Source organism: Zosterops lateralis (genome assembly GCF_965231275.1).
Source record: "Zosterops lateralis genome assembly, chromosome: 29".
Taxonomy (NCBI): Eukaryota; Metazoa; Chordata; class Aves; order Passeriformes; family Zosteropidae; genus Zosterops; species Zosterops lateralis.
The window spans coordinates 1,407,238-1,545,545 of record NC_139789.1 but is presented as its reverse complement, the minus strand read 5'-3'; the positions used below and the strand labels follow the sequence as shown (position 1 = coordinate 1,545,545).

Genomic DNA, 138,308 nt, shown 5'->3' with positions numbered 1-138,308 from the left:
GGGGGGGTCCTCTGAGTCCCTGGTGCCCCCCACCCCTCCCACCCCTCCTGCCCCACCCCAGCACCAGGAGTGTCAAACCTCCGTGTTTCTGCCCAGCAGGAAATTCCAGGTTTTTTGCAGGATTTTTTCATTTGACACAGAGCCAGGGTTCCAAATCCTCCTGCTTCCAGGGGCGGGAAGCTGGGCCCTCCTTAGGCCGGGGAAGTAGCACACGGAAAAAGGAGGTTTATTTATTTTCCCTTCCAAAGCAGAGCAGTGGGGTGCAAGGGGAAGCCCTGAGCAGCTGCCTGCCCACACTGGGGCACATCCAGGGGGGAGTGGGCAGCCACAAGTGGCTCAGAGGGGTGACAGGGTGGCCACGATGCCTCCGGCCCCTCACGCTCCCTCTGCTCCCTGGCCAACAATAGCTGCCTTCCGGCACAGCCCCACTCGCTTTCCTGTTTTCCCTCAGCCAGTCTTGGAGTGTGGGGCTCCAACAGCTCCTGGAGACCCCACAAGATTGTGGGTCCTGGTGGAACACAGAGGTGTGGGGACAGGTGACACCTTGGGGACACAGCAGGAGGATCACCATTAGCAGATCCTGGGAAGAACTGGGACATGGGGAATTTGCTGCTGCCAGCCCCATGTTTGCACCCCAAGGACACTGGATGTGATCAGGAGGAAGGGAGGGGATTGGGGGGCTCAAATGCATCAAAATTTGTGTTTCCCTGAAAAAAACATTAGGAAGCCCTGAGCTGTGGCCTGTGAGCTGCCAGTGCTCCCTGGCCCAGCAGGGCCCTTTGCACTGTCCACACAGCAGGGGCCACCAGTGCAGGGATCTGCTGTGGCCCCACACCTGGGGGCCAGGCTGGGCCCCGGGGGGGAATTTTGGCAGGACCCTACGCCCAGCAGTGAGGAGGAGAGGGAGAGCCCTGGTCCTGTGGGGGAAACATGGATGGTACACCAGGATGAACACACGTGCAGACAAAAAACAACACATGATCATGTGTGTGTGTGTGTTTGTGCAAACACCCCCTGGGGCGATGCTCCGGCCTTGCACACACGTGTGTGGTTTTGTGCACGTTCTCTGGCAGCCAATTCCACAGGGACGAGCACTGGGAAGGGAAGCCTAGGGAACAGGAGCCCGTCCTGGTGTCCCTGTGTCTGGCAGCTGAGACCCAACGTTGTTGCCACACCCGGCTGGTGTGTGTACACTCCCCTTGAGTGTGCACTGAGTGTGCAAAGCGCGTGTGACAAGCACAGGGGGCAAACACACCAAGGTCACACCAGGGCCACACGGGGAACAGGGTGAGCACTGAGCATACACTGGGTGTGCAGGGAGGGCACAGTGACATGTGGGGAGCACGCAGAGGACACACAGGTGACATGACCCACAGCCAGCACACAGCACACGTGTCACACACATTCCACACGGTGAACACGCTGCCACTGCCCCAGCTTCCCACACAGTGACAGGGTGACAGGGACCCCCGTGGGCTGGGTGAGCCCCCAGCCCAGCCCTGGGCATCCCCACCACGCCAGGCACCCTTGGGTGGCCCCAGGGCTGTGGGTTCCGGCTGTACTGCCCTGTCATTCCCAGCTCTGTGACCTACATGGTGGCGGGTGCAATTTGGGAATGTGTGGCTCCCCAGGGGCCCCAGAAGGGGCAGGGACCGTCCCTGTGCCCCTGCAAGACCCTCCAATAGTGGGGGTACCACCACTCACCTCCCCCAGTCCAGATTAACGTCGTTAGCAGCACTAACAAAGAAAGGCCCGGGAAGCGTCCCGGCATGGGAGGCAGGAGAAGCCATTAGGGCCGGGAAAAGCAGGAATTTGGGCAGGTTTTGGGAGGGGGGTGGCCAGGACCCCACCCTGGTGACACCACGGCAGGCTGGCACCGGGCTTTGGGATCATGCAAATCCCCTCCCAAACACCAGCTGGGGAAAAGGGTGGGGGGAGAGCAGGGCCGGGGCTGCAGCGCTGCTGAGGGGGAAGGGGAGGTGCCGATGGCAGTGAGGGGGGTCCGGGGGTGCCAATGGTGCCGGGGGGGTCCGGGGGTGCCGGTGGCTGAGGAGGGACCCGGCAGTGCCGTGGCAGTGATAGGGGTGTTCCAGGGGTGCCGATGGCCCTGACGAGGAGGGTCTGGAGGGGCCGATAGTGGGCGGGGGGCCGGGGATGCCGATGGTGATGGGGGTGTTCGGGGGGCTCCAGGAGTGGCGATGGTGGCGACGGGGGTGTCCAGTGGTTGGGGAGGGGGACGACGACGACGACACTCCGAGGGTGCCGCTGGCAGTGGGGGGGGCGGGGTCCAGGCGTGCTGATGGCTGTGCCAGGGGGGTCCGGGGGGCCGGTGGCGGGGCCGGGGGGCCCGGGGGGGCCGTGGCGGCGGCGGGCGCAGCCAATGCGCGGTGCGGGCGGTGAAGTCACCGCGGTGCCGCAGCCATCGGCCCCGGCGCAGCCGCTGCGCGCAACGAGCGCGTCTGTTCTCAGCCCCCGCTGGCGTCACACGGGGCGGGGGGGGGACAGTCGCACACGCGCGTGGTGAGGGGCTCCCAGGGGGTCACCGGGAGGAGGGTCCTGCTACCGACCCTGCTCCCCACAGCCAGCGGTGACCCGCGGGGACAGGGGGACGTGACCCCCCTGCTCTGCCCTCCCCCGCCTCGGTGCAGGCCGGGCTGAGCTCTGCCCCACTCCTGAGCCGTGTGGGCTGGGGGGCTCAGGGGGCCCCACTCCGCTGCCATCAGCGTCCTCAACACGGAGCCAGAGTGTCCTTGTGCAGGGGGGTCCTCAAGAGGTGTCCCTGTCTTTGGGTGTCCAGGGCTGTCCCCATCCCTGTGCCCAAGTGTGTCTGACGGGAGGAGGGGGGGGATTGGGGTGCCGTGGGGATGCCACTGTCCCCTAAAATAGTGCAGGGGAGTCTGAGGGATGCGGGCGGGTGCCCTCCTTTGTGGGAGCAATCTGGGGGGCACTGGGGATGCGCCTGTCCATGGGTGCAGCACTGAGGGGTGGCAGGGGGGTCCTTGTCCCTGGGTGCAGCACTGGGGGGTGGCAGGGGGGTCCTTGTCCCTGGGTGCAGCACTGGGGGGTGGCAGGGGGGTCCTTGTCCCTGGGTGCAGCACTGGGGGTGGCAAAGGGCTGCAGCACAGGGGGGTGCCAGGTGTGGGGGTGCAGGGACCCTTCCGAGGGGTGTCCTCAGCCTCCCCCACACCACAGGAGGGTGCCGGGGGGGGTCCCGGTCCCCGGAGCGGCACAGAGGGGTTGCGGTATCCCCAGAGGGTTTGCGGGGGGATGATGTCCCGGGGGGTGCCCGGGGAGGGGGTGTGGGTGTCCCCTTAGGGAGGCTGTTTCCCCAGTCAGTGCGGGGGGGGGGGGGGGGGGGTGTCTTTGTGTCTCCAGGAGGAATTGGGATGTCCGGGGGGGGGGGGGGGCTGTTTGCGTGTCCGGGGGGGTGTTTGTGTCCCCGGAGCTGCCCGGGGGCTGTTTGTGTCCGGGGGGGTGCACTGGGGGAGGTGTTTCTGTCCCGGTGTGTCCCCGGGGCTCTGGGGTGTCCCGGGGGGGGGCGTGTCCCCGGTGGGTGTCCGGGGGGGCAGTTGTGACCCTGGCGGGGGTGTTTGTGTGCCGGGGTGCCGAGGGCCCGTGTCCCCGGCGGGGTGTCCCCGTCCCGGGCGCGGCGGGGGGGTGTCGGCGGGGCCGGGGGCGGGGCGGGGCGGGGCCGAGGCCGCCCTATAAAGGCGGCGGGGGGCGGGGGCGGGGGCGGCGCGTCCCCCCCCGGCGGCGGCGGAGCGGCGCGGAGCGGAGCGGGCGGCGGTGCGGGCTGCGGTACCACCAGCAGCGGCGGCTCTGCGGGGCCGCGCCGGTGAGCGCCGGGCCGGGGCTCGGGGGCGGAACCGGGCACGGGCCGGGGGGGCCGCAACCGCCTGACCCCCCTCCCGTCCCCTCCTCTCCCCGCAGGTCTCGGCCACCCCCCGGACTCCCCTCCGGCTCTGCCCGTCCCTCCGCCTCCCTCCCCCCATCCCTCTTTTTTTTTTTTATTTTGCCGCCCCCCCTCATTTCTCCCAGCAACGCCGCCCCCCGTCCCCCCCCGCAGCAAGATGGTGCAGAAGAAATCAGAGATCCCGGGATTCCACCGCTCCTTTAAGGTAAGGGGCTGCTCCCCGCCCCCACGGGGATGCTCGGGGGGGGCTCCGGGGCCGGGGGGCGCCCGCATCGCTGCATCCCCTGCCCGGGAACGGAGGGGGCCCGGCCGCTTCCTGCCCCACCGCCGACACCCCCCAAACTGAGGAGCTCCGGGGGCGCTGTCACCCAAACCGAGCAGGGGGACCCCCCTGTCCCCCCGTCCCGGAGGTGGCGGTGCTCCCGGGGGTTGGATCAGTGTCTCCCCCGCCCTCCCTCGGGTGGGTGCTGGGATGCTGCAGCTCCCACAGGGATCCCCGTGGGTGGGGTGGCTGCACTTTCCCCCCGCCCCGTTGCACCCCTTCGTCCTGGTCCGGCAGCGATGTGAGGGGTGGTCTCCGAGCTCCCCAGGCCCGGCCCGGTGGGGCCGTGCGAGGGTCGCTCCTGCTGCGCCGCCCACCCAGGGATGCCCTGGGCACCCCCCCGTCCCCCCTGCCGCTGTCACCTCGGGCTGTGCGGGGAGTCCCTGTAGTCCCGCTCCATTCGCTTCCCCCCTCCCGAGCCGCTTCCTGCCTGTGGATTGGGGGGTCCTTTGTTCGGTTTCACTCCAGCTCCGGGGTGCGGGGAGATCCCCCCAACCCACCCCCTCACTGCGGTGACCCCGCTCTTGCTGAGGTGGCCTCGGCCCGGGTTTGTGTCCTCCCGCGGTGGCCGGGGATGGAGGCGGGGGGGACACCTCGGCTGTGCTGATGGAGCCCGTGCGCAGCCTCCCATCCCCCAGACCTTTGTGTGGCAGTGCTGCGGCAGCTGGCAGGGCCCCCTGCCCCCCTATTGCCCCCCAGTGCTTCCCCTGCCCCCCCGTACACCCCGAACCTCTCCCGGAGGCATTGTCCCCCCCATCCTACCGGGGCTCATCCCGGGGGGCAGCAGCCGCGGGGCGATGCTGCTCTCCCCAAATCCGGGTTTTGAGGGGGAGGAAAGCTGGTAAAATGCAGCACAGGAGAGTTTTGGGCCCGGAGATCCACAGTGGTGCTGGGTGTGGGGGTGCCCCTGGGGGAACCTCCCCCCGTTCTGGCTGGGGACCCCCGACCCCCCCAGGCTGCAGTAAACAGGAGTGTTCTGGGTGTTTCTGGCGGTGGCCGGGGCTGGCCGTGCTGGGGCTGGCAGCCGGCCCGGGCACCGGGCGGGTTTGGGAACGCCGCTGGAGCTGCCACCTCCACCCAAACAGATTTCATAATCCTGGGGAGGACAGGGCCCTTTTGCCCCTAGCACTGCCCTGTCCCATGGGTGGCTCAGGGGGGCAGGAAGCAGAGGGTCCCCTCGGGTGCCGCTGGAGTTCAGAGTGGGGGAAGGAGGGGGTGCCATGCCCTCCATGGATCCCAGGGTGCAGGAAGGTTTGGAGTGAGGCCTGATCCTGCCAGGTCGGGGGTGTCCCGTGGCCTGGTGGACACAATGTCCACTGGAGCAGGGCAGAGCAGGCTCCAGCCTCTGTGACCTTGCAGGGAGCTGGGAGGACATGGAGGGGTGGCTCTGGAGCCTGACTTGCCCTGTGGCTTCTCTTCCTCCCCCTCCTACCTCAGTGTGGTTCAGGTTTGGGTGGAGATTTGGGGTTGGGTTGGTGTGGGTGGCTGCGGTCCCTCTCATCATCCCCCATGTGCTGGCCTGGGGCTGGCTGGAGGAGTGACCCTGCAGCACTGTCCCCATCAGGAGATGTGATCAAAGCCTTCCTCCTCATCCTCTGGCTCTCCCTGGAGCACTGCTGTGTCCCACCATGAGCTGGTGTTGTGCACATGGGGCAGTGAGCAGAACTTGTCCCAGGAGCCAGAGGATGCCGGGCTGTGTGTCTGTGCTGGGCTCCGGGTGGCAGCCGGTGGTGGCTGATCGAGCAGTTGCCACCTCAGTCGTGCTCTTGACTCCCACAGGGGCAAAACCCTTTCGACCTGGAGTTCGACCAGTCCAACCACCTGGAGCCTGTCTTCAACTTCGAGTGCCCGCCCCGTCCCGGTGAGTGGCAGGTGCCTCCTCATGGGCTCCATCCCAGTGGGGCTCCTCCTCTCCTGTCCGCTGGGATTTTGGCCCTGAGGGCTTTGGGGGCAGCCCTGCGGTGCTGGGGGAGCTGTGGGTGCACGGGGATGTCTGACGCCGGTGGCTTTGCTCTGGCACAGACATGCCTTCAAGTCAACCCATCGACATCCCTGACGCCAAGAAAAGGAACAAGAAGAAGAAGCGCTGCAGAGCCACCGACAGCTTCTCCGGCAGGTTTGAAGGTGAGTGGGGCTGCTCAGGGACCCCAGGGGTTCCCCCGGCCCGGGGCAGGGCTGGGCCCTCCTGGTGTCCCCACACTCTGTGCAGTGGGGCCGGCAGCTCAGGTGACTCTCCCCTGGCAGATGTTTACCAGCTGCAGGAGGAGGTGCTGGGAGAAGGGGCCCACGCCAGAGTCCAGTCCTGCGTGAACCTCATCACCAACAAGGAGTACGCAGTGAAGGTAAAGCTCCACTGCTGGGGCTGCAGACCCACCCCCTCCCACCCCCTGCCTCAGTTTCTGTTTCTGCCCTCCACATCTGGGGCTCTCCCAGCTCCCAGGACCATCTGGTGCTGGCCCAGGACTGCAGCTTTATGGGCTGGAGGGAAGGGAGAGGGGCAGGGATGCGGCAGGGCTGGGCTGTGATGGTGGAACACCGACCTCTGCCACCACACAGCTCGGGGTCCTTGGTGACCCTCCTTAGCTACGCTCCTCTCCCTGTCAATGAGGGCATGCTGGAGACTAAATTAACACTTGGGATGTGTCTGGGGACTTGAGGCAGGCAGGGGCACGTGGTGCTGGCAGGGTGGTCTCTTCCTGCTCACTCCAGGGAGGTCTCTCTCATACGGGTGCTGGAGGGGGTTGGGATGAGCCAACTGCTTTTGGGGTCAGGGATGGTGGTCCCGTGGCCCTGCGCCCCATAGACTCCAAGCTGTGGTTCAGGGGCTCTGAGATGGGCCCTGTGTCAAAATGCAGCCAAATACTGCGGGAACTTCACCTCCCCCATCGCTCTGTGGGAACCTTTGCGTGCCCCAGAGGGGAAGCTGAGGCAGCAGGGAGGGCTGTGGTGGTGCAGTGCTCTGTGTGCCCCAAAGGGCAATGAGAGCACCCATCTGCCCCCTCCCGTTTGGGGTCAGATAACAGGGGGGTCCCCCTGTGCAGCCTTGGCAGGGCCGGGCAGCCCTGCTGTGCGGGCGCCCAGTGGGGCATAGGGCCCTTTGCTGCGCCGCTGCTCCATCACGTGGAGCTCCGCTGGCCCCGGCCCGGGAGGGAGCGGCTTGGCACCGCGGCTGCCGCTTGGCACCGGCGCCGGGAACAGCCTGTTCTGCTGCCTTCACCCCGCCGGGCTCCTGCCCCGCCCGGCCCCGCGGGTCCCCGCGCTGCTGGGGCAGGGGTGCCCCAGCCCCTCCCTGGCAGCGCTGCCTCTCCCTGAGCCTCCCCCTCTTTGCCTTCCAGATCATCGAGAAGCGCCTGGGACACATCCGGAGCAGGGTTTTCCGGGAGGTGGAGATGCTCTATCAGTGCCAGGGACACAGGTACGGCGGGGCAGCCGCTGTGTCCCCCACTGTGGGCACGGGGAGTGGGCTGAGACCGGGCTGATGCTCGTGACACCCGTGGGCCACAGCCAGGCTGCCCTCTGCCCCACACTCCCTCCCCTTGGCCCTGTGGCTGCCGTGGAGCATCCAGAGGGGGACGTTCAGTGGTTTGCCATGACGACAGGGCCTCGGTGGCCAAGTTGGAGCAGAGCCGAGCCCCGCTGCTGAGTGGGGCTGTCTGTGGGGCAGGCGAGCAAGCCAGGAGGGGCTGTGAGCAATTAGGGAGGAGCAGAGCCGGCACTGCAAGCCCTCTGCCCCCTGGAATGCGGCCAGGGGGGCCCTGGCTGTGTGGTTTCAATCACTGCAAGCCCGGTTTTCCCATCCCGCATCCCTCCTGGGGTCCTGTGCTGAATGAGGTGTGGGGAGAACCCCAGGAGGTGTTTTGGGGGAACACTGGGCTGATGCCATGGTCCCTGCAGAAACGTCCTGGAGCTGATTGAGTTCTTCGAGGAGGAGGAGAGGTTTTACCTGGTGTTTGAGAAGATGAGGGGAGGTGAGTGTTGCCCTGGGGCAGGGGGAGTTGGGGCATCAGGACCCTCAAACCCCAGCTCTGCTCTCACCCGGCCACAGGCTCCATCCTGACCCACATCCACCGGAGACGCCACTTCAACGAGCTGGAGGCCAGCGTGGTGGTGCAGGATATCGCCAGTGCCCTGCACTTTCTGCACAACAAAGGTGAGCTGGGATGCCCCAGGTGCGTGGGACACAACTGAGGACACCCTGGGGTGTGCTGGGCCTCCCGGGGGTGTCACTGCCTCCCCCCACCCTCCTGCCCAGGGGACAGTGCCCATTCCAGTGCGCAGGGTCAGGCCCAGCTGCATCACAAGGTTTTTTGTGGTGCAGATCCTGTTCTTCCAGTTTGATTGGGATTCGAGGCCAGCAGCAAATTCTGCCTTTTGCCAGGGTGCAGGCAGTGACTTGGGGTAGGGAGGGAGGGATCTCTGTGCCACCCCCAGACTTTACACTATAGCAGTCTTGTAGGAGGGGGATTTTTACCCTCATTGGCTCTTTTGCCCCCAGGGATTGCACACAGGGATCTGAAACCAGAAAATATCCTGTGTGAGAGCCTGGACCAGGTGAGCGGGGAGCAGCCAGGGTGGGTGCAGGGTGTGCTGCCTGGGGGTGGGGTGGGCACAGTGGGGTGATTCCTGAGGTGGGGAGTGCAGGAGGGTCCTGCCAGGGACACACTCAAACACACACACCAGGTCCTGCCAGGGACACACACACACTCCCCATATGCCACAGCACAGCGTGGTGTGAAGCATGACAGGACCTGGCATTGAGCAGCTGTGGCCTGAAAACAGGGCTGTGGTCTCCGGGGGGCTGCCGGCTGTGGTTCCTGGAGGGTGCCAGGGGGGTCACCGACCACATCTTCCCCCCTCTCCCCAGGTCTCCCCAGTGAAGATCTGTGACTTTGACCTGGGAAGTGGCATCAAACTGAACGGCGATTGCTCCCCCATCTCCACTCCGGAGCTGCTCACCCCGGTAAGTGTGCGAGCCCCCCACCTTGTGGGGGGGGATCTGTCCCCAAGTACCCCCCCCAGCTGCCCTGCAGGCTCCAGGAACAGGGCTGTGCACGGACACCCCCTGCTCGTCGCTGCTGTCGCTGCTGCTGCGTGTCCCCCGGTCCCCCCCCGCCGAGGCAGGCGGGATGCGGTTACATAACGCGGGGGGGCCGGGGGCTGGCGCAGCGCCCGGGCTGCCGTGAGCCTTAGCAACAGCCCGAGCAGCCGCGGCGGCTGCGCCCAGCCTGCCGGGGAGAACTGGGTCAGCACCGGCCCGGGGGCCGCCGTGGTTCCCCGGCTCGTGGGCGAGGGAGAGGGGGCCGAGCCTCCGGGTGCGGGAGTGCGGGGCAGGGTGGACACCTCGAGAGCTCCCGGGTGTCCCCGGGTCGCATAGATCTCCCCGTTCCCCTTATCTCCTGCCGCAGGTGCCCCCCGTGCAGGGTATCGCCCTGCGCCCCGGTTCTTTTGCGGGACCGAACGTGCCGGGAGGGCAGAGCCCAGCCCGTGTCGGGTGCACGACAGCAGGGGCGGGGGCCACAACACCCCGGCCCCCTCCTTCCTCCACGCCCGCCCTCCTCTCGGGGCGGGAGCCGGGTTCCCGAGGTGTCCCGAGTTTCCCCATTCTCAGCCCCGGGGGGCGGAGCGGCACGGCCGCCGCATTCCCACCGGGATCGGCGCTGGGGGTTGTTTTCCTGCGGTGGCATCAGCTGCTGGGGCCGGAGAGGCCCCTCGTCAGGAGGCCTCTCTCGTTACGGGGCGATTATCTGCTGGCTGCAGCTCTTTTCTCCCCTGGTCACGGGGCCTGTGTGGGCTGCGGGTCATGCGCTGGAAAGCCCCAGAGTCCCTGGAGCGATAGGGGAATGGGGCCACTGCCTCTGCCTCTCCCTGCTCCGGGGTTAACTCCTCCCGCCCCGGGTCCTGCGCGGCGGCTCCGCCTGTGCCGGGCCGGGGAACGGGCACGGTCAGAGGAACAGGCACGGCAGGCTCGTCCCACCGTGTCCTGTGGCCGCTCCCAGGCGCTGGGGCTGCCCCGCTGAGCCGGTTGGGTGGCGGCGATGCTGTGGGTCCTGTGGGTCCGACTGTCCTATGCCGTGGGGGTTGCACCCTTTAGGCTTTTTTTTTCCTTCGGGGTGGCAGCTGCCGTTGAGTGACCCCGGAGAGGCGGGTCTGTGGCATCCTCTGTGGTGGGAAACGCAGCAGGGTGATGTGGCGGGAGGAAACCTGGGGAGCAGCCATGTCTGCACCTTCCCTTCAGAGGTGCAGCCCTGGAGATCTGTCAGGACTCTCCCAGTCCACCCTGCCCTGTTGGTCCCCACCCTTCGGGGCTCACCCTGCCTGTCCCTGCAGTGTGGCTCGGCCGAGTACATGGCCCCGGAGGTGGTGGAAGCCTTCAACGAGGAGGCCTCCATCTACGACAAGCGCTGTGACCTGTGGAGCCTGGGTGTCATCCTGTACATCATGCTGAGCGGGTACCCCCCCTTTGTGGGCCACTGCGGCTCCGACTGCGGCTGGGACCGGGGTGAGGCGTGCCACACCTGCCAGGTGCGTGGGACACCCCAGCAGCGCCCAAACCCACCCCCAGTTTGGCTGCAGCACTGCTGGCTGAGCCTCTGTTGTTTCTCCTCCTGCTCAGAACATGCTCTTTGAGAGCATCCAGGAGGGGAAGTATGAGTTTCCTGACAAGGACTGGGCGCACATCTCCTTTGGAGCCAAAGACCTCATTTCCAAGCTGCTGGTGAGAGATGCCAAGAAGCGGCTCAGCGCAGCCCAGGTCCTGGAGCACCCCTGGGTGCAGGGGGTGAGTGTTGATGTCCCCTCCCTGCTCTCTGCTCCCAAAAGCCAGGGTGGGGAATACCTATCTGCACAATCCTGGCTCTGACTGGCTGCATTTTGTTGCAGTGTGCCCCGGACAACACCCTGCCAACCCCCATCATCCTGCAGAGGTGAGTGTGGGTTGCCCTGGGGCACCCCCCAGCCCCCTGAACCCTGACTCCACTCCTCAGCACTATTGTCCATTCCTTCTGCTTTTTGGGGGCTCTGCCACGACTCTGTGTCTGGACAGCCCTGCCGCTTTGGGTTTGGGCTGCATTTTTGGTGTCTGACCAGTCTGGCACAGCCAGCATGTGAGGAGGGACATGCAGATATTTGACCCTGACCTCCACCAGCCCCCCATGCCCCCCTGAGCCCATGCCTCCCCTGCAGGAACAGCAGTGCCAAAGAGCTCACCTCCTTTGCTGCTGAGGCCATCGCTGTCAACCGCCAGCTGACACGGCACGACGAGGACGAGGAGGAAGAGGCGGAGGAGGAAGCACGACCCATCATCATCAAAGCTACCTCACGGGCCATGCAGCTCTCCCCCCCCTCTGAGTCCAAGCTGGCCAAGCGGCGGCAGAAGAGCAGCCTGGCCAAGGCAGTGGCCTCTGGGCAGCACCTGGTGGCCCCGCTGGTCCTGGTGGCCGACCAAGCCTGAGCGGTGCCCCTCACACCTGCTGTACCCCTTGTCCCCTCCTCTCCTCCTTTCTTTCTTCCCCTTTCCCTCCCGACCCCACCGTCTCTGGCTAGTGACAAGATCAGGACTCGTCCCTGTGGCTGGTTTCCAAGGTTTTGCTGATCTTGTAGGTCTGGGGGTGGGAGGGTTTGTTTAAGATCTTTTTTTTTTAAAGGTATTAAATCAAGTGTGAGGTTGCTTCACCCAGGGCACACTCAAGGACATCTGACAGACACACGGACTTTTGTTTCCCGGCTCTTGGTTTCTCCTCTGACATTTTCCCCTCTCCCCGACACCAAAGGACTCTTTGTATCCGCGGCTGCTTTGACAATTTCAGCTCATTTCATACTGTGAACAAAAGACCCTCGGTCGCGTTTTCAACAACGGGAGTTGCGTTTTAACCTCGTCCCTCCCCTCGGAGCTGCAGGTTTCTCTCCGATGTTGGGGCAGATCCCACAAAACCCCCTCTCTGGGGATCTGGGAGGCACCTCCTGGGTGTGGGAGGTGTGGGGAGCCCCTCTGTGCTGTGCTCGGGGCTGTCCCCAGCTCTGCTCTGGGGGATACAGTGGGCGTTGTGCAGAGAACCGCTTGGGCTGGGGAGAGACGGTGCCAGCAAGGGAGCAGCGCCCAACCCACCCTCTCTCCTCGGCATCCTCCTTCCAGAATAAGCTATTCACACTCTTTTTCTTTTTGCCCTTTTTTAAATTTTTTTTTTTTCCTTTTTAATTATTGTTGGTTTTGAACTGCCAGCTGTGCTTCTCTACAGGGCATGGAGAAATGTCTTCCTTTCCTCCCACGCTCCGGCTGGTGGCTCCCCAGGGGATGCATGGGCATCCAGGGCTGTGCTCTTGTGCCAGGTTAGGTGTTGCACCCCGGGTTTTGGAAGGGCTGGTGGCTGTGCCCTTGGGGAGGTGCAAGGGTGATGAGGTTTTCAGGGTGGCCAGAGCAGCCAGAAACCCTCTCTGGGAATTATGTGCTCTGGGGAAATCAAGGACCTCCTTAAAGAGCATCGGGACCTGCTGCAGGACAGTGAGACCTGCCATGGCTTCGGGCTGGCCCCGAGGCTGCAGTGGCAGGAGGGTTAGGGGGCACAGACGGTGCCCGATATCCCGGGGGTGCCAGTAAGTGAGCAGCCAGGCTGATGGCAGCACCCAAAGGCCAGGGCACGGGGGAGCACTCTGGGGACAGCTTGGGATGTGGGGCTGGAAGATTTGGGGTTAGGGCAGCAAGGTCTTTAGTGGCCGGAGGGTGCTGGTGTGTGTGGTCATGCACATGCACCCCTGCTCACGTGTGCTCAGGCATGCATGGCATTGTCCTTTCCTTGGAGTTTGCTTTGGGGTGGGAAGGACTTGGGATACTGAGTCAGGGTGAGCCTCTTGGCTGGTTTCTGGGTCTGTCCAGGCAAGCAGTGCCCGTGCTCGGGGCCAGACCAGCCTCCAGCTGCCCCCAATGCCTCCAGATCCCCCCTGACTCCCCCTGCTCCCTGCCACAGGCACTGCTTTGGGTTGTGCCACCAAACTGCACCCACTGCCAGCCTCCATTCCACTGGGAGGGCAGTGCTCCCTTCATAGCCACCTCCTGTCCCTTCTGACCCAGTGCTTTGAGCTTTATATTTTGCAAAAGCAGCCTCAGCCCATTGCATGCACAGGTGAGGGTTTGGGAGCTCTGAGCTGGGGAACAGACTTTCCTGGGTCTTCAGCTGAAGACAGTCGCTGTCTCTGGAAAAAAAAAGTTCTCCTTTTTATTTTAAGACTGCTGACAGCAATACTATGCAATATATGTTGTTTTTTGTTTCAGGGAGGTGTGTGTGAGTTATATTGGGAGATGATGATCTCGGGTGTTGATGGAGTTTAGGGCAGGGACCATCTTCTCTCACCCTTCCCAGCCTTTCTGCTGACCCAGGGGGGCTGGGGAGGGTGACTCTATCCCCATCCCACCCCCCAAAACTGCCTCACACTTGTGATCTCCCTCTTCCCCGTATGTCCCCGATCCCACCACACCGGGTGGGGAGGAGCAAGGCAGTGGTGAGGGGAGACTCCCCCCACCAGGCACCAGGGCACCCTGGAGAGGCCTCCTCTAACAGAAAGAAAAAAAATCCATCTTGATTGTACATTGTTACTTTTTATAGCTTATTTTGTTTTATCAGTTGTAGATAATTCCTTGTTGTCTTATATTAAGAAATACTTGAATGATGTACAGTACGCGATGCCTTGAGCTGGTATTGTGAAGCTATCGTTGATGCTGCACGCCGCAGCCTTTTTTTAAAAAACAAAAAAAATGATGGGAAGGGGATGGCAGGGGGATGTCTCCAAAATTTATCTGTCCCCCATGCTGCTTTTGTTGGCAAACTGAGTTACCCCTTTTTGCCCATGCATAAAAGCGATCTCTTTTATATCTATATATATAAACACCACACACTCTGGGGAAGGCCTGGGTGACCCTGCCTGTGTCCCGTGGGTGTCCTCGGCCAGGGATGTGCAGCCAGGAGATGCTGTGGGAGTTGGAGGATGTGCTGGGAGCATCAGAGCTCTGCCTGGGCTCAGCTTCACATTTTGGGTGGGGTTTGGTTTGGGCCCGGTGCTCCTGGCATTGGGGCTGACCCATGGCCGGGTCTGTGCATTAGTAGAGAATCTTTAAATGCCTCTAGAGCCAGGGATTGACTGGAAAACCTCCAGCCTGGCTCGTGGCAGTGCTGGGCACCCACAGGTGCCCCGGTGGGACAAGGATGGCTGGGGACACCCTTGTGCCAGGGCCAGATGTCCCCTCCCTGCTGCCAGCACCTCTCCCGGGGTGGTTTCCAGGCAGATGCTCCTGTGGTCCAGCACCAGCGACCCCCTCTCACCAACACCCTTCTTCCTCCTCTTCCTCTTTCCAAGCTTTCCCCCGCATAGAGCATCTATCTTGGAAACCAACTTCAAAATTTTTTTCTTTTTTTAAGCTGGAAATGTTAAGTGGTTTTGCTTCTTCTCCTTCCCCCCCACCCTTCCTCCAGCCAACTAACTCAACTTAGAACTGGTTAGAAACGTTTACTGTGAAGCTAACTCTTTTTTATCAAACCAGGAGAAACTTTCTCCACTTTACAATTGATGAAGACTGCCAAAGCTGGTTCAACAAGAGTCACGTTAACGCACTGTTGGTTTGTGCAACAGCAGCCTCTGCTTGGGGGCTGGCTGGGAAATAAAAATGAAAATACTAAAAAAAAAAAAAAAAGACAAAAAAAAGAAACAAAAACAAAAAAAAAAAAAAAAAGAGAAAAAACCACACAAAAAGAAGCACTTTACTGTATGTACCAGCTGACCTGATACAGCTGAATTGAAGTTTTCCTTTATAACAATTGTTGATGCCAGAATTTTGTATTCTGTTTTGTAAGAATTTAATAAAAATGCATTGAGACCTACATGGTGGGCAGGTGCTATGGCAGGAGGGACAAGTTGGGGAGGGGGATTGGGCAAGTTGGGGAGGTGGGTGGCACTTCATCCAGGGGCTCCTCCCACCATAATCCTTCCCAACTTTTACTTGTTCCTTCCCAGCCTGCTGCTGGCCCACGGGGGCTGGGAGTACGGCTGGGGTGGGATGCCAGGAATAGGGGCTGGCAGTGGCTCAGGCCTGACTCACTTTTCCCAGTGGGATGGTGTGATCCTCTCAATCCCAATGGGAGCTGGAGGTCACCGGGCAGGGCTGTGCTCCCTGCCAGCTGCACCCAGTGGCCCTGGGACTGCCCTGCCATCCCCAGAGACACCCCTGGCATATCCCCCCCAGCCCTCCATGGGGCAGAAGGGGACATTGAGGCAAGAGGAAAGTGTGGTGGGATAGGGAAGGCATTGGGGGCAGGAGGCTGGGGATCAGGGTGTGGGAAAAAGGCTGTAGAGGACAAAATCCTGACCTCTGGCCCTGCTGCTATGCTGGGGGATGGAGCTGGATCCCTCTGGATGCTATTGCCATAGTGCTGCTGCCCTGGCAGAACACCATCCCTGGCACCCCTGCTTTGGGGAATGGGCTGTGGGCTTTGCCATGGACCAGCTGCTGCTCCCATCTCTAAGCTGAGAGAGCTTTACTGCAACACTGCTGGGATCCAGGCTCACTGCTTGGTAAATGCTGCAGTTGCTTCTTGCAGCATCTGGATCAGGACAGGATGGCTCCAGAAGTCTCCCTTTCCTGGCTGTTCCAGGATGGCATGTGGTGAGAACAGCGCTGGGGTTTGCTGCATGCAGAGGATGAGGAGCATGTCCTATCTCGTGGTGCTGTTTCTGCCTCTGTTGATCAAAGCCACTGCTCCCTCCTGGGCCTGGGGCCACCAGCTGGTGACCCTGGACATTTTAGGAGCATCCAGTTCTTGGCTCTTCCTCCTCTCTTGCATATTGTTTCACTGTCATTGGGCCCTCAGCTGTGTGCTCCAGAAATCTTTCCCCTCCTGCCTTTTGCTCAAGGGCTATTCTGCAGACAATCCTCCTTCCAAGATTCCGGATGGATCCCAGACAGGTGTGTCACGGGCAGCTTTGCTGCAGATGCTGGTTTAACTTTAAATCTCTGAAACTCCTTTGCATGGTCCCTCTTCTCCCCTTTCCCCAATTTCCCCAACCCCAAAAAGTGCCTGGTAGTTGGAATCCATTTCTGAGCACGTGCAGAGAAGGGCAGCTCTGTAAATAACCCAGCGCTGGGTTAAAATAACCTGTGCTGCTCTGGTGCCTGAGCATCGGCCCAAAATAGGCTCCGCCGGGATAAGGGCGCTATAAATACCCTGCCGTGGATTTGCATTGGAGAAAAGCCCCGCAGCAGGAGCAGCGCCGTGCTGCCCATGCTGGCCCAGAGGGAAGGGGCTACTGCAGAGCCACCGGGGTGGCCTGGCTGAAGGAAGGGGGGTCAGCCAGGCTTTGGGTGATGTGGTGGCTCATGCCAGTCTGCCTGTCTTCAGGATTTAATGGAGCCATCAGGTCATGGTCGGACCTGAGTGGCTGCAGCACTGGGGTCACATCTGGCTTCAGCTCAGGGCACTGAGGCAGCTGGGTAGGAGCAAAGATGAAGCATTCTCAGAATTTTGGGTCTGAGCCCAGCTCTACTGATGATTTGGGTGATTAGCCAACATTTTGATTCAATGTCTGCCCACAAAACCACCCTGGAGTGAGTAACATTCATTCCCTCAGACCAGGCTGCTCTCCTGAACCATTGGTGAACCCCAAACCCGCACTGGGCAATGGGGAGTGGAAGGTGTGAAGTGTGTTTTGATGAAAAACAGCTGGTTTGGATAAAAAAAAAATGAACTTTTCCATTTTGTGCTTTGAAAATGTTTTCTGGGATGGGGCAGAGAAGGCAAGAACTCCTGTGTATTTTGGTAGGATGTGCCATTTGACTGGTGTGTGCAGGTTCTCCCTTTGAAGTCATCTCAGGGAGTGAGTGATGTACATCCCAGCAGAGCCCAGTGCACAGGTCTGGCCCTGCCTGTGTTTCCTGTGGCTGCTCCCTCTGCACCAGGATCCTTGGTGGCAGAGTGGCACAGCATGGCACATCTGTTCCCTCCCCTGTCTGGAAAAAGGCCTTAGTCAGCCTTGTTTGTGGTTTTGGATGGTGAAGTGGGAATTTTGGAGAGCCATGGGTGCAGGTCTGGCTTTCCCACAGGATTCCAGCTCTGGGTGGAATTGCAGGGCCAATGAGGGCTGTGGTCAGTCATCGGGAGCACAGTAGGGTCAGGTTTCCCCAAAACCTGTGAGAGCTGTGCCCATGGCTGGCTGGAGCAGGCCCTGGGCCTTGTGAGTCACCTTCTCACCTGCCTGGAGGTTTAGATCAAGGCTTGGTGCTAAGGCACAGGGTTTGGCAGGTCCCACTTGGCTCTCCTTTGGCTCACACCAGGGACGTTTCTGTCTTTGCCATGCAGTCTTCCTCAGAGCTTCCTTACATCCTAAAATGTCTCCTTTGAGGTGAGCTGCTTGGCCAGGGGAGAACTGCCTCTTCCTGGCTTTTGCTTGGGACACACATGTCCAGCTTTGCTTGGAGCACATATTCTAAATGTTTTTTTCTGCCTCCACAAGGTGAAGAAAAGCAAGATGTTCTCTGCTATCCATCTCTGAGCACTCTAGTCCCACTGCTCATTCCAGCTGCTCATAGCCTTGTGAGATCCTTCATGTCAAGCCCTGGATGGGGTCAGCCTTCATCCCACCAGCTGAACTCCAGTGTTTTCCCTGCCCAGGGCTACTGCTGGGGGGAGGCTTTTGTTTACCCTGTGAATGGCCAAGCTAAAACAGCGCTGCCTTTGCCCAGTGCCTGATCTCTGAAGGAATCTGTTGGCTACCAGACCCAGAAATAATGACGCCAGGCCTTTTATAGGAGCGTTTGTTTCCAGGTTTATTTTTGGGATGGTAAAGTCTCCTGTACAACACTCGTCTTTTTATTTCTCTGGTCTAACACACCACTGATCACCACAGTGTTGGTGCTGGGTAGCTGCAGCAAACCCCTCACCCCATCCCACAGCGCCATGGTGAGTGTCCTACACAGATCTCCGGGCCATTATCCCTGATATCCACAGCTCTATTTCCTTATACTGGTCCCGAGTTAAGCCTCTGGCTCCTGCCACAACACATACCACCCTGATTTAGTTCACCACAGGCTGAATAACCAGTATCTGTCTGATGCAGGGTGGCAGGGCTGGCACGGTGAGCACGGCACAGAACAGGCTGGTGGTGCTGGGAAGACCAGGATTGAATGAGTGCAGAATCACTTCCCCGTGCGATGGAGAAGCACCCATCCTCTGTAGCAGGTACACCGACCCCTCGGAGGCACCACACTTCGTCGAGGATGAATTTGCTGGGATTTTGGAGCACGGAATGCTCTGGTGAAGAAGCTTCAGCAGCATGGGCTGGGCTGGATGATCCTGCACCTCCCAGGCAGGGCAGGAGCCCCTGGATGGTGCTCCTGTAGCATCCCTGGAGACGGAGAAGTGCGGGATCACACAGCCAGTGCTCCCCGGCGCTTGGGACGAGCCTCCAGACCATTCCTGCCAGCCATCAGCCACGTCCAACCATCCAGCCGGGCACAGCGAGTCTCCAGCTCCCTCTAATGTTTCTGGCCCGAAAGGAGCATCCGCAAGCAGGACGGGCCTGAGCAGGGAGCGGGCGGGCGGCCAGGCTGCACGGCCCCGAGGGAAAAGTGTGACGCGGAACTGTGTGGAAGCAGCTGGGCCAGAAAGGGGGGAGTGACGTGCCGAGCAAATGGTGTTAAAGAGTAAAGGATGCAGCGTTTTAAGAGAGAATATGGTTGTACTGAATGCCTAGATGTTATTAATAAATGAAAGATTTCACGGAAAAAGGTCTGTTCCTCTGAGAAATACTATTCCTAATACTCTAAATTGATACTCTAAAATGCTGTTTCCAGCCCTGAAAGTGTTCAAAAAACATGTGGTGACATGGTTTACTGGTGACCATGGTGGTGATGCTGGGGTAATAGTTGGACTTGATGTTAAAAATGTCTTCCTATATTAATGATTCTATGGTTCTCTGATTCTAAAGACTCCTACTCATTCCTGCCTGCACTGGTACTGTTAGGACGAGAGCTCTGCATAGGAGTTTCCCAAACTTGTCCATGTGAAATGCAGCTTTTAAAATGCTTGACAGCACAGAATGCAGCAGAGATGGGTATTGATAACACAATACAAAGCCAGGTTGGAAACTCTGAATCAAAATCAATGGTGTAATAGGACTGCTTTGTCTGGCCATAGTGGTTCATGGGGAGATCCCAGAGCTGTGCAAGAGTCTGGAAGCATTGAATCCACACAAACACCGCACAGTCCACACAAACAGCGTGTCTCTGTTTGATACAGAAGCTGTAACACCAAGGCACAGGAAGCAGAAGGGGCAGCCAGGCCATTTCCCCTCTGACACATCAACTCAAGGACCACACGCCTTCTCCTGACTGTGTGTGTGTGCAGCACAGATCAGGGGATGGATAACAGAGAGAGGGGGAATGTAATTACCCTGCAAAGAATAAATCACTTTAACGGTTCAGTTACTGAGATCACAGTGAGGCAGTGGCACAGCCTCTTAATTAATCTTCTGCTTTGCAGCCGCCTCCTGCCCCCGCACCATCTCCACCCCTGCTGCCTGGCGAGGAGATGCCATCGGTGGGGACAACAGTGGCCAGTGGTTTCTGGCTGAGCAGGTCCAGCAGGAGCAGCAGGGCACAGCCAGGTGAGGGATCAGGGTGCTGTGGCCTCTGGGTTTGTGCAGGGTAACACCTGTGGTGGGCCTGGTAATGTGGTGTCCTGTGATTCTCCAGGCCTGTGACAGCAGCACCCAGTAACTCCCAGCTGATTACTGTGAGGAATTGCTGGGCATGAAGCAGGGCTCTGGGGATGCTGGAGGCCTGGGTCTGCTGCAGAGGAATGGCTGGTGTGTGAGATCATGAAGGGAAAAGCCCCACTTCACCTCCACATGGCCCAAACCTCCCTGACTCCTCACCCCCAGCACTGTCCCCCTTCAGCCTTTAACTCCCAACCTCTTCGTTGTGAATTGCATCCCCATTTCTCATCCCTTCACTAACTGCTCTCTGGACTCCCTCATCTTCCTCAGAATAACCCCTTTCACAGGATGCTCCCCTTATCCCTCAAAGTTGCAGTGCTCAGGGATTGCTCCCCTTTGTCCCCCTCATGTTTCTCCTTGGGGAATCGCCATTATCTCCCAGACGGGTTCTCAGGGATTGCTTCTGTCACACCCCCTCACTTCTCCTCAGGGAATCTCTCCCTTTTCCTTGCTCCTCAGAGATGGAAATCCCTGCACATCCCTCTTTCACCCCAGGGATGTGCTCTCAATCTTCCACAGGGATCACCCCCTCATCCCCAAAACTGCCCCTCAAGGATTGCTCCTCTTGCCGCCCCCTCAACAATGCTCCTTTATCCTCAGAACTGTCCCTTAGGTTTTGCCCCTCATCATCTTCAGGGATCACTCCTTCATGGATCATCCCTTTTCTCCCCCTCAGGGATCACCCCCTCATGGCCAAAACTGTCTCTCAGGGACTGAAACTCACCTCCACAAGGGTCGCCCCCTTTGTCCTGCAAACTGCCCCTGAGGGACAGTCCCCATCCTTTTCAGGGATCAGCCCTTCAGGGATCATCCCTAAATGCTCGCCCCCTCATCTCCCCCAAACGTCCCCAAGGATCGCCACCAAAATTGCCCCTCTCAATCCTCCACATTGACTCCTCAGGGTCGCATCCTCTCTTGCCCCAAAACTGCCCTTCAGAGATCGCTCCGCTACGTTGCTCGTCAGGGAAATGCCCCCTTACCCTCAGAAGTGCCCCTCAGGAATCGTCCCTCAGCCTCCTCAGGGATCGCCCCCTCATCTCCAAAACCGCCTTTCAGGGAGGGACCCTCATCCTCCTCAAGGATCGCCCCCTAAGGAGTCACCTCCTCAGGGATCACCCCCTCACATCTCCCTCCATCCTCCCACTCGGTGCCGGCCCCGCCCGCCGCCCCACGCCCTCTCCCCGCCCCGCCGCCGCCTCCGCCGCTCCCCCCGTGCCCGGCCGGCGGCGGCGCCCGCCCCATGCGCCGCTGCTGCCCGGCGCTCTGCATCCGCACCGCCATCGACGCCACCGCCATCGACGCCACCGCCGACATCTCCGCCGCCCTCGCCCCCGTCCCCGTCCCGCCCGCCGCCGTGTCCCGCCCGCCGCTGCTGGTGCTGGTGCTGCTGCAGCGCCGCCCCGCGCCGCCCGCCCCCGCGGCCCCGCCGCACAAGATGGCGGCCGGAGGGAGCGGCGGCCCCGGCGGCCTCTCCTCCTCCTGCCCGCAGCCGCCGCCGCCCCCGCCGGGCAACGGGGCCGCGGCCGCCGCCTGCACCAACGGCGCGCCCGCCTCGCCGCCCGGCCTCACCTACAACCAGAGCGGCGCCGCCAACCCGCCGGCGGCCAGCGGAGGCGCGGGGGGCCCGGCGGCGGCGGGGGCGGCGGGGGCGACCGGCGGGGCGGGCGGTCCCGGCGGGGCGCTGCAGCGGGAGCCGGTGTACAACTGGCAGGCGACGAAGCCGACGGTGCAGGAGCGGTTCGCGTTCCTCTTCAACAACGAGGTGCTCAGCGACGTGCACTTCCTGGTGGGGAAGGGCCGCGGCTCCCAGCGCATCCCGGCGCACAGGTGGGGCGGGGGGCACGGGGAGCCCACACGCGGGGAGCCGGGAATGCGGGAGGGATGTGGGGTCTGGGAGGTGGGGGGACCCGGCCCCAGGGCCCTGCGGGGGGGCCGCGGGTCCCGGGCCTCGGCAGGGTCGTGGGGGCCGGCCCGATGGCCCTGGGGGCGTCCCTTCACGCCCCCCACACTGATAAAGGGAGTCGCCCGTTTATTTGACAAAACTGCCCTTCAGGCATCGCTCCTCCTCCTGTCAGGGATCGTCACCCCCTCATCCCCCAAACCGCCCTTCGAGGATTGCTTGTCTTACCCTCCACGTTGTGCTCTGAGGGAATTGCGCTGGGAATTGCCTCCTTATCCCCCTCACTTCCCATCAGAGATTGCTCTCCTCACCCCTCTGTGTTGTTCCTCAGGGAATCACTCCCTTATCCCCCAAAACTGCTTCTCAGTGGTTTCTCCCTTTGCTCCCTCGTTTTTCTCCTCAGGGAATTGCTCCCTTATCCCCTAAAACCGCCCCTCAGGGAACATCTCCTTATTCGCAGAATAGTTCATCAGGGACGGCCCCTCATCCTCTTCAGGGATGATTTCTTTACTTTGCATCAGTATTTGCCCCTCATCCCCAAAACCACCCCTCAGATAGGGGAGTGCTGTGGGCTCTCCTGCAGCCTCGGGTGGTGATGTGCCTTCAGGTGGGGTACAGGGGTGCAGGGTTTGGGCTGCTGCACCTCTCCTGTGAAGAGAGAAAAGGGGGTCACATACCTGCACCCCACATTTCACCCCTGCTCAGAGACATGTCCTGAGCACAGGACCCCCACTGGTCAGTCAGCGTCACCCCAGATCTCTCCCAGCCCTGGGGTCAGTGTTGTGCCTTTCCTCTCCATCACCAGCCCGGAATGGGTCCAGGGTTTGGGTGAGAGTGTTTTTCACAGAGGCGTGGCATGAATGGGGTGGGCACAGTGTGGAAAATCCCAAATCTCTGGATCTTGCTTGGAAGTAACCCTTGGTTTGGTGGGAAGCAGAGGAGAGGAGGAATAGTCACCCAGGCTGCCTGATCCCTGCTGACAGGGATTACCAAAATCAGAGCATTGGGGATGGAATTGAAAGAACAGTGATTTGAGACCCCAAATTTCAGGTACAACATTTTAATTTTAAAATTACCTTTATTGAATCTTTTTCTAAGCCCTGTGTTTTGGGGGTTAATCCACTACCATAAAGAGTTGGAAGAGCTGTGTTGAGAATGACACCTGGGCCTGAATAACCCTTGGAGGTTAATGCTTAAGGCTGAGCTGCCATTTGCGAATTTGCAGCTCAGAGGAGCTGGGAATCGCCTCCACCTGGATGATGCAGATCTGATGTGGCTGATTGACATTCAGCTTGTTCCTTCGGGGAGCTCCAGTGAATCCACGTGTGCCACCCTCTTCCCCCTACCCCGGGAAGGGCCTCCCAAGGAAGAGCTCAGAGATGGAACCAGCTTTAATTGGGTGAGGGAGGTTCCTTGGTGGACCTGGAAGTGGTGCTTGGCAAAGGCAGCCTCCCTCCAAACAGTTTCAAACCATTGCTTTTCTCCTAAATGCTCACATTCCTGGAAGTTTCCCCTTCAGATTTCCCCTTTTTCTCACACTTTTAGAACAAACCACACTTGTTCTAGGCTGGTTTGAGTGTTTAGGGTGTCAGCTTTGCTCTCTTATAATTTGAAGCTTAATTAGTATTTGGGTAAGCTTGCTCCTGTCCTGAGAACTAGGCTTGCTGGGTGGGGACAGGTGATGTTCAGCCCAGAAATAAATGGAAAATAAATGAAGTTTTGGAAAAAAAAAATAAAATTGTCCCCAAAGTGAGATGCTGCTTAATTGCTCTAAAATTCATCTGGTGCTCTGGGCGGTAAAGATAGAATGGAGTGTGTCATGGTGTGACAACCCACCTAAGGATTTAGAGATATTAGTAAAACTTGTCCGTGTGATGTTGGGATATCCTGGTGATTCATGAAGTACTGTGGTTATTTCAGAAATAAGGGAGCCTAAAATAAAACCACCCAGACCCCTTCTGTGCTCAGTTCTCTCACAGCAGCTCAACAGTAGAAGATACTTTGTGTTGGAATTGAGTTGCAAAGCAGCCATGGGTTCAATTGGAGAGGTGCTGTTGTGCTTCAGTGACCAGAGCAGGTGTTGGTGCTTTGTCAGATGTCTGAAATCATAAACTCATGGAGTTATTAAGGTTGGAAAACACCTTTAAGATATCAAATCAAATCATCAGCCCAGCACCACTACATTCACCACTAAACCATGTCCCCAGGTGCCACATCCAGAGGTTTTTTGAACACTTCCACGGATGATAACTCCACCACCACTCTGGGCGGCCCATTCCAGTGCTTTACAACTTTTTTGTAAAGAATTTTTCCCTAATATCCAATCTAAACCTCCCCTGGCACAATTGTGCCAGCTAAGTATTTCTGCAATCTGGTTTAATTGTTAAATTTTCAGAACAGGCCAGGTATCAAGCATAGTTGCAGGAGGAGCAACTCCTAAACAGGGTTCTTGGACAGCTGCTTATGGTGCTTTGAGGAGTGGTCTGCAGCATCCTGCCTGGCATCCTTGATATGACTTCATGGTGTGCTGGGAACGGCTTTGGCAGCAGACTGGGAAGCACAAATAATCCAAGAGATGCAATCCTTTGGGAGCTGGAAGTGATAGTGCAGGTGATTCCTGGTCAGTCTTCTCCTGGATGAAGCCAAGGGGATGTGGAGGGTTTGTAGGTTGAGGTAATGAAGTCGTGTGTGCCCAGGTGATGTTGTACACTGATGCTGGTGCCAGGAGAATATTTCTGAGAGAGCTGTAGGTTCAGGTGTGTTTCTGAGTGCCCCTGATAAATTCAGTTAATGACTTTAATCTGAAAGGAGGGAAGGTTTAGATTAAATATCAGGAATTCTTTCCTGTGAGGGTGGGGAGGCCCTGGCACAGGGTGCCCAGAGCAGTTGTGGCTGTCCCTGGATCCCTGGCAGTGTCCAAGGCCAGGCTGGGGCTTGGAGCAAACTGGGACAGTGGAAGGTCCCTGCCTGTGGCAGGGGGTGGGACTGGTTGGGCTTTAAGGTCCCTTCCCACCCAAACCATTTCAAAATTCTGTGGTTCAGCAGTTCATATCAAGCCACAGAGACAGACAAAAGAAACCTCACAGAGCAACTAAGAGCAAACATTCATTTTGTGTGTGAGCCCAGTTTGTAGTGAAAGGTGTAAATGGGTTTGGCTGAAGGGTCACCTGTCCAAGTATCCACAGCCCTGTGAAGATCAGGTGTTTCCCACCTGGAGGAGGCTCCAGACTCTGTGGAGGTTCTTGCCTACCCTGAAGCAGGCCCTGTCTCTGAGCCTTCAGCTTGTTCTCTTTTGCTGCTGAATAAGCCGTGAAGAAGATGGGATGGCCTTAATTTTTTTCTCTGTCAAGGCCAGGCTGAGCAGCTGCCTCAAAGCTTCATGGCGCCAGCATGGCCAAGGTCAACACATTGATTAGACCCATCAGTAAGAGGGAAGGGTTTTTTGTCTTTTTCCAGATCCGCTTCATTGAGTGCAATATCAATGGAATTAGAAATATCTAAACCTCATCAGCCAGGAGCTGCATGGGTGTAATAATTAAACTTGTTAATTGGCCAGAAAACAGGGCCCAAGAGTGAGCAGGGCAAGTATGTGGGAATGCAACCCTGTGTGTGCTCCAGCCTGGGAGATCTACAGCTTGGGGACAGCCTGAGTGAGATTCTGGCTGTTGTTTCCAGGAGTCTCTTCTGAGCCCATCCTGTCTTTTCTTGGGCATGTATTCACTCACAGTTCCTGCTGTGTCGTGTGCTGAGGTGTCCCATGGCTCCTGCTCCTGTGCAGGGCTGCTCCTGCCTCCTGCTCCTTTCACCTGGGATCTGCATCCTCTGCAGCCAGCACACCATCAGCAGCAGCAGCAGCTTCTCATCACCTCCAGTGTCACTGAGCTCCAGCACATCACGTGTTGCTCTGTTCCTGTGCCAGCTCTTCTGGAGCAGATATTTTAAGGTTTCTCCGCAGTGGTGCGGATGGAGGAGGGAGCTGTGCAGCAGCAGTGGGGTAGCTGTGGGTTTTGAGGGGTTTCTTTTTATTGGTGTTTCTGTAGTGCCTGGAAAGGGAGCAGCACTGGTGGGTGTGCAGATGAAACCAGGTGACAAGTGGAGGTGCCAAGGTGAACATGAAGCAGTGAAAGTTGTGATAGGAAGCAAAATAGCAGAAGGAAAGTCATTTTCTTGCAGGCCTTCAACAGCCTGTAGAGTCAGCTTTGGATCCTTTTGAAGACAAATCAAATTAACCTCAGGGGAGTTCCTGTGACTTATTGCTGACAGTTTACTTTGGCTCTTCCTGGTACAAAGGGAATGAGGAGAAATCAGGTGTTGCTTTCTTAATACTTTAGTTTTGTTTCTGCTTATTTCTCTGCCTCCTTTCAGTAGTCCACTTTGTTTTGGCCACAGAAGTGTTTAAGAATAACCCTCTGTTGGATTTTCCCATCTGAGACAAACCCCATCTCTTCCTCCTGCAGGCCTGCATGGTTGGGGGAAGTTAGTGGATCATGTAGGAGGAATGGTGTGCATCCATCCCTGCTTTTCCTGGAGTGTCTTTAGAGCAGATCTGAATATTCCTTTTAGAAAGAGTAAGAAAACACCAGAGAGAGAGAGGGATTTTCTTACGTTAATTATGTTCTCTTAATGTTTTAAGAGAACTTCAAATGTGGAGTCCTGTGTTTCTCTGGCAACTCCCGGGATCCTATTAGGGCTCAGCAGTTTACAAAATCTGACTGATTTGTCCCTGACTGAAATGGAAGCAAACATTTGAGCTTTTTAAAATGAATGCCCTTTTCAAATAGCTTCTGAAAGCTCTTGCTCATTGAGGACCTATACTGTGCTGGCTGTGAGAATGAAAATTTGAGAGTGCAATTAATATATGTTAATTTTTAGTATCCGACAAAGCCAGCGATTGTTTTGCCACCATCGCTGCTTTTGGAGGAACAAGGATTTTTGTTTCATCTGGCAATTCTGGTATTGTGAGGAAGGTTTTTATTTGTTCTTGATGTTTTTCTTGAGAATGGTTTGACAGAAATATGCATGTGTGTACTTTTTTGTAACCACTGTGGTTTGTCCCAAGTTCCCTGAGCCCATCAGGAACAATAAGCCGCCTCGTCAGCCAAACTCCGTCACAGCAAATGAGCCTGGCGCATCCATGGAGCTTCACTCCATTGTATCCCTGGGAAGCCTCCTTTGGATGGGAGGGGAGTGAAAAGCGAGAAAATGAAAACATTGTTTAAATGGAAATTTCCTACTTTTAAAAGGTCATTTCCGATTAAATCTGACTGAAATTCTCCCTTAGTGCTGGACTTTCCTTGGGCTGGAGGTTTCTGCCCCATGCCTGCTGTCTTGTGTGGACTTCTGCCTTCAGTTCTTGCTGCTGCTCTGGAAGCATGCATCAAACCACTGCAGCAAGAGCCTGGAATATTCCAGCTTTTTTCTTTTCTTAGTTGGTAGAGAAGTGGTTGTAGTCATGTTCTGCAGCCTGGGCTGCTCTGCTTCCCCACTCTGCTGAGCTGTGACCTTCATTTTAACTTCAGGGAGCTGCATGGTGGCAGACACAGGAATCCTTCATGGCAAAAGCTCATCTCTGCATTTTTGAACAAGAAAGTTCTCAAAATGGCTTTCTAAGTCCTGAAGCAGGTACAGCAGCTTAAATACACACATGCCTCTCAGCAGCCCAGGCCTGGGCCTCCTTCTAAAACAGGAGATGTTGTCTGTCAAGGGAAAATCATCTTGCTTACATGGGAGTGATGGGACATAATTTTTGGTGTCAAACCCATTTTGTGCAAGTTCTGCTTCCAGTCTTTTTAGAGCTGATAACATCCTTCTCTGTGCCAGTAATTACCACGTGAGTTCCCAGCAGTGCTGAAGTCTTTGTGTACACCTCACTGTGCTGCTTTGCTCTGGGGGAGGTTTGTTCTTCCCTCTGGGCTGAGCCCAGAGCAGGTTATCCGTGGAAGGACCCAGCATTGTGCCTGGGGAGGGCAACTCCTGTGCCAGGGCTTGGGATCTGCAGCTCCTGGTGCTGCTGCTGGTGCAGTTTTGTGTTTTGGGAGCTTGCTCTGCATCACCAAAGACATGTGCCTGGGCCTGTGGAAGAGGATGGGTAGTGTGCAGTGACAGGTTTTCTGTAAGTGTTTCCAGTAGGTGACTGTAGGGAATAGCAGTAAGACTTAGGCTCTGTTTACTGGAAGAACTTGAACTTCCTAACTTTGCTGTTTCTTTGCTTCTCAACCTTGGGATGATACATAGGCTCCTACTGAGACTTTACAAAGCAGCCATGTCTATTCTATTCCATAATTCCCAAAATCTGGCCTTTGGGGAACCATTACTGTGCTGTATGCCAGGACAGGGCTCAGAAGGAAGATCTTTGCAGCTTTGGTGCTTTGCAGTTAAGGAGCAGAAAGCCTGACCCTCCCTGCTCTTGCAAAACACTTTTGCTTTAACTCCACAAGCAATTTGCTTTCCCTGAGGGTGGCTTGGGGATTAGCAACCAGCCTGGGATTTTTTTTGAATATAAATATGTTTTAACATAAGATTTTATTTGCATGTTTGTTTTTTCCACGTTAGGTTTGTGCTGGCCGTGGGCAGCGCTGTCTTCGATGCGATGTTTAATGGTGGGATGGCCACAACCTCCACAGAGATTGAGCTGCCTGATGTGGAGCCTGCTGCCTTCCTAGCCCTGCTCAAGTAAGCTGCTTCTAAAGCACAGGATAACTGGGATGCACAGATTTAGTGTAGAAAACAAATGTTTTTAATGAAAGCAGAGAAGTATTTGTAGAGCGGAGATTGTTAGTTTCCAAAATGAAATGCCTCTTTGATCTGTTCAACAGTATTTAAATGCTGGTGTTAAATCCCTGTTTTCTTGGGTGAAAGTCTACTGTAGCTACTGCATAAATTTATATATATATATATATATATATATATGTATATATATATATTTATATAAAATATAAAATATGGGCCATTGTCTTATAGCTTCTTTTTTGTTAATTGGTTTGGTTTCCAAATGCTCTTTGTGAGAAGAGGGGAAAAGTGATCTTTTGAAAGCTCTGTAAGTTACAAATACTTGGAGCTTGTTTAGGTCATGAGCAAGTTGTAACAGGTAAGTAGGGGTGTGTAATAAATGTCAGCCATTCCTTGTGAATGGAGGGTATCACCCTTTGTGTGGGTTTTATTCCTCATTTGCAGAGCTGGGTTTGAATTTACATTTGCAGTGTGCATTGCAAGTCTGTGTGCTGGAGGAGGAGGAGGAAGGGGCTGTAACGTCCTATTCACCAATTCCTTTAAGCTTGGCTGGTGCTGTAGAACATCCAGCAGCAATCCTGAGTGTAGTCATTGTCCTGTTTCTATAGGATTTCTGTAACCTACTTCCAGGGGTTTCCAGTCCTGTGCTCTTGACATGTTCCCCACTCCCTTCCTACTGGGAGCAGTCACTATATATAGCTCTGGCACACTTTTTTCTTTACCTTCAGAAAGTGCTTTGGTTTTGCCCGTGTTATCTTAGAATATTTTAAAATTGATCTGGGCAAGAATGAAAGGCCAGAAATAATTGAGATTCCTGAGCCCCTTCCCCTTTGGCTCACTTTAAAGCAGACACCAGCATGTGGGAAATCCCTCTAATTGGTGCATGCCTGTCAGCCATGTGGATCTCTCTGGAGTGCAGAGCTTGTAGCTATCTTTAAATCTTAGTGAGGCCCAAATATCCAGTGAATTAGGGGCAAAAATCCTGTTGTTTCCCTGCCAGTGCTGAGATTCCAGCACTTTAAACAGAGGGATTTCAGAAGAGATTCGTCATCTGAAAAGACAAGTTGTGACTTTACTTTAGGTGGATTTCAACAGAAATTTTTTTTTTTTTTTTTTTTTTTTTTTTTTTTTTTTTGTGGAAGAAGTCATTGGTGGATTACCTCAGTGCCTCTGAGCTTGCAGTTATGCTGCTGTGTCCATGGTCCAGTGCTTAAATCTAGAACTTTTAGGTTGCTTTTAAAATGCTCAAGAGCTTAAATGTGCCAGAGGAAGTTTGGGTGCTGCTTCCAGGAGAAGGCTGACCAAGTATGTGGTATGAGTTCCTGGAGTAAAACCAATCCCTCCAAACACTGATCTAGAATGGCAGCTGATCCTTACATATGTTTTTGGACTTGGTCCAAGCCATGATCTAATGCTGTAGGATCAGAAGCTTATCCAGGGACAAAGTGCCCATCCTGAATGTTCTGCTGAAGGTCCCATCTGGATGCTGGATTGTGATGGTATTTGTGGGCTAGTGACCTTTAATAGGTCTGCTGGAATTGTATAAGAGATTCTTTTTCATTATTATTATTATTTTCATGTTAACCCAAAGATGGGAACATGTCTGATTGTCTGGGGTTACAGTCTAAATGTTCTTTTAAATTGATACTGGGCTTTTTCACAGTTTGAGCCTCTCTTGTTGTCTAAGCGCACACTGGACTGTGGTAAACAGAAATACTGACACAGTCACTGAAGTAAACAAATAATTGTTTTTAGAGCCACTGTGTTCTTTTAATCTTGGAATAGAAAGGATTGCTCAGTGCAAATGGGGCTGAGAAGGGATGTGTGCAAAATACATTGATGAACCTGTGGCATGAGGCTGCTATTGACAAATGCCCTGGAGCAGCACAAAAGCCTGCTTTCAGCAGTGAGAGTGCTTCCCTGCCTGTGGATAACACTGTTGATGCTTCCCTGAATGGCATCCTGCTCTCCTCTAGCTAGAGAAGTACGAGTTCCTCTGCTGCAGATGGGAAATGCTGCCTGGCATCCCCCTGGAAGAGCCCTTCTGCTGTGTGAAGCTTCCAGGAGCTGTAGCCACACAATCTGCTGCTGTGTCCCCTTCAGAGAAATACAGAGCAAGAAATTGCTGGATTTTCCAAAATATCCTGTAGAATAGGAATGCCAAGCACAGTTAACTCAATCTCTGTGTTTTGTGCCTTTGAGATCCTGACTGGCAAATGCTGCAATGGTTAAGGGACATACAGGAAAAAACAAACAAACAACTCTGCATGGGCTGTTCACCTGGAGAAGAGAAGACTCTGGGGAAAGCCTAGAGCCTCTTCCAGGGCCTAAAGGGGTTCCAAGAGAGCTGGAGAGGGACTTGGGACAAGGGATGGAGGGACAGGACACAGGGAATGGCTTCCCACTGCCAGAGGGCAGGGCTGGATGGGATATTGGGAAGGAATTGTTGGCTGTGAGGGTGGGGAGGCCCTGGCACAGCTGCGGCTGCCCCTGGATCCCTGGCAGTGTCCAAAGCCAGGCTGGGCAGGTTTGAAGTAACCTATGAAAGGTGTCCCTGCCCATGGCAGGGGGTGGGAATAAGAGAGTCTTTATAGTCCCTTCCAAGCCAAACCATTCTGGGATTCTGTGATAAGGACTAACACCAGTGCGTCACTTTCTCTGGTCAGTGAATTCAGGTATGAGGGGGTTCGGTCAGGTTTCCTTTGTTTTTTGGGTCAGGAATGTGCTTCCTTGTTTTGGCCTAACAGTGCAGGCTGGTGCTTTGCTGCAGCATGGCAGTCCTTGTTTTTCACTGCAATTAACTCTTGCTTTATGCTGAAGTTATTACATTGTGAGCTGTACTTAAACATCTGTGTTGTGAAATGAAACAGTTCAATCTATAAAGTGAAGAGATGAGAAAGGGGAGTGTGTGTAAAGCAGCACCTCATGTGCAGTGGATGGATATGTCTGAGTGCTTCTCAGGACTTCTGAATTAGTAGTGTAAAATGGAGTTTCTCTTGTGAGGGAGGCAAGCAAAGTTGAATCTTTGTCCTTGTTTATTCTAATTGAATAGCCAAAAATCTGAATTTTAAGGGGTGCACTTCACCAGAGACTGTTTTAGCCTGGTGTAAGTGGCAGGATAAGAACTCACTGGTGGTGGGGTGCAAGGCAGTTTGAGCTGCTTCGGTGGAAATCCCAGCTGTTAAAAGTTATACTGTAAAATGTCTGTTTAAAAAAAAAAAATAATCTTGGTAAACCAGAGTCAGTGGGAAGGATGTGAAAACCCTTCTATCTCTCCAGCAGAGGAAATGGACCAGGATGACAGGCAGAGGCACAAACATGTTTTCTATGAATTGCAGGGGTTTTACCCTGTTATCTTAATTCACCACAGCAATGTTTGTTTGCATGCTTTCAGATTTCTTTACTCAGACGAAGTTCAGATTGGACCAGAGACTGTTATGACAACACTTTACACAGCTAAGAAATATGCAGTTCCAGCCCTTGAAGCTCATTGTGTGGAGTTTCTTAAAAAAAACCTCCGAGCAGACAATGCGTTCATGCTGTTAACTCAGGTGAGTTTGTAATCATCTGCCTTCAGAAAGGTCCAGCAGTCAGAAAATGGGAGTTTTCTGAGTGTTACCGAGTTGATCATCCAAAGTGGAGCAGTTCTTGGTCGTTTTGAATTCTTCTTCACAGGAGTCCAGCACTGCTGAGCAGGTTCTTACAAAGAGCAATAAAATACAGCAAACGTTGCTGCTGTTTCAGATCTTTCACTGTGGCAGGTGGTTCCTTCCAGAGTGTGAGTTGGAGATGGAGTTAACAGGGTGGAAAGATTTCATCTGCAAGAAGAAAAGTGGAATGAGAGGATTTCCATGTGTTACAGAATCAGGACTGGTAGTGCTGAGCTTTCTCTCAGTGCTGTTATCTGGCTGCTCAGCCATTCCTTGAAGGACTTCTGTGCCATAAATTCCCTGTAGTGGGGGTGAAAGAAAAGCTTTTTGTGAGTGCTTTGGTTTATTTTCCTGGGAGAGGAACAAGATGCTCTCTTCCTCAGCCTGTTCAGCCCAGCCTCCTGCACTGAAGGCTCACAGACCCAGAGTGTCAGAGCAACTGTTCCTTGGCCCTGGGTCTGATCCGGTCTCTGAGGGTTGGGCTCTTCCACCTTCCATTTGACTCTTGAAGCAGCAAAGTAGGAGACAATGTTTACAACTTCTGCTTAGTTTGGAAAAGATCAGATTTTGCATCCAGGTTGATTAAATGAGCATCACGGTTGTTCCCATTTCCCAGCCCTATCCTCTCTCTCTGGTCCCTGCCACTCTCTCTTGCACAGCTGATGCCATATTGGTGACATCCACAGTGCTGTCACCTGTGTGGTGGTGTCTGGCACTGCCAGGGACACCCTGTTCTGGGAGCTGTCGGAATAAGAAACACGCAGGCGTTGTGTGTGAGCTTCTTTCCTTTAGGGAAGGGGCAGACTGGAGTGGCTCTGGAGGGATATTTCTCATCAACCAGCTTAGGAAAGTTGCTGTGGTGTCTGATGTTAAATAGACCTTGCAGAGGAGCTGCACTGAGTTGCAAACCAGCACACTGAGGTGGCCTGGCTCTGAGAGGTTGCCTGTCTTGCCCAGCATTCCTGTCTGCTGGATTTTTTCCCCTCATCAGGAGTGCAGGTGTCTCTCAGGCTCTGGCTGTAGGTACCATGTGGGTGGCAGTGGCTACACCAGCAGTTGTGCAGATACTGAGGCGGGGCTGGCCTGAAGCAGTCACTGCTGAGCTCGTTGCTCAGGATTAGGCTGGGATTATTTATTAAGTTTAAATATTTGGGTCAGTTCTCAAAGTAGTTCCATGTCACACGGCAGTTGTAGACACTTGTTACTTCTTGGGTTCAGCTACTGCTTCAACACTCCATGGCCTTCTTACACATCCTCTTTAACGTGGCCCTTTTCCACATGCCTTGAATAGATGAGGCAGCCCCTGAGGCATGGGGGGATCCACGCTGCACTTCCCAGAGGCAGATTCGGGACTTGAAGGCTCTTGTTTGGGAAGTGGCAGCCAAATCTCTGCTCCCATCTCTGATGCATGGTGGGACAATTGTAGCTCCTTGGCTGCAGCTCTCCTGTTCTTTGGGTTCAGCAACTGCAATCTGAAAGATCAGAAGTTGTTAGCCAGGAACTGGGAACAGATCATTCCTACAGGCTGAAGTTTTGGGGAGGCATGTTAAGAAAGCCACTGTCTCATGATGGGTTAGAGGTGTTGACTTTCAGAGGTATTCCTTATGCAGAGATTTTTTGTGGTTCCCTGTGTCTCTGCGCTTCAGTTTGTAGCTTTGGCAAGGTAATATTTAGGTTTATGGTGACTTCCTTACAGGTCACAAAGGTCCTTCTTTGGCAAAGGAGGAAGGTATCTTTGTGTTTCAGATATCAAAAGCAAAATACGGCCTGGCGCACTTATCCGTGGCACTGAGGCAGGTGAAATGCCAGATGGGGAAAGGCTTTCCTGATTTCTTTTGTTTTTTGTGGCCTGTCATTCTGATTAATTATTAGTGGTGATTCTATCTAGTTTTAGGTTCACTGTTGCTCTGTATCAAGTCTGAGATGTTTGAGGCAGGTCTTGTTTGAGAAATGTGCCTGATCTCAATGACTGGCTGCACCTCACTGAAGGGATCTCTTCTCACAACCCTCTTGTTTCTGGTCCATTGTGAAAACCTGCTTGTTTATGCTTTCTCTGCATCAAACCAACAACCTCTTCAGTAAATTACAGACCTGAGATAAATCTTGTACAAGGCCCAATAGTCTTAAGGTCATGTACCTGAAACCCCAGGTAGAGCTGCAAACCTCCTTGTGTGTGTGTCTGCCCAGTCTGCTGGTCCAGCAGCTGTGTCACTGTCTGTCTCAAGCAACTGCTGATCAATGGCAGAAATATCAGAGGCAAACAGCTTTTCTAACTGATTGTGCCTCATAGTGAACTGTGATCTTACACTTGGATGTACGTCCAAGTGTCACTTTGATCAGCAAGAAAATAAAGCTTGCCTGGAGCTGCTGTGGGGAAGAGCTCTGTAAGAGTAATCAAAGTCCTCACGTGTCCAAAGAGCCACTACAGTAGTAAAGTCTGAGTCAGTCACAGCTCTTGATGCCAAGAGTATAAAGGCACTGGCAGCCCTCCAGTCCCTGGAGCAGGTGACAACTGCTGAAGTTTCCCTGGGCCCTGAGAATTTGTTTCAGCTTCCTGCACTTGAGGTCTCAGCACAAAGGTTGGCCTTGCTGAGCTCTGCATGCTACAAGCAGGGGTGAAGCAGAAGATGCTCGAAGACGTCTCCTGAGTGATGGAATTCCCAGCCCAAAACATGAGTCTTAAACCTTACCTGTGGCAGTGAGTTCAAGTCCGGTGTATTCTTGTTAGGTGTGATGTCAAGGCAGTTCCTTCCTAAACAACAAAACCAAAGCACTGAAGTAAGAGTTTAGTGGTTTTTTTTGTGTGTTCCATCCATTTCTGCTTGTGCTGGGCACAGGGCTGATAACACATGGCAGTCCAGGGTGATCTGAAGTGGCAGCAAAATTGTTACAAGACTTCACCAGAGAAATTCTGAGCAGCTTTCCAGGCTGTGTAAAGGCTTTGCTTGGAATAGTAACCTATTTTGGGACGAATTCTTTAAGGTAACTGGATTAGAGTAGCTGTTTCTGTGCAAAACATGGAAATGCACTAAGCAGGCTGTGTACCCTGTAGGGCTCCCCAGGACACACAGGCACTGCTGCTACAGCTTTTTCTTGCTAATACGCAAGATCAGTGTGGCTGCTCTTACAGAATAAGCTGCCTCTGCATTATTCGTAGAGCAGGCAGGCCTGGAGTCACTGGGCAAAGCTTTCTTGTAAATAGAAAAACGATGTAAAAACTGCCTGTGCTCAGCTGACAGGGTCAGTGTGGTGCTGGAAAGCACGATCAGCGCCTGCACCCAGGCCGTGTTGAAACAAAGACGTGCCTGAAGACATGCACAGCTGAACCAGGGCTGCTGCCAAACACAGAATTTTCTAGTGTTTGCCTTGTCATGCTTAACTGCTTGTGAAAGGCCCAGTGGATTCCTGGTGCAGTCAGGCATGGTATTGCTAATGAAGATGGGCTGTGGCAGGGGAAGGGGGGTTCCTAGTGTAAACTTTAAAATACCTTTTCTGTTAATGATGCTCTTTCCTGTCTAGGCCCGGCTGTTTGATGAGCCCCAGCTGGCCAGCCTGTGCCTGGAGAACATAGACAAGAACACCTCAGATGCCATCAATGCAGAGGGGTTTACAGACATTGACCTGGGTAAGCTCTTTTCCATCCCTCCCTCTCTCTCCATGCTTTCATAACTAGCTTGTCTCCAAAGTTGTTACTGGTTAATAATGCTTGGCACTTGTGGCTTGGCTGTTCTGGAGCAATCAGTTGAATAGTCTCTGGCACAAAGCAGCTGGAGACAGGGAATTTGCCAAAGAGTTTGCTGCCTTGCCTGCAGAAATACCCTGGAATCTGCTTACTTTGGTGCAACTTGAGTTTTCTGGGCATGACACAAAGCCCGCTTCCTGTGTTGATGTTGGCAGGTTTTGGGTGGGTGTAAACTTGCCTTTTTTGTAGAGTTGGCTTTGTTCCCCAAGTCTTTGTCAGGTTTTGGAGTTAAAAAGGTGGTGTGTTTTTGGAAGCAAGGACTGGCTATTTTAATTACCGTCTGCAGTTTCCAAACTTGCTGGGCACAGTTAATGAACATCAAAATTCAGGCTTTAACCTTCTTCTAATGAGATGGGCTGTGGAGGTAAGGCACGGGTCACCTTCTGGCTTTTGTGCCGCTTGTTTCATCCAAATTTGACGTTTGACGTCAAGCAAGTTGCAATTCATCCTCCTGCACTTGCATTAACATGTCAATTAAATGGGCTCTGTTTGCTGCTCTGGTGAGCTCCTTGCTGATGGAATATGCAGATAAATCTTCCTCAGCAGCTGCAGGCGGCACTTTTGGGAGATGCTGTTGGTTCAGCCGCTTCCTCTTTTACCTTGGCTGTGCACGGGGTACTCCTGGTGAGGTGAAAGGGGCTGATTTGGGGTTAGAGCCTGAAGCTGTGCCTGTTGTCCTGCCCTGCAGACACCCTGGTGGCAGTGCTGGAGAGGGACACCCTGGGGATCCGGGAGGTTCGCCTGTTCAATGCCGTGGTGCGCTGGTCGGAGGCCGAGTGTCAGCGGCAGCAGCTCCAGGTGATTCCAGAGAACAAGCGGAAGGTTCTGGGCAAAGCTCTCTCCCTTATCCGATTCCCACTGATGACTATTGAGGAGTTTGCAGCAGGTAACTCAACAAAGGTGTTTCTGGCAATCCTGGTCTTTGCTTTTCCTCAGCTACAGAGAGTCAAGAGTGAGGGAGGGTTTTCTCTGCATATGCTGTAGTGATTTAAATATGAGACTCCGCCCATGTTCCTCCCCATTTTCCCTCATTCTCCCCCATTCTCCCCCTAAGAGGGGTCTACAAGAAGGCTGGAAAGGGACATTTCGTAAGTGACAGCACAAGGGGGAATGGCCTCCTGAAGGAGGGCAGGGTTAGATTGGATTTTTAGAAGGAAATTCTGTAGTATAAAGGTGTGAGGCCCTGGCACAGGTTGCCCAGAGCAGCTGTGGCTCCAGGCTGGACAGGGCTTGGAGTGCTCTGGGATAGTGGAAGGTGTCCCTGCCTATGGCAAGGGGTGGAACTGGATGAGCTTTAAGGTCACTTCCAACACTCTTCTGTGATTCTATGATTAAAATCTGTTGTCTAAATGCCATTTTCATCCATGCCCATTCACTCATTCTGAAGCCTGTGGTGCTCCCCTGGGAGGAGCAGGGGGATCACAGCTGTGCTTGCTCTCACAGCATGGTTGGATGGTTACAGTCCCATTCAGCTGAGAGCAAAGATCCAAACTGGGGTTCACCTGCTTCCCTTTCCAGCTGTCCTGAGCTTTTAAACTACACAAACCTAATGGAGTTGCAAATAATTGGTGTTGATCATAGTCTGTTCCCAAAGAGAAATGGGGATGTTTCTCCCCATCCTCTGCCTGTGGTGGTGTTGGCCCTGTCTTGCCAATGCTATTCAGAGCAAAGTCCCATATCTGAGAAACTTTGAAAATGTTCTTTGAGTTGCAGGCTTGGTGTTGTTTAGTCTGTGTCTCAAAGCATTTTTCAAGTTTACATTAAGATCTTGATCCACAGAGATGTCTAACTCATTTCACAGCTTGGACTATAGATTGCCTTGTTTTGTTTTCATGGCTTGTTGTCTTTCGCTTCATCCTCTGGTGATTCCCTGGGGATTGGAAGCTGGCAATGGGCTTAAATAGTTTTCATGCTAAAAAGACACAGTGGAGCCATTTTCCAGACTGCAGCTTGTTTCAGGCTGCAGTGCTGTGTACACAGAAGCAAACAGGGGCACTGACCCCCTTCCTTTGCAGTCACTTCTCAGGGCAGTGCTGGCGTCAGCTGGTCAGTCCTTCATGTCCCCGTTCCCACGTGAGGAGGGCTGTTAGTAAGGAGAAAATCTGTGCTTCAGACTTGATCCCCACTCCCTGCCTGGCCTGTCACAGCTGTGATGGCCTTAGTGATGTGGATTTCTTCAGAAGGAGTTTGCTCGTGAAGCAGAGATCTTTGCATTTTTCTGCAGATCCCATTTCTTTCAGCCCTTTCTTGTGACCTTGTATCATTCTCTCACTGGAAGGAAAGTGTTAATTTTGGCATGTTTGGGTTGAAGGCTTTGAGCTGGGAGTACCAGTGCCCTTCCACATGTTGTCTGTCACAAACTTCTTGTCCCACTTGGACCTTTGTGCTTTAAGAGAAATTCTTAAGTTTTCTCCATGCACTTTAACCTAAAAGATGATCAAAACCCCCAAACCTGGGGGACTGCAATGATCAACTGTTCCTTAAACAAGGAATTAACTTAGAATTCCTTCAGCTTTGTCCTTTTTTGAGTTTCTGAATGACTGTGATTTCTGTGGTGATCACAGCAGAGACAGGAGAGAGAGACTTTTCCCCTCCACACCCCTCTCTCTCAAAAGCCAAAAAAAGTTGGAATTTTACAGTAGTGGTTTCACCAGTTTATTGTATAATCTAGTATCAAACGTGGGGGTTTGCATGAAAATGTTTTAACTGGCAAATGTGTCCCTCCCTGCCCTTAGAGCAGGTAATTTGAAACATTGCAGAAGTGAGTTGCAGCAACAGGGGATAAGTTCAGACACGATCAATGGGGCTGACGTTTTTGCTGAACAAAGTATCCAAATGCTCATTTGCCTTTGAGCAGTCAACTTCCTTGAATTCTTGAGTCTCTCTCCCCATTGCATCATTGGACCAGCTTATGTCTGGGTAAGATCATGCTGAATTTAACCAGCTACAAGTAGTTTTGGACCTACAAGTAGCTGGGCATTTGCTCAGCACGTTAAAGAGCATTTAACTGCTGTTCTTTCCCCAAAACTCAGTGGTCTTGTTTCTGTTTAAAGCCTTGTGCAAACAGCTGTAGAGAGGCCTTTGAGTGTTAGGCTGACAGATCAATTTTTATCCAGTTTCACTTTTGAAAGTATTTGAAGAAGTTTGAAAAAACTGAGTTTAGCATCACTGAGTTGGTTGCCCAGAGTAGCTGTGGCTGCCCCTGGATCCCTGGAAGGCCAGGCTGGATGGGGCTTGGAGCACCTTGGGATAGTGGAAGCTGTTCCTGCTCATGGCAGGGGTTGGAACTGGATGAGCTTTAAGGTCCCTTCCAACGCAAACTGCTCTGTGATTCTGTCATCACTCTGGAAAAATGTCTTGTTACTGGAGAAAAAAGATGAGAACGTGCTCCAGCTCTTGGTAAAATCAGTAACGTTTTTCCCAAGGTTCTACAATAAAGGTGTTAAAATGCAAAATGTGGATTAAATGCCTGAAGGAATGAGCTGAACCACCTTTGTCTTGAGTAAAAATACTCTTCAACTTTTTGAGTTGATGGTAACTGTGTGACAGTCCCTGTCCCTGCTCCTCATGGTCCTCCATCGTGTCTGAATCACCGGTGTGGATGTTTGGACATCTTTCTCTTACCAATGTTACCATTTCCAGGAGTGGGGCAAGGATCAGCTGCATTCTTTTGGGTTTTTTTGGTAGCCCAGTGCATTTGGGCTCCACAGAGCTTGGCAGGTAATCATAGTTCCATGTTCCATGAAGGCTCTGCAGCCCACGACTGCCCTGTGCATAAAGGGCAGCACCTTTGTCTGGGATGTAATATCTTGATATAATGCTGGGATCCCACCTCTGATGGGGATTTAGCCTCCTCCCAGCTGCAAGTCAGGCTTGTTTCCCTGTGAAAATCCCAGAGGGATTCCTTCAGCTTATGCAGTTCTTGGGCCCACAAGATCAGAGGGACCTAAAGCTGTTGCAGAGTGTCCAAAGGAGGGACACGGAGCTGGGGAAGGCTCTGAGGAGAGGCTGAGGGCACTTGGCTCATTCAGCTGGAGCAGAGGAGACTGAGGGGAGGCTCCTCGGGGGCTGCAGCTCCTCCCGAGGGGAGGCGGAGGGGCAGGGGCTGAGCTCTGCTCTGGGACAGGGACAGGAGCCCAGGAAGGGCTGGAGCTGTGTCAGGGCTTGGGATGGAGCTCAGGGAAAGGTTCTTCCCCCCGAGGCTGCTGGGGCACTGCCCAGGCTCCCCAGGGAATGGTCCCAGCCCCAAGGCTGCCAGAGCTGCAGGAGCCTTTGGACAACGCTCTCAGGGATGCTCAGGGTGGGATTGTTGGGGTGTCTGTGCAGGGCCAAGGGCTACACTGATGATCCCTGTGGGTTCCTCCTGACACAGGATATTCCAGGACTCTGTGATTCCCTAAGGCTGATGGCATTGCCCCTTCCCTCCCCTCTGCAGGGCCTGCCCAGTCGGGGATCCTGACGGACCGGGAGGTGGTGAGCCTGTTCCTGCACTTCACAGTGAACCCGAAGCCGCGGGTGGAGTTCATCGACCGGCCCCGGTGCTGCCTGCGGGGCAAGGAGTGCAGCATCAGCCGCTTCCAGCAGGTGGAGAGCCGCTGGGGGTACAGTGGGACGAGTGACAGGATCAGGTCAGCTCTCGCGCCCATTCCCACCCCTGGGCTCGTGTTCTGAGCTTTCCACTGCTCTAGCTCTAAACACACAAGGTTCTGTGCTATGCCCCAAGTTCCCACCTTGTAAAACCCAAAGGGGAGTTGTTTTGCTGGGCAGAACCATCCCCTGGTGCACTGACCTGCATGTTGCTGCCACTTTGCATCTCCGTTGGTAAAGGTTTCCAGAAAATGTGGCTCCCAGCACAGGCCCCTGGAAAGGGAGGGAAATAACCCCTCAAAGGCTTCCTGCAGCTTAGGGGCACATAAATAAGTTGTCACCAGTTGTTCCCCTGCCATGCTTCATGGGGGGACAGGTAACCAGTGCTCCATCAGGTTGGTTCCCTGCTCTAGGTGTCAGTGTGACTTGTTGAAGCCCCTTAACATCTCTCCTGTTGGGAAGAGAGGTTGAGATAAAGTTCTGCTACACCCTGTTTGTTCAGACCTGAGCTTCTAGAGAACCAGCAGAGCCCAGTTACAGTGACAGAGACTGGCAAGTGTGGCTGGAAAATGGTGCTTTACAAGGCTTGTGTGGCCAGGGAATGAGAACAGGACAGGAGGGAATCAGGAAGCCTTGGTTCTTTCCTGATTTGTGTTTATCTTGGGTAGAAGGTGACTCACAGCAGTGAAGCTCTTCACAATTTTTAAGATGGTTCTGTTGCACTGGAGCTGTTGGTGAGATCCTGTGGTCCATTTACCCTTGGCAGTGGGAACTGCTGCCAGCTCCAAACACCTCCTGTTCCCACCTGTAATGCTCATAGACTTTTTGGAGCTTGGGTTTGACTTCAGGTTCAGCCTCTGCAGCATCAGGGTCAGTTCCAACACTGAACATTCCATGCTGGCTGCAGACCAGTTTATTCTGGGAACACAACAGGGCTAAAAGAGTTGGTGGACAGATGAAGAAACACTGCTGGCAGCTTAGAAGGCACTGAGGCTTCTGCTGCTTGAGAAGATGGAGCTGTATTGGGGTAAATACCCTTCCCCTTCTTCCTTGGGCAGCAGGGATTCCTGCACTCAGGAGTGACTGAATCCTTATGTTTGCTCTTGGTAAATTTGGAATGCAGCAAATACCCAGCAGCACATGAACAATTCCCCAGGGCTCAGCAGTGAAATATCCAATGCTGTTTGCTGGACAGAGCACAGTGAGGTGGGCATTGTTCCACTCCCAGGCTGCCCTGCCTGGGCTCGGTGGACCTTTGGGGATGCTGATGTTTTGCCACAACTTGGAAACACTTCCTGAGCCTGGACCCTGAAATTTGGTGATGGCATTGTGCAGCTTTGTGTTTTACACGAGTGCACTGGGCCAATCAGAGGTGTGAGTGTGCAGCTGATGGTTCTGGGCAGGGTTTCACCTCTCTCTAAGGGCTGTGCTTAAATCTGTGTAGGTTTGATTAAATCATAAGTGTAAAATCAGCACAAGTGGAGATATTGGTGCTGATATCAGCTACGTATCAGCAATACAGGAGTGGCAAGTTAGGACTGACTTTCCTGCTCTTTTCCTGCAGGTTCTCAGTAAACAAAAGGATATTTGTAGTTGGGTTTGGATTATACGGATCCATACACGGGCCAACGGATTACCAAGTAAATATACAGGTAATTCTCTCTGCTGCCTTAAAAATCCTGGCTGTTTTAGGGGCTGACAAACGCATTTTAGTGAATCTGTAACAAAATCTGAGTTCAGAGGGACTGTGTGTGTCCCTGGGCAGAGGGGCTGGCAGATGTAGCAAGGGCCAGATGGGGCACTGGGGATCAGAAGGATTATTGCTCTTGATTTTATTGCACACGTCAGTACAGCATCTCCCCAGGTCTGCTCCCAGCTTTGGGGCAGTTGGGAGGCAGTTTGGGAAGCAGCTGTAATTGATTTCTCACCCTGAGCAGGCTGGGGGAGGCTCAGTTGTCTCAAGTCCATCATGATCTTGTCCAAAGACCAGGTGGATCCCGTGGGTGCTGTGTGCCTGTTCTGGGTGCATGTGCCACCCCAGTGTGGGTCACTGGAGAAGGGCTGTCTCCAGGAGAGTTACTCCAGCACACAGGGCAGGTGTGATGAGCACAGACTGTCAGCATTTCTTCCCTGATTGTCAGGGCTCATCCTGCTGCCCTGAGCTCTTGGGGGAGAAGGGTCTAAGCACAGTGTGGGCTTGCAGTGCTCTGCCAGCCTGGGGGTGAGGAGGGACTGTCCTGGGCTGCCTGGGACCTGAGCCCACAGCTCTGTGGTGAGCTCAGAGGGGCCCAGAGCAGCTGTGGCTGCCTCATCCCTGAAAGTGTAAGTCCAGGATGTGGCTTGGAGCAACCTGTGATAGTGGGGTGGCGTCCTTGCCACTGGCAGGGGGGTTGGAGATGGATGATCCTTAAGGTCCCTTCCAATCCAAATGTGGATTGTGTGGTTCTGTGATCATGGCATTGATGAGGGCCACGAGTAATGGACAGTGCAGTCATCACAGGGCTGGTCAGTCTGGGAGTGCCTGGGGCTCAGCCCAGCTCAGGGACACTCACGCAGGCAGGGCTGGCAGTGTCCAGCCCTGCAGATGAAAGGCTGACCCTGTGTTGCAGATCATCCACACGGACAGCAACACGGTCCTGGGGCAGAACGACACCGGCTTCAGCTGTGACGGGTCGTCCAACACCTTCCGGGTCATGTTCAAGGAGCCTGTTGAGATTTTACCCAATGTCAACTACACAGCCTGTGCTACTCTAAAGGTACCGCAAGGGGTGGGGTGAAGTGCAGGCAGGTGGGGGCACCTGCTGTGGGTCTTCAGTGCAACCTGGGCCTTGCTCTGTGTCCTTTGAGGCCAGTGGTACAATCTCCAAAGTCTCTGAGTGACCTGCTGCTGCCATGAGCTCAGCATTCAGAGCTGTTTTTTTACTTGTCTCACAGCACTGAACAGGTGTTTCACTGAGGAGGGGATGGGGTGATTTTTTTGGTGTGTACAGCTGAGCTGTCAGTTCTGCAAGTATGTAATCCAGAGCCTGTTGCAGTGGCCTCAAAAAGTTCATATTTAGCTGTTGAGAGCTGGTTAAATTAGCATTTAAAGAGAGATGAGATTGAGCTCAGAATACCTGAGGTGCAAATCCAGGAGGAAAAGTGAGGAACTGAGATCCCCACCCAATGCTGGGCAGCAGCAGGGTCCTGACCTGTTCTTGTCTTCCGTGACCCCTGCAGGGTCCAGATTCCCACTATGGAACCAAAGGACTGCGCAAAGTGATCCATGAATCACCAACAACGGGAGCCAAAACCTGCTTTACGTTCTGTTACGCGGCTGGGAACAACAACGGCACCTCCGTGGAGGATGGACAAATCCCAGAGATCATCTTCTACACATAGTGCCACTGCCCAGCCCGCCCTGGACTCGACTCTTCCCCGTCACCTCCCAAACGAAATCTCTGGCTGAGTTTGACCACACCAATTGGAGCCACACTAGCCAAAGGTCTCAGTGAAATCATTTCAAAGCTCATGTTCTGCCTTGTGCTAGTGCTGCTGCTGCTCTCAGGTGCCAGGCGAGCTGGTGTCCCAGTGCAGGCCAGCTGGTGTCCCAGTACCATTCGTAGGTTGTCTGTGGCTTGTTGTTTTTCACCTCCTGATTAACCCTATCTAACAACGTGCGTTTTTCGGACTGTAATGAATGTAGATGCTTTTCCACCGGTCAAGCAAGGCAGCGAGTGGCTCTGGTTGTGGTTTCACTTGCCGTGAGGAGATGGTCCTGCAGACAGACTCAGTCAAGGCTGGGTAGGCCCTGCTCTGCTCCAGCTCAGCACTCCAGGCCAGACTGCAGGGCTTGGCCAGCCCGTGTCTGGCACCTTCCCTGCCAGCAGCCTCAGCACACAGAGCCGCCTTCAAAAGTCACAGAAAGTGGCCTTTTCCCTGAGGCTTTGCTGTTCCAGCACTACACAGGCTTGGAGACCTCAAACCTGAGCTCCTCTGGAGGGACCGTAGCATTTTTCTGCTCTTTTCACTGATCTGTGACAATCCTCACCTCGGGCAGTTGGTGGCAGCGAGGTGACCTCCCTGCAGAGTGGTAAAGGGCAGCAGCCTGGCCAGGCAGTCCCTCCTGTATTCTGAATCCCGTGGTGCTGCTTCCAAACCCCTGACACGTCCCAAGTGCTGGGTGATACTCAGCTCAGCCTTGAGCAGCCCCAGCTCTGTTGTTACTGGTCGTTGTCCTTTGCAAAGTGCCAGGGTTTGTCAGTTGAAGCAGAAGGGCACCTGCCTCACCTGTTCCTGGGCACTCCTGCAGTTTCCATGCACGTTTCCATGCATTTCCCTCTGTTCCTGTGCATTGCTGCCCGCCCCTGCTGCCCCGATGGAAGCAGGAAGAGAGGCTGGATGTGCACCTGCCTGTTACCTGTAATGCAGCAGATGGGCAAGGATTTACTGAACGGTTCAGGAAAAGGTGGAATATTCTCCATGCTGGTGTGTGTTTGCACACTGCCTGTTGGCCAGGCACAGGAGGGAGATCACAAACATCATCTGCTGAGCTGTGGAGCTCAGTGACCTGGAAGATACCGCTTGTACCTGTTCAGAGCCAGCTGCTTGTCCCTGTGGCTGTCACAGAGAGGGTGGCCGGTCCTGGGCGGCCTGACCAGCCCCACCCTCACTGCCCATGAGTGAAGACCACAAGACTCTTCCTCCCCTCCACTGCAGAGGAAGCTGGAATTTAGCTCAGCCTGGCAGAAAGACCGGAGGTGCCAGAGTCTGCGTGGGACTCGCTGGGGTGTGCTGCCTCAGGGCGCCTTCCCTGACTTCCTGCTCCAGCACACGGAGCCATTGCCACTCTCTAAGCAGCTGCTGCAACTGGATTTTACTGCTTGAAGTCAAAACCTGGCTGTCCTTGGCTGGAGCACGGAGCTGCTCCTCTTGCCACTGCCCCAGCCGGGATCCTGGGGCTGTGCTGGCTGGAGTCTCCTGCTCAGCCGTGCAGCAGCAGCCTGGGAGTGCCCTGCACCTCCTCACCAGTAGCTGTTAGAGAGGGCCAGAGTGTGTTCTGTGCTCCAGGGAGATGGTGTGAGCTGTGTATTGTCAGCTTGCTTCCAGGTGGGATGGTTCTAATACGGCCAGTACTAAAAAATAGAATAAAACCCCAACCCTGGGTCCATGACCTGGTGCCTGAACCCGACTCTGTGCAATGCAAACAGTGTTGTGAGATGGATTCACAGCCCAGGCTCTGTGTCCGTCAGGCTGTCCGTGACTGTGCCCGCTCCTGTCACCACCCCTCTCCCAAAGGTGGTGGGAATGTCACTGCTGGCAGCTGGGGCCCTTGCTGGGACCTGCACCTTCCCTAGGGGGTCTGATCTGGGTTCTGCACATTGGGGGGGGGGGGGGTGGGGGTGGGTACAGGTGGAAATAGTGGAATAATTGGAATTTGAGAGAAGCAGAGCTGTGCACTTGGCTCTGGGAAGAGCAGGGCTGGGGCTGGCCCTGCCCAGCTGCAGTGGGAGCGTCCTACTGGCTGTTCCCTGGAAGTTCTGTTCTCATTATTATTTTGTTACACAAATTCTTTTCCCAAATCCCACCTTCCTGCCCTCCCTTGGGGCAGGTCTGGCAGCTTGTCCTGTCACGGAGGGAGAGGAGACAAACTCTGAACTACACCCAAGCAACTTCTGTTCTTACGGCTTTTCCGCAGTTTGATGCAATTCTGGCTTTTGTAGATAGATGAATGTAATTCCTTGTTGGACATGCCTGTTCCTAGAAGTATGAGCCATTCTGTTGTACCACGTCACCTTCTGAGCAGAGCGGGCCCGGCTCGGCTCCTGTGCTATTTGATGAATGTATCCGATGCTCTCGTCCCGTGTTCACACTCTGCTTTTTGGCCAGCTTTGTGATTTGTAAATAGGAAAACAATAAAGACATTGAGGTTGTCTACGAAGTTTCTTTGTGGTTGGAGGGAAACGATGGGCACTGGTGGAGGGGAAGTGTGGGTCAAACTGGCTCCTTGGCTCCTGGCCCGTCTCCCCCAGCCACGGTTGTGGGGTCCATGGGATGTGGGATGAGCTGGATCCTTGGGAATCCTGGAGCCTGGCAATCACTGCTGGGGCGTCCAGGCCCTCAGGGTATGAGGTGGTGGTAGGAGAGCAGCAGGCTGGCACAGGGTGGGCACACTCTGGTCTGGGTCATGTCATTTTATGACTGAATTTCTTGAACCTGAATTAGAGGTTTTTGACAATTAAATTAAAGGCTGCCTCAGCCTTTGCAGGGGCCAGTCCAGGCCTGGGGGGGAAAGGCAGATCCTCTGGCCTGTGAGTGCCAGTATGGAGTGGCTGTGGGGGCTGCTGGAGCAAGGATGAAGGTTGGGCTCTGCACAGCTCCCACTGTCACTCAGCACTGCGGGGCCAGCAGGGCCCTGCCCTTTGCCCAGAGGGAGCAGTGGGGCCATGGTGAACGTGAGCCTCTGGGCCAGGGGCAGCTTCCCAGCGCTCCAGACCGTGCTGGAGCTTGGCCACAGGGCCCTGCAGTGCCAGGAGCAGGGGAAGCCCAGCCCGGCCCATCTGCTCTCACCCTACCCACACTCTGCTCACCAAGGCACACGGTCCTGCGGCCCTGGATGGATCATGCTGGGCTCAGCACAATGTCCTCGCCTTCCTTCTCATCCTCAGCCACGATGCCAAGGGCTCCCCTCCTCCACCATCACCTTCCTCACTCATGGGCTTTACAGGAGCATCCGCCGGGAGCCTGGGGAGGGCTGCCCAGAGCCATCGGCTCTGCTGCTCTTCCCCTGTCCCCCCGAGATTTTCTTCCTGCTGCTCCAGGAAAGGCTTCTGGGCAGGGAGCCCCTGTGATGGGGTTGCTCCCACCCACTGCTGAGGGACCCTCCAATAAAAAGGGGGTGCTTGGGTTCACAATGTCAACCTTGGGAACCAAACAATGAAACACAGAACAATGTGTTGGGTTTTAAAGATTTTTATTTTATTTTTTTTGTTTTGTTTTTATTTAAAAAAAAGCCCCTAAATTCTATGGCTTCCAGGAAGCATCAGAGAAATTGAAATGCCATTTCTGTACACTTGGTTTTAAAGCAGTAACTAAACTCGCAATGGAACAAACGCTCTCACGTACAATCGCAGTATTTGGACTCCTCGCTGGAAGGACAGAGAGTCCCAGGCTCAGGCACGGCCCCGGCGGCCGAGGGTGTGCGGACAGAGCCGGGCACGCCGGGCACACCCTCGCGGCCGCTTTCCCTTCCCCTCCGCGGCTCCTCTTCGGCCTCTGCCGGGGCTGCTCTGAGCCGACGAGCTGACAAGGGACCACTTCCAGTGAAAAATTTAAGGCGATTTTTAAAATTCGTTTGTTCGCCTCGCTGGGGACACGAGGTCAAACGTTGCACGTCCCCTTCCCGCCGTGGCCAGGGACGCAGCAGCAGCTGAGGCTGCCCTGGCTGCCGCAGCCCGGACAGGCCAAAGCCGGGGTCAATCCCGAATTTAGGAAGAAGAGGGGTCCTGGGGAGGTCACGGCCCCATGGGAGACCCGACGCCCCCCCAGCCCCTCCACAATCTGGGGTCTCCAGCCCTCCCCCCCCCCCCCGAGATGGTCAGTTTTGACAAATGTTTCAAAGCAGCCACAGATGGTCCCATCCCTCCCCCGCCCCCCCCAGCACAGCCTCAGCCCCTTCTCTTGGGGCAGAACAACAGGGTTTTGGTAAAGATAAGTGTGTCCCCCCCAATGTGTCACGATCAATACACACGACAGCGCACGGGGTCAGTCACGTGGGGAGCTGCGGTGCCCCGGGGGTGGCGAGGAACACGGGGGTGCGGGGGGTGTCTGTGTGTCACTTCCAAAACCTCCATTTCCCCCAGCCCCAGGAGCAGGCCGGGAGGATCCCACAGTGGGGGATGCCGTGGTGGGGGATTCCACGCTGGCAGAGCCACTCCACCCTGGTGCCCTTCACCGCCCAGCCTGGCCCCCAGCCCCCCGGGAGGAGCCGCGAGGCTTCGGGGAGCTCAGACCGTTAAACCAAGAGGCCGATCAAGCCCTGCCCACACCTACAGCTGTTGTGGAAACATCCAGCCCCAAGAAATCGCAGCACCAGAGACGAGGCTGCTTTGCTTCCCCTCCCTGCTTTGCCACCGCCATTCATGGGGCCCTTTGGTCTCGGCCGTCCCTGTCCCTGTGTGTCCCCCAGCCCCTGGGAGTCTCGGACCTGCTCTTGGCGGGACCGGACGGCGCCTATATTGCTCGCAAAAGTGCATCGTAAATGATCTGTAAACGCGTTTCCTCTCCCCGCCCCGCGCCCCCGGCTCTCCCCGCCCGCCGCTCGTCACCAACGGCCGGACCGGGGGGACCCGGCGGGGACGCGGGGCGGGGCCGGAAGGAAGAGCAGAATTCGGTAACACTGAAGATGACGGTCAAAGACTGACGACTCAGCACTCTGCACCGAGACTCACTTTAAATTAACTTAAGAGACAAAGAAGCAACAGAAAAAAAAAGTATTCCTCCTTAGCCCACTGCTCTCGAAATTGTCTTCGTCTTCTTCTGACAGCGACGGGTCAGAGTCTGTAGTTGATCCCCATTTCAGACTGGTTATAAACTCAAAGCAAGTGACGCCGTGGGGTTTTCTCTTTCTTTTTTTTCTGTTTGACGGACGCAGGAACTTCAGCGAAGTTGGGCTTGGTTCGAGTAAACGGCCACGAGTGGCGGAGGAAAGGACAAGCAGTTTGGGGAGGCCCCGCTCCCCGTCTGCGCGTGGGGCGCTGGGGGAGCCCGTCCGGCCCGGCCCCCCCGTCCCCGTCCAGCCCGAGGGGACTCCGCGGGTCAAGATCCAGCCACGGCCAGAGGGAGAGGAGCCATCGCTCGCCGCTCCGCCCGGCCCCGGCAGCTCACTTGCGACGCTTGGTGGTTTTCCTCTTCCTTCTCTTGAAGAAACAGCAGCACCTGGGGACAGAGGGGACCCGTCAGCGCCGGGGCCAGGGCACGGAGGGCGCAGCAGCCCCGGGGTCAGGGAGGACAGAAACCCCTTGGTGCCTTGGTGAGCCCACATGGGGAGAGCTGCTCCACCAAGTGCCTGGGATACATGGCAGGGGCTGGACTGGGAGCACCACAACGGCCACCAAAAATGACACTTGCCACAGCAAATGGCACCAGGGGAGTGACACTGGCCATGGCACACAAGGCCACGTGGCCAGAGGCAGGGCCAGGCAGGGACTTCAGAGAAAGAGCAGTCCCAGATCCATCCGTGCCCCTCTGTGCAGGAGCCCTGGGCAGGGTGAGGTGGGAAGGGCTGGGGTGGGGGTTGCCCTGCAGGGATGCCCCTCACGGGGTGCCAGGGGACAGCTGGGCTGTTGCTCCCCAGAGGACACTGGACAAGGCATCCCGGGGCAGCTGCTGACCCCTCCTCCAGCCCAGCCCAGCCCTGGCCAGGGGGCAGCGGTCTTACTTTGTATCGTCTGTCACCTCCACCTCGGTGGGGGCTGTGATGGGGGCGTTCGAATGTCCTGCTGTCGGGTCATCTGTGTTCAGCTCTCCATTGGTGGAGCTCATCACCTGGGGAGAGATGAGTGTCAGCAGGGGCAGCCCAGGGGTCTGCAGCCCTTCCCCTCCCCCGCAGGGCACAGGAGCCACCCAGGAAGACCATCCGGCTCTGCCCAGGAGCACTGAGGTGCCCTTGGTGGCAGGATGGTGCCCTTGCCCAGACAGTGGTGTTCAGCCTCAGTGCTGAGCCCGATCACACAGAGAGGTCTGAGCCCCTTAAAACACCCCTGGAAGGATCCCAAGCTCCTGGGAGCTCCTGCACCAGGAGAGGGGCTTGCTGGCAGCCAGCTCCAGCGTGGGTGGAGACAGAGCCTGGGAAAGCTGACAGCTGCCAGGAGCCCTTCCCACAGCTGAGCATCTGGACACGACTTCTGCTTCCTGGCACCAAGACTCAGCCCAGTGCCCACCCTGAGGGCTCAGGTATCCCTGAGCTCTGCCTGCTCACCAGGGCAGCAGGGTCAGCCACAGTGGAGGACATCGAGGAGGATATCCAAGCCACCAAGGCAATTGAGAGGTGTCTGAATCGCCATCCTGTGCCTGCTGCCCACAGGCAAAGCCAGGAGCTCCCTGGGGATGCACAGGCCAAACACTCTCCACGCTGCTTGGCTCCAGTGAGGAGCCTCAGCCTTTCCCAGGCCCTCAGAGGAGCTGCCACTTGACAGCCAGTGCCCAGCCAGCAGGGCCACGTCAGGCTCCAGCCCCTGACACCAGCACAGAGACCCCTGCGCATCATCCCCGCAGTGCCGGACGCAGGCGGAGCACGGCAGAGGGTTTGCAGAGCAGGAGTGGGGAGAAGGAAGGGGATGAGGGACAGGAGGAGGGAGGCAGAGCATGAGGTGGGCCCTCAGAGTGCTGGCCCCAGGGCCTGCCTGGAACCATGGAGTGCTTGGCCCCATGATGGCAACAGTGGGAGCTGTGCCCAAGGCTGGGGCCTCGCACCAGCAGAGTCACCGTGGAGCAGCAGGAACGAGCAAGAGCGGCGGGGACGGAAGCAGAGACAGAGGAAGCAGCGCAGGCCCAGCCAAGGGGACCCAGCATGGATGTCCCACCATCCACGTGGGATGGAACCCCAGGCCAAGGCAGGGCTGAGCAGCAGTGGGCAGGAGGCGGCGAGCACGGCGCTGACAGCGCCAGCACAGGACCAAGGTGGGACCACAGCAGGGGGACGCGGCCAAGGGGTGCCCAGGAAGGGAGGAGAAGCAGGGCTTGGAGCCAGGGCTCCAGTCAAGGAGGCGCAGGGAAGTCCCTGCTCAGACGAGCGGCACTGGGGGCAGAGTGATGCCCACCCAGCTGTCGTGCTGCAGTGTGGCATCCATCCATCCATCCATCCATCCATCCATCCATCCATCCATCCATCTCCAACCACCCTCTAATTCCCCCTGGCAGCACCAAGGGAGCCCAGCAGCCCCCAGGAAGCAGCACCAGCCTCGTCTGCGAGCTGTGAACATTCAGTCGAGCCACAGAGATAGGCAGCATGTGCTGCAGCCGGGGCAGGACCCTGGGATGTGTGGCCCCGGGGCGGGGGAGCGGGGCTGATCCCGGCTCCGCGGGCAGCCACGAGGCCCAGGGTGGCTCCGCTCCCTCCCGCGCCCGCCCCTGCCCCAGGCGCGTGGTTTCATGTACCTGGACGGACCCCCCGAGCCTGCCGGCTGCCAGGTGAGCTCCCAAAGGCTCCTCGGCAGGCTGCCCACCGGCCTGAGGATCCCACAACTCCGTCCCCTCGGGCGGCTGCTCGCAACAGGCAGGAGGAACAGAATGAAAAGAAACAAAAGAAAAGAGGGAGAATGGGGAAGAGAAGGGAGGAGTGGAGGGAAGAGGCAGGAAAAGTGGTAAAGGGATTCCAGAAAATAAGACATGCAAAAGCAAAAACATGACCGGAGCAGCTCGAGCTGGTGATTGCGGAGGGCACCCGTGCAGCACCGTCCTGGCAGCTCCCAGAGCGGTCCCTGTGGTGACAATGGGGGTCTGTGTCCCCCTGCCACCCACCCACACACCTCCACGGCCAGCTGCACACAGGGCCACCCCATGGAGCAGGGCCAGCTCCAGCAGGGCTCCCGTGTTTGGGAGTGGGCTGGGGCAGCAGAGCCGGAGCTGCAGCCAGGCCCAGGTGACACCATATCCCCAAGACGACGCGGCACTTGGCGGGGCTTGGTAGGACCTGTGTGGCATGAGCTGGGCTGCTCCTCCAGGCTGCACCACAGCCAAATCCTCCCCTGATGAGCACTGCACGGCCCCACAGCTGTGGGGACACCCTGTGTCCCCAGGCTGGACACTGCTCCCAAGCCCTGGGAGCTCTGTGGTTTGCTTTTCCCCCTGCTCTGGAGATGGGATGTCCAACGTGGCATTTCCCTGGTGCTGTGGGCAGAGAGTTTACTGGGAGTGAGTTCCCAGAAATGAGCTAGAGGTGATTTGAAGATGTTTCCCTAACAAAGTGCTGCCAGTGAGAGCCAGGACTATGCCAGGCTCCTTGTGCTGGGCAGGAGCAGCCTGGGGAGGACAGGATGCTGCCTCCCTGGCTCCAGCCCCTATACAGGTGCCTGTCCCCACGGAGGTTTGGGAGGACAAGGGTTCGTACAGTACTTGCTGGAAAACACATGAGGTTTGCTCTTGATGACAGCAGTGCCAGAGACACGTGTCCTGCACCAGAGCAGGACAGGCCACAGCACTGGAGCAGTTCTGAGCAGCCTGGCCCCTTTCCCACACAGCTCTGCATGATCCCTGCCCCAGGCTGGGCCCCCTGTGCTCTGCCCGTTCCCAAAACAAAGGCAGCTCCAGCATGGGGCAAAACGCTGCCAAGCTGCCCCACCAATCCTGCCCTCCCTTGTCCTGTGTCACTGTCCCATTGATGGAAGGGCATCACAAGGAGACCAGTGAATCACCCTTAGCAGAGGTGCCTCAGCCTGCACCAAGCCCTCCCCCACACCCCAGGCTGGATCCTGCCTCTCACCAGCTGATGCCCAGGCCTGGCACTCCCCAGTCATGCTACAGCCTCCACAATGCTTCCTCCCTCCGCTGCCAGGCCACAGGGACACTGCCCTGGGCCCCCAGTGAGCCACAGACCCAGAGCTGTGGGAGAGAACTGTTCCCTCAGGCAGCACTGAGGGAAAATGACGCTCCAGTCCCCACTGGGCTCCATGTCCCTGAAACTGCAGCCCAAGCTGCCCATGCCTGTGGCCCCATGCCCCAGCCAGGCCATGCCATTGCTCACCTGGTGTTTGGTGTGTGGCTGTGCTTTGTCTCTGTTTGGGGGCTGCACCTGCACCTCGCTGTGCATCGTGCCAATGGGGGTGGGCTGGGGACACAAAGGACAATGTCAGTGCAGCATGGAGCCCTCCCAACACCCCGTAGCCAGATCCAACCTCCAGTCAAACATGCAAAACCCCCCAGAACTGGGACTTGATCATTGCCCCTACCCCCATCCCAGCAGTGCCATATTTGGTATGTGGCTGCAGCAAGCCCAAGGAATGCGCCCATAGCAGAAAGTGAGGTGCCAGCTTGGCTGCTGGGGTCCCTCTGGCTCCAGGAGCCTCAAATTCCTGTGTCACAGCCCTGGACCTAGTGACTGGTGAGGAGGGTGGAGCTGATCCCCTGGACATTGTGTTTGTGGCAGAGATGGCTGAGAGTCGTATCCTCCCTGGCTGCTGCCACCAATCCTGCTGCCCCTGCTCCCTGAGGTGCCTCACCCTCTGCCCCCAGTCCCTGTGCACTCACCAGAGGTTTCCCTGCCCAGTCGTATTCATAGTCGAACACGTAACCGTTCCTCTCGAACAAGTCCGTGAAGAGCTTCCTCAGGTAGTCGTAGTCAGGCTTCTCGAAGAAATCCAGCCGCCGCACGTAGCGCAGGTACGTGGCCATCTCCTCTGCGGGGACACGAGGGCTCAGGGGGACAGGGGACAGAGGGTTGGGGCTGGGGGCTGGGCTAGGCAGTGCTCTCACCTGGGAAGTTCTCACAGAGCACCTCCACCGGGGTGGCTCTTTTGGTGTCACCAATCTTCTGGTACCTCTCCTTCAGTGTGTCAGCCTGGCAGGGACAAAGTGGGGTCAGCACAGGGGCCAGGCACTGCCCCGGGCAGGGGAAGGCACTGGGTGCTGTCACACTATGGATGATTTCTTTGACCCTCTTTTCCAGGTAACTCCTTCCCAGGAAACTCCCTCCCCAGGCAGGTCTGGAACCCCAGGGTTTCCAGAATAGGCACTGTGAGAGCAGCTGGGGGGACACAGGGAGATCTGCAGCTGCTCAGCACTGCAAAGTCCTGACATGGAGCTCAGAGCTGGTGGGGTGCCAAGCCTCCAACACCCCAGGGGCCAAACTTTCCCCTTCCCCATGCCAAGGCAGAGCCAGACCCACAGGAAGCCATGCCCAGAGACAGCAGGAGCTGGCAGTTACCTTGAGGCCTTGCCAAGGAAGGCTCCCACGAAGGAAGTACATAAACATGTGCCCTAATGCTTCCAGGTCATCCCTGCGGCTTTGTTCTGCATGGAGAAAAAGAGACATGGGTCAGTTCCCACTACAGCCACTGTCCCTGTCCCCCCCGATCCTGCAGCACCCCATGTGTCCCTGCCAGCACCCTGAAAAGCAGGAGAGTCAGCTTGTCCCCAGCCCCATCTCTGGCACCCCTGCCCTGCAGTCCCTCCCTTCAGCCAGGAGGCAGGGCTGGCTGCCTTGCCCACACACCTTTCCCCAGGTGGGTGTTGATGCTCATGTAACGCGCTGTCCCTGTCAGGCTCTTGTGCTCTCGGTAGGGGATGTGTTTTTTGGTCTCGGGGTCAATATACTCTTTGGCCAGGCCAAAATCGATGATGTGGATGGTGTGCTGCCGCTTGCTGCCCGGCCGCCCCACCAGGAAGTTCTCTGGCTTGACATCTCTGTAGATCAGGCTTTTGGTGTGGACATACTCCATCCGTGTGATCTGGGGCAGAAGGAGATGTCAGTGCCAGGGCAGAGACCCACCCTGTGTCCTGCACGCTCCCGCCCTGGGCCCTGCTCCGGCTGCCTCGCCCCTGCTCCCCTCAGCCTGGCCCAAGCCCCGAAGATGGGCACATCGCCTCCTTGCCACGACAGGAGACTGCCCCAGGCCAGCTGCACCTTGGGCACACAGGGAGATGCTTATCTAGGCTCATAGAGGGGATGTGAAGGGGTTGAGAGCCCTCCCTCAGCAGGAAGGGGGTGAGGTATCGGTGAGCCAGGCTGGGATGTGTCAGCATCTTCCCCCATGGGATGACCATGGTGCCTGCCCACGGTGCCCACACATCCCCTGCTCCCCGGGGCAGCCAGGGGGCCAGGGGAGCCGTGCAAAGCTGCAGGGGAGGCCGAGGGGCTGCACCCACCAGCTGGATTGCGATCATCAGGACAGTCTTGAGCGTGAAGGTCCGATCACACAGATCGAAGAGATCTTCCAGGCTGGGTCCCAGCAGTTCCAACACCATGGCATTGTACTTCCCACAGGGGCCAAAGTAGTAAACCTGAGGAATTCCTTCTGCAAGAAAAAGAGCAGGGGCTGTGCAGGGCTGCAGCAAGGCCATGCTGTCACAGCCATGCCATTGCCAGACAGGGACAGGGGCTGCAGACGGGGGATGTTCCTGCACTGCCCTCCCTGCACAGCCAGCCTGGCTCTGCTCTTGGCAGCAGGGGGAAGGAGGAAGCTCCATCTACATCCCTGACTCTGCTGCGGGGGCAGTGGTGGAAAAGAACTAAATCAAAAGAGATCAAAGATGAGATGAGGCGTCTGTGTAAAACCAGCCTCTCCCTGTGGAGCAGATGGGAGTGAAGTTGCAGAGTCACATTTAGGGAAAGCCTCTCTCCCAGCAGTGCCGCTGGCAGGCAGCTCCCCAGGGCAGCTCAGCCCAGCCCCGTACCTGCATTGCCCAGCTGTTTGTAGAACCGATACTCCAGGTGCAGCTGGGGGGCCCGGGATTTTATGGGTTCCTTGGAGGAGAGAAAGGAGAACAGTTAAGTAGGAAGCAGGATGTTCAGGTGGTCTGGATGTCACCTCCTTCACATGCTGGCAGCAGCTGGACTGAGAGCATTTGGGGTTGGGAGCAGATAGTATAAAATGGGAGATGAAGCCTCAGGGGATGATGAGAGAAAGTCAGCCCATATGGGAGCCAGATCATCTCATCCAGAGAGAGGAAAACATTAATGGCATCAGGTACCAGCAGGGGAACCCACTCTACTGCTGGCACTGGCTGAGCACAGCACAGGCCATGGTGAGGACTGGAAGAAGCAAGACTCAGCTCTTCCCTGCCCAGACCCTGATCACCCCACCTGCAGTGACATGTGTTCCCAGACTACCCTCAATTCCAAACAGGAACGGAGCTCCCCTGCAGCCACCCAGCACATCCCAACCCACTCCACCCACTCCAACACCAGGGGAGGGGAAGAAACTTCCTTCCCAATGGCTGGAACATCCCCCATCCCGACCATGGAGGAGCTCCCCGGTTTGACAGCTACTCACCAATTTGATAGCTACGTATTCGTTTGTGTAGAGATTCTTCCCTGCAGGAAGAGATACAAAAAGGTGTTGAAAGCAGTCCCTGCATCACCCCCACCACACACCCGCTGCTGTCCCTGAGGGCTCCTGGGCTCAAAAACATCTTGAACAGGTTCTGCCGCTCCCAGAGCACCTGAAGGGGCCTCAAGGCACAAGCAGAGCAGAACCCACTGTGGGGAGTTGCAACATGCCTGCTAATTATCCCCAGGTGGGGTATGTGGATTCCTCTGGGATGGGGAGGCTTCTGAGGGCTGGAGCCAAGACTGATGGGAGGGGGCAGCAGCGGGGACGTGACTGGGCAAGGCAGGGACAAGGCTGAGACTTGGTGCTTCTCCCAGCCCCACAGGGAGAGGGGGCTATAGAGGGATGGCCAGAGTCAGGGGACACCGAGTTATAGCCAGTGGGACCCTGCAAAGGGTGGCAGGGAGGAAGGACACCCGGGAGCACTGGGGCAGCCAGCAGTAGTCTGAGGGCACCACAGGCAGGTGGAAATCTCTCCCCCATGGCCGGGGTCACTCCTGGGAATGACTTGTGCATACCTGCGTGTGAATCAACCTCATCCCTGGGGATGCTCCCGCCCATCCAGGAGCACAGGGGAAGCTAGGGGCAGATCCATGGCATGGCCCAGACTGTAGGAGGAGCTGAAGGGAGAGCCCAGGAGAGCGAAAGAGCAGCTGTGGCACCCAGCACCCTGTACAGGATTCCCTGGAGGGCTCCGCACCTGTATGGGACTTTTCACACCATAACCACAGCAAGGTTGAGCTCAGGGTGCCTCCACATCCCCCCAAAACCAGGGGGCCAAGAAAAAAGGAGACACACCTGGGAAGCATCAGCACAACCTCTGCCCAGGCCCATAAAGGCAAAGATTAAAGGTTTGCAGGAACACCTCTGAGTGTTCCCTGTGCCAGAGTCTGCAGGAGCCCAGGCAGGTGGGGGTTAAGGGCAGCAGGTTCCCTCCAGAGCCAGAGATCCTGCTGCCTGGCATGTGGGTATCTGATGGAGCTGCATCTGTCTCCTCGGATTTTCTCCAAGCAATTTGCTTAGGGAACAAGCTCCTCCTGGCGTAAGATTTCATCTGCTCAGACTGCTGCTCTCCACCTGAAGCAGCAATAAATCCTGGCCGGATGACATCAGAGCCAGCTGCTGAGCGCCACAGTCGGTGGCAGGATTACAGGAAGAGGGATGAATGGGAGATATTAATGGAGCGGCTCCTCCCAGGGATGGGCTCTGCAGCCAAGGAGGGGCTCAATCCTGCTGCCTCCCTGACCCTCTCCCATCCCAAGGGACCTCTGCCAAGCCACTTTGTCTGCTGCCTCTGCATAAAGCAAATCCCTTCACAGCGATTAGGGAGGAGGGGATTTGGGAGGAAGGGAGGGAGGAACGTCTGGCGAACACAGCGTGTGCCAGATCCAGGGGGTTTGTCCCATCATGCACTGACATTTCCTGGGGAGCAGGTGGGACATCCCCACACCTGTACATGGCTCCAAAGAGCCGTACAGTTCAGTCCAAAACAATTACTGTTGCCTCCAGTGCAGCAACATGCGATCAGAAAACTCACAGCTGGATTTTCCCTGAGGTCAGTCAGGATCTGAAGGGGGGAAAATATAACATGGCAGGAAAACTGCCAGAGGGACACTGCAAAAAAGACTCAGCCCAGCAGGGAGGGAGCAGGGATGGAGGCAGGAGAATCCCCAGCAGTGGCATCTGTCCTCTCCCAAGCACACAGGACAGCCTGTGGATCGCTGGCATACAAAGCTACCAGCAACAAGGCTCTGGAGCTGTCAGCATTCTCCCAGCCAAAAAATGAATCCATAGTTCAGCCCTTCCTTGGGGGGCTTGGATACAGCTGGTGGACAAGATGGGGAGCAGAGGTCAAATCACCATCCTCCACTTCCCCTTTCTGAATTAAAAAAGGTGCAAATAGCAGAACTGGCCTGTCATGAGATTAATAAACCAGTAGAAAAGAAAAAGCAAAAGAGCAAGGAGGAAGGATTCCTTCCATACCAGGGAACTCCCAACTCCAGCTCCTGGAGCCACCTGCTCTGCCCTAGTACTCACAAGGGGGCAACTCTGACACTCAAAATGTGCCAGAGCCCAGGGAGTGCCTTGGGAAGACCAGAGCAGGCAGGACTTGCAGCATAGAAGGTGCTTTGAAAGGAAGTAAAAGATAAAAGTGGTGAGATGGGTGCAGAAAGCAAATATTTGCGTTGCAGGGGCCTTTGCCCAGCTCAGTGCCGGAGGTGCCTCCAAATGCAGCTGCCAGCACCTGCAGGATGCAGTGTGTGGGATCAGAAGGGGCCAAAGGCAGGAGCAGGCAGCCAGGCCTGGGGCTGGGGTGTGTTAAAGCCGGACGTGGCTTTCTCTGCTGTCCCCTCTCCAGGGACTTGGCAGCAGCGCCCGGCACCTGCTCCTGCATGTCACGGCAGCCCAGGAGGAGCCCGGCCCTGCACTGGGCTCCCAGCTGGATCCCCATCCAAGCAACTTAGAATTATGGAATCACAGAATCCTTAAGGTGGAAAAAGACCTTTCAGATCACCATTCCAATCATCAACCACCAGCACCACCATGTTCACATTAGCCCACATTCTCAAGTGCCACATTCACATGTTTTTGAACACTTCCAGGGGTGGTGACTCCACCCCTACCCTGGGCAGTGTGTTCCAACGCTTCACAACCCTTTCAGTGAAGAAATTTTCCAAATATCCCATCTAAACCTTCCCTGGCGCAGCTTGAGGCCATTCCCTCTCCTCCTGTCCCTGTTCCCTGGGAGCACAGCCTGACCCCCCCCAGCTGTCCCTTCCTGTCAGGGAGTTGTGCAGAGCCAGAAGGACCCCCTGCGCCTCCTCTTCTCCAGGCTGAGCCCCTTTTCCAGCTCCCTCAGCCTCTCCTGGGGCTCCAGACCCTTCCTCAGCTCCAGGACATGCTCCAGCCCCTCACTGTGAGAGGAAAAGCAAGCACTGAGGCTGCCCCTTGCCCATGGCACAGCACTATGCCCACACCAGGAACCTTTGTGCAGCAGCAGCACTGAGCTGTGCCTGGGCACTGGGATGGGAATTTGGCTTCCCAGACCTGGGAATGCAGTGCAGGAACAGGGGATGAGGCAGCTCCATGGAAAGGCAGCCAGGCCCAGCCCTGCAGCTCCAGTGACAGTGGCTGCACCAGGCCAAGTAATGACAGCTCTGTGGAGCACTGGGGTTTAACATCATCAGAAGAAAAATGTTATTTTACAGCTTGACCTTCTCTAGAGGAGGGTCTGAAGAACCAGGAGAAAAAGTAAGTCTGAGCCTTCAGCAAGGGAGGCAGGAGCAACAGGAATTGTGTGGGTTCCTCTCTCCCAAAGCCTCCAAAGACACCCATGTGCCACCTTTGGCATGTGGTGGGTCTGTGGCTCCAACCACAGGAGGGAGGTGGCTGAGCTCTTGGCCACGCTGCAGGTGCTCATAGGGAGGTCTCTGCAGAGCCCAAGACAGGAATGAGGTCACGAGAAGTGTGCTCGAGGCACCTCTCGTGGCCCCAAGTAACTCCCTGTGAGTTCCTGGGAGGCTGCAGGACAGGGCTGAGAGCCACAGCTCAGGAGAGCTTGGGAATGTCCACAGTACCCGCATGTGACCCTTGTGCTGGGGCATGGCCCTGGTCCAGATGCAGCAGTGACCTGCTCCTGGCTCACACACTGCAAACAGACTCACCCCCCGTGTTCTTCCCTCCAAAATCCCGAATTTACTTTAAAAGAGAATTAATTTCCAGCTTTTAATGTTGAAGGAAAACAGTTGCTGTGGCTCCAAGCTGCCAGCAGCAATGCATGCAGGAGGCTGGGGGAGAGGGGTGGGCACTGAGAAGCTGCAAAAAGCACATTTGCAGGAGTTTACTGCTGGAAGAACAGAAGCAGCTCTAGGCTGAGGCTGCCCTGGGGTGGCTCCATGGCACAGCCTGGCAGGAACACCAGCCTTGGGCCAGGCTCAGGAAGGGGCCCTCAGGGAGCATGCCAGGACTAAGGGCAATTCCTGGCTCTGAGGCAGCCCTGCACCAGCAAACAATCTCCAGGTGCTTAAGGCTCAGTTTTGACCTTTCTGCTTAATGTCTGGGTTTTCCTCCTCTCCCCCTATCCCAGTTCATCCCAAGCATTCCTCATAGCTGCTAAGGGGAACCTGGTCCAACAAACCCTCCCTGTGAGTGTGCTGGCCCCGCTCCCGGGGCGCAGGGAGTTGGCAGGGAGCTGGCAGGGCTGCAGCTCGGCCATGCCCAGTGCCAGGGCACACAAGCCACCAGCCACACTCCAGTCACTCACTGCCACCAGTGTCCTGCTGCCTTGTGTTTCAGAGGGCAGCGTCTCACCCTGGCATGGAGTGGGGCTGGCTGTGGGCAGCACATGGGCAGGGGGAGCTCAGGGGCTGCAGGCAGTGGGCACTGCCCAGGGATGCTGCTGGAAAGCCCCAGGAAGAGCTGGGCTGGAGCTGGACCATGGCTGGAGGCTAGCAGGGAAGGGATGAGCACTCATTAGCCCAGGGTGAAGCTCCAGTACATAAGAAGTTAACAGGACCCAATACCTGCACAACATAAGCCTGCCCCTCTGTGCCAGAGGGCTGGAGTAGCCACCCTGCTCCAGCTTGCAGCCCAGCTCTCCAGTCATGCTGGTCCAGTGCGGAACTGGCTGGCAGCACTGCCAGACTGGGACTGGCACTGGCACCACGTCCCTGCATTGCCCAGGATGCCAAGGCCAGCAGGGACAAGGAGAAGCAGGATTGAAATGCACAGCCCTGGCTCAGCCACAACTCCTGCCCACGTCATTCCCCTTCTGGTTTCCCACAAATGCCTTATGCCAATTGTTTTTTTATATTTCATCTTTAAACAGATCACATGATTTTGGACACCTCCTACATGGGTGGGCATTTGTCTCTACCTGGGGCAGCTGAGCTGAAGCACCCTAAGGACAGATCACCACATGCTTCTCAGCATGGTGGAGAAATAGGGTAAAGTGGTACCTTTCTGAGAAAGACAATGTCCCCTTCCTCCATCCCCACCCCTTGTACCTGGAGGAGTCAGGTACACCTCCAGGTATATTTTTTCAAGATCTCACAGCCTTTGTTATAAAAGGAAAAAGGTCAAAAAAGATCTGGGAGCTTTTAAATACTGAGGTGCAGTTTTAAATGCTGAGCTGAATAGAGAATTCAGTCCTCAAGGACGCTAAAGCTTTGAGGACTGAATTCTCTATTCCCAGTGGAAAGCTGAGTGCCCAGCAAGAGCTGGGCAGCATCCCTGCTCATGCCACCACTTCACAGCAGGAGCCCTCTGGTCCCTTGCCATTCATCTGCAGTTGAAGGAATCCCTAAATCCTGACAGCATTCCTGAGCCCTGATGCAGTTTGAAGGCACACCTAAGGAAGAGAGATGTGATTTTAGGAAAGAAGCCACATAGCTGTGGCTTCCACTACTGTGATGAGATCTTGTGCTCAGGCCTGTATCATATTATGGCCAGGCACTGCAGGGTGTGACAGAGCAAAATAAAAAGCCACGTGAAGGGACTGGAAGCTTCTCTTGCTGGTGGCAAGGACAAACTCCCACTGTGAGAATCGACCACTGTGGAGCCCTGGAGCGAGAGCTCACTGCTCGTCCCTGGAGCCACAATCAAACCGAGCCCAACCGCTCCCAGGTCCCTGCAGCAACCTCACTGTCAGTTTGACAGACATTCCTCAGATCCATGTGAGACTCACGTCCCCTTGCTGCTGCCCCTGGAAAATAAGGGGGAGGCCAAGGCAGGGAGGTCACACTGATCCCTAGCACTGAGCACAGCAAAGCAACACTGCTCCAGCTCCTGCCTAGAGCAGGATCCTGGGATCCAGCTCACCCAGAAACACGGACCCACTATGCAATACAAGCAAGGAATAGGAGGTGCAAGGACACAGGTGGACCCTGCACAGCTCAGGGAGGCACTGGCAGCAGGAGTATCCAGATCCATCTGGGGAACTGAAAGGAGCAGCTGTTGTGGCAAAATCCCCCAGTACCTCTCCTTCCACAAGCCCTGGGTCTGGAGGAAGGCTCAGAGCTCCTCATGACACCAGGAGAGACAGCTGAACATGAGAACTGCTTGGCTGGATTTTAACCAGAGCACTTCCCCAGCTCTGCAATTACGCGGCAATCCCGCCGGGAAGTGTAGGGATGGGATGGGTGAGCCTGGCACCAGCCAGTCTGTCACACCGGGAAGAGCTGACATTAACTCCCCACAGAGGGAGGTGGGAGCCGACCCCACCCGAGCCAGGGCTGCCACGGCTCCTCCCCGGGCCCATGGTCAGGTTTAGCTCAGGGCAGGTTTAGCTCAGAGCTTGGTTTGAGAAGGCACTGCTTAAAGTATCATGGAGCAACGAGGCCTGTGGCTGTCACAGGCTCTGCTCCTCTTCCCAGAGCACAAGCCCCTTCCCAAAGCACTCACAGCCAAGTGCTACAGCTGGCAGGGACTTCACCCACACGTCCAATGTGTCTTCCTGGAGACATCCAGACTGCGCTGCTGGGCCCTGCCTGATGTCAAGCAAAGGGTTAACAGCTTGCTGAAGGTCTCCAGGGACATTCCCAGTCCTGAGAGAGGAGTAACCTCCCCACCCTCCAAACAGGAGTTTGCTTGAGGAGTTTCCTGATAAACTTGGTTCAAAATAGAAAGTGACTCTGGAAGATGCTTGGGTTTTATTCCTCCCTTTCTCTGCCCTGCATAGAATTTCAGGAGAGTCTCTCAAACAACCAGTTTGAACGACTGAAGAATTTACCCACGATAAAACACAGATTCTCCTCCCTAGATGTTTGTCCCAGCAGAGTGAACATCCCTCAGGCACCCATGCTCCATCCCCTGTCCTAAGGCACAGCAGGAGGGTAGCACCCGGAGCACAAGTGGAGTGAGATTTGCTGAGCACACAGTGGCATCTCCTGAATCATTCCTCAAACAGTGTTCCTGGATTTGGAGGACACCCAGAACTCCACAGCCACCACCACTTACAACAGACAGATCCAGACTGTAGCATTTTCCCTGAGAGACCCAGAGAGTGACAGGCATAGGGAGGTGATGGAAAACACCTCTGCAATCAGTACTTCGGGTTGGGATGGGCCTTGGTAGATCAAGCACAGTGTGAAAGGGTTAAGGAAGTGGAACCTCTGTGACAAAACAAGGGCTACCTGCAAGGGACAACGCTTCAACTCTGTGTAGCCTGTCAGTGCCCATGGCCACAGTCTGTGCCAGCTCCTCTCACTGCAGGAGGAAGACGCCAGGGCAATCCCAGCATGAGTGGGTACAGTGAGGACAAAGATGACCCTTCTCACCTAGACGGAGCTCCCCGAAATTGCCGCATCCAATCTTCTTGCCGACACGGAAGTTGGGACCCACCATTAAGACTCCCGAGTTGGTTCCAGCACCACGGCCTCCATGACCACTCCTTCCTCCACCTGTCTTGGACATCCTTTTACCTTCCTCCAGCTCCCCTTTCCCTCCTCTCTTATCAAAATCCATAAGTTTGTGATACCCCGGCCTCTCCACGGTTACGCTGCTGCCATACAAATCCCAGAGCTGCCGAAAATGGAAGGGTGAGGAGGAAAGAAGCAGGGCTCCTCTTGGTTAATACACCATCCCGGTGAGCGGTGGGAGGGCGGGGTCTGGAGAAGGAGGGGTAAGAGGCCGTCCACGGATGCTGGGCTACTGAAATGTTAGTGCTTCCCAAGGTCCCGCCGGGACTGTCATCATCGCTGGTCACAGGGAGTTCTTTGGTGGAGAGAACATCCTGCAGACAGGGTCCTCCCAGCGCAGCTCCTCGGTCTCCCAGCTGTGGAAAAGGAGAGGGAGAAATCAGTAAGAGCAGGCAGAGGACAACAGAGGGTTGTGGGCTCCAGGCTCCTGCTCCCAGCTCTGCAGAGCCCCTCCAGCACCTTCCCTGCAGATAGATAATTCCTACAGCAATGATAGTGCCACAGTTGAAGGGTGGGAGAAGCTGGGATAAACATCAGGTCCCAGAGTGCCTCATGCCTGAGATGTTGGTTTAAATAAACAAATAAATGAATTTTAAAAGAGCTTGGTCAGCTGGAGGTGAAATGGTTGATGAGTGTCTCCATGTTGAAGCCAGCCAAGAGTGATGCAGGGACAAAACTGTCCCCACAGGGAAGGGCTGCTGGCAGCTTCTGGAACCATTCAGAGGCATCACCCAGGGACTCTAAGAGCCCCCAAGAGCAGAGGACACGTGAACCCAGCATTACAGGCACACCATGCCAGGCATGGGGCTGCCCATGGAGTGAAAATGATTTCACCTGGCTGGGAGAGTCCCTGTGGATGCAGGGGCAGGGGCCAGTGGAGTTGGAGTGCTTCCCACTCCAGCAGCAGCCTCCACTGTGGTGGGCCAGGATCCTGTGCCAGCAGCCCTGCCCAGGACATGGTTCCTGGGGAACAGCCACATTCAGGGCACCCCCCACAGCCCATGTGGGCCGGGGGAAAACACCCACTTGGCAAACAGGAACTTACTAACATCCCACTGCTTCTTTCTCTGCTCTTATCAACCAACCTTGATTTTAACTGCAAAGCTGGGAGTGAGGCCCCTTGGCTGCAGCCTGGGCGAATGCTGTGACACTCACCAGAGCAAATGATGCTGGTGGGAACTTGTTTGCTCAGGGGTGCAGCACCTTGCCTGCCTTGTGTGCTCCCAGTGAGGCTGCTGGGAAGCCCTGTGCTGCTGGTGGGGTTGTTATTCTAGGTTCCCCTCTCCTCCCTCGCAGGCAAGAATCAGCTCAGCCTCCTGAACTAGGGAGCTGCTTCCCATGTGCACAGCCCTGCTATGGCAGGGGCTGGACGAGTTGACTTTTAAAGGTCTCTCCAACCCAAACTACTCCATGATTCCATGACTCTGGCTCCATACACATCCCTGTGCAACTGCCTGTCCTCACACAGGTACAACAGCCTGACATCAAGGCCACACCAACCCCTTGCTTCCTTCTGGACACAAGACTGGGATGAAAAGAACCATTGACCCGCTCTGCGCTCAAGGAACCAGGTGCCCAAGAGGGAACTGTTCTCTCCCTCCCTCCAGCATTCCATCAGAGTGGGACTCTCCTGCCCTGGGGGAAGGTCAGGCTGGGTACCTCCTCACAGGGATGCCAGTGTGGGAGGCAGGAAGGACAGTAAGGAAGCTAAACATGGACACAGAGGGTCAGGCAGGATTTGGGCACACACTGAGAGAGCACATGAGAGACCCACCACTCTGGTTTTGCTTTCAGCCAGACCCTTGCCAACCTCCTATCCCTCCTTTACCCTGCCCCTAACCCCCTTCTCCCCCTCCCCACCTCCCTCTGCTCCTCTCCAGGCCCCTGTGACACCACTAAAAGCCTCCCAGGAGCCCCCAGTGCCGCAGACTCTCGCTGACCCTGTGGGTTATCCAAGCAAACCCCCCCTCCAGCGCTCAGCCCCAGGAAATGAACACACTGCGAGCTCTGATGCTTGGCCAAACCCTGTAAAACTTTTTATTGGCTCTCAATAGCTATTAATAACAAAAAAAAAAAAAAAAAAAAAAAGGTTGTGCTCAAGGGTGCACAGAGGGAAATATGGGAGCTCTAAGAGCACCCTAGAGAAAAAGACACCAAAGCCAGAGCTCAGCAGGGGGAAGAGCTGGCTGTACAAGGGTCCATGGCCAGGACAGCACCTGAGGCAGCCCCCTAGGGCTGTCCTGCTCCCAGCCCTCTCCTGACACCGAATCCTCACTTTCCACAGCATCCTGGCACACTGCCACAGCTCTCCAGGAGGGACCAGAGCTGCTCCAAAGGCACAGAGTGCTGAGGTCCCACTTGTGGGACCTGCCTGTCCAAGCACAGGAGAATAGGCTTTCATGCATCATGGGAGCCCCCTCCTGCCCCCACAGGCTCCAGTCTCCCTCCAACACCTCCGGAGCATCCCTAGAGCACAGCAGGCTGGCCCTCTGAGGCCACCCCCAGCACACCAACAACTGGAGATCATTCTGCTGCACCCAGCACACGTCAGCTGAGGGAAACTGAGGCACAGGGAGCCGTCCAGCTCTCCCAAAGGTGGGCAGCCACGGGCTGGCTCCTGCCCCGATGCTCCCTTCCCCCAGCAGCGTGTCCGTGCCAGCAGGAAGCGGGGTGGGAGCGGCAGGAGCAGGGCTTCCCTGCGCTTTGTTCTGCCCCAGCCCCGAGCGCGCACGGCCCACACGTGACATCCTGCTCATTCTTCGCTCCCCCAATGATTTCCGCTCTGGGTTCAGCACATGGGGCTGCCCTCCCGACCTCCTCATGCTTCTCCCACCTCCACAGGAGACCGGGAGCCGTTCCCCCATGGCCTCCCAGCTCCCAGAGCAGGCAGCTCTCGCCTGGCATTTGGGAGCTGCCTTCCCTGGACATGGCTCCAGCCACACGGTGGGAAAGGGGAGCAGCTGGTGATGCACAGGCCCTGCTGCTCCATAACCTGTTTTCATTCTGAATCAGACCTTTATGCTCAGTCCCAGGGGATTCCAGGCCCAGACTGTTTGCACAGAGTCAGGCGGCCGACAGCCAGAGCCGAGGGAGCTCCAGCCCCGGCGCTTGGGATTATTTTCTTTGAAGAGTTATGGGCCAGCCTCTGCAAGGGAATTTCAGACAATGAAGTGAGACAGAAGGGAAAAATTAAATCCTGTTTCCTGTGAGCACAGAGAGACTGTGCTGCCTTCGCCCAGCCCAGACAAATGCAGGGAGCAGCACAACACAACTCTGGCCCTGCCTGCGGAGCCTCAGGAGCAGCCCTCCTGGAGGGGCCCAGCTCCAAACCCCAATTTCAGGCATCTGGGCCAGATTCGTATCCAGTGAGGCTACAGCCCAGCCCCCCATGCTGGGACTGCCATGCTGTAATTCCCCCTTTCCCAAGCTGGGTGGTCAGAGCAGCAGGAAGTCCCTGAACTGCATCTGTGTGAGTCAGGCCAGGGCAAGGATGCTCCTTCACACTCTGCCCACCAGCCTCCCCCATGCATGAGCCAAGGGCTGGGAGGAATTTATTTTCTCACCCCAGGAGTGCCAAGGAGACACAGTTGCTCCCTGGGCCTCAGGACAAAAGCAGGACCCACCTCTGTGCAGTGTCAGTGACTGCTCAGGTTTTCCACACTGTGCCATAAAGGGATCACTGGTCTTTAAAATTGAGAACAACCTAATTAGAAACAGAAACTTTTGGTAAAAGCCCAGGACTCCCATTGCTCTGAAGCAAAAAACCCCTGTGTTTGTTAAAACACAGCAGCCTTTGGATGGGTAACAGGAACCCAGACCTGACCCATCCTCCCCAGGCAACAGCACCATGGGGAAGATTCCCTGGATAAAACTGATGCCACATAGTTCCATTTTGCACAGGAATCCTCTCCCAAAAGGTCACAGTGAGGCAAGCAGCCTCAGGAAAGCACCTTCTAGGCTGGATTTTTTGGCCTGGAATCAAATCTGATGCAAGCTGAGACTAAGAAAACTTGTTTCTCTCTTTGTGAGGGAGTGGGATAAATAAGGAAAAAAAAATTAATTGGCCTGAAGTTTGGCAGAAGAAATTCCAAAGCAAGCTGTCGTCTTATGGTGTTTGCAGTGCCAGTGCCCTGAACCAGGGATCCTGGAAGGGAAACAAACTGCAGGCAAGTGCAAGTGCCTCAGCACCCCCGAAACAGAACCTCAGAAGCACTGAAAGTGCCATAAACAGGGGGCAAGCCCACACACCCTCTGATTTCCAAGAGGGAGCTCATAGTGCTTTTGTTGAAATATTGGGTCCTGTTTCTTTGCCATCTGGTTTTAAGCAGGTCAGAGCTGCTCCAGTCACATTTACAAGCTTTTCCCTGCAGACATAAGGGTGAGAAAAGGGGAATTGGGGTTGGAGGGACTTGTTTTTTTCTTTAAAAGAAGAAAAGCTGCAGTTCTAGTGCTACCCCTTGTCTCTGTGACTTGGACCAAAATATCAAGGCTCGGGAAGTTCCTGCCCACATTTGCAAGTATAAGATGCTGAGGAGTTGTATTTTTAAGAATTTCTTTCCTGTAGAATGAAACCCTGTGGCTGCCGAGAAGGCACTTGTACAAACCATCTGGGGCACATTGTTCTCAGCCCTTTATATGAACACACACACCGTGTTCCTGCCCGAAAGAGGTTACAGCTAAACGGGGCAAGACAAAAGGGGGGAGGAAGAGGGAAAAAATAGCGGCCTGGAGCAGGGAAGTGGCTGGTGAAGGTCAGGGAGCAGGTCCATGGTGCTGCCTGGAACAGGGCCCAGGTGTCCTGGAGCAGCCAGCATCCCCGGGTGCTGCTCCCTGAGCCCTACCAGCCTTTGGGATGGTTCTTGGAACTGGGTTCCCCATGTACTGTGCTCTGTAAGCAAAAGAGAAACACAGCTGCATCCAGATGAAAGAGAAAGGAAAGCTTCTTGAGAGCACAAAGAGAAAAGCCCTTGACACTCTGCAGCTCCAAGAACAGATCACTGCCAATTAAAGGCTAAAAATAATCACGAATACCCCAATGTCCCAAAGGATGACCCATCAGCTGGCTCCCAGCAAAAAAATCCAGACCAAAAAGCAACCAGTGGCCTTATACAACTGAAACCAAATCCCAATAAATTCTAAAAGTTGAAGAGGCTGAGCTTACAGGAGGATCAAAAGTCTTAAAACAAAGCAAAGTCTTTAAACATCTTTAAGAGCGAGCTACAGACGGTCCCAAATGATGTCTGCAAGGGTTTGTTGTTAAACACATGTTCCAGCCTGCAGAGACAGCCCTGCTCGTGATGGAGCAGGGAAAGCTGTGCCACCACACAAAAAGCTCTCCCAAAAGAGGGGGTCATGGAAAGCTTCACCAACCTTCCCATGGGAGCCCTGCAGTGGGTACAGCCAAGACATAATGCCAGCTCACAAGGTTGGGTCACGTCAAGTTTCTCATCCATCAAAGTCCCCAAAGCCCTCTCTCCAGGGCTGACCTCCATCCATTCTTTATCCAGCCTGTGCTTGTGCTTGGGATTGTCCCAGCCCATGGCAGGACCCTGTACTTGACCTCGTTGAATTTCATCAGTTTGGGCACAATTCCACCTCTTTAGGTCCCTGTGGATGCCCCACTCCTCCCCTCCAGCATGAGCCTGCTCCACACAGCTCTGTGTCAGCAGTCAACTTGCTGAGGGTACCCTCAGTCCCACTGTCCATGTCACCAGCAGAGATGTAACAGCACAGGTCCCAGTACCAACCCCTGAGGACACCACTTGTCACTGGTCTCCACTTAGAGCGTGATCATCCAGCCAATAATACACCAAGTGACCATCTAACAGACTCCAGAGAGATTTCCTGAGCTTCCTCCACCCTTGGACATGTACCTCTCCTCTGAGCTGGGCACAGCAGCTTAACAGGCTGGAACTCAGGTCCATGGGATGTGCTGTTTGGAGAAAACTCATCCTCACCTTACAAGGAAGTTTCCTCCATGGGCTGGAGAGGCAGAGGGGCTGTGCAGCCCCCATAGCTCACTCCACCTTGGATCTTCACCAACAACAGCTCCAGTCATGGGAGATTCAAACAAACCCTACCAGGATAGCAGAACATTTCTTATGGCAAAGGAAGACTGGCTTGTTCTAGCCCCATTTCCTCTGGATCCCTCAAGAAACCAGGAGTTTCAGTGCTCTGAATGAGGAACTCCAGGAACCTGCTGGAGATGGGAGTTCTGGATGTGAGATGCTCACATCTAGAGCTCTGAGAGCTGTGCTCACCCTGTCAGGATGGAGGATGGGCTGTTCCACTCTGGGGACAGCACCTGTGGAGGAGTTGGAGCAGCAGGGCAAGGGGTGAAGGGGCCTTTATCCAGCCCAGAAATACCCTTAAAAACCAGCAGTCTGGAGGCAGCCACTTTCCCCGCAATTTCTGCCAAATGCAGCCACAAGAACATCATCCCTGGCCCAGCAGGTTGGGTTCAGAAGCCATGGCACCCCAGCCTCCTCCCCATCTCCAACCCTTTTTCCAGGCTCCAGTGAGGCAGGAGCCAGCACAGCTCTGTTTACTCCGCTTGCTCCTTTGTACGTTGCTGTTGGTGTCAGCACAACAGGAAGCTCTTGTTAAATAGTTTGTTACTTAACTGCTGATGTAGAGCCACCGGGGAACCCGGGCGGAACGTGCAGCGCGTTCCGAGAGCCGGGGGAGCCTCGCAGCTCAGCTCCAGGGATTTAAGAGCTCTTGGCTCTGCCACCCCTTCCCCGGTGATCTGGGAGTGTACTGAGTCCCTGGCCCTTCACGTTCTGCCTGTTACACTGGGATAACTTCCTTACATCCGCCTCCTCCATTTGAGGTCCCTGGAGAGATGTCTGGCTCTTTTTCAGCTTTTGAACAGTGCTGAGAGCTCAGAAAGCCCCCCCTGCCTGCTTCAAGGCATCTGCAGAGACAAGAACCCAGAACTGAAGGAACTGCCCCACCAGACGGGAACAGCATCCTGTGAAACCCACCCAACCCACCTGTGCTGCTGCTGCCTGAACACAGGCCAGGGAATATCCAGTGGTCACAAATCCACTGCTTGGATCCCCACAAGAGGCCCACAGCCAGCTGGTCCCACAGAGCAGCCCTCAGCCCACCTCCCTGACTCTGCTGCACCCCTTGTCCCCCAAACGTGGACCTGGCTCATCCATGCGGTGCCACCAAGCTGAGTCATCGATGACACGGCAGACACAGCTGTCACCATGGTCACTGCACCAGGAGTGCTTCAAGCACTGACAGTGCTGACTGATTTCCCTCTCATCAAAAAAAAAAAGTGGGTTTTCACTCTGGCACCCTAATATTTACAATTAAGAAATCTGCATGGGCAGTTTGTCTAAAACAGGCTTTTTTCCATCCAAATTCTTTCTTGAAAAGACAAAAATAAAGCAGAGGCTAATGTGTTTATCAGAATTTCTTCTAGTGTTCAGAGTAAAAAAAAAAAAAAAAAAAAAAAACAGCAGAAACAATCAACCCACAAAAACCCTGAACTGTGGCAGCAAAGCTTTTAATCCAGCATGATCCCAGCATCCTTGTTCCAAACCTCTCCTCCTTTCCTGGCTTCCCAGCTCTTTACTGAGAACACAGCATGTCTGTGAAGTCAGAGGATCACACCCAGCTCCCAGAGCAGTGGGCACAGGGCACTCCTGCCACCCCCAGCCCAGCCAGTGTCCTATGGCCAGGATCTGGCCATCCCCTTGCATGGCCCCAGGGACAGACATAGCCAACAATGCTCCCAGCACCGGAATTAAAAACATAAATCCACTCTCAGAGCAAACAATCAGACACACCATCACCTCCAGCCGCACTGGTAACAAACAAAACAGAACAGACAAATAAAACTGACTTCAGCAAACAAGGCAGGAATGGGACGAGCCTGTTACATACTACAGAAGTTACCACGTGCAGGTGCTGCCCTGCTCCCAGCACAGGCCATCAGTCAGCCCCAACACCTCAGGGTTTCACCCAGGTATCCATCCATGGCTCTTAGCCACATTCATAAAAACATCCAAGGCACAAAACCAGATGATGAAAAAAATTAATTAAAAATAATTTTAAAAATAATAATAAAGCATTTATTTTTTTCCCTAGAGTTTAGCTGTGCCATAAAGAAGATGGATTTTTTTTCTGGCTTCCTATTCCAGCTCTCATGTCTATTAAACTTTTCTCTAAATTAGAAATGTTCTCTTGTTACTGGTTATTCCCTTCCCCAGGAGACTTTTGACACTATGAACTCTGGTCAGCTCTTAACCTACAACAAATCAAGCTCCAAATTGTTTCAAAGTTATTTTCTCCCAGCCTCTGAACCCAAATATGGCTTTTTAATGGATTGCTATGAATTTTCAATATTTTTCTTAATGTTTGTGTCAACCATTCCCTCTGTATCAATGAGGAGAGCAGAGTTTCAACAAGGCAGCAGGGAAACGCTTCTGCTGAAGGAGGGTCATGCTTCCCACCTCAGAGTCTCACCCGCAAACAGATACTCACAACGTACCCAGTAATGACTTGTGTGTGGTTTCACAGAGATCTCTAAGGGACACCAGGTGACATGCAAACCCATCAGGCTGCCTTGAAAGCAAAATCTCAGCTGTTCCTCAAATTCCAGCCCAACCTTCCCAGGCTCCTGCAGCCCATGAGCTGGGTGTGCTCCTGGACCCAGAGTGAGCACAGCGTCCCCATGTGCAAGGGCTCCTACAGGGAGTGGAAGCAAAACTGAAACTGTTCTCCAAACACAACAGAATTTAAAAAAGAAGTAAAAGATGGGGGCAAACCACCAGTAGCAGAGTTTTCAGTTTCCAATGGAACCATAAGGCACCACTCAAGAGCTGGTGTGAAGTCCCTATGCTGGTGGAATCCTAACCCAAAAAAATTCCTCCTTTCAAGGTAAGCACAGAAGGGCTGCACAAGCCACGTGCCAGAACACCCCTGGAGCAGCAGCTGGAAAACTTCACTTCAAACACTCACCGCTCACACCACAGCTCAGGGTGGATGAGGAGAATCCCTGCCTGGCAGCAGTATGTGTGTGCACAAGTGTCAGCTTTCCAGCAGCAGCTCAGCAGGAGTCATTTTGCACCCAAAAATATCTGAGGAGGAACCAGGCCCCTCTTCAACCAACAGGAGTGGGACTCTTTGATGAACATTTGCTCCCTGCACATATGAGCAGAAAGAAATCAATGTGCTTTGGACAGTCCAAATCCAGAACAACACAGATCTTCATGTTTTTGAAACCAGCCTGCAGAATAAGGGCACTTCTAAATCTCTTAGCAGCCACAAAAAAAAAAAAAAAAACCAAAAAAAAAACCAAAAAAAAAAAAAAAAAAAAAAAAAAAAAAAAACACCTTCATGAAGCATCTCCACTCCTATGAGCTGCCAATTCACTCCCAGCCCAATGCACAATTTCACTCTTTTCCTTGGATCCTCATCCAAAGCAGCTACACCTGGGTGGAAAATATTAAACTGTGCTCCACCAAGGAGCTGGAAATACCATGATGGAAATTTCAGCAGCAGCACAGGAACCAAGCAAAAAGCAGAAAATACTTCTCTAGGAAAAATAATAACAGTAAATACACACATGCTAAAATAAGACCCTATCTAAGTCTGGAAATAACAAACCCAGCCCAAGCTGGACAAACCCATCGATGAACCAAGTGCCCAAGAGAGTTGATTCACCTTTCTGGGTTCATCAGGCACAAATTTAAATATCCAGTTGCAGGATTCATAACCAGAAAACACACTGAAGCTCCATGAGAAATTACTTGAAAGGAAGCAGCTTTTTGGCTGACTTTTCAGACCCCACAAAAGAGTCTGCATTTTGATTTACACCTTTTCTGACATGACTGCACCCAACGAAGCCCAAGGGCAGCCCTTTCTCAGTTCTTGGCCATGCCCATCTTGGGACCATTCCCATGGTCCCCATGCAGAATCCATTGCATGGAAACAGGAGGAACACCAAAGCACTGTGGGTGGTGGGAGTGCAAAACCCCAGGTTGCATGAGGGAGTCAGGGAGCAATTGGCACCTGATTCCCACCTTTCAATCCAGCCTGCCATGATGCGTCTGGGATGTTACCATCACCTTTCGCTCCCATCCCTTCCCCATGACCAGCAACAGCCATCCTCGGGCTGCTGGGCCAGGAAAAGTTCTGGCATGGAGGTGGAAGATGTCAAGATGAGCAAATGACCCACCTCCAGCCCACTGCCCCACTGCTTGTGCCAGCATCACTGTGGTGTCCCTGCTCACACGGAACAGTTTCTGCCTGGGAAACTGCAACTCGCTTAGCTCTTACCGTAAGAGGAAGGGCACAGGTAGCAGACAGGTAACCAGAGCAGGAAATCTCCTTCTGAACAACAAAGGCACAGGTTTGCTTTCTGCCCGCACAGCGGTTCTGCAGAATCTATCTCACCAGTTCAACGCAGAAAAAGCCAGTTAGGATGTCAAATTGGTTTCGGTTTTACTAAGCCAGAGTTTGTAGCACCGGAAGAAAGGAAGTTCACTACGGACAAAGCTGAGTCTCTGGCCTGGAGACCTTAAAAGGACAGTAGAGTCCAGCTCCCAGGGATTCATTCCTTCCCATCTGCTCCGGCGCTTCCGTGGGATGCACAGTCACCCTGGCCAAGATGTGACGTTTCTCTCGAGCCCCCACTCGCCACGGCAGGAGCTGGATCCTCTCAGGGATTTCTCACACAGCCACTGACTCAACCCAGTGGTCTCAGCTTTCAGCCCCTCACATGTGCTGGGTTTGGCGGCTCTGCCACGGGGTTTTCCATTTAAACAAGACAATACACCCGCAACGCAGCAAGCTCCAGGGAGACACCGGATACTAATTAAATCCATGTTGCTGCTGGAAAACTGAGCTGCAGAGAGGAACCAGCTGCCTTCCAAAACTCTACAGCAGCTGGCCAGCAAAATGGTGTTTACCAGTCCCATCCTGAAGCTTCTGCTTCTCTTGCTCCCCTAGCCATACATTTATATTTACATTTTCCAACCAGTCCCATCCTGCCCAGTTCTTGCACAGATCCATTATCACACATGTGCTCATCTTGGGAAGGAGTCTGCAAAGATTTCCTTTCTAGTCAAGACTCAACATTGCTTTTAATCCACCCACGCCCAGAGCATAAAGCACAAGACTGCTCTACCGACACCAAATCTGAAAAGTTTCAGAGCAGAACAACCCAGGCAGATCTGACTGACACCCTGGGAAAGGGCAGGTCCCCAGTGCTCACCTTCTGCAAGACCTGAGCTTTGCTTTCACACCTGGTAACCTCTCTGCAAAACAGGCTTTGCCTGCAAGCAGGTGTCCAAAGCACTGTCTGTATCCCAAATCACTGAGTCACGTCTGTGTGTGTTCACCCTGGGAACCAGAGAAGCCCAAGGAGAGCTGCTGAGCACAGACTACAGAGCCCACACCACCTTCAGGGCAGGCAGCCTTATCCCATACATGAACCTCTGTCACTGGATGCTGTTGGACAGTCTTGACAGCTCAGATACCTTATTACTTCCCTGGGAGATCAAACAAGGACAGATCCAAGTGCTTGTCTGTCCTGCAGGACCATGGAGATCCAGCCCAAGGGCAGTTGGCTGATGAGGAATGGGAGCTGCATGAGCACAGCTGGAACAGGCATTGCTGAGACCTCTCCCTCCCCAGCTCCATGGAATTTTCTAGAGCAGACTTACCTTTGGATTCAGGTGGCAGCTCTAAGACTCCCCTGCAAAGCCTTTCTGTGAAAGGTATGATTCCACGTGTGTCACAAACACACAAATTCATCACCACCATAACCCACATCACCAGTCTAGCCATGACAATTGCTGTGCTGGGCCACAAGAACCAGGCAAGAAAGCTTTGGGTTCAGATGTCAGGTTTCTGAGCAGGCAAGTTCCCCTTCCATCTCCTCCCCTACCCAGAGCTCACAGCCTGCTTCACAGTCACCAGGCAGTGGGAAAAAACAGGCTTCTAGACAAATAGATAATTTTCACCCAGCAGCTGGGACCAACAGCTTCCATTTCCATCTGAGGCTGGAACACCTCCTCCTGCGCTGCTGTAGCCTGAAATAAGGTTAAGACCATCTCTACCAGCATGCTACTTCCCCAGTCCTGTCCCTGAATACTCCCACGCCCTCAAAAGCCAACACTTTTCATAAAAACAAGATGAAGTGCTGCTCGCCTTTCCCTTGATAAGGGATCTTAATGCACTTCCGGCAGCACGCCCGGGAATGGATGTGGAAGAAGAGCTGCCATCAGTTTCCCAGGGAGAACAGGGGAAGGCTCTCTCCCCACCTCCACTGTAGCCAGAGATGTGCTGCTCCTTTCCTTTGCAGCCATGGCCACGCTGCTGAGAGCTGCCCTGGCTCCAGAGAGCTCCAGGCACGGGCTGCAGGATATGCCCAGCTGAAGGACAAGGCTTAGGGACAACCTGCTGCAAGAGGATTTGACAGCATGCCCAGAGGAACAGCAGGTACAAATGCAGGCAGCAGCAGGAGGAAACATCAGAGGAACATGCCTCTGGCTCAGAATGGCCCAGCAAAGCAGAGAGGGGAACGCTGCGGCAGCTGTGAGGCCACAATGTGCCCATCCAAGCTGAGCCTACCTGCTCAGTATCTCCTGGAGCCAGAGGGCACAGGGACCCACAGAGAAGAGCACAGAGGGTCAGGACACACCTCACCAGGGCAGGAGGGGCAGCTGTCTTGGCAAGTGGCCATCCACTTCCCAACACACTGAGATGGGCGTATTTCCCATCCTGGTCACTCTGCACTGCTTGTTGTTAAACTTCAGGGTCTTCCCTCCCTCCGCTGAATTTTCAGTAATGCACAAGAACACATACATGTATTTAAACATTAGTGCCAAGTCAGATGGTTGAAACAGAGAACTACCAGAGATCTCCAAGTCCTATTAATTAGCTCCTCCCACCAAAGAAGGGAGATGGGAAGGTGTCCTGCTCTACCTGCTCTGGGACAGCCCAAACATCACCACAGGGCCAGTCCATCACAAAGCCTCATCACATACACAATGCTATGTATGGTGCCATTGCTTCTCTCCATGCACTGAAAACAGAGCAGGGTCCACAGTCTCCACTACAATCCACTGAGAAGGCCCTACAGCAAAAGCTTCCTCCTTTATGCAACCACAGGCTCCTGAGGACAGAAACTGAGACAAGACTTGATAGCAGCCATTCTCACAGGAGAGAATGCCCCAGGAGGGGCTGCAGTGCCACTGTCACTCCTTGCCACAAGCTACAGAGTGAGTCACCACCTGTGGCAGGCAGCCCTGAACTCTCAGCCATGAGTGCAGCCAGTGCATGACACAACAGCTCCCTGCTGACACAGCTTTATGAACTCCTTTATCAATTCCCACGCATGGGAAAGCTGAGAGCAGTTCTCGAACAACGAGGAAGGGGACCCCCTGCAGCCCCCAACACCCTGTTATGGCCTCCTCTGTCTCATGGGACTCCATGGAGAAGCACTGGTCTCCCTAGCCAGCCCTGCATCCCACCCATCCCTCTCCTCTGGGAGCCACCCTGCTAGTGTTGTGGGCATCTCTGGAGAGGGACACTGCCCATAGGATGATCCAACCTTGTCACAGCAGGATGAGGCTCCAGAGGAGCCTCCAGAGGCGTTTTGGTGCACATGAGTCAGAGGGCCTGAGCACATGGTGGGGTGGGATATCCCCACGCCGTGGGAGAACTCCTTGTGGGACAGCTCTGCTTCCAGAGCATGAACCCTGCCGGCATCCCAGGGGCCAGGAGCAGCAGCAGGGAAGGATGATGGGACCGTCCGAGTGCTGTCTCACAGGGAGTGCTGTCAACTGCTGGGAGATGTGCAAGAGCAGAGGAAGAACATGACCCATCCGAGGATGTCCTCGGAGATCCCAAAGACTCAAATCCATATGTGCACCTTCCGGGACTGCAATGGATCAGTGGAAGGCAGGGCAAGGGGATCAACATTTGTTCTCCAAAGGATAACAGAGGTTTCCCAACACCTCTGCTATAACAAAAGCAAATTTCTGGATGCATGTGTCTCCCTGCCCTTCCTCCTCCAAGTCGGGTCTGAAAAACCTTTCATCCACCTGGAAGAGATTTCCTCCCCACAGAGGAACTTGACTGAAAACCAGCACAGGCAAACACAGCACTCTCCTCCTCAAGGAGTGGGACACCACAGTGACACACAGCACTTTTTCCTCCCCCAAGCCTTTGGACCAGCTCCTAAACAACCTCAGGAGCAGGAGACTGGGAACAGACTATTGCCCCCACTCACACCTCGGGCCTCCTCACAGCACAAATGGCTGAACATCACTGAACAACCCCAGGGTATCCCAGCTCGCACCCGACTTCCAGGGAGCAGGAGATCAAAATTTAGCAGAGAACTAGAAGTGGTTCCATTTCCCTTCCCTGCAGCTTTTAATGAGCACAGAATGAGCAAAACCACTCCCTCCACTCTGTCTGCATGGCCTCCTCGTGTGCAAGGCAAGGGAATCCCAACACAGGAGGTCAGACAAGGAATCTGAGGGATACCATCAGCACAATGCACCAGCCTGACAATTTCTGTCCCAGGGACACAGGTGATGTTCACTCTTCTGGAAACCACCATCTCTGGAGGGCAGGACATCCCCGCTGCCCAAGCTGCTGCACAGCCACAGCAGACTGCCTTGTCTTATCTGAACCACAGCTTTCCAAGCAGCCATGCATGAGAAAACCCCCTCTGTTCCAGGAGAGTCCAGGCCACCAGGGAGAACAGATGACATCAGGTGTGAACGCTGCCATTGCAAATTCTTTACACACCAGGTGGGACACCCCAGAAGAGACCCCATCCACTCTCCTGTGCTGGCATGCACACCATATGGCTCTCGGGGTTGGACACACACCTCCTTCTCTCCCAGCAGGCTGGGAAACAATCCAAGCAGCAGCATTAGCCATCTTATCTTCCCAGTGTCCCTCGTCACAGGCTTCAGAGGCTTTCCAGACCAATGCCCCCCCCCAGCTCTTACACTACTCCTTGCAGCAACTGGTTCAGAGTAGGTCACCAAGGAAGTGTCATTACAGAAGAGGGAGCTGAGGCACAACACTGCCACGTCACGCAGAAATCAGTGGAAGATGAGACAGAAAAGCCCAGTCCTCAAATGCTGCTGCTCTAAGGTCACCTGCAGGGATGGTGGCCCTGACCACAGGTGTCTTCTCCAGGCAGGGGCAGTAACCTGGCATACAGCAGTAACCTGGCTCAGGGCAGTAACCCGGCACAGCCCCAGGAGCAGGTCAGAAGCCTGACCTGGAGATTGCCAGATTGGTTTCAGATTTGTTCTCTGGTTCACATTTCCAGGAGGTGGATGGAGCAGATGCCTACAGCTAGCAATTCCCTCCTCCTCCTGCTCCTCCTGACCTGTGCCACCTCAGGGAACCATCAGCTCTGAAGAGTTGTTGCCCTTCTGCCAAGGGATAGACAGACACTGCCCAGCTCTGCCACTCCAGGGCTGTCACCAACAGAGGTGTGGGAAAGGAGGGATGCCTAATCCAACAGCTTGGGAGGGTAAGCTGTTGTGTACCACCCATGGGACCAAGTGCAGAGCCAGAGAGGCACTGGGAGCACTCACAGTACATTCAAAAGCTCAGCCAGAAGAAGGTGCCATCCATCAGTCCAGCAGCTTCAAGCAGCCCCAGTGATGGGCTGGGAACTCTGTGTGGCAAAGCAACCAGCTCCTGACAGGAGAGCCAAAGCTCACCTGGGTGGCTTTGAGAAACCAGAGAAGGTGTCACCTTCTTCAACACAGGCTGGATATCAGGAGGAATTTCTTCTTAATAAAGGCTGTTAAACACTGCAAGGGGCTGTCAGGAAGATGGTGAAATCGCCACCCCTGAAGGTGTTTAAGGCAAGACTGGAGATGTCACTCAGTGCTCTGGGCTGAGTGACATCCGATCAGTCAGGTTGGACTCGATCTTGGGAGTCTTTTCCAGCCTAAATGATTCTAGGATTCTCTGATCACTTCCCACAGGCAAGAGCTGTGACACACATTTGCCCAGCACCTCAAGTAACAGGGCTCCTTCCCAGCCCTGCCTGGGACCAGGGGAAGAAGATGCAGAGACAACATGCAGCACTAGAGGAATAAAAAACAGAGTTTCATCTCCCACCTCCAAGATAAGGGATAGCTACTCATCCACAGGGAATGGGGCAAGTTGAGTACTCTGGAATGGGTTTTTAATGAGCCATGCACTCAACCAGCTACAGTTTAAAGGGGGAAACAGACCCACAAAGACTCCAACTCAGTGGATTCGGAACAATTCCAGCCCAGCTGCCAAAGGCCTGAGCACTGCGATGGCGAGAGCTGTGTGTGCCAGCAGGGTTCCCTGCTCCTCAGCCATCTGGGGACTGTCACTCTGCACAGATCTGCTTGGCCTCCTGTCATGTGTAGCGCTCCCAACCCCTTTTCTGCCAGCAGGATCTGGGTTGGCAGAAACACTTTTAATTGTAGGATTTTTTTTTTTCCCTTAACCCATATCCTCTTGACAGAACCAGGTTAGGAAGCAGCTGCACTGGCAGATCTGGGGTGGCCTTTTGCGAGGCAAGGCAGGGGAAAAAAGGGGTGCCTGGATTCAGTTATCTCTGCAATCACCAAACCACAGTTTACCACAACTTCCCCACCTCTCCTAAGGTGGAAAGGGGGAGCACCACCAGCTCAGCTCAGTCCTAGCCCAGTCCCTTTGCTCCAGAGCAGGTCCTTTGTCCTGGAGAGTCCCGGAGCAGAGTGGGTGGAAAAGATGTCATTCCCACTGGTGACAAGGGCTGTTTCCATTCCTGGGTGTCAGGGCTGCAGTTCTGCCAAGCTGAGCTGTCCCACATTTTTCCCTCTGCTTTCTTCCTGAGGCTGCTCCAAGCCCCACACATTTCCCCTCAAATGACTGCCAAACCATACAGATTTGGGGGGGAAAAGAGGGGGAGGGAAATGTAAGCATCCAGTGGGGCTAACTGGGAAACCTCTCCCCTAATAACTGTCAAATTCTGCATGCTGAGACACCAAAACCATTTCCCTGCTGCAGAGCCACACAGGAGCGACTCACTGTTGCCCTGGCTTCCAGCTCTCCTTCCCAGCAGGGACAGCATTCCAGGGCCACAGGCGGGACCCACAGCCCAGACTATGAGGAGGAAAGAGTAGCACCATGCAATTAATCTTTCCTGCAGAATAACTGGGGCAGAGGGATGCTCTGTGGCATGACAACATCCATCAGCTTCCGTGCAAGAGTCAGCAGCATCTTCAGGGAAGCAGCAAGCAATCCATGAGGCGTTCACCTTCCCACCCCCTCTATTACAGGACCATCAGCAGCTCAATCCATTACAGTTTTCCTTACAACCTTCTCAAAGGTATGGAAGCAGCCTGCTTATTTCACAGATGGGCATGGAAGTATCTGTGATCTCAGAGAAAAAAGAGGATAGAGAACAGCAATTCCCAACTAACTGGAGACTAACTGGGACAAATTCTTAAGGCCCAGCGAGCACCCCAGTCTGCTGGCAGGGAGGGGTAAGTTTCAAAACAGAGGGACCAGAGACCTACATCCTATTCCCAGTCACACCACAAGCTGTGCAGGATCTTTTCACTCCTCCATCCCTCACGCAGAGGTTTAGCCTCACAACCCTTTATTAAGCACTGGGACTGCTTTGTGGATTAAGGATTTTGTCTGGTTTGCACCAATCTCCACATCAGAAAGGCACATTCCAAGGTTTTTTTTCTCATCTTCCCTCATCCCCCACCTGTGTGTATTTTGCAGGAGATGAGAAGGCCAGGACTGAAACAGGAAGAGCACAGGACTGGCTACAGCTGAAGAGGTGGTGCTTTGCACTGGGAAAGGAATCTTTCAAGGGGTTCATCCCAAAGACTCTCTCAAACAGGCACATCCAGTGCAACTTTGGTGATTCCTCCCTTTCCCTTACCTGCTTCTTTCAACCCTGTGCAAAGGGCTTAATTTATAAAATCATAGAGATCGTCCCAATGAGGGAACATGTAGGATACACCCCCAGGAGGACCCATTTCATCTTGCTGCTATTAATACCTGGAACACTATTTGCACAAACAGACTGTCCTTTCTCCCTCATTTCTGGGCTCTCACTTCTCTGGTTTGTCCCAGAAATCCCAGCCAACACACGTTCACCCTCCTCTAGTATACATTTCCATCCAAAACCCCAACCTTTCCTTTTTAGTTAATTACTCATGTTTCTAGTTCACATCACCTCTTTCAACCCCTGCAGACAGGATACAGCTTCCCTGGCTCCCTCATTCATTAGGCAGCCAATTTGTGGGCCTAAACCCATCAACTCTCATTATGGAAGGGGACCAAGACTTCCCACAGCTGCCCAGCATCCCACTATCCTCCAAGCTGGATGGGGTTCTCATGCCTCTTTGCTTCCCCAGCACCAAAGCTGTGACTAAGAGCCAGAGCCATGCACTGGCTGGGCTTGGCTCCCCTTGGCATAGCTTCAGGCTGGGCCCAAGGGCTGCTTACAAGTCCTTTGCCACACTGGCACGAAGAAGTTCTCAACCTTTCAGAGCTGTGCCGTGCTCTGCCCACAGGGGCCCAGGCAAAGCCTTCCCCTTGCAAACAGCCGCATGCCTTTGGTTTTGCTTCAAGAGGAAACATGTTTTTCTCTGTATCCAGGCATAAAACAGTCAAGCCCGGCCAAAACCATCCAATCAACAGCACCGAGCATGACAAGTCAGGGCAGAGGGTTACCAAGGAGCTAAGGCAGCCCAGAGTTCCCAGCCAGGCCCAGAATTCCTGACCTGCCCTGTCTGCAGAGAGGGGCTGGGAAGAGGATCAGGCTCCTCTCAATCACCATGTCCTCACACATCCCAACCAGCCCGAGATGCCACCATATCCTGACCCAAATTCTGACACACACCAGCACACAGCCCTGTTCAGCTGCTCTCCCAGAAACGTGGGACAAGCTCAGCACTGAACCAGCAGCAGGCTTTACCTGCTTGTTTGGGATGCCCTGCAAGAAGGATCACACAGAAAGGTGAAGGATCTCACTGAAAGGTGAGAAGCCATGAGGACCTCATTGAGGCAGCCCAAGGAATGGGAAATCCTGCCATTAGCAGGATCCACTGCAGAGGATTTCACAGCTAATGAACCCTTGCCATCACAGACCACAGCGAAAGCAAAAGCAGCAGGGCATTTCTTTTCTGATAAGCTGCTTTTATTGGGAAGTTCAGCCCGGCTGCCCACACCAGCCCCAGCTGCAGAGCAGCTCCCAGCCTATGCCTTTAAATCCCCTTGGCAGCGCAGGACTGGGGCTGAGGGAGCAGACACGCCCTGTGCTCCAGCGCTGGAGCACACAAACATTTCCTCCCAGCCATTCCCGCACCGCGGCTCAGCCAGAGCTGCCTCGTACCTGCCAGGGCCGTGACAGAGGGAACTCAGGCTGTGCCATACACACCTGGACATGCACAGCCTTGAACTCATTTCCTGAATCCCTCCTGCTTCCCTGCCAGCACTGGACATTCTTCCCCCAAACTTCTTCCTTGAGGCAAATATTTGGAGTCTAACAGGCATTCCTCATGGAAGGCACAAGTTAAATATTGGCCCTAAAACAACAGCAAGTGCCTTTCAATGATTCTGGCTGGAGAAGCACCGCTCTGGACTTTGATTTCTGGCTCTGAACAAAAATAAGAGCAAAGCACTGAGTGTTACACTATTCTCCTGGGAGAAGTCAGATTTCAGGCTCTGCAAGTCCCCTGCCCGGACCACAACCAGCAGTGGGAACTGTCCCTGCTTGTGCTTTCTCACACCTTGGGTGTCTGCTGTCACCCAGCCAAGGCTGCTGCAGTGCATCTCTGCACCGGGCACAGGATCAGTCTGAGTTTCATTTCCAGGTCTGTGATTATATATCCTCACAGAAACACTGGAGAAGACCTGCTGGGAACCGTGGGTGCCATCCAGGGCATTTGCACACCTTGTCCTCCCTGCCTCTGGTTGCACCACCAGCATTCCCAAAGGTGCCCACCTCTCCATCCAGCCATGCCCAGCTCTTTGGTGCAGATGTTCCAGGCTGTTCCTGCTCTGCAGGCAGCTCAGCCCCCGATGGATGTGCTGGCTCTTGTAAGAAAACATCCCAGCACGGTAGGAGAGCAGTCAGAGAGATGGCAGCACAATACAAGGGAGAGGGAAGGGTGAGGAGGAAAAAGAAACCTGCACTGAGGTCAGTACACCTGAAGCCTGGCAGCACTCAGGTCCTGGGATGTCATGGGCATTTTCCACATGGATCAGGGGAGCAGATTGTTGTGACTCTGCCAGAGCCCCGCAGAGCTGGGTTTGTTGCACCCCAGAGCAGCTCTGCAATGTCCAGATGCTGCTGATCCAAGCTTGAGTGGAGGGGCTGCTCCACCACTGCTACTGCAGGCAGGTCCCAAAGAGCCCCTGCCAAATCCACCCCAAACCAGAGTCTGCTCCAACACCAGGGGTCTGCCCACTGCTTCTCCAGAAAACACCTCAACAGTTAGCCTGAGAAAGGTTACACGGCACCGATGTGCTACACACCAACTCACACTCACAGGGTTTGTTCTATATCCTGCTAAATTCAGCATGGGGTATGTTAAATGAGCTTCCCTTTCACTCTTCACTGGACCCTGTAAGCCCAGGAGCACCTTGCTCAACTCTGCCACTCTGAGCAGGCCTGGGAGGCAGGAGGAGGACTGAGCAGTGGAGAGCTGCTCCCTGGCAACATCCCCTGTTGTTGTGTGAGATGGAGAGCTCTGATGGTCCGCTATGCTGGAATTCCTCTCTAATTCCTTCCCAAGGCACTTATGATGGCACTTCAAGCTGGGGAATCTGCTGGGGGCTCTGACAACCCCTCAGTGAGATCCCCTGATGACGCAGACACCACTCTGAAAGCAGTGTAGGTTTAAAACCAGCTGCGAGTCACCCTGGAGGAAATGTTAAAGCTCCGAGCACTTCCTATTCCCTCCCCAGCCACCAAAGCCCATGGAGCAACGAGCTCCAGCAAGTTTGAGCAGGAATTCCCAAGGCTCAAGGCAGAGACCAGCCTGTACCTGTCAGCACCAACACCTCCTGATCCCAGGCACACTGACCCCACACTCCCAGAGCCGACTGCTGCTCTTCAGCTGCCGGCTCTGAGCAGCCCCTTCCAGCACCGGGACCCCACCTCTGCTCCCAGCGCCTGAGTCCTTCCTTGATATTCCCTGGACTTGGCAACACCAAAGGCAGACTTCAACTCAAACCGGCATTGCCTCTGGGATGAGAGGAACCAGCAGAGCTGGGGGCGAGGGGATTCCAGGAGAGCCTCACTCAGCCTGCCCCTCGCCCACACACACGGCACAGAAGTTGCTGGAAAGCACCATCCTCTCCCCACATCAAACCAGGGAAATCAAGCAGAGTACAAACTTCACCACTGCCAACAGTCCCTGCTAAAAAAAGGATGAGAGAAAGGGTTTCTTGCTTTGTTGTTTGTACCTCGGTGCTACCTCAAAAGCAGCATGATTTTTTTACCTGAAAACACTGGGCAAGGACAGAGTCTATGTGAATGGAGCTTTAAGCACAAACACAGCTCAGTTCAGGTTTAAATTAGATTTCCACTGACCTTTCTGAGCCCATCGTTCAGCCACCCACACCCAAGCAGCCCCTCTTAGCAAGACTCTGCAGCCCCCAGCCTGGGAAGATGAATAAAGCCCCAAAGACTTGGCTGTGCTCCCAGGGAACCCCCACACCCCTCCCAGCACTGCTCCTGCTGCACAGAACTGCTCAGCTGCAGGGCTGCAAAGCTCTTCCAAAGGAAAGCTGCACAAAATCCAAGTTTAAGCTCAACCTTCACCCCTGTTTATTAACTTAAGAACATCCCTCTCAGGGTGACAAAGCCCATGCATCACCTGCCAACTGTCTCATTCACCACTGAGAAAGCAAAGGCCAGGCCTGCCTCATTAAAAAGCATTACATAACATTAAGTAACAAAGGGCTACAGGACATTCTTTGCTTGGTGGACATGTAAAAATGAATGACACAAAAATTAACACTCCTTTCCCCCAGACTCCCAGTGCCTCCAGCACCCTGGGAGGCCAACGATCACCTTATTTCCAAGGCAACAGTGTCCTGGCTCATCCCAAATCCACTCTCACATTCAACTTATTGCCACCCCTGCCCTGCAGGCACTAAACAACACACAACACTGCCCATCTCTCTTTCAGAGCACCCAGACGCCAGTGGATGTGTTTCTGTTGTCTCACAGCCCACACTGGGGGGAGCTGAGATCTCAGCCTGTGGCACAGGGACCCTTCCCCAGCCCAGGGTCAGTTCAGCTACACCTCCCTGGACAGGACTTTGGTCTTCCCTCATGTCACCATGTCAGTGCAAGCCTTTCACAGCCAGGACTGTGAGAGCACTTGGTTTCACTGTCACCACAAGGCCTCAAGACCTGCGTTTCCTAGGAGTGAGGATGTTTCTGCTGCAACATTTCAGGTGCCGGGGGCCTGATGCAGTGGGGAAGGCAGGTGGCAGCAGGGCAGTGCTTGGAAAGGCCACTGCCACCAAGCTCCCAGCAGAACACAGACTCCATAGGCACTGGGAGATCTTCCTGAAGACACAGGGAACCTCTATCCACCATCTCACTGGAGCCAAAGAAGCCAATTTCAAGTCTTTATAGAACTAATTGAATTTCTCTACGGTAGGAGCAAACTCTACTTACTGTGGGCAGTAGATGAAACCAAAGACTTCTTGCTCCATGTAGCATTTTGAAACACCCTGCAAAGCCTTGCCTAGAAGTTTCAGCTTACCTGAAGAGCCATTTCCTACCCCACACAGGGTTCATTGTGGGTGCTGATCTGCTGCTGTTGCACTCTGAACGCAGCAAGCAGAAGGCAGAGATGTCCTGTGGTTTTACAGCCACAGCAGCACCCTCCCTCCTGCCCCTGCCAGGCTGGAGGGCCTGTGAGAGGGGGCAGTCACGGCTCAGAGCACCACGAGTGTCACCCAGGAACCTGACAGGGTAGGACAGACAAGGCAGGGGTGTGCTGGAACACCTCAGAATGAAACCACAGAATGGTCTGGGTTGGGAGGAACCTTAGAGCTCATCCAGTTCCACCCCCTGCCACGGGCAGGGATGTTTTGCTGTAGTCCAGGGTGCTCCTTTGATCCAATCTGGTCTTGGAGCTTCTAGGGACAGGGCAGCCACAGCTGCTCTGGGTAACCTGTGCCTGGGCCTCACCACTGTCACAACCAAGAATTTCTTCCCAATATCCATCTAACCCTGCCCTCTATCAGGGGGAAGCCATTCCTCCTTGTCCTGTCCCTGCAGTTCCTGATGCACAGGCTGCTTTTTTGAAGCCAGTTATTAGAAATAATGCATCAAATGTAACATGCAAGGGAGGGGCTGCCCACAGGAAGGGCTGCGGGGCTATAGCCTGGGCAGGAATTTAGAATTCTTCAGGAGGAGGAGGCCAGCTGGAGTGAATCAGGGAGCTTGACAGAGGAGCCTGACATGCCACACTCAGCTGCCCCAGCAGAAAATCACCTTTTCACCTCCCTCACAACCAAAGCTGCTGCTCCGCTACAGCAACGAATCTACCAGAGACAGCAACTGCCAACAGGAAGTAGAAACAGCCCCTCATGAAACTCCAAAACCATTCACACAGCTTTTCTAACAGGAAGACGAACTGTTCTCCAGCAGAACCCCAGAGCTGCTGGGACCTGCACTCTCTCCCTGCCCTCCCAGCTCACAGGGTACAGCTGGACAAAGCAGACTCCAGGTCACACTATGTCTGGGCCAAGGAAGGAGGCTCAGGTTCACAGCTTCTCACTGCACCCACAACGAGCAACATCTACCCAGTCAGAGCCCAATTACAGGGCTGTGGGCAGAGCTATTCCCACAGGCTCTCAGCAAAAAGCCGTGGCAAACTCACAAAGGAAGCGCTGGTGCTGGCACCCAAGTCTGTCCCTGCTCAGCAACACTACAAGAGAAGAGGGTTTGACTCCTCAAACTGCAGCAGGAAGTCACAGGAGTAGCACAGGGCAAACCAGGCCACAGCCCTCTGCTACCAAACCTCACAGTGCCTGGCCCTGCTGAGCAAGAGGAGGGTCTCCTCCCCAGCCCAGGGGCTGCAGCTCTCCTGCACACCCCCCAAATGCATATCAGGGGTTGCTGCTCACCCGAGGCTTCCCTCATCCCTCCCACCAAGCCTTTAGTGCCTGTGGAGCTGCAGTTCCTGTCTGAAGGCAGAGATAAACAGCTTCCTACCCACCCTGGCTCACACAGGGCCTGGGCCTTGCAGTGGTGCCCTGGATCAAGGGCCAGGCATACACCTGGAGAGATCAGCCAAGCACAGGAGCGCTGCTCCAGCGCAGCTCATCCCAGCTCCTCCTAGCTAGGAAAACCACGGGGAGGGAGGTGGGCAGGGGGAGACAGCTCCAGAGCACAGCCAGGCCCAAGTCCAGCAAAGATGTTTATTGGCAGCTGCTCTCAGACATTGTGTCTTCCAGCCCAACAGGGCTGGAGCTGGGAGGGGGAGAAATACTGATTGTCCATGAGCACAACCCTCATGTCATTCCCATTGATCCGCTGAGTCACTCCCGTATTAACAGTTTTGACAACACCCAGGCTGCACAGGAGCTCTGACATAGAATACAAAACAAGGGGCACTGTGAAGCTGCTCCAGAGAGCAGCACCCAGGAACCTGCTGAGCTGCCAGGGCCCGCTTCCTCCTCTCAGGAGCTGCACCAAGAGCAACCAGCACACACCACACTGCAAGGGCAGAGCACACAGCTCCATCCAGTGTGCCTGGGGAGCTGCTGGACATAAGATCTGCCCTGCAGACCACCACCAGCTGCACCTCGTGGATGCAGGGGCAAAGCAGAGCAGCTGCTGCTTTGGCAAAGGAACCGCACAAGTGATTTTTAAGTGATCTATAAGGCCTCACAGGGCTGTCAGCTAACGAAGAGGAGATCAAACTCTAAAGCACAAGAGGGCAGCCACCTCTCCAGGCTGAAGGCAACTCCTAGAGGGCTGGGGGCTCCCCAGATCTCATATTCCCACAGACCTGAGCATGCTGGTGTTGGACCAGTCAGCACCACAACCCTCCCAGCACCCCAAAGCTGCTCAGGAGTGATAAAACACTAACCAAACAACGTCCCTATCTGCAACGTACCAAATTAAAACAAAACCAACAAATCTTTGGCAAGTTCCTCACAGCAGCCAAGCCTATCCTGCCACGGCAAAGGCTCCCCATGGAGGCCTCCTGCCCTAATTTGCAGAAATTCTTTGTCAGACCACTGGCAAACACCAAACGTTTGCTCCAATCTGTTACATAAGGCCCATTTTTTAAACCTGTGTGCTGCCCGTGGGGATATGGGGGCACACTGTGTGTGCAGCCTGACAGGGCAGCCTGGCTGGCAGGTGAACTCACACACTCCTCAGAATGCAATTCCACACCTCCAACCACTTGTTGTGCGGAAGGAAAACAAATGCATTAGTTAAGGAGGCAACTTCCAAAGGTTTTACACACCTTTCAACCCGGGTCCAAGCTAACTCAGATTGTTGGAATGGACTGATATCACTGCAACTCAGAAGGGGTTTGTGAAACTTTGCTTTTTAACTTCCAAAACACACCAAACGTGGCAAGTCTTCATGTTGTCCGGTGCACAAAGAAAAGGCACCTTCTTGACCACCCCCACGACTTCCCGTTGTCTGCTCCCCGAGATCCAGACCCAGCTCCCTGGCTCAGCTCCCTCCTGCCAGCCGCCGACAGAAGCCACAGGCCTCCCGGCAGAGCTGCTCCTCTTTTGCAAACCTCAGAACAGCTCAAGTCGGCTCCTGTCTGCTGGGGGCAGGAGGGGGAGGGCACTTTTCCCTTTTCTCACATTCATCCTCACCCGCTTCGCTGAAGAAAAAAAAGCCGTTTTAAATACCAGGTTCAGCACAGTCCTTTCCCCAAATAAACACTTCCCAACCCCTCTGGAGAGAGGAAAGCCACATACAAAGGAGCCAACATCCTGCAAGGCTCAGGCAGGCCGGGCAGGGTGGAGACCGAGGGGACATGGCCGGGAGGATCCGACCGCATCCCTGCCACCCACCCGGCCTCGGGGGACTGGGGGGCTCGCGCCCCTTCCCCGGGGCCACAAAACAGGCATGGCCGGGAGGGAACGGGGCGAGGCGGCCCTGGGCCCTCAGACCCCAGCCCAGCCTGACCCCAACGCGACCCCAAAGTCTCCCCCACACCCCGATCCCAACCTGATCCCCACAGCCCCCACTTCCCCCGGCCCAGATCGACCCCCCTCAGCCCCACCACCCGGCCGCCTGCCCAGGCCAAGCCGGGGCCTCCCCCGGCACCCCCGCGACCCCCACAACCCTTTCCTCTCTCCGGGCCCCTCCCGGCGCTCAACCCTCCCCGCCACCGCCCCGGCCCAGCCGCCCCCGCCCGCGGCGCCGCCCGGCCCGGCCGCCCCTCCCCGGTGCCGGCCGCGCGGAGCCGAGGCCGCAGGGCCCCCACCGTCCCCCGGTGCTCTGCCGGTGTTACCTCGGCGGTCCCTCAGCGCCGGGCGGCGGCGCCGCTGCCCCGCGGCCGCTCCCCCATGGCGGCGCCCCCGGCCCGGCCCCGCTCGCCTCCCCTCCGCCGCTGCGCCAACGGCGTACGGCCCGCGCTGCGCCAACGGCGTACGAGCCCAACCGCGCCCGTGCGCGCCCGCGCGCCAGCGGCGCAACCGCGCTTAGTGAATACGGGCCGCGGGGCGGAGCGCGGCGCAAGCGCAGCGGGCGCGAGAGGGGCGGCGCAGCGGCGGCGGCGGCGTAGGGCGCGTTCGGGAATAGCGGCCGGCAGGCGGCGGCGCGGCTTTGCGGCAGCGCCGCGCGCTTTACGGCAGCTCCGGTTAACCCCGCGCTGCCCGGCGCCGCTGTCGGGACAAGCGGCGCTGCAGGGCTGGAGGGCGCAGCTCTCGCACAGGGAGCAGCCCGCGCTGTAGGGTGCCCTGTAGGGTCCAACCCCACTGATGGATGTGGCTCTGGTGTGGGTTGTCGCGCCGCTGTCGCGACTTGGATGCCACCGTCCTTCGGGTGGGGTACGGGCCTGGTGCGGGGAACAGCATGGGGGGTGTCGGCGCAGTTATAGGGGACAGGCCCTAATATGTGAGGGAGCCCCGCACCGGAGTACATCCCTGTTCTGGGGTACAGCTCCTGTGTTTGGATACAGCCCCTGTTCTGGGGTACAGCCACAGTTTGGAGCACAGTTCGCTCATCCTCACATCCATCTGCACTCCAGGCCCTCTGGGGCAACCTCAGGCCGGGGACTGGGGGTCCCGCAGAGGGGACACAGCTGTGGCACCCCATCCAATGGGAACAGAGGGATGTCGGGGTGGGATTTTACAGGCGTTTGCACATTTTTGGGGACATCAGCCCTGAGCAAAAGCCACTCTGAGGGAAACAGAGCCACTGCCATCCCACTGCCTTGCAGGGAACAGAGCTCCAGCACTGTGGGATCTACTGGGACAGGAACCGAGCAGGGACACAGACCCCACAGCCACCTCCTAAAGCCTTTCCTTTTCTTCTGATTGATCACCTGGGCACAAATACTCCATCCCCATACTCCCTCAGCAAAGGAGGGCACAGCCAGAGGATAATTTCTTTCTCACCCCTTTTTTTCTCAACTCCCCAAGTTTGAGGCTTTCAGGGTAAGGCTGGAGGGAGGGGACACCCCTGCACAACCCTGGTGGTCACATCTTCACCACAGCATGGAGCATATGCACCCCAAAAGTATTTTCAGGCAATGGGCAAATGAGTTTGTGTGGGTTTGGGGGACAATCAGGTCTCCAGCCACCAGCATCATCCCAAGTACCCATTTCAGCATTTCCAGCTGCTTGAGTTGGTTCTCTCTCCTGTCGCAGAAAAGTTCCAGGGAAAAGCTCTCCCCACAACATTTGGCTGGAGGACATTTCCCTGTGGGTGTTTGCTCCTGTAAAAAATGCTGATTTTAGAGCATCAGGAAAATTCTGAACGGGTGAATTCCAGCTGCTCCCATCCTGTCCCTGTGCTGTGACCTGGCTCAGGAGGGTGGTGAGGTGCTGTGACACATCCTACCCCTGGAGAGGATAAAATCACCCCTTGAGAGGATAAAATCACCCCTGAGGAAGATAAAATCATTCCTGGAGAGGACAAAATCACACTGGAACCCTCCCTTTCCTATTTGCCCCATCCCACCCCTCACTCCGCAATTTTGTGGTGATTTTATGTACTTGGAGAACCTACAATTTGTTCAGACGTTTGGCTGGAGAATTGAACCAGCCTCTGGAGCAGGAGAGTGGGGAAAAAAGGAGTTTTGTTTTTATTTCAAGGCAAATCTCCAGCGGTGAGCACACGGGGTGCCAAAGGCCAGCAGAGACACGAGCAGCTCATGCCACGGAACCAGCACGGGGAGCAAGAAAAGCCAGGGAACTTCTGTTGGGAAAACATCCAGCCAGGAACCCTGTCCCTCTCCTGTGGGCACGAGACAGTTTGGGCTCATTCACAAGCAGACAACACAACGGGACCACTGTGACTACATGGGAGAATGGGAGAACAAGCTGCTCTGGGGCAGGTGGGCAACACCTTCCTGGCTGGAGCATCCCGGCCTGGGAAACTGCAGAGTGACAGAAACACAGCAAGAACCAGAGAAAAGGAAAAGCCAGGCCCTCACAGTGTCCCTCACACCCTGATGCCAGCAATCCAGAGCTTCTTGGGAGCTCCTCGGGGTGGGGGGCTGAGCTTGGCTGCACAACCACCCCCATTCCTGACAAACCCTGCCCAGTTCTGCAGCAGAGGCAAAAGAAACCTCTTATTCCAAGTACCAAGGTCCTGCTCAAACAGCAGCTGGAGCAGGAGCTTAAAATGTGCCTCGTGCTCAGATTCTGAGGAGCAAGAATTTGAGGAAAATCCAATTCATCCTCATGCTCAACACATCAGGGTACAGTAGCAGCTGTAGGGAATCACTGTCAGAGAGAGAAGGATGGTGAAGGCCAAGCAGGGGGAACCTGGCACAGGGCTTTGGAGACACTGAGGGAAGACACTGAGATCAGCAGATGTCACATCAACAGCTGTGAGGGAAATGGCTTTTCTAGGATTAAATATCTGCTGTGGAGAGGAACTGGGGCATGACGCCACAAAATGGTGATTTCCATATTCCCAGCTGGAGTGTTGTGTCCAACTCTACAGCCTCCACAAAAGAAAGACATGGACCTGTAGGAATGAGTCCAGAGGAGGCCATGGAGATGCTTCAAGGGCTGGAGGCCCTCTGCTCTGGGGAGAGCTGGGGGTGTTCACCTGGAGAAGGCTCCAGGGAGAGCTCAGAGCCATTTCATGGGCTCCAGGAGAGCTGGAGAGGGACTGGGGACAAGGGATGGAGGGACAGGACACAGGGAATGGCTTCCCACTGCCAGAGGGCAGGGCCAGATGGGATTTTGGGAAGGAATTGTTGGCTGTGAGGGTGGGCAGGCCCTGGCACAGGGTGCCCAGAGCAGCTGTGGCTGCCCCTGGATCCTTGGAAGTGTCCAAGGCCGGGCTGGACAGGGCTTGGAACAACCTGAGATAGTGGAAGGTGTCCCTGCCATGGCAGGGGGTGGCACTGGATGGGCTTTAAGGGCCCTTCCAATACAAACTATTCTGGGATTCTGTGATAGCTTTGGAAAAACATTTTGGGCAATAAATTCAGCCACATGCTAAGGGATTCAACTCACCTTCACTGTCCAAGCCCATTTACTCCAGGAGTAACGGTCTCCTTCCAGACAGTAACTGGGGAAAGCAGACCAGCACTGCCAGGGGCTCTCTGCACTATGGAAAGCCCACAAAAATGACCCCAGTGCTTGGGAGATGGGACTTTCTCCACACCTCTGCTCTCCAGTCCCATTGTTAGAAGATGGGAACAATGGCAGCACCTTTGGTCAAAGTTGATGGGGCATCTCTAAGAGTACAAACCACAACAAGCCACTCACACCAGTCCCCAGCACAGAGAATGAGCCTCATCCATCGATGTGCTGTTCTTTTACAGAGAAACAACATGCAGTGGGAGACTTTAGAGGGGAGGAAAATAGAGATTTTGCCATTTCCCTCTGCCAGATAACTCCGGTTACCTAGGAACAGACACTTCTCCAATGCGGCCAGTTCTCCTCATCAAGCACAGGATGAGCATTTATTGTCTTGTGATCAGGAGAAAAACACAAACAAAACCCAGAGCTCCACAGGTGACATGTAACATCACACACAGACACGCCACGTGACACCCGACCACACCAGGAGCCAGGGCCGGGTTAATGGTGTTAAGAACTTTTAGAAATCTAATGTAAACATTTAAAAACATACAGAGGAGTCCAAAAAAAAAAAAAAATTAAGCCATGGTTGTTCAGGCAGTGTTGGGTCAACTTTCTGGAATTACGGTTTCTGGCATCGAAGAGAAGGGAGGAGGATGAGATGGCAGTTCCCACCTGGAGGTGCATTGATCTCCACAGGGATCTCAGGCAGTGCAGGCTAATGGGGGGTGATTTTGGTGTCCAGCTCCAACCATTCTGGTGGGCAGGCTCCCAGGCACCCCCTCTCCTTGCATCAAGCATTTCCAGTGTGACTGAGGATGGGTGCTTCAACACAGCCCCCCGATTCTCCAAGGGGGAAATCCCAAAGAGAAGGAGGGTGTGGAGCCTCCAGCAACACTTCTCCTCTTGGTTCCTTTGAAACCTCCAACCGGACACACTGAAATGGGGCAGGTATCAAACAGTTTTGAAGAATTTTGGCAAGAGGCTGAGGGTGGCAAGGAGCAGGACTGAGGAACACGAGTGCACCATGTCCTGGCTCCCAAATGTGGCCAATCCCACCTTCAGCCCCGTTGACCCTCACCCCGTGGTGCATCCATCGTATTTCCAGGGAGTCAACACCAGGCAGTTCTTTCACCACCCCGATGGCAAGCGACAAAGAACACTTAAAATTAAACTTGACACTTAGACAAAGGCACCTAAAAAGCTTCACAATGCCATCAGGTCTTGTTCTGTTTAGAAGGCTCAAAGAACTCGTCCTCCCGAGCACATTGCACGCTCTCCAGGAAAAACCCCTGGTGTTGGGAGCACATTCCGTGTCCCAGAGCCAGTGGAGGGTTGCTCCTGCAGCAGGGGGTCAGTGTGGCTGTAAACGGAAATTTGGGCAGGCTCTGCCCTCCCTTCCAGGGTTGCTTTAGCTTTGGCCCTGGTAACACAGGGGTCGTGCAGACTCCAGACTGTGATTCCCTCATTATTTACAGTGTGACACAGGACGAGTTAATAGGGAAACAGAGAATTCTGCAGGGGCGAGGGGGAAGAGGGAGCTCTCCTTTGTGAACCATGATTTCATTAGTTAAGGCACATGTAGAGAAAAAATTTCAAAAGACCACTTGCAAATCAATTCCACCTAGCTAGTACCATGTCCCTGTCCCTTTCCAGGAGCCAGTTTTGTTTTCCAGTTGCTCAGTGTGAATTTGGGAATTTGGAATAACCCCATCAAGAGCCTGCCAAGGCAGCAGGCTCCAGGTCTGATCTCCAGAGTGCCCAACCCCTCTTAGGTCTCCCAAATGAAGCACTCTGGATCATTGGCCAAAACTTTGAAAGCCAAAGACTTGGAACACTCACTCCCTATTAAAAAGTTGAGAACTGACCTCCCAGTTTAGACAAGTTTGAAAAAATTCACAGCAGCCTGAGGGGGAAGAGGAAACTGCAGCCTTTGCTGCCTGGATCACTGTAGGACACAGGGAACTGGATGGCTCAGGCACAGAATGGAGATGAATGACAAGGTGGAGGATAAACTCAGAGGGAAAACAATCCCTCTCAACAGCTTCATCCTCCCTTCAGCTGATCCTTGGAGAAAGGCAGGAATCTCTCTCTCATGGAAGTCCTGCCAGCCACAGAGCCAACAGCAGCCGTGAGGACTAAAAAGCTTCCCTTGGTCTCCCAGACTCCACTGTAATGTCTGGAGTTGAGCTACACCAGCAGAAGGAAGAATTAAACTATTCATTGTAACAGAAGCATTTCCAAACCACACTGGGGCTCCAGCACTGAGATCAATCTTATTATAAATTATCTTGCATCCAGCTCCTGGCTGGGAACCCAGGAAAAAGGTGCCCCAACAGGACAAGGTGTGTCCAGTGGGGCATTCCTTGGGCCAGCACAAAACCTGGCTGCAAGTTACACAGTGGGGAGATCTCATGGTGAGTCTCTGTATCAGAGTGAACATCACCAAAGCAAAGTGTCAGCTCTGCACTGGTTTCCACTGGGCTTAGACTGAGACTTTAGCGAGCAATCATGAACCTAAGGAGATGAATCTGTACTTTTGGAACACACAGATCTGGCAAGAGGTTTTGGTAGCAGGGAAAGCAAGACCTGTACTATCACAACAGCCTGAGCCAGGCGAACGAGGACTTGTGGGGACTTCACATCCGAGGACTCACCCAGGGCACACTCTGTTACCTGCAGGGATCCTCCAACAGAGGGTGGAACTTTCACAAATCACTTCAGTGTCATCAGTACCAAATAATTTAAGTGCTGCATTTCCCTTAGAGTGAAAAATTCCACATTATTCATCCAGGAGAGTAAACACCAGTTGCTACTAATGCTCTGATTGCTTTTGCTGCAGATGGCGTGGTGCTGTGCTGGGCATTCCATGGAAGCTGAGCAGGAGCAGGGGCAGGAGCAGCTGTGGTAGTGTTGCCATCATGGAGAAGCCGAGCCTTTTCCAGGGATGGTCAGGAGAGGATTCCCCTCAAGCAAGGGCAGTGAAGGGTTTGTTTTCAGTCTGCAACGAGGCAAATACTGGTGACTCAAGGCAAACAAAAAGCTTTCTGCCATGGCCGTGCAGTGGAGGTGGGAAGGGCTCAGAGCACGGATATTCTGCAGGGATCAGGAGACAAGAACCAGAAAGGTCCCCGAGATGAGTGGGGTGCTTGGGAGGAATGCAAATGATCTTTTCCAAGAACAAGAATAAAAAGACCAAAAAGGAGAGAATCCAGGCAGTTTGCAGCTGTTGCTGCTTAAGGCCATTGGTTTCCAGAGGGGTAGTTGGGCACTGTGGGATACTCTGGCAGGCTGTTCCCAGAAAAATTGCTGTACTGGGCCTCCCTGCTGGGAGGGTTCCTCCATGCACCGCTGTTCCACTCATCTTGAGCCTTCTGGAAGCTTCCACCAGCCCCTCGATAGATTTTATGTACCTAAAGGATAAAAGGGAGGACAAGAGGAGAGTCAGCACCAGGAGCCCAGAGCTTTGCCCCTGCAGAGCCACTTGGGAACGGGACTGTGGATTTGTCCCTCTCTCCTGAAGAGCTGGATTTCTGAGGAACAAAGCACAGAAAATGCAATAATACAGTGAACGGAGTTGCAGATAGAGAATGTCAACCCAATACTTGAACACATTTCAGCTGCATGCCCAGAATTCAGGTGGGGGATCCCACAGCAAGGCAGCCAGCCCAGGCCAGGCAGATGAAACCTCTCCAACACAGAGTCCAACACCACTGCTGCCACAGAGGTTCTGCTTTCCCTGTCTGCCAAAGCCTTCTAGAGAGCCCTACTGCAAATCCTTGTTTCTGCAGAGACCCAGTTCCCACCCTGCCACCTGGTCCTCACTGCAGATGCTTCACCATTGACCATCCCAAAGAGCAACAAATCATGGAATCACAGGATTGCTGAGGCTGGAAAAGACCTCCAAGACCACCAAGTCCAACCATCAGCCCAGCTCCACCATCATGTTCACCACTAACCCATGTCCCCAGGGGCTACATCCACACATTTTTTGAACACTCCCAGGGATGATGATTCCACCACTACCCTGGGCAGCCTGTTCCAAAGCTTTAAAATCCTTTCTGTTAAAATTGTTTCCTAATATCCAATTCAAACCTCCCCACTCCACACACCCTCAGGTTGCTCCACATGAAGCTTGCTTTGCATGACATAAAGCAACATCACCACATGACACTGTGACAATTTCCAGCCTGAGCTATCTTGTGCTGTCTAGATTTATCCTCCAGAAACTCTGAGAGACATCAACTGACTGCATTGTGCAACCTTTCAAAGCAGTGATGGCTTGTGGTGGCTGCTGAGCTGCCTCTTCACATTATTGTGATACACAGCAGGGATTCTCCAAGGCAGAGAGAGATCTGAAGAATTTCAGAATCCCAGAATGGTTTGGGCAGGAAGGGGACCTTAAAACTCATCTCATTCTGCTCCCCTGCCATGGGCAGGGACACTTTCCACTAGAAGAACCTACCCTTATAAGGCAGACGACCATGGCGACCGCTGACATGGTGAACATGATGGCAGGGAACAGCATGAACACAGCAGCTGCCACACTGGTGCTGAAGAAGGTGATGGCTGCCAACCATCCACTGGAAGAAACAGAAAAAAAGAGGAAAAATACCATTATAATCTGCTTTTCAAAGGGTACAGCCCAAAACCACTATAGTTTGTTATCAGAAAAACCATTTACTTGCTTATAAGGCCCCGTCAGAGGGTGCTCAGAGCAGCTGTGGCTGCCCATGGATCCCTGGCAGTGTCCAAGGCCAGGTTGGAGGGGGCTTGGAGCAACCAAGGGGACAGTGGAAGGTGTCCCTGCCATGGCAGGGGATGGAATGGGATGAGCTTTAAGGTCCCTTTTAACCCAAACCATTCTCTGTTTCTGTGATTTATAACCCAGAAATTACAAGGCAGCTTTTAAGCTCTTAAAATGAAATGAAAAATGAAGATAATTGACAAAATTCAATGCAGGTATTTCCCCAAGATCTCAACTCTCACTTGCCAGCATCTCTCACTAATCCAGTCTGAGAGCTTTAAGGGACAGCCAGCTGCATGGAGGTTGGGAAGAGATGACATATTCCCAAGATGCTTTTGGCTGTGCATCTAGAGACCAGAACTGGGATCAGGGAACACCATGGTCCTATATTTACACTCCATCTCCATTCCTTTGCTGGAAAAACCCAGGTGAGGCATCAGCAATTCTGAAACCAGGGTGTTAAATGGAGTGCTAAGACCTTCCATTACTTGTAGTTTCAGCAGGAATTGCTCTCAAGTCTCTACAGACAGGAAGTTAAAATGCCAAACAATTATAACACAACCAGGGACAGACACTAACAAGCTCCCATTTATTTTAGGAGATCTCTCACAGTACTTCTCATAGGCCAACAATGAGTCACCACACTCAGCTCACCGTGTTCTGCCAACACTGAGGGCAACGCTGAGCCTGACATGGGCTGCTTAAATGGTACAAGAAATGGACACTGAGGGAAGAGGCTACAAAGAGCAACCAGGTGAAGATCATAGAATGGTTTGGGTTGGAAGGGACCTTTAAGCCCAACCAGACCACATGGGCAGGGACACCTTCCACTAGACTAGGTAGCTCCAAGTCTCATCCAACTTGGCCTTGATTTCTGCCAACACAGCAATGAAACCCAAATGGTGCACCCCAAGGGCAAATACAGCCCTGACACTGGGGAAATCAGAAAGCTTCTTCCTCTCCACCTTGTACAGGCTCCCATCAGCCTCTCCAAGTCCATGGAAGCAGCCACAGCCCAGAGCTCTTGGGCCTGCTGGAACATTCCCGCTTACCACGCTCCCCATCCGGAGAAGCCGATTGTCTGCAGGACTGTGAGGAGGAACTGTGCCCCAAAGATGAAGAAAAAGGCCATGAAATTAAAGGAACTGTCCGACCTGTGGAGAAAGAGAAGAGGTCAGGGGGGCACTGGCACCTTGCACTGCTCCACACCCATGTCTGACCCCACCACCACATCCAAACCCTCCACAGTGGTGACTGCAGTGGGTTCCTTCCACGGCTTTGTGCTGAGAGGCTTCTCCCCCTTCCCTGGCAGTGAGAGCACACAGCTCCATGACTCAGCAGCACAGATTGTCCCAATAACCTGTCTCTTGCAGTTGCTCTCCCCAAGGAATTGCACATATGATGACACACAAGGAGAGGCTGAGGGACACAAGTCTCCCACACAGTCTGAATCATTCTCTGACCAAACATCAGCCCAGCCTGACACCTGCCCAGCTCCGCCCCTGGCAAGGAGGCATGCAGGGGCCTGATGCTGGCAGGCAGAGCTTCTCCATACACTAAAAATGATCACTGAGCATGAGAATTCCAGCTGGGAATGTCTCAGTGTCTGCTTGTCATCATGTTCCTACGCCTATGGTAAACAATCCAGCACTGGGACATCATAGGAGGGAAAATAGCCATGAGAGAGGTGGGTGGTACTCTGAAAGCAGAGGCACACTTCCCATCTCTGTAGGCTCCCCATCCTCTGGATGTACAGGTGAGGTCCTTGAGTTTATGCAGGTACAATAATTAGCATGAAAATGACCCCAAGCAAGATGCTGACAGGAGACATTCACAGTCTCTGTCATGGGTGCACTGGGGGCCCGGCACTGCCCTGCCTAAGTCTGGGTTCTGCCACAACACATCTTCATCCCATCAAACCAGCCACATCAGGCACATCTGAAGTTCCTCAAACTATCATTTTTAATGACACAAATGATCCCATACTCTAAAGAACTCAAAGGCCCAATAATTTATCTACAGATCTACAAAAAGCACTTCAGGTGCTTGTGAGGCAGTTTGGTGCAAAGGGGAGTTAAGAAAGCTCCAATCACTGCCAGCTCCTGCTTAAACCCTGGAAGTATTTAAATGCTTATTATTATAATTATTTTTATTATGCTAATGGTTGTTAGTTTTATAATTCTAGCCCCTGATGCTTTGGGAGGAGAAGAGGGAGATGAGGCACGTGGAGAAGCCTCCAGTCAGACCCACGCTCCTCAGAGCTGCCCGTGTTGGTCCGGGTGTCTGCCACAGATGGTGGTTCTGGAAGATTTGTCATCCTTGACTATCCTCACAATCCCATCCTTCAAATACCACCTCAGAGTACAGCAATGCAAAAGAAATACTTTAGGCAGGGCCTGCTGACAGTGGTGCCTGTCAGAATCCAATTAACAAGGATTAGGCTCGAGGCTGAGCCTTCAAACAGACTCTTCCAACTCCGACCTGAAGGGGCTGGAGGAGTCTTCATTTGAAAGGATCTGCAGGAATTAGTGGGGATACAGAGAAAAGGTGATTTCTCATCCAGCTTTCTGGTGCAGATTTGCTACAGCTTTGCCCTAGCACCAAAGCTCTGCAGCTAATTTAATTTGGGATGCAGCAGGATGACGAAGGTTTTACAGAAGCATCCTCGCAGGACAGGGTGCCAACACTGAAGGATGGCCTCCTCCAGGACAAGTAGGGCTGGTTTTGCCTCTGGAATCACCTCTTGCTGTGATCCCAACAGTGCTGCCCCTCCGCAGTGATTTCCACGCCTCTTCCCAACTGCTGTCCCAGGGGATGATTCCTGGGCTCCCCACTCTGTCCCTGGGGTTGAGTCTTTTTTTAACTGCAAGTCTCTGCACAGAGTAACCTCGGGGACCTCTCAGCATTCACTTGCAGAAACACATCCAAACAACATTCAAAGAATAATGAGAAACGGCCCTTGTGGAGCCTCGGGGAGGTCAGCAGGGATGAATAATTTTTCCCAGACTTTAGAATGGAAATTCCTCTTTGAACAGAGCTCCAGCACTTGGAGGCCCTGGGGCTTCTGAGCTTGGGATGGGGACAAACTCCAGGCCCAGAGTGCAAGAGTTCAGAGCTGGGACTTGTATGTCATTTGGAACTTTGAGACAAATCCAACCCGCCTCTTTCCAGCAGAAATGACCCTCCCCTGTACTCCATGATGCCACTGGTGATTTAACAGCACCTGCCCAGTCCTGTGGGCACACAAAGCATCAATTTAGAAGCTCATTTAAACAATTAATTTATCATGTGCTAGACAGGACCCACCTGCCACCTCTCATTTTCATCAGCTGCTTTTGCTGTTATCCAAACCATCACAGAGTCTGGTGAATAATCAAAATCCAGAGTATCCTACTAGGAAGACCTTCCCTTCAGAGGGCAAACCCCTGAGTAGTGTGTGGGGTATGAAGGTGGCATGGGCCCCTTCTCTTCTGTGTCAGGCTGGGAACTGCTCAGAACCCTCCTAGCTCTGCCAGGCTTTACACATTAATGTTTGAGTGATGCCTCGTGGTCCACAGCAAATGCAAATGATTATTAATTAAAGCAAAAATGTAGGATGGCTTTAAATATTTGTGGAGTTTCAGAAGGACTGACTCCAGGGAACTGCTTTTATCTAAAAAGAGCAGACAAGCTCTCAAGTAGCTAGAGACAGAAATCAGAAGAGTTCTCAAAAACTAATAACTTAATAGTCTTCCATCAAAATAAGCCTAAATGAAGCTTTACCAAATTACCTATTTTAATGCTGCACTGAGATGAGGGTGCTGCTAAGTTTGAGATATTTACATAAAATATGAATTTAACCCTCTTAGACATGGCAAACTGCACACCTTGATTCTTATGTGACCCTCAGTCCTGCATCTGGTATTTAAAAGTAGCTACATTCTTCTTCATTGTGAAAGTAAACAAGACATTGAGACAGCAGGTGCTGAACCTTCACTCCAGCCAGAGAGATCTCTCCCAGCAGCAGTGCCCAGTAACAACCAGAGAAACCTCCAGAGGGAAGTGGCCCAGAAGCACCTCCTGGGCAGGTACTCACCGAAAGGCTTTGTAGGCAGGTCGGAACCAGCAGACGTACCCACAGGGGCTGAAGAGGATCAGCCACAGGATGGCCAGGCCAAAGTTGACCCCACTGCCTCCCCCAATCCACCAGGCCAGGCAGGCGATGAGGTTCACAGCCAGTGTGATGCAGTAAACTGGGGAGAGGGCAGAGGAGAGAACATGGGGTGGGGCACTTTCAGAACTTCCTGAGAAGGGAATGAAAGATAATGGCTGGGGCTTTGTCAGGATGGAGCTCAGGGAAAGGTTCTTCCCCTCAAGGGTGGTGGGGCACTGCCCAGGCTCCCTAGGGAATGGTCCCAGCCCCAAGGCTGCCAGAGCTGCAGGAGCGTTTGGACAACTGCTCTCAGGGATGCTCAGGGTGGGACTGTTGGGATCTCCTGGTTAATGCCAAGAGCTGGACTGGATGATCCCTGTGGAACCCTGCTAACTCAGGGTATCCCAAGACTCTATGAAGGTTACAGTGGGAAGGGTCCCTGGGGCAGCAGTGCAGCTGCTCTGAGCAAGTCACAGGCTCCGTGTGACCTGGAGCTGGGAGCACAGGAACATCCAGCTCCAGAGGGATCCTGCAGCACAGGGATGAGGGAACTCTTTTATGACCTGTCAAAGCATGGAGAGCTTAGGTAGCAACTAATGTGACCAATACACAACTCAGGCCAGTGTTATTATGAATTATGAGCAAGGTCTAATTTCCATTTAGAGCAAAACCCTTTCTGAGAGGAGAGGGGGGTAACCCTGGCCCTGGCCCCGCCTCTGAATGACTCTGTGCTTACTGGGGCTGCCTCAGGAGCTATCTCTGAGCCAGCTCATTGCCTTGCAGGCTCTCTCTCTGCTTCCCTGGGCCTCTGAGGAAGCCTGGATATCAGCCTGGGGGCTTGGCAATGCTGCCTTGAGCAAGGGGATAAACAAACTCCAATCAGGTTGAGAATATGGGACCACAGGGGTAGCTTAGAGGCCTTTCCACATCCCTGTTCCTGTCACTTGGATAAAAAGGAACAGTTGACAAAAGCCCCCAGAGCACAGCACTAATGCACTAAGTAGTACTATATGAAGGGATGCTGCTCCCCCATTTTCCTGGAGCTCACATCCCTGGAAAGGGGGTTCAGCCCCAAGCCAGAGGCTCCCTGCAGCTGTCCCTGCATCCCCCCACGCTCTGCCAGGCTCAAAGAGGCCAATTTACAAGCTCCTATTTTGGAAAACTAGTGGTGACTCTTAAAAGCCTTTGTGGTAACCTGTATCAACAAGCACAGAGAAAGGAGAAGGTGGAAGGTCCAAACACCAAAAACTTTCCAGCACAGCCTGGTGATGAGTTCTGGTAACATTCTGGACCTTGGCCTCAGTTATTCAGACAAAATTTCTCTTCACCTGTGCCAAGGGAACACATCTGGCCCATTCCCCACTTCACTCCCTGCCGTGGCTCTGCAGCTCATCTGCACATCACTGCCTTGGTCCTTCTGTCTTTTCCCTCTCCTCCTGGGCACTGACCTGCCTGCCTTCACACAGCCTGGGGGTCCTAAACAACTGCAAGGTTATATGGTCACAAAATAATACTGACAACACAGTCAGGGGAATGAAACCTTTACCCAGCTGCTACTTCTGACTTACACGTGGCCTGAGAGTAAAATAAAACATTGTTTTACTGACAAGAAAATGTCTTCTAAGCAGCCAACGAAGCTTGCTTTGGATGTGTCTTAATGTTGGGGGGAAGAATATTAGTTATTTACATTAATTAATTCTATGTATTTAAACTAACGGTTTGTAGATTCCCCACCCCTGGAAGTGTCCAAGGCAAGGCTGGACAGGGCTTGCAGCACCCTGGGATAGTGGAAGGTGTCCCTGCCCATGGCAGGGGGTGGAATGAGATGAGATTTAAGTTCCTTTCCAACCCAAAGCATTCTGGGATTCCATGAATTTATGAAATATCATTTACACACCAATTAGCTGTACTTCTTCAAATATTAATTTCCAGAAGCTATTTATTCTCCAGAAGTTACTTATTTTAAAATACCCAACAAAACAACACCATGACAAAATCATCTACCAAGTTTTAAGGAACTTTTGGCTCTGCCTCAGGTCAGAGTTTGTTCTCCAGCAGTGGGAGCTCTGGTACAACCTTCCCCAAACCTCCCTCCATCTTAATCCAGCGCTCACATCCAATTAAAGTAATGAGCAATCACCCCTCCAGCAACAACTTGTGTGTTTCTACTTTTCAAAACTGGCCTTTTCTTGTTTACCTTCTTCCCTTTACATGTCTCTCTCCAATCCATGCCAAAAAATCAGGGAGACCCTGCAAGGAAGTGCACTGCAGATGGAAATGTGAAACTCCTGAGTGCAGGAGATGGAAATGTGAAACTCCTGGTGCAGATGGCAGCTCTCCTGGCCATGCCCAAACCCCTGGCTCTCCTCCAGCCTGCCATTAACTCGACTGAGGGACTCTTTGTGTTGGGAGAGAGGAGGACAAAGGCAGCTTTACAGCTTCGACATCGCACCAGTGAGTCTGGAGGGACAGGCGGCTTCTTCAGGCAAGAGAATTACAGAGCTCATTGCAGCAGCTTCACATAACCAAAGAACAATGGAGCCATGGATTATGCCATTATTTATGCACACAAATCTCTCTCCTACACACATCCCGTGCATCTGGAATAAAAGCCACACCACCAAATGCAGAGCTGGCAGAAAACAAGCTTTCCTTCAGTGAGAAGGGTAAAGAGGATGACAAGCATTTGGGGAAAAAATGATAAGCAAGGCAAAAAAATTCTTAATCTTCCAAAGAGTTCCCTGTGGTTTCCTAGGCCTGCCACACCGATTTCGTTCCTTGGAGAAGAATGGTCAATTTTCATTCCTGGTTTCTGAATGGCTGAGGCAAACAACAGGAGGCCAGGGCCAGGAGCTCTGTTCACACAGAGTATCAGCACATCACCAGCTGTGGATGGTGACAGGATCAGCTCCCAACTCCAGCAGGATGGGGAATGTTTGGGGGGTTCTGGATAACTAAGGAAGAGCCAGCATGCAGCTAGAAGACACTGCTTCCATTGGGAAGAGAAATGTGAGGATAAGAGGGAATTTTAGCCTTTCTAGAGCAAGGTGGGGAGCCAGGTAACAGCAAATGGGTCACAATTATTTTGTCTAAAATTTTCCTATTCCTCTTACTTTAGGGGAACTGGGAACTTCCTTAAGGTAGCTGTTCTTGGGAGTTAAATAGGGCTTACAAAAAAGCTGGAGAGGGACTTGTGGCAAAGGATGGAGGGACAGGACACAGGGAATGGCTTCAACTGGCCAGAGGACAGGGTTAGATGGGATATTGGGCAGGAATTGCTGGCTGTGAGGGTGGGCAGGCCCTGGCACAGGGTGCCCAGAGCAGCTGTGGCTGCCCCTGGATCCCTGGCAGTGTCCAAGGCCAGGCTGGACAGGGCTTGGAGCAGCCTGGGCTCGTGGAAGGAGTCCCTGCCCATGGCAGAGCATGGGAATGGGATGAGCTTTAAGGTCTCTTCCAATACAAACTATTCTGGGATTCTGTGACCACTTCACATTAATAAAGGTATCAAATGTGGTCTGCTTTCTCCCTCTCCAGATTATACTAATAGACTTTTCCAGCACTGATATCTTCTTTTCTTCAAGATCCTTCTAGGATTCAAGGCACAGCAACTTAAAATTCAGGCATAAAGTTATATTAGAGTATTCTAAGGGGGATTGTTGCTCCTCATCAAAACTTTAAAGCACCTAAGCAATTGCGATCTATGGGGTTTTGCTACATGGATACCTTTTTCCAGCACAGTTTTTTTTATTCAACTTACAGATCCACACATGATAGATTCTCTTCACCAGGAACTGGTAATCGATGGGAATTTCATCAGCAAAATTCTGGTAGAAACATGGTTTCAGAGGGATGAACTTGGGGAGCGGTGGGAAGTTATTCACCTTTTCTGGAACACAGAACACAGATTTCAGCTGGGAGCAGAAATGTGTCATATCCTCCACACCTTCCCAACAGTGCTGCATGTTCATCCTCTCCCTGGACCACAAATACATTTGTTTTCTTCCTCAGCAGTGGACAGGACATTTATTCTACTACACACAAGGCTGAGAGGGGAATAGAAACAAGCTAATAAACATCACATGGATTTAACACCTTTACACATCAGTGTGAAGCTATGTGAAAGGTGCTGCAAGCAAAAAACCCTTAAAATAAGCTCCAGGATGAGCTTCCTCAGGAAGGGGGAGGTGTCAGCAACATCTGGGGGAAACAGCTGTACAGAGATGTTCAGTTACAACCCTTCAGAAATCCTAGAGGAAAGAAATGCTGAGGAATGTCCTGACAAGCAGATTTACCTTCAGCCACCAGCTCTGGGTAGGCAGGAGCATGTCCTGGTCATGGGTCAGGCCTTAGGACCTGTTGTAACCTGGGACAATAAGGAAGGGTGGCTGAAGGTATCCCCAAACTGCAATTCTGTACCCAGGGTGTACCAAACATCTGATTTATTTCCTGTTCCTGGCTGTCAGGGTGGGGAAGCCCTGGCATATGGTGCCCAGAGCAGCTGTGGCTGCCCCTAAATCCCTGGCAGTGTCCAAGGCCAGGTTGGACGGGGCTTGGAGCAGCCTGGGATAGTGGGAGGAGGGGCAAGGGCTTGGAACTGGATGAGCTTTAAAGTCCCTTCTAACCCAAACCATTTTGTGATTCCATGATTCTGTGTCAGGGATGATTTTATTTTGAAAACACATGAAATTTTTAATGAGGAAAGGGTACATTCGAGTTTTTCCTGCAATGTTAAGCCCTAGGAAAAAAGAAAAAGAAAAAAAAAAAGGCAAAGAAGAAAAGAAAAAGCTTTGCATTCAGAGACCATAAATCAGCAAATGCTGCCAAAAGCTATATGGTGAAGAAAACCCTACCTTGGGAAGAATTTCTGTTTTAAAATCAAGTAATTAAATGCCTAAATCCTCTGCTGCTGTCAGCTCCCAGATTTGTCTGTGTGTGCCTGGATATGTATTCCTACATGTTTGGGAATGTTTGCTCTTGCCTTCCAGAGCTGATTAAAGTTTGATTCCAGGGCATTGTGACTAATTGTCTCTAGCCTCCTTCAGCCCCAGTAAACAGAATTAAAAACAACCAGAGGAAGAGATGAAGAATGTCCTGGGAAAACCTCCAAATGGTGCAGGAGACAAGAGGAAATGTCTGAACAAGAACTGTCAGCACAAGAGTTCCCCTTCTCTTCCCATTATCTCCGGCTGAAGAGACATTTTGCAGGAGCAGCTCCTCAGCTCCTTTTGAAGGTTGGCAGGGAAGAGCCTAGAGCTGCAGCCAGGCTTTAGGAAGGAAAAAGGCTTTCCCTCATGCATATTTTCACACAGAAAATATGGTGAGAACGCCCACTGGGAATACATCAGAAGTAGCTATGGAATAATGTCTGAAGTCACCAGCCAAATTTGACTTGTCCTTATAAAAACAAACATCAAGTCTTCTGCCCCTCCTCACCCATCTCCCTTAAACCCATTTTACATTAATTCAAATGTCCTCCAAGCTGGTTTGAGTTACTGGTTAACACCACTGCTGACTCCATCCCATGGAGAGCTGATGGCCCACAGATGCTTTCAAAGTCCACAGGAATTTGGACTCCTTTGAATTTTAATTTCTTGTTTGCTGTAAACACCTAATGGGATTTCTACTGCACAGTGTGTCCCTGCAGCCTAGAAAGGGATTTAACAATGCTGGATCAAGGGAAAGGGAGGGGACACAGCTTTTAAAGCTGAAAGGACAGGTCTCTAGGGAATCCAGTAAGACCAAGATTAATCAAATGCAGTAAAAGCAGATTCTCTAATTTTTTTTTTTCTCCTGAGGGTTGAGGAAACTTTTGTTCTGTCCCTCTTCAACAGCTGAAGCTGCAGATTGTTCCTATGGTTCTGCTCTCTCCCATTTTCTCTCATGGACAGCAGAGCTGCTGCCAGCTCCCAGTGCAGAGCTCCCACGTGGTGGGGACAAAACCAAGCAGCCACTGCAGTTTCTTATTTTTCAAGCTCATAGAATGGTCCAAACACCCCCATGATTGTTTGCTAGATACACAAAGCTGGGGATTACACCTCTTCCCCAGCTGCTGCCCACCTCCCTCCCTCCCAGAGACCCTGCTGTTCTGGGTTACTTCTGAGATTAGACAAAATAAATTACATGAAAATATACCCTTTCATGTCTGACTGCAGAGCTTGGAAAGCTAGAGTTCTCCCATCAAGGCTGGGATCAACACATCAGATCAGCAAAAGCACCCCATGCTTTCAAAAACCAAACTGCATCAAAAACTAAACCCATGAGCTGAAGCTGGAGGCAAATTCAAGATTTCCTCTTATTTTTAAAAAAGTTGGAATTTTGTTACTAATTTTACCGCAAGTAAAATTCGGATGGATTAATGTCAACAGCACAGCTAGGAACACTGTGGAAAGCCTCTGAAAAGAAGGAATTATTCTCATGTACTTTTTTTTCTGAATAAACACCACCCTCATAAACCTTTCAAGCAAGTCACACCCAAACCTTTATCATCTGAGCAGAAACCTCAGGTGACAGACCAGGACACAGCAGGAAAGTGAATGTGAGCAAGGCAAGAGAAGTAGCTGAAGAGCTTTAGGGATCATCAAGGTCTCGGGAAGGGACACAGGTCACATTCCTGACACGTTACAGCCACCACAGCATCATGAACAACTCCTTGAAACCACTCTCCCTCCTTGTTGCATCTGAGGTGCTCTTACCTGCCATTTCTAATGCTTGTGTTCCCTGGTGAGGTTTCAGACAGAGAAATAGATCTGTTGGAGAAAGAAAATCAGGTCAGCACATGTCACTAACCAGCACCCAGAGAACCTCCTGGAACTGGGAATGTTCCCAGTGTGTGACAAACAAGAACCCAGGGCTCCCACTACAAACTGCTCATGTCAATCACCCAGAGGAAGAAGGTTCCCAGAAAGGATCCTGATTTCTCCTTGTGCAAAGAAAGCTCTGGCAGCACCTCATTCAGTCACTTGCAAGGTTTGTATTATCCAGCAGCAAACAAATGTGCCCCTGGCACTCCCTGGCAAAAGCTGATGATGCTCAGGGAGCCCCTGCCAGAACACCTGCAGCTCCCAGGGGCAGCTACTAAGGTCAGGGTGGGACCCAGCAGAGCTCATACATTGCAAGAGAAATGTGTAGAGCTCACCAGACTTAATGCCTCATTTAGGTGTTGAGAAGATTTCTTGGCTCCTGGCTCTGTGTGGTGCTTCCCAGCTCCTGGAACAAACAGATAATCCCTGTTAGCTGGGCACTAAACTCCTGCTTAACAAAAAAAATAATCAGCTGGAACCAAACCCAACACCCCTCGTTATTTTAGAAATTCTGCACAAATGCAGATTCATTCTTCCTGTTACTACCACCGAGCGTGGCTGTAACTCTGGCAGAAACAAATCCTGGGACGTTTACCCAGCATCAACCTTGTTGCTGATTTTGGCAGAGCTGATCCCACAGATAAAATACACAGAGAGGTCTTTGCTGAGTTTTACTTCCACCCCTTCTTCCTTAAGGATAAAAACACCACGTGTCCCTACCTGCAAATCCCAGAATGGAAACACAGAACACACAGACCAACCCTTCAAACCAGCACTGTGGAGTCTGACAGAAATTAAGACAGACTAGACTAAAATCTGGCCCTAAAAAAACACAGACAGCAGCTGCAGCAGCAGGGTCAAACAGCCACACTGTATCCAAATCCCTCAGGATTTACAGCAGCTGGTTCCCCTTTGCTGCACCTTGGTGCTGTCCTCTGGTGTGCCCCAGGTAAGGTCTGGAGGCTGTAGAGTTTTGCACTGACACAGCTGTTTTGTTGGGTTTTCTTTTGCTTTTCTTTTCATTTGAGCTGCTCAAACCCAGCCCATGGAGACAACAGCACCTGGGACCGTACCAGCAGCCTGTTCTTCCTCTGCAGCTTAAATATGTCTGCACAGAGGAGAACATATTCTTTTCCTGGACCAGTCTCTAGGAAGCCCCAGAGTGTGGACAGGAGGCTCTGTCCCCTGGGAGCAGCTCAGGGATCCATCCTGGCCACAGCTGAGGCCTCAGGGCTGTCCCTCAACACCAACACTGCCCAACACTGTTTTGTATCAGATGGTTTGGAAATGGGAGCCTTTTGCTTTGCATTTTTCAAATGTGTGAATAGAAAACAAAGGATGAAGACAGTTAAGAACACCAATAAAACTTCACCCCACCCTTCTGCAGCTGCTCCCCGTTGAGACCTGCGAATTCCGGGGAGAGAACAAATGGCCCACAAACATCATCTACACCAAAGCACTAAGAGAGAGGAATCGTTTAAAGAATGAGCCTATGAACAAGGTCCTTCTTCAGAAGAGGACTATTTAGCTACTGCACTTCAGTCTCCTACAGCTGCAGAGAGGTGTCTGTCCACTGGAAAAGGCATCAGAAGGAAGGAGTAAAGGGGACATTCCTGGCTTGACAGAACTGAATAATGGGTTTCCTGCAATGGCCAAACAATGGTTTTCCTGTGCCCCTCTCCCGAGGAGACCTGTAGTGCTGTGGAGAGGTTTGAACTCAAATGAATAAATAAAACCCCCAGACAAAGCAGCATTCTGATGATGCACCTCCTTCCACAGAAATATGTGGTTTGGACCCACAAAGCAGCATTAAAAACATGTCTTTCAGCAAGGATAAGTACACATGGGCATGTTTTACACTGAGTAATCACTTCCTGAGATGTGCTAACCTTCCCAGCTCCTGGTAAAAGGATAGGGAGCTTCTTCCCATGAACCTCTCCCCAGTGTCCAATCTAATCCTGCCTTCTGTCAGTTTGAAGCCATTCCTCCTTGCCCCTTGTCACTACACCCTCTTGTAAACAGTTCCTCTCCAATATGTAAATCAGATCTCTATTCACCTGGATATTTTCAGTTTTATTTGAAATAGGTTAAACACAACACCCTGCACCCACTGCAGAGACTTTCTTCATCTATAACCCACTGCTTGTGGAGGGAGGAAAATCCCACACATGCTAAGAAAACTCTGGTGTGAAGTGAACTTCCTTTTTCCACTGTTATTCATCTGTGGTCAGTGAATAACTCCGAAGTTCACAGTCCAATGCACATGACTCAGGAGTCCACTGGAGACAGTTGGGGCTTTTCTTCACCAGGATCTCGCAGACAAAATGCCCTGTGTCAGTTCCAGGGACACCACTTCCCTCTCAAACCAAGACATGAACACAAGCAGTGCTGTTTTTCTAGGCAACAACGTGATTCCCTTGACTGTGACTGCAGTGTGAAACACTGCACCATCTCAGATTAGGGAAAATTTTGTGAAAGAATACCTGAGGGAATCTGAGGCACATTTTGAGTATCACAGAAACCTGAAATATCCTGAGCTGGGAGGGACACACAAGGATCATCCAGTCCAGCTCCTGGTGTTAACCAAGAGACCCCAACGATCCCACCTGAGAGCATTGTCCAAAGGCTCCTGCAGCTCTGGCAGCCTTGGGGCTGGGACCATTCCCTGGGGAGCCTGGGCAGTGCCCCAGCAGCCTCGGCGGGAAGAACCTTTCCCTGAGCTCCATCCCAAGCCCTGACACAGCTCCGGCCCTTCCTGGGCTCCTGTCCCTGTCCCAGAGCAGAGCTCAGCCCCTGCCCCTCTGCCTCCCCTCGGGAGGAGCTGCAGCCCCCGAGGAGCCTCCCCTCAGTCTCCTCTGCTCCAGCTGAACGAGCCAAGTGCCCTCAGCCTCTCCTCAGAGCCTTCCCCAGCTCCGTGTCCCTCCTTTGGACACTCTGCAACAGCTTTGGATCCTTCTGATCTTGTGGTGCCCCAAGTGCCCCAGCACTGGAGGTGAGGCTGCCCCAGGGCAGAGCAGAGTGGGACAATCCCTCCCTGGGCCTGGTGGCCCTTTGGGCTGTCAGGACACAGCAGTGACTCAGATCCAACTTGCCATCGACCAGGAGCCCCAGGTCCCTTCCCATGGCGCTGCTCTCCAGCCTCTCATTCCCAGTCTGTCCCTGCATCCAGGGCTGCCTCATCCCAGGGCAGGATCTGACACCTCCCTTGTCACACAGCTGGGGATTGCTCAGCCCCAGCATTTGTCAGGGACTCTTTGTGGTGCCTCTGCCTTCCAGGGAGTCAGCAGCTCCTCCCAATTTAGTGTCATCAGCAAACTTACTGAGTATCCCCTGCATTTCTGCTTACTCCTTAGTCCTCTGCTTAATTCTGCCCATATCAAATAGTTTTAAAAGTTTGTTCTTTCTCTCTACTCTCACTACCACAGAAAGGTGGCAGAGAACAGGCCAAAAGAGGAGCAGTGACAGGGAGGTGGGAGAGTTGAATTCATTCCTGCTTTGCCATAAACCCACCAAGTGACCTGGAGCATGTCCTCAGGACCAGATTCACAGGACATGGGCTCCTCTTGTGCCCTGCAGATGTCCCAGCCAGTCTCAGAAGAGCCCAACATCCCAAGCTTTCCGCCCAACAAATCCGCAGTTTCTGAGTCCTTGCTTTAGGATATTTTCTCTACTGCCTTTATATTTTCATTCTGATTTGATGACTCTGCTCCCAGGGAACAAATGACAGGACAAGAGGAAATGGCCTCAAGCTGTGCCAGGGGAAGTTCAAGTTGGACATCAGCAGGAATTTCTCCGTGGAAAAGGTCAGGCCTTAGTAAGGGCTGCCAAGGGAGGATTGGAGTCCCCATCCCTGAAGAAGTCCAAGGAAGCCCTTGGATGTGGCACTCACTGCTCTGGGCTGGAGACAAGGTGGGCATTGGCCCCAGGATGGACTCGATGACCTGGGAGGTCTTTTCCAACTTTAAGGACTCTGTGACTCTATGATACAGCGAGGCCAAGAGTTTCCACACAATCCTGTACTCCAGGGTTTCATCCAGAGCACTTTGCCAAGAGCAAACAAAGGGGCAGGATCCCAACACAGAGCAGAACTGTCCACACTCCCTCATCAACAGGGATTTAACAACGGGAACACAAGGTGGAATTAGAAACCTGGGCACAACACATCTCCTGACAGTGGTTCAAGCTCAGCCTTTGGGGAGAACCATCAGACTACCAGGCTTTCAGAACCCACCCTGAGCCAACAGCCCCCAGACCTTTCAGAAGAGCCTAAAAGGAATGAGACCCTCGCAGAGACCTGGGAGATCTGGATTTGAAACCACCCAGCTCAGCAGGGAATCAGTGCAGCCTTTGGTGCTCCTAACACAAGCAAATGCTTTTCTCATGATCTCTCCAGTTGGATTTAAAGAGAAAGTGGTGGCTCTGCACTGGCTTCAAGACAAAAGGCTGGGTTTGAGCCTCTTCCAGATGCCCAGCTCTTACCAGGAACTTCCCAGAGAGCCCAAGGCAGCAGCAGCCACTCCAAAACAATCAGTTCAGCACTATAAACCCAGAGCTGACACAGCTTGGCTTTGGTGGTGTTTCCTCTCCCTGACACACCACCAGCCTTCACAGGGTGGGACACTGTCCCTGCAGTGACACAACCAGCCAAAAAATAACTCCAAAAGCCACCCAGCACAACCAGGGAGAATAGGGAAACTGTATGGCAGCAGTGAAAAGGGGCAGGGAACAGTGAAGATACAAGGGTTATTGAATGGGAATGACTCCCATGTCATTCCAAGATCAGCTCCAAACTCCAGGAGCCTCATGGGGACTCCTAGCTATACAGGGGCTTCTGCTGCTCCATCTCCCCCCACCCTGGAGCTGGGGTGACAGCAGAATTGGAAGCAATTCCCCTCGGGGCTTCCCAGGCCTGTTTACACACCCCTATACCTGCTGCCTCAGCAGGTGAGCAGGAGCCTTAATTTGCCTATGCAAAACCCATAGCAGACAAATATTGATGTTGGTACAACCACATCCAGAAGCGAAGTGGGGCCATTCAGGAACAGAAACTCAGATCCAAGACAGAAAGCACAGAAATACCCATGCTTAGGACACAAGTCTGTGCCACCCCTTGTCACCTGCTCAGACTGGCCTCACACAGAGGAACTGGACTGCAGACAGCAGCAAAAATATTAATTAGCCCAGAATAACCCTGAAATGCAGATCAATTAATCCACCAATTGCTTAATTTCTAACCCACTGCTCCCTCCATCACAGGTTCCACAAAGAAGTTTCTTGAGAGAGTTACAAGACGATGAGACCAGAAATTAGAAGGGGAAATTAAAAGGGGAAATAAAACTACCACATCCAGGTGTTGTCTGTCGAGGGCAACACACTCATCTCCGGTAGCCGAATCACACAGATCTGAGAGGTTCACCCTCAAAACCCCTGGAGAATCACGAACGTCCCGGGCGGGAGCGGGGCCGCTGGGCTGTCACCCTGTCCCCCTGCGTCCCCCCGGGCGCTGCCAGCCGTGTCCCCAGGGCCGAGCCGGGAAGGAGCCGCGGGAACGATTCCCGAGAGCCCCTCGGGAGCCGATGGAGCCGGCAGCCCCCGGGGCTGGGGGTGTCCTGGTCCGCGGCACACGGGACACGGCCCGGCCCGGCTCCTCCCGCCCGCTGCCCCCGATAGCGGCTCCCACCGGGGCCGCCCCCGATCCCTCCCCCGCCCAGGCTGTCCCCGATTCCTCCCCACGCCCGGCCCGTCCCCCCAGACCTGTCCCCGATACCTCCCCAAGCCCAGCCTCCCGCATCGCCCCCTTCTCTGTGGCCCCCGGAGCTGCCCCGGTACCTCTCCCCGGGCACCCCCCGTTACAGCCCGGGCTGAGGGAGGGTCACGGCCCGCCCCTCGCCCCCGCTACGCCACGAGCCCCCGAGACCACCGCGGCCCCTTCCGCCCCCCGGCTCCTCCACTCCCGGCTTCCCTGTCCCTCCTCCGTGGCGCCCTGCTCCCCCTCATCCCCCGGACTCCCAGCTCCCACTCCCCCGGCACTCCCCCGACCCTCAGCTCTCCCGGCCCCCAGTTCCACCCACCCGCGCTCCCCCTCCCCGACCCCCGTCTCCTCCATCCCTCCGCCCATCTGGCCCCCTGCCCGCCCGGTGCCCCCGTCCGATCCCCCCGCGCCCACCTCAGCGAGCGCCCGGTCCCGCTCCCCCCGGGCCGCCGCGGGGTGCGCTGGGAAACAGAGTCCCGCCAATAGGCCGCCGCCGCTGTGCTCCCCGCGCCAAGAACTACAACTCCCAGCGTGCCTCGCGGCACAACCCGCCGCTGTCATGTGAGGGGCAGGGCGGAGGGGGGGGGTGCCGGTGGCGCGAGACGGCAGCCGGGAGGGACAGAATTGTCCAAAGTGCCGGGGCCGACCCTGCCCGGGGCTCTGCCGGCGGAGATGCTCCAGGCGCTGGGACATCGCTGGGAGAGCTGGAGGTGTTCACCTGGAGAAGAGAAGGCTCCAGGAGAGCTGGAGAGGGACTGGGGACAAGGGATGGAGGGACAGGACACAGGGAATGGCTTCCCACTGCCAGAGGGCAGGGCCAGATGGGATTTTGGGAAGGAATTGTTGGCTGTGAGGGTGGGCAGGCCCTGGCACAGGGTGCCCAGAGCAGCTGTGGCTGCCCCTGGATCCCTGGCAGTGTCCAAGGCCAGGCTGGACAGGGCTTGGAGCAGCCTGAGATAGTGGAAGGTGTCCCTGCCCATGGCAGGAGGTGGAATGAGATGGGATTTAAGTTCATTTCCAACTCAAAACATTCTGGGATTCTCGTACAGCTCATTCCCAAGAGGACAGAAGAAATTAAAGCCTTTCCAATTAAAGACTTTGAAGGATTCAGTTCCAGTCTCACTCTTTGCTAACACTTAAAATCACTATTATCACTATTTCCAACATTGTTAGTTGTGGGTTTTTTACTTTTTAAAGCAGACTTTATTTTTCTTCCTGTAAATTTTGTGTGACATCTATGTACCCACAGAACACACCTCAGTAAAAAGGTTGCCATCCATACGTTACATTACTCTTTAATTAATGTTGTGAAAAATTCTGACAACCGTTTTGTCCTTAAATAAGTATTTCTTCCTCCCCTGCCCTTCTTTTCTAAACTGACTGGTCTGAAATAGAAAATTTTATTTAGTTCATTTATTTTCTTTTCTGGTCCCTTCCAGCCTGAACACTTTTTGCTTGGTTCTAGAGCTCCCTAAGTCCTTATTTTCACCACATTAGACTCCTTGATGTAGGTAGAGATCTCTCTGCAAGGTCCCAGCTCTGCAAATCCTGTTAATTCGGGTGTATAAAACCCCAACTCGACCTTAAAATACAGTTCCAAGCGTTGGGGCGGTTTCTGTCGCTCCCAGCTCCAGGGAGCGTGTCAGGCTCATCCCTCCTAGCTGAGCAAATGCTGAGGCCTCTCTCTGAAAACTTCCCCTAAAAATCCCCCAAACCCCACCAAGCCTCCCTGAATCCATCCCCGGGGCTCGCTGGTGCCGTTCGGCCGCTGCTCCGGCTGCGCTGCCCCGTTTTGCCGGGTTTGTCCCCAAAGCGGGGCCGGCAGCGCCGCTGGCTGGAGGATTTCCCAGCTGGGCGGGTGTTTTTGGGAAGGAAGGATCAGGTCTGCTGTTCCCATCCGTCCGGATCATCGACACGCAGCGAATATTTTGGGTGTGAACCAGCAGAGGTCACTCGGCCCCAGTAAATCCCTTGCAGCTGGACCAGTAAGAGAGGGAGCGTTACTGGGGGACCCGGGAAGGGGACACCGCCCGCGCCACCCCTAAACTCCTGTCCCCTGTCCCATGGGATCCCGTCCCTCCAGAGCCCACCCTGACCTCGGACTTCAGGTCAGAGACCTCCTTGACAATTCCCAGCTTCTCCCTTTAAGTCATTTTTCCCGAACAATTTTTTTTGTTTCAAGAGCATCTCTTCACAATGAATTTTTAAATGGATTTCCCGATTTCCCATCCTTTAATCTATTACTTTGTTTTCCCAAAATGCACCCAAGAAACAGGTGGGGGAGGGAAAAAAGATACAAATTTTTAAAATGAAAGCCGAAGTGTCAGTGTGCAGCAACCCAGGGGTGGCACCCTCGGCTCTGGTGCTCCCACATGGGACACAGCGATTCCCTGGACACCCCAGCTCCACTCCCTCCACCCCCAAAGTGGGTGATTCCCAACATCTTCACAAGCTGTGCCCTGTTACAGGCTGTTCCCAGCTCTTGGGAGCAGCCGGGATTTATCCTGCAATATCTGAACTCCAGATGAGTGGGAAGGTGGAGTTGTGTTGTCCCCTGGGAATGGCTGAGGACAGCAAGGGGAGCTGGTATTGACTGACCCTGCTGCTCCAAGGATCCCTTTTCATTATTTCCTTCTGCTCCACATCTCCTGAACAGCCCAGCTGTGCTGCTGAGGGACACAGGCAGCAGGGAATGGACACCCAGGGGAGATTGACAGGGGAAACAGACAGAAACAAGGATCAGTGTTGCAGTGTGCATTTTGGAGCTCAGAAGGACCATAGATCAGATTTGCATGTTTCACGGCCAGTGATTCCTTTGACCTGTTTGCACCCAGAGCAGAGATTCAATGAATCCTGGAATATTCTGACTTAGCAGGGATCCACAAGGATCATCAGTGCAGCCCCTGGCCCTGCACAGACACCCCAACAATCCCACCCTGAGCATCCCCGAGAGCGTTGTCCAAACGCTCCTGCAGCTCTGGCAGCCTTGGGGCTGGGACCATTCCCTGGGGAGCCTGGGCAGTGCCCCAGCAGCCTCGGGGGGAAGAACCTTTCCCTGAGCTCCATCCCAAGCCCTGACACAGCTCCAGCCCTTCCTGAGCTCCTGTCCCAGAACAGAGATTGGTGCCTGGCATCAAGTCCTTGCATCCTTGTTAAATCCAGGATATTCATGAATATATATCTCCAATCTCCTGCCCCAAAATGTGTTCCTGATGCTGCCAAGTGCAGTCCTTGTCCCTCAGCTCAAGGGGTGCTTAAACAGAATTCCCAGATGAAGAACCCTCCCAGACCTCTGCTCTTCCTTGGCGTGCCCAGGCTGGAGGATGCAGAAGGGCTGGGAAGTGCTTCCAAGGGCTCCAAACCAAACACACACCCACAGGGCACTGATCCAGTCTCCTCCTGCCTCACTTCGTTGTACTCTTGGCATTAAGTGGAGTAAGAACACCTCCCAGTGTCTGAAATCTACCCTTATCTCCAAATCCTGCACAGGATGGATGGGATATTGAGAGAGAATTGCTCCCTGTGAGGGTGGAGAGGCCCTGGCACAGGGTGCCCAGAGCAGCTGTGGCTGCCCTTGGATCCCTGGCAGTGTCAGAGATGGACAGGGCTTGGAGTAATCTGGGATAGTGGAAAGTGTCCCTGCCATGGCAGGGATGGGAATGGATGGACTCTAAAGTCCCGTCCAACCCAAACCATCCTGGGATTCTGGTCCAGCTCGGTTGTGAGTCCATGGACAAAATTAAGGTTTTTCCATCATTTTGAGGGATTCAGTTTCACTCTCACTCTTTGCTAACATTTAAAATCATTATTTCCAACATTATAATTTCTTTTTACCTTGTGAAACAGACTTTATTTTTCTTCCTGTAAATTTAGTGCAATATACATCTATGTACCTATAGAACACACCTCAGTAAAAAGGTTGTCATCCATACATTATATTACTTTTTATTTAATGTTATGAAAAATTCCAACAACAGTTTTTGTCCTTAAATAAACATTTCTCCCTCCCCTGCCCTCCCTTCCTAAGATGACTGGTCTGAAAGAGGAAATTTTATTTAGTTATTTTCTTTTCTTTAAAAAAATAGAAATTACAATCTTACAAGACAGAACATTCAATGAGAACAGAAGCATTTCCCTAAATCTAAAAAGTAAAACATTTCCATAAAACCTGTTGGTATCTACAGGTAGATGTGTGTGGAGGGGTGGTAAATGGAAATAAAAGGTTTTCCATTTCTTCCTTTCATTCATAGAGATAAAAAATAACATGAAACCGACTGGAACTTTATATATTTTTCTCTTTTGCACCAACATTCACAAGAATATATATTATATATATTTTTGATCCATCTTTATACACAGTGTGAGGGTTCTGTGGGTGAAAATGGACACTCAGCTAAACTGCCAGAGCAGACAAACAAACACTAAATTAATCTTGGTCTGGAAAAGAGCCATCGCTGGCGGCCGAGCCTGCCCAGAGCTGTTGGAAAGGAACATCCCATGCTGGGATGGGAGCATCTCTGAGGCTCCGAGCACGGAGCACCAGAGCCAGTGAGGGGTGAGGGGCTCCCGGGGACCCTCCCCACTGGCCACAGGGGAGAGTGGAAATCTCCCTTTTTCGGGCATTTCTGCCCAGGCTTTGTCATTCTCCCCTTCCCTGTGAGCTCAGAGCTCTGGGTGGCCCAACGGGGGTGAGGGACCTTGGCACAGCCCTGGCAAGCCCAAAACAGGGGCTGCCAACCCCTTGTCATCCCTTTCCATGCATGGCGCCCGTCCCAGGCCAGGAATCACCGAATCGACACCGAATCACTTTATCCCCTCCCAAAAAATCATCAAATCAAGTCGGTTCCTTTAAAGACAACTGAAAAGTGCAGGTTCCCGCGGTTTGGCAGGTCGAGTTACACGTGCTTAATACTTCCAGTCTTCCCTAGGTTCCCATGGGGGGCTCTTATTGCTCAGAATGATCCAGAATCTCTCCCCACGGGATGTGCCGTGAGCCAGAGAAGCGCGGCCGGCGGCGAGGGCCCCGCCTGTTCCCGAGTTAAGGTGCTTTCCTGGGTTCTTTGCCGGATGAAATGAAGTTGGTGGTGCTGACCATTGGTGTGTGTTGGCTGACGGATACTTGAGGGCGAAAAGAAGGGTATGTGCTTTTTTTTTTTCTTTTTTTTTCTGTTTTTCCCCAAACATTTCCAAATATCCATGGGCTGTTCCTTCCAAGCATGGCAGCACGGCCGCCCCTGCGAAGAAGCACAGTCATGTTCTGGGGGTGCTTTTCCTGGGAAGTGAACGGTGCTGTCAGAAATGATGCTTCCAAAAAAAAAAAAAAGGCACAACCCTCTGGACGTAAAAGGCAGTACTGACTTCTTGCTTCTGTCCAAGCTTTGGAGAGGGCAGGAGAGGAGCCGGGCACATCCCCACCCTGTGGACGCTGCGCTGGACAGCGACGCATTGGCACTGGACGTCGCGTGGGGCTGTGGGAGGGCCAGCAGCCTTTTCCCAGAGACCTGGCTCCAGAGGAGAGGGAGCCAAGGCTGGTGGGCTCCAGTCTACTCCCAGAAGCAGTCTGGATGTGCTCAGCAAACCCAGGGAGCTCAGGGCTGCACAAGGCAGCTGCCGGGGAGGAACGCAGTCCCACATTTCCCTCTGCCTTTGAGTGGAGTAGAAATCCCATCAGCTTCCTGGAGAGGCTTCCCTCGTCAAGGTTGGTCCATGGTCTTCCCTAGGAGGTCTTTTAATAAAAGCAGGAATATCCCTCATGTCACTAAGAAAGCTGCTCATTTAGTTTAAAGGGTGCAGTTATGAATCCAAAGGTTTTGGCTCTCACTCAGGGATGATCTGAGCTGCCGGAGGATGGGATTGGGTGCACAAGGAATCAGCACGAAGCAGGAAAGGGCTTGGGATTTTAGCCCTTTGTCAGCAGAAACTGGGGCTGCCTCGGAGCAGATTTTTCCCTTGTAGTTTTTTGGCATTTGCTGCAGCAGGAGCAGGAACAGGGACAGAAAAATCCATCTGCAGAGCCACAGAGTCTCTCAAGCATCCTCTGCTGCTGTGGCCTAGAACAGCATCACCCCACAAATCCTTCCCTTTATCCCCTTTTGAGCCTCCCAAAAGGAGCAGCAGGTCCCAAACACCACATTCCTTCCAACCACCCTTATTCCTTGAAGGGAAGGAATAAGGACCTTTCACTTCCCCTTGACTCCAACAGGCAGTTTCTCCTCCTAAAAAGCTCCTAAATCCTGCTAACTCAAAACCGACCCCCAAAATAACAGTTCTAGGGAGCTCATTGAGGGGAAAGCCTGGGTCCAACTCAATCTGCAGCAGCAGGCAGCTGTGCCTGGGCTCCTGTGAGTGGTGTGGGAAGGGGGAACCTGGGAATGGAACCAGTTGTGGGCTGGGTGGAGGAAGTGCCACAAACCTTCCTCTGGACGCTGAACCATGGGGCAGTTTTAATGGGATTGATAAGAGAACTACACACAATAGCAGCACTCGGAGAGCCACTGCTACTGCAGCCACCACGGGGACAAGGACAGCCCTGGAGCCCCTCCAGTGGCCACAGGTGCCTCTAGGGTGGGATGGCCAGGATTTGGGCTCTGGCTGAAGTCCCATGGGCCTGGAAAAGCTTTTGGGATGCACAAAGGTGGCACGAGGCAGGTGAACCTGCTGAATTGGCTCTGTAAAGTCGGGTGGTTGCCCAGCTGCATGAGGAGCTGTCTGGGAGTTTGGGAAAATGCTGTGATGGAGGGCATGGAGACCCTGCAAAACATTTCCCCTGCTGCACTGGGCATCTTTTCCTTCAAACCAGACTCCTCCACAGGAAATTCCTGTGCTGAATCCCCCACCAGCCACAGCCAGACTTTTCTTGGTCAAGCTCTCAGGGGCCCGCTGCACCCATGGGAGATGAAATAAAGCAAAGGCTCTGTCTTTTCCCTCTCCTCAGCTCCAGCCCCAACCTGACCCAGCCGAGTCAGCATTGCCCCTTCTTTATCCCATGCCTGGTGTTTGGGTAAAAAAAAACCCAATAAAATAAAAATAATAATTAAAAAATAAAGAAATAAAAATCGGAGGTGGAGAGTGCAGCCGGGACACCGGGAAGGGCACTCCCTCCTCCCGTGTCACCGGGAGCAGCCGGTCCCTCACCACTGCCGGGAGCTTCTCCTCTCCCGAGCAGAGATTTCACATTCATTTCACTGGTATGGCAAAGTCCGTTTGCTTTTTCCTTCAAGGTGCTTTACATTCAAGAGCTATTGCAATCCACAGCGAGGAGATGGGGCCAGGGAGGCACCGCAGCCCCCCCGGGGTTCTCTTGAGTTTGATTATTTGATTTAAATAAATTGCCCCAAACCTCTGAAGCGCAGTTCATCTCCAAGTTTTGGGGAACTCGAAGGGGGCCGCTGGTTCCCGGCCTTAGCTCTCCCGGGGGTCGCTGTACTGAAGCTCCGAGTTGAAAACCTCCTTATAGAGAGGGGGGAAGTTCATGGCAGTCTCCGGGTGCAGGAGACGGAAAAATTCCAGCTTGTCCAAGTGCAGGTTGCAAATGGTCTTCATCAAGGGCAGCTTGGAAACCATCTGCAGGGAGAGAAGGAAGTGGTGACCACTAAGGTACTGAGTGTAGTGGCCCTGATGCCACTGTTCCCCCTCCCCTGGGGACAAGCAGGGGGGCTTGAGGACAACTGGGTTCCCAGCTGGTGTCCCTTGCACTGCTGTTCCCCCTTCCCTGGGCACAGTGGGTGGGTTTCACTGGCTTTGCCTGGTGCTGGGGCACCAGCACACTCCCTGCCTTAGGACAGCCCAGCAGCAACCTGGCCTCACCCCCAAACCCACATCTTTTCACAGGGGGGGCTCCTCCCCACCCTAGCTCTGTACAGGTCAAAGCATTCCCAAAATGGCTCCTTTTGCCTAAAAAAACCACACTTCCTGATGCATTGCCAGGTTCAGCAGCATGGTGCTGCCTCTGCCTGCACCACAATGGAGATTCACAGCCCTTGGAAAGAGAAATTCTCCTCCCACATTGACAGGTTTGAGGTCTCGCTCTCCAAAATGCCCGTGTGTGGCTCATGAGCCCTGGCACAGCCACGTCCCCCAGACACCCCCTGCACCCCTGGCCGAGTTTCCTGTGCCACTACCTTTGAGAGCTTGTCCTCAGCGGAGTGTTTCTTCTGGATCTCGTGTTGCAGGGCCACATAGATCTTGTCCTGGAGCTTTTGCACCTTCTTGGACTCAGTCAGCCACGGGCGGTCTGCAGGAGAGGAATGACAGTCACCACAGGGTCTCTCCCAGGCACAGGGCAGTGACCCCTGGCTCTTTTAACCCTTCCTGCTCTCCAGGATGGTTTTAGGGACACTTGGTTCCTCTCTATGCTCACCACCCCACCTTAAGTGACACGGTTCCTCTTCCCACTAAGATTTCACAGATGTATTTTGTGCACCTTTAGATGCATTTTTCCCCCAAGTTCCCTTCCCAGGAGTAACTGAAATCATCCACCAAGGAAGCAGTGCTGAGGTTTATGGGTCTCCACAGGACACCCCCAGATATAGAGCCCTCCCCATGGCCCCCCAGTACCTGGGGAGAGCAGGACAGCAGCAGTGAAGAGGGCGAGCTCCTCATCCGACAGCTGCAGGCGGCACAGGGTCCTCCCCAGCTCGAAGACGGCACCGATGAGGTCGTCACAGCCTGAGCAGGGGACAGTGGGGACACGTCACTGTCACTGCTCTGCACACCCATCAGCAGAACCCAGTGGCACCCAGAGCTTGGAAAGGTTTTGGGAGATGAGATGGGTGGAGGGGGGTCCTGGACACTCACCTGGCTGCAAATTGCAGCCTTGTCTGGGCTCCAGAGGGAGAGGAGGGAGACAGATACAGGCACAGGAACAGGGACAGGGAAAACAGAGACTAAGGGGAGGAAGAAGAGGAGAAGAAGGAGAAGGAGGAGAAGGACTAGAGGACTAGGGGGAGGAAGAGGAGGAGAAGGAGGAGAAGGAGGAGAAGGAGGAGAAGGAGGAGAAGGAGGAGAAGGAGGAGAAGGAGGAGAAGGAGAGCCCCGAGGGAGGGGCAGCTCAGCAGCTCTTACCGAGAGATTTGAACATCTGCATCCCACCAAACTTGCCCTCGAAGAGGACGGTGTTGTTCAAGGGGTTGAACGCGCGGATCATGCGGATCAGGAGCACCTCGAGGCAACCTGATGTAGGCAGAGAGAGCGCAGACGAGGGCAGGGCAGGGCAGGGCAGGGCGGGGAAGGTCAGGGGGTTTCCATCACCCCAGGACCAAATGTAAGAAAGAGGAGAGCCCCCAGTGCATGTTTGAAGTCCAGATTGTTCATTCCCAAGAGCAGAATGGATATTTCAACAAATCCAGTTTGGGTTTTTGGGATTGGTTGGGTTTTTTAGGTGTCCAATTGTGACCACAATATTTCACCAAAGGGAAATATTATCCAGTCATTCACAGACAGGCACAGAGAGACCGAGGTCGTGGTGGAGCACCGAGAGAGAGGAAAGGGTGAAAACAAAATAAATAAAAAGAAAATGGAAGGAAGAAATGAAAGAATGAGTTAAACTCCAGCGTGTCAGGCATGGCCAGCTCTGGCTTTGGGGTACAGCACCCTGCTGAGACACTGGCACATGTCCCCAGTACTGGGTGCTAATCTCAGCTCCCCAGCTCTGACAGACTAGAAACTAGGAGATTTTTCCAGTGTTTTGAGGATTTTGCACATTCAGCTCCCTGGGCTGGGCAGGGCATTGCCAGCTTGGGCAGATGGAAGGGTGGAGGACATGGGTGTGCGCTGCCATCATCCTCCTCTTCCCAGTCTCTTGCTGGGAGAAGAGGCCAATCCTTTTCTCTCAATCCTCCCTGCTCCTGTTTGAGTTTGACATCCTTTCTCCCAGAGGAAAACCTTCTGTTCTCATTTCCATCCCAGTTTCTGGGTGACATTTGGATGAGGGCGGCTGTGGAGAAAAGCCTCTGCCCAAGGCAGCCACTCCCCACGTTCCCCCCTCCACCATCGCCCTTAAACATGACCTTCAGCTCCTTCCAGCCCAGCACCTGCTCCCCCAGCACTAGGAGAACTGGGCCAGCAGGGGAGGGGACCCCCAAAAGGAAAGCACCAGCCAAGAGAAAAGATGGGATTTGCTTCTGGACCCACAGCTGCCACTTGGGAGAGGTGTTGAGGATGGGAGGGGACAGTGGGGACACAAAGGGGGGTGGCAGGGACACAAGGGGGGTGGTGGGGGTCCCCCCTCTTACCGGCTTTCAGCAGGATGATCTGGTCATTCTGACAGAGCTCCATGAAGCCATCAATGCGCTTGGCGAACTCCACCACGTACTGGATGGCATTGGAGATCTGCAGCGAGCACTGCTGCCACATGGCCTCGCAGCTCTGTGACACATTGGGGACACTCTCAGGGTGTGCTGACACCCCGGCACCCCAGCTCTGTGACCCCCAGGGCAGGGACAAGACCCCAGTGCCGTGCCGTCCACAGGGGATGGTGGCATTAGGACACCTGGGATGTGAGCTGCCACTGCAAACTCCTCCACTGGGCGGCTCCCAAAGCACTGACAGACCCTCCTCACCTTCTTCCCTACCTCAGCATAGCCCCAGGGGACACTGGCTGTGGCAGGGGGTTGTGACAGTGGCACTCACCTTGCTCTGCAGGGCACGGACCTCCTCAGGGGAGTAGAGGCTCCACGCCAGGCGCTTGAGCTCCTCCGTTGTGTACTGGCACGTCTCCAGGTGTGACTTCACCACATTCTGGGCCACTCGGTCTGCAAGGTGGGGACAGCGGGTGAGACCTGGGGACCCCAACCTCTGGGGACCCCAACCCCATCCTCTCCTCTGGGGCTGGGGGCTGGAGGGGTGATGGGGCTCTCACATAGTGTCACAGGGCTGTGAGGACAGATGGGGCAGCCGGGGCTGAGCCTAAAGCAAGCAAGGGATGTGCCACATGACCTTGTGTGGGCTGAGCTCCATCAGGGAACCTTGGGGCTACTCCAGGAGCTGAGGCGGGGCTCACCATCTTAGAATCTCAGAACGGTTTGGGTTGGGAGTTTAAATCCCATCCATTTATTCATCTTAAGTCTCATTCCAACCCCTGCCATGGGCAGGTACACCTTCCCCTACACCAGGTGTGAGTCCCATGAGGTGGGTATGTCCTGCAAGGTGCTGGGATGGCCCCAAGCACCATCCTCGGGGCCACACACACCCCACATGTGCCTGGCACCACACTAGTGCTCACCAATCTCCAGGACAGAGATGTCAGGGGGCAGCTGGGCACCCTCCAGTGCCCCGTGTGCCAACAGTGCTGGCTCCAGCATCAGCTCGTAGATGGACTCCTGCTTGATGAGCGTGGCATCAGCCACGTCCAGGCTGGACTGGTCAGGTGAGGGCTGTGCCGAGGCCAGCAGGTCCAGGTTGTAGTAGGTGCTGCTGCCATCGGGGGTCAGGGGGAAGTCGAAGAGGAGCCCGTCTGACAGCGTGGAGATGTCGTCCAGGTCCGAGAGGCCGCTGCTGACACTCGTGGTGTAGACACGGCTCAGGGGCTCGGGCTCATCCTTGGTGCCAGCGCTCTGCTCCTGGCTCTGCTGGTGCTTCTGCACCTCGGCGTAGAGGCTGTCCCGCTGCTTCTTGGACATGCGGCCAAACTTCACCGCTGCCCCGGGGGAGATGTCGGCCGTGTCAGGGCAGCTTCACCCCCCAGGGCAAAGCCACAACCACCCACTGCCCTGGGAAACGTCCTGGCTCCCTGGGTATGCCTGGTTTGGGGGTCTCCGAGCCCCAAGTGGGGCTGGGACCCCACTGGATGCACCCCCCCGCCATCCCAGACCAACTCTGAGTGAAACCAAACAACCAGTTTAGATTTTCCCACGGAAAACACAAAAGCATTTCTTGTTTCCCAAACCCTCCTTGCACTGCACTGGCCCTGTGGGGGAAGCAGCCTCATCCTGAGCTCCTGACTCTCTCTGAGGAGGAGCAGGTCCCCCGGGGGGCCGGACTCACCGTCGCGGGACATGCCCAGTGCCAGGCATTTCTGCAGGCGGCAGTGCTGGCAGCGGTTGCGGTTGGTGCGGTCGATCAGGCAGTTCCTCTGCCGGGAGCAGGAGTAGCTGGCGTTGTTCTGCTGGCTCCTCCGAAAGAAACCCTGCCCGGGATGGGACGGGAGGAGTTGGGAATGTGCCCGGCTGGAAGCCAAGCCCACGCGGCCGCCCCCCTGCCGGCACCCGGCGTCCCCGGGCTCACCTTGCAGCCTTCACAGGTGATGACACCGTAGTGGATCCCTGAGGATTTGTCTCCACAGATCTTGCACGGGATCACCTCGATTTGGGCTGCAGAGGATGGGGAAAGGGGGGAAGCCACGGGGGTTAATAATGGTCACTGCTGAACGGGAGGAGGGAGATGACCCCCTATCCATGACAGCCATGGGCTGGCTCAGCACCTGGGGAAACTGAGGCACGAGAGCTGCACCCACTGGCAGCTCAGCCCTTCCCACAGACCCCACAAGGATTCTTGCACCTCAAAGAGGTCGCTAAAAGGTTCACACATGGTGTGGGGTACCCCCATCCCCAGCAGTCAGAGACAGGTTAGGAAAGCCCTTGGATCCGGGAGAGCACGGAATGCTTCTGCCCCAGCCCACCTGGGACCCTGTTTTGGAATCACTCCCCTCATTTTTCCACTGATGCGTGCACCAGGACAGGGACAGCCTTGGCAAAGGAACCATCCCCATCCCTGCAGCTGCAGATGCTTTGCTACTGGAGGTCTGGCCCAAGCAGAGGGTCTGGGCCCCCCCCAGCAGCTCCTTTGAAACCCAGGACCAATATAGCCATCCCCAGCTCAAGGTCCTGGCTCCCTTCCCCCTACAAATCCGCTTCCCTCCCCGCTTCTGCTTCGCTGGCACTGAGCTGCTAATAGGCTTCGTCCTCCTCATTTTCCAGCTGCTCCAGATCTGGGCTGGCTCTGCCCTCCCGACCCACACGGGGGGGCTGCACGGCACCCCTGGGACTCGTACGTGCCTCCCGGCATCTCTGCACCCTCTAATCCTCACTCCAGCCCCCGCACCACCCAGCTGGGCTCAGCCTGGCCTTGCTCTCGAGGGTGCTGGGCAGCCACCACCGCGCCAAAATAACCCCCACGGCCAGATTATGGTTATTTCCAATCTCCTAGGCCTGTGCAAATCCCCGCTCGGGTAATTCCCTTCTGCCTCCCTTCTCCCCCGGGAGCCATCAGCTCTGGTCGAGGGATGTGTTTTGTAGGGCCACGTCTGTGAGTGACAGTCCCAGTGCTCAGCCAGTGCCACCTGTACCTCAGCACCCAGGAGGCTCCTGGGGTCCCTTGCTGCCTGGGGGAGGCTGGAATGGGGCAGTGAAGCCTCACTGGGCAGAGGGGCAGCCGAGGTGCCATTGGTCCCCCAGGGATGCCATCGGTCCCTCAGGGATGCTCAGTCTCCAGGGATGGCATTGGCCCCTCCTAGAGATACTATCAATCCCTCAGGGAAGCCATCAGTACCCCCAGGGATGCTCAATATCCCAGGAATGCTATTGGTACCCCTAGGGATGCCATCAGTGTATCCCCTGGGGCATGTTTGCTTTGGGCCACTCTGGGGAAGGACTCACTCCAAATCCAAGTGTAAGCAGAGGGATGGATCCCTCCTGCATCCTTTGACTCACTGATTAACCCAATGCCCCACATGCACCAGGTGATTTTGGGCCTTACCCCTCCTTCCCCAGGCTACTGAGCTGGGCTTCTGCCAGGGCTGTGTGTTGTCCCCCGACTCGAGGGAGTCACATCCCATCCCTGCCCCTCCCCACATCCTCTGCCTACGCCTCTGCCGTGGTTCTGGGCCTAGGCGAGCAGAGCTGATTTCCCCGCGGTGGGCAGGGCAGGGATGCCCAGCCACATCCCCCGCACTGCACGGACACCGCAGCCCCACCTTTCACAGGGGGATGGAGGCAGCAGGAGGGCCGCGTGTGGCCACCCCCAAATCACAAATCACCGCCCAGCTCCGATGACCAGGACACCCCCCAATTCCCTGGATCCCGCTGCCATCTTCCCCCACGCTGCCGGACCGCAGGGACCACCCCTCTCTCCAGCACCCTGCCCCGAGCCCTGTCCCGGGATGGGACCGAGGTGGCGGCATGGCGGGGGGCACAGGGAGGGGATGCCGCCCCCGGCAGGAAGCGGCGTCGGCTCGTTATGCAACGTTAATTGCAGCCGCCGGCAGCGCGGGTGATGCATCGCGGGCGCCGCGCCCTCACGCCCGCGGCCGATACTCCGGTACCCGGAATTACCGGCACCGGCAAACACCGGGGCTGAGCACGGCCCGGTACCGCCGGCAGCCACCCTGCAGAGCCCAGCCCGCCCACCCCACAGCGCCCCAAAGCCCCAACGATCCCAAAGGCTTCGTGTAATGCCCATGGCCAAATCCCGCCCCTGCGACAGAGGGGAGCCCCCCGAGAGCCCCCCGGAGCTGAGTGTGATGGGGATGATGCTGTCCTGGTGAAGGAGAAGTCCTGGCCACCCTCCGTGTGCCCGCAGCCCTCTGGGCTCTAATTACCATCCTGTTAATTACCCGGCCGTGCCCGCCACTGGCACCTGACCCGCTGGTAAGACGCTCGCCCCAAATAACTGACGTGGAGATACGGCCGTAACCTGGCGATGGCAATTACAGCCCAGCACGGTTAATTGCTGCTCTGATTGTAAACCCGGCTGAATCACCGAGTCGGCTCCATCAGAGTCCCCTCGTGCCGCAGCCGGGGACCCCCGAGGCGGCTGCACCATCTCCCCTGCGACCCCCAGACAGCTCCTGGGGCAAATCCAGAAGGATGAGAAGGAATGTGGGTGCGGGTGGGGTGGCCACAGCAGCCCCCGCGTCCCCCAAATCTCCCTGTGATCAGGGAAAGGATTGCAATAGACCCCAAATCCCGGATATTCCTCCACCCCAACTACCAACTACCTACCCCCCCCCCCCCCCCCCCCCCCCCCCCCGTGCCTCAGTTTCCCCACAGGACAATCTGGCATCTCCTCCCACCACAACCGTGCCACCACCGGCCACACTGCGATCCGGGGGGATATTTAGGAGGGGGTGAAGCTCTTCCCCCTCTCGGGGAGGAAGCAGGGAAATCCCACCCTGGGGCCCATGGGGCTAAAATAGGGATCAGGATAAAAGAAACAACAAAAGGGTTAAAAAAATAAGTAATAATGATCTCCAGCCGGCAATTAAAATGTCCCGGCGGTGGTATTTGCTCTCCTCCCACTGTAAACACTTCTTGCCCAACTCCCGGCCCGCTGCCACCGGCCGGTCCTTATGTAAGTGGCCTTGTGGCACGGTCCGGCCACGGGGCCCGGCCGTGGCGGGGCGATGGCCCCCGGTGTGGCGGCTGCGCGTGGCCCCGCGGTTGGAGCCATCCTGTCCCACTGACACAATTTCTGCCCGTGGCCACGCGCGCTTGTGTAACCACAGCCATTAACCCTTCCGGGCCCGCGGCCGCTCCGGGACAGGGCTGGTGCTCAGGGCGCCACCCCGTCCTCCCGCCACCGGGAGCGGGATTTTGGGGTATTTTGAGGTGATACTTCCAGCTGGGGACACCCATTTGCCACCCTGAGCTGCACCTTCAGGTGAGGGACACAGATCTGTCCCTGCACAGTGCCCAGGTCGCCTGTCACCCCCCAGACCCAGCCGTGTGTGTCCCCCCCAGCCCAACCCCGCTCACCCCAGACCATGCTGGAGGCTCCGGTGGTTTCGGCAGAGCCAGAACCGCCCTCCCCGGAGCAGGAATCGGCCTTGGTGCCACGCCGGCACACCCTCGTCTCCATCGCCTCCGCCCCAAGGGCGGGCATCTCATGCACCCCAAAACAAAACAAAGCAGGTCCTGTCGGACGCAGCCACGGGGGGCCGGACCCCCCTCTGTGGTGCAGGGAGGATGGTGGTCCCGTCCACCTCCTGCTCCTCCCCCCATCCCTCCCGTCGGCCGTATGATCTCGCTGCTTTGGGGGAATCACCCCAAAACCTTCATCAATAGCCTCGGGACGTGCTGTGAGCCCACTGCTGCTGGAGGCTTTTTGGAGCTGTCCCCCCTCCCATCGGCATAACTGGGGTTGCCCCTGGCTGCGGGGTGAGGACTCCTGCGAGGGGTAAATTTTGGGGTGCACTGGCAGATCCCTGCACAATCCCCTGCACAGTGCCCCAGGGTGAGCCTGCACAGCTGTCACCCCACAGGGGCAGAATGTGGCCACTCCTTCCCCTGGGGGACCGTGTGAGGCCATGGCGTCCTTGCCGGGGGCAGTGGGGTGAGCATCCCAGCTCTGAGTATTTCAGAGGTGGCTCCGTGCTTCTGGGGCCAGCCCTGCCCCAAATACCCCCCCAAGCTTCCCCAGTGCCCCGGCTCATTACCCACTGAACCTGCTGGGAAAGCAGGGCCGTGCCCCATCCCTCTGCTGGGCTCAATCGATGCTGCAGGACAGGCACCCTGGTAATTGGCAGCAGCCCTGCAGCCCCCCTGCATCCCCCAGCCCGGGCACTGGGATGCTCCAATGCTTTGCCTCCACCAGCTCTCTCCTTCCAGGAGGACTCAGCATCCCCCTGGTGCATCCAGAGCAGGGGGAGGAGGATGAGTCCAGGCAGCACAGAGACTTGCAGGGACCCACAGGGACATGCAGGGACCTACAATGCCACCCCATTTCCCATTCCTGCCCTAAACCTTGGCTCTGTTCCTGCATCCCCTGCAGCAACCTCCAGCCCCGGGAGTGATTGCACTTCCCCACAGCCACCATCCACAGTTGTGTTTTGCTGTCGGGGTAGGAATAAATAAGGAAATAAAAGGAATTATCACCCCTTTACATCTGCTGTTGGCTTTGCTATTAAACAGCCTCCAGTGCTGCAGTGCCTCAGGGTCTCCCAACACCCCGGGACTTCAGCCATGGCTGCCAAAAAATCCCATCCCCATCCCTGCACCCCGGGGAACCCCAAACAAGCCAGGCCCATGCCGGGTGTTCACAGCCCCAGCTCCAGGCACAGGGACAGTGGCAGCACCGAGGCCAAGTGGACTGTAGGGGAGATTTAGATGACACAACCACGGCCCCGTGCCGGGCTGGGATACTGGAGGGGTAACTGCTTTCCTAATTGATTAGCAAAGATTTCCTGGAAACTTTGGGCCAGAACAGCTCTCAGCTGCTTTCACCCTGCCCTGGGGCAACCCCTGGCCACCTTCCTTTGCAGGCACGGAAGTTTTACATTCTCCTCGGTCACCAGAAAAGTGCTGTTTTTCCCTGTCCCCGGGTGCAGTGTGTGCCCCTAAAAGGGAAATCGTAGCCCCGGACGGGCGATGTGGCTCCCCCGGGGCCGCCCGGCTCCTGCCCGGGCTGCTCCGGTTCAGCAGCTCCGGTTCAGCAGCTCCCGTGCCACGCAGCTCCGTGCCAAGGCCAGCCCCGCCGGCGCAGGACGCAGCCCTTTGCACTTTGCCTGCTGCAGAAGGGTGGCAAAGGTGAGGCAGCGGGGAGGGGTCCTGCCAGCCCGGGGTGGGGACAAACCGGGCTGCGGTGGGAGAACCCCATCCGGCACTGCTGCTAAACCGGGGGGAATTATCTCCCTGGGGCTAAAAAAAGGCAGGAGAGCAGCTCTGCTCACCACATCCGATAAACCGGGCTGATTTAGACATTAGCAGCTCTTTAAATAGCCGCTGCGACTTCAAAGTTAAACGTGACAGGGAGCAGGGACAAGGACGCTGGGCTGGGGACAGGGACCACCAGCCCCCCACTATTGCTCTTCCCTCTCCAGGTGCTGACTCTCCCTGGGGTCATCAGGGTGGGGGGTCCCAAATCCCGTCTGGACCACTCAGGACCCCATAAAGCCGGCAGAAAGCTTTCTCCTCCAGGCTTGTTTTTTGGGCAGTGACAGGCGCGGCCGTCCCCGCGCTCTGCTCCCCGGGCCAGGCGCCGCCGTCGTGCGGGAGGCCGGTGGGTGCCGGCCGCCCTGGGCCGCGCCAGCGTGTGCACGCCGCCGAAACGGGCAGGGAAGCTCCTCCTCCGCCCTCTCTGATTTTTCCAATGACAGATCTAGGTCACTAGGACAAGTCGCAAAGGCTGCCGAGCCACCGCACGCTCCTCGCCACGCTGCTTGCAAAACAAGTGAGCAGGAGGGCTGGAAACCGTATAGGATTATACAAGGCAAAGCCTCTTCCCCGGCCCCGGCGCAGCCGCGCAGGGAAGGACAGGAGCGAGGAGCTGCTGTGGCCCCCAGGGAAATGGGGCAGAGCGGTGTCGGTTTTGGGAAGGAAAATGGAGATTGAATCAATTTGGCGTCGCCATGCGGCATTTGGACTTCGAGAGAGATGAGGACGCGGGACTGCGGGAAAAACGCCCGACTGGGGGAAATAGTGGGATATCAGGAGGGTTTGGCCCTAAATTAGGGTCAACACCAGCAATTCAGGGGGGAAAGGAAAAATATTTTTTAAAATGGAAAAGTTCATCCAGTTGCTAATCAAGCCAGTGCTGGCTGTCCAAGTGCTACGTAAGAGCCAGGTGTGTTCGCAATTAGGCAGGAGTTAATGCTTTCCTCTGTCCTAATAAAGGTGAAAACCCAGGGTGTCGAGGGGCAGGAAGGGGATGTGGGGGGCTCACCTCGCCCTCCTCACCCACCTCGGCCCCACCGTTACACAAGAGTGCGGCGGGGGCAGAGCCGCAGCACCCGCGGCGCAGGGAGGAAGCAGGATTTGAGGAGCTCGGGGATGAACATCCTGGTACCCACACCCCAAAATGTGCCCAAGGACGTGCACCCCCAAAACACACCCAAGGAGGGGCACGAAAGAGTCCTGGTAGGGCGAAGGGCTTGGGGAAGGCAGGGGATGATGGAAAAATGATTTAAAGGAGGATGAAAATCCCAGCCCAGGGTGCAGCGGTGCTCCCAACACGCTGGGAACAGAGCTGAGTCCGGCCACCGCTGCGTCACCATCACCAGGCCCCGCTGGATTGTCCCGCTGGAGCCTTCCTCCCTCCATCCTCCTCCTCCCCACCGCCTCTTTGGCAAAGCAGAGGGGTGAACAGTAGGGATTGCCTTTGGTAACGGGTAAAACCAGACAGCTGCTGGCACCACTCACCCCTGCCCTGGGCAAGGGGCACCCAAAACATCACCTGATCCCTCGCCCGTCCCTGCGGGAGCCTCCCAAAATGCCCCCCACGCCTGGGGAGGGGGGAAAGGGGAAAAAAACTACAATAAATCCAGCACTGGTGGGAGCAACATATTGAAGAGGAGATTAAGGGGTTTAGTGCGGGGAAAAGCTTAAGAGTGCGTCTAAGCCGGCGTCGGAAAGCAAAGCAAAATAAACAAGAATTTTATTCCTAACGAAGGGGGAGCTGGAGGAGGCAGAGCGGCCCCGGCGGGGCTGGTGCGGGTTCCCCCCTCATTCCCCTCCCCGGGGCTGGTGCGGGCCCCCCTTGTCCCGTTCCAGCGGGGCTGATGAGGGTTCCCCCGTGTCCCCGGTGGGGCTGGTGCGGGGTCCTTCCCGTCCCTTCCGCGGGGCTCATACGGGTCCCCTCGTCCCCCTCCAGCAAAGCTGCTGCGGATCCCCCCTTGCCGCTGTCCGGGCTGACACCGCGTCCCCCCGTCCCCCAGCGGCGGGGCTGATGCGCGTTCCCCGTATCCCCGTCCGGGCTGACGTCGGGTCCTCCCCGTCCCCCTCTGCCAGGCTGATGCAGGTCTCCCCGATCCCCACCGGGACCAACTTGTGCCGCTGCCCCCCGCAGCCCCCGGTCCCCCGGACCCACCTCGCATCGTGTCCGCCGCGGTCAGGGCGCCGGGGGGCGCATGGGGCGGCGCGGGGGTCCGGAGCAGCGCGGGGCGCGGCGGGGAGCGGCGGCACCGGGAGGCACCGGGCGGCACCGGGAAGCACCGGGCGGCACCGGGCGGCTCTGGCACCTGCCCCTCCGCCGCGCCGTGACCCACTTCTGCCCGAGCATGCGGCCGTTCACATGACGAGCCCGCCCCGCCCCCCCCCAATCGGTTTCACTTCCAGCCCCACCTCCTGCCCTTCGTCCTCCTCCTCCTCCTGCTCCATCCCCATCCCCGCCGCTCCGCCGCCCGGTGCTCCGCGCTGCGCGGGCGCTGTCGGCGCCTCCCCGGGACGGGGGTCTGCGCGACCCCTGCCCGTCTGTGGCCGCGGGGCGCTCGGAGCTGCCCCCGGGGCTGCCCGCCCCCGGGAGGGCTGTGCCGGTGCCCGTCCTGCCCCGGCTCGCCCAGGCACGGGGCCGGCTGCGTGTCCCGCTGAATCACCGCTCCCTTGCTTCACTTCGCTCCCGTGCAGCCCCGCTGTCCCCGCCAGGGACCCTGCTCGGCGCGGGGACCCCAAAAAGCCCCGGCAGGACGGGACAGGGCGGGAGACCTCTGCCGAAGAGGCAGCACCCGGCACTGGGGGTGTATCGGGAGCACCGGGACCCCCGTGGGGCTGCCCAATGTGCCCGTGCCGGGGTGCAGATGCTGAGGTCTGGGGGCACATCCCACCTGGGAGACCTGCGGGTCGGGAATGGCACCACGGATGCAGTGGGAAGCTCTGGAGGTGGCAGGAAGGCATTCCCACCCCATCCTTCACGCTGGGATACGCACAGGTGGCTGTGGGGCCCAGGGTTGTACCCCACATGAAGGGACATTGGGACACTCTGCCTGAGACGTGCAAAGAGATGGTGGCTCTGGAGCAGGCAACGCGGCCTTGCCGTGCACAGCCCGAGATGTCGGCACGGGGCAAAGTCCCTGGCTGGGGTTTGTGGTGCACCAGGTCACCAGAGTCCTCCCTGGTGCCACATCACAGGGGTGGAGGCAGTTGGTCCTGGTAACACTGGGCCAGGGCTCAGGTGCCAGGGTCAGTGCTCAGCAGTGCCCAGAGATGCCTGGGCACAAGTGGCACTGGCCTGGAGGCCTGATGTGAGTGAAGAAGGCATCTGCCAGGGGCATGAGCACACCTCCCACTGCAGACATGGGCCTGGCATCCACCATGGGCGTGGACCTGGCATCACCACGGGCATGGATGTGGCATCTGCCACTAGCGTGAGTGTGGTATCTGCCATGAGCATGGCATCCAGTTGTGGTCACAAGCACAGCCCAGCCACATCAGCCATGGATGTGGAGAGGCACAGATGCAGCCACCATCACCATCACTACACATGGCACCACTGCCTCCTCCCTGGATGGCCTCCTGCCCTTGCAGCTGGGCCCCGAGGGGACACATCAGCCCCCAACACTCAAATCAAACCATTTAATTGCAGCCAAAGGGGGCAATTTCAACCCACATCCATCCCCAATGCTGAGCCGAGCCGAGGGTGCAGAGATGCTGATGGGCCGCTGGCAGAGGGATTCCCCTGCTGTTCCTGTGCTCCAGCACAAGCAGGTGGCAGTGGCAGAGGGACGCTGGGGCTGAGCCGTGGTGGCACTTTGTGTGCTCCCACCCTCGTGCCGAGAACTGCTCCGGCGCGGGAGCGGCTCTGGTGGGGAGGGGGACGGGCTGGGGGCGGGAGTGCGGGGGGCGGAGGGGCCCAGCGCGCTCCAGTGCTGCTGTCTGACATGATTTTGCTGATGGCGATTGGGAACGGGTTCGCTGCTCTCGCCGGTCGGATTCGCTCCTTCCTCCCGGCTTTCCTGCCTCCTCCGCATGGATGGGCACGCAGACGGGACGCGGGCCGACGTCTCGCCTCGCTCTTCGCAGGCTCTGCTTCCAGCACGGCTCCTGCGAGCGCAGCCCCGGATGGAGGCAGAGATCCCACCCCGGTGCGCATCGCCAGCGGCCCCGGTCCGGGGCAGCCCCTGAGCCGGCGGCGGGCGCGGCGAGGCCGCTGCGTCCCCCGGGGTCACGGCAGCTGCCCGAAGCAGGTCACCCTCATTAGCCCCATTTCAGATGGGGAAACTGAGACCGGGAGCAGCGCAGTGACTCTTCGTGGCACGCAGGGTCCGGCCCCGGCGAACTCGCCCCTCCCAAAAGGCGGTCGCCGATTGCTGCTGTTGGGACAGTCGCGGCTGCATCGCGCCAGAGCGGGAGCGAAAATACTCCCCGAGTGCTCAGCGCAACCCAAAAGTATGAGGTTACATAAGCGGCACCACACCTGCCGTGAGCAACGCGGGACCCACGCACCAACCACGCACCCGCTCCCCGCCGCCGTCCCCTTAACCCTTCGTGTGCTGCACCCGGTCCGGCACCGCCAGGTTCGGGAATGGCCCGGGGAAAGGCCCGGGGGAGAAGGAGATGCTGCAGGATTACCTGAGTTGTGCTGGGTGCTGCAGGTCTGGGACTCAGCCCCGCGATTTTGGGACCACAAGGGTGGAGGTGGAGAGGCTCTAGCAGAGCAGGACCTACTTTTCTCATGAGTGGGGTCTCAACCCATGGAATTGCTGGGCTTAAATTGGGGTCCAAGTCCCAGGAAAGCCAGAGCGAGGGGGAGCCAGTCCATTGGTGGCTGAGCCCCTGGAGTAACATTTGTTTCTAAGGGAGGAGCGGCCTTGGCCAGGGCTGGACGCCCCCTAAAGATCCTCTCCCCCTCCCCAGGCTGTGACAGGAGCTGGTGCAGCTCCATTCACAGCTGGTTGGTGCAGAGACCCTCACTCCAATATCTCCTGGTGCTGCTCCTGGTGATGGGAAGCAGTGGGGCTGGAGGGCCAGAGCTGCCTTTGGCCCCTGGGTGGTGTCAGGCCTGGACTCGGTGCCAGGAGCTGCACCCGCCGGGGCAATGCCGGGGGACAGGTCCAGTGGGGCTGGATCCAAGTGGCACCAGTGGCAGAGGAAGGGAATGGCCACCAGGAAGGGATAAGGAACCAGAAAAGGACACTTGCCACCAGCCAGCACTGCTCCTCCTGGCTCAGCCTTGCTGCCCAGTCTTTGTGATCAGGGCCAGGGCAGACAATGGCACTGCCAGCCTGTGGCAGCACTGCAGTGGCCACTGCTGGCACAGCTCTGCCACCAGGATCAGCCCAGCCGGCCCCTGGCTGGCCCGGAGGTGAGCAGGAATTCCGGATGACACCATCGCGCCTTAATCATTGTTTGCTCTCCCTCGCGCCCCACCCAGCGAGAGGGGAACCTTCTGCCAGCATCGCCCGTCCCACACCCAGAGCCCCTCACCCCAGCTCGGGGACC

The 138,308-nt window shown here is 54.9% G+C and overlaps 5 protein-coding genes across 8 annotated transcripts; 2 read left to right on the top strand and 3 right to left on the bottom strand.

Moving 5' to 3' along the window:
* The first annotated feature begins 4,022 nt into the window (after positions 1-4,022).
* Positions 4,023-15,100, top strand: MKNK2 (MAPK interacting serine/threonine kinase 2). The gene is made up of 13 exons (XM_083880000.1): positions 4,023-4,118; positions 6,015-6,096; positions 6,258-6,359; positions 6,480-6,577; positions 7,571-7,650; positions 8,130-8,203; positions 8,281-8,385; positions 8,731-8,786; positions 9,100-9,195; positions 10,563-10,757; positions 10,849-11,013; positions 11,115-11,158; positions 11,418-15,100. Exons 1-13 carry the CDS (start codon positions 4,071-4,073, stop codon positions 11,683-11,685), a joined length of 1,413 nt encoding a protein of 470 aa, XP_083736126.1. The 5' UTR covers positions 4,023-4,070; the 3' UTR covers positions 11,686-15,100.
* Positions 15,101-21,228: 6,128 nt separating this feature from the next.
* BTBD2 (BTB domain containing 2) lies at positions 21,229-45,970 on the top strand (the record flags this gene model as incomplete). Its single annotated transcript, XM_083879844.1, has 9 exons — positions 21,229-21,815; positions 28,441-28,560; positions 32,012-32,168; positions 35,787-35,892; positions 36,698-36,895; positions 40,445-40,637; positions 42,161-42,248; positions 43,206-43,352; positions 43,816-45,970. The coding sequence occupies 9 exons, from the start codon at positions 21,229-21,231 to the stop codon at positions 43,975-43,977; spliced, it is 1,758 nt and encodes a 585-aa protein (XP_083735970.1). The 3' UTR covers positions 43,978-45,970.
* Positions 45,971-47,505: 1,535 nt separating this feature from the next.
* CSNK1G2 (casein kinase 1 gamma 2) lies at positions 47,506-90,614 on the bottom strand. 3 transcript variants are annotated; one of them, XM_083880144.1, is made up of 12 exons: positions 90,541-90,614; positions 63,899-64,395; positions 56,565-56,605; positions 55,966-56,035; positions 55,438-55,586; positions 54,785-55,019; positions 54,497-54,582; positions 54,046-54,130; positions 53,821-53,969; positions 53,318-53,401; positions 50,015-50,121; positions 47,506-49,512 (listed from the first exon to the last, which is right to left on the bottom strand). In XM_083880144.1, the coding sequence occupies exons 2-12, from the start codon at positions 64,083-64,085 to the stop codon at positions 49,458-49,460; spliced, it is 1,248 nt and encodes a 415-aa protein (XP_083736270.1). In that variant the 5' UTR covers positions 64,086-64,395; positions 90,541-90,614; the 3' UTR covers positions 47,506-49,457. The 3 variants fall into 3 exon arrangements, with proteins under 3 accessions (XP_083736270.1, XP_083736271.1, XP_083736272.1); XM_083880145.1 differs by lacking the exon at positions 90,541-90,614 and adding an exon at positions 83,415-83,536; XM_083880146.1 differs by lacking the exon at positions 90,541-90,614 and adding an exon at positions 83,460-83,523.
* Positions 90,615-94,143: 3,529 nt separating this feature from the next.
* Positions 94,144-115,729, bottom strand: SCAMP4 (secretory carrier membrane protein 4). 2 transcript variants are annotated; one of them, XM_083880021.1, is made up of 8 exons: positions 115,639-115,729; positions 109,808-109,878; positions 109,365-109,418; positions 106,430-106,558; positions 102,616-102,772; positions 99,593-99,694; positions 98,259-98,376; positions 94,144-97,206 (listed from the first exon to the last, which is right to left on the bottom strand). In XM_083880021.1, exons 3-8 carry the CDS (start codon positions 109,369-109,371, stop codon positions 97,030-97,032), a joined length of 690 nt encoding a protein of 229 aa, XP_083736147.1. In that variant the 5' UTR covers positions 109,372-109,418; positions 109,808-109,878; positions 115,639-115,729; the 3' UTR covers positions 94,144-97,029. The 2 variants fall into 2 exon arrangements, with proteins under 2 accessions (XP_083736147.1, XP_083736148.1); XM_083880022.1 differs by lacking the exon at positions 115,639-115,729 and adding an exon at positions 114,814-114,939.
* A 3,504-nt stretch (positions 115,730-119,233) lies between these two features.
* On the bottom strand, positions 119,234-134,989 carry LOC310920253 (nuclear receptor ROR-beta-like). Its single transcript, XM_083880107.1, has 10 exons — positions 134,962-134,989; positions 127,447-127,532; positions 127,207-127,348; positions 126,446-126,859; positions 125,854-125,975; positions 125,457-125,589; positions 124,288-124,395; positions 123,781-123,891; positions 123,345-123,457; positions 119,234-122,787 (listed from the first exon to the last, which is right to left on the bottom strand). The coding sequence occupies exons 1-10, from the start codon at positions 134,966-134,968 to the stop codon at positions 122,626-122,628; spliced, it is 1,398 nt and encodes a 465-aa protein (XP_083736233.1). The 5' UTR covers positions 134,969-134,989; the 3' UTR covers positions 119,234-122,625.
* Positions 134,990-138,308: the final 3,319 nt, after the last annotated feature.

What these genes read in the sequence shown, in the direction of transcription:
- MKNK2 (XM_083880000.1), top strand. Translation starts at nt 4,071, where the DNA reads ATGGTGCAGAAGAAATCAGAGATCCCGGGATTCCACCGCTCCTTTAAG. An exon ending in ACAAGGAGTACGCAGTGAAG is followed by an intron (nt 6,578 to 7,570) that starts GTAAAGCTCCAC and finishes TTTGCCTTCCAG; the next exon opens with ATCATCGAGAAGCGCCTGGG. An exon ending in TGTGTGAGAGCCTGGACCAG is followed by an intron (nt 8,787 to 9,099) that starts GTGAGCGGGGAG and finishes CCCTCTCCCCAG; the next exon opens with GTCTCCCCAGTGAAGATCTG.
- CSNK1G2 (XM_083880144.1), bottom strand. Translation starts at nt 64,085, where the DNA reads ATGGATTTTGATAAGAGAGGAGGGAAAGGGGAGCTGGAGGAAGGTAAA. An exon ending in GCTCTGTGAGAACTTCCCAG is followed by an intron (nt 53,970 to 54,045) that starts GTGAGAGCACTG and finishes GTGTCCCCGCAG; the next exon opens with AGGAGATGGCCACGTACCTG. An exon ending in GAGGTGACAGACGATACAAA is followed by an intron (nt 49,513 to 50,014) that starts GTAAGACCGCTG and finishes CTCTGTCCCCAG; the next exon opens with GTGCTGCTGTTTCTTCAAGA.
- SCAMP4 (XM_083880021.1), bottom strand. An exon ending in CCTGCCTACAAAGCCTTTCG is followed by an intron (nt 99,695 to 102,615) that starts GTGAGTACCTGC and finishes CTTTCTCCACAG; the next exon opens with GTCGGACAGTTCCTTTAATT. An exon ending in TTCTCCGGATGGGGAGCGTG is followed by an intron (nt 98,377 to 99,592) that starts GTAAGCGGGAAT and finishes TGTTTCTTCCAG; the next exon opens with TGGATGGTTGGCAGCCATCA.
- LOC310920253 (XM_083880107.1), bottom strand. An exon ending in GCAGATGTTCAAATCTCTCG is followed by an intron (nt 123,892 to 124,287) that starts GTAAGAGCTGCT and finishes TCCCCTGCTCAG; the next exon opens with GCTGTGACGACCTCATCGGT. An exon ending in TGCTGTCCTGCTCTCCCCAG is followed by an intron (nt 123,458 to 123,780) that starts GTACTGGGGGGC and finishes CCTCTCCTGCAG; the next exon opens with ACCGCCCGTGGCTGACTGAG.